At 51.0% G+C, this 141,688-nt stretch overlaps 1 protein-coding gene, 1 long non-coding RNA gene and 1 pseudogene across 9 annotated transcripts; 1 reads left to right on the top strand and 2 right to left on the bottom strand.

Moving 5' to 3' along the window:
• The first annotated feature begins 58,191 nt into the window (after positions 1-58,191).
• LOC141974096 (transcription elongation factor SPT5-like) lies at positions 58,192-110,272 on the top strand. 8 transcript variants are annotated; one of them, XM_074933371.1, is made up of 12 exons: positions 58,192-58,285; positions 58,987-59,443; positions 85,288-85,417; positions 95,651-95,694; positions 95,827-96,536; positions 99,245-99,344; positions 99,994-100,361; positions 100,590-100,738; positions 108,418-108,595; positions 109,206-109,409; positions 109,511-109,606; positions 109,786-110,272. In XM_074933371.1, the coding sequence occupies exons 7-12, from the start codon at positions 100,338-100,340 to the stop codon at positions 109,927-109,929; spliced, it is 795 nt and encodes a 264-aa protein (XP_074789472.1). In that variant the 5' UTR covers positions 58,192-58,285; positions 58,987-59,443; positions 85,288-85,417; positions 95,651-95,694; positions 95,827-96,536; positions 99,245-99,344; positions 99,994-100,337; the 3' UTR covers positions 109,930-110,272. The 8 variants fall into 8 exon arrangements, with proteins under 8 accessions (XP_074789472.1, XP_074789471.1, XP_074789475.1 ...); XM_074933370.1 differs by lacking the exons at positions 58,192-58,285; positions 58,987-59,443 and adding an exon at positions 82,920-83,031; XM_074933373.1 differs by lacking the exons at positions 58,192-58,285; positions 58,987-59,443 and adding an exon at positions 83,380-83,492 and having other exon boundaries at positions 100,616-100,738.
• Positions 110,273-113,410: 3,138 nt separating this feature from the next.
• On the bottom strand, positions 113,411-119,275 carry LOC141974091 (protein Smaug homolog 2-like; annotated as a pseudogene).
• Positions 119,276-121,430: 2,155 nt separating this feature from the next.
• LOC141974100 (uncharacterized) lies at positions 121,431-122,936 on the bottom strand. Its single transcript, XR_012635684.1, has 3 exons — positions 122,823-122,936; positions 122,289-122,414; positions 121,431-121,501 (listed from the first exon to the last, which is right to left on the bottom strand). It is a non-coding gene; the product is annotated as an uncharacterized LOC141974100 (long non-coding RNA).
• Between the last annotated feature and the right edge of the window lie 18,752 nt (positions 122,937-141,688).

Raw genomic sequence — 141,688 nt, 5'->3', positions numbered from 1 at the left:
ACACTTTTAAAAGGCTGAAATAGATGTATGAATCGGAGTTATCACCCAAAGGCCATGGGATCGTTTGTGCCAGCTTTTTTTGGTTTGGATCGTGGGGTTTTTTACAGGGAATTTTCCTTACACTCTTCCCCTCACCAAAAACCCCAAATGTTTAAAATGTCATTCTCTTCAGCTTCAATCTCCCTGCTCTCTAAGAACCTCTACATCAGTCAGAGGAGGAAGAGAAACCCATTAACGAGGTGAATGAAGCAGGACGAGGCCTTCCAGGAAAGGAGCTTCCCGCCTCCGCAGAGGCGCGGGTGCCGGGGCTCAGCCCCTCCTCGAGCGGTGCGGAGCCCCTGCCCTGCCTGCTGCAAAGCTGCGGAGCTCTGCGGGAGGCCACGGGGCTGGGCTGGGCCACCAGGGGCCTGTGGGAGGTTGCCAAACCTGGTAAAGCATTTAGAGGGAAAATGTTTGGCGAGACTCCGGTCATGCCAGTAAGTGCCCGCGGGCGATCCCGCCTGGAAGGCAGCAGCCGGCTCCGGAAGGCTTCTTGGGTCCCAGTCGTACACCACGGGCACCTGCTGGGAGGTTTTCAAGGGCGTACCCCAGATGCCATCACCAGCGGCCTCTGCTTACACAAGGGAGAATGGTTTCCACAGCCACACTGCCAGCCCCTTCATCCCACCGCCTGCAAATACCACCGCTGCCTTCAAATGCAAAGGATGAACGTTCCAGTCTAGAAAGGGCCGTGCTTATGCACCCACCAAAACATTCTGATTGTTCTTTTAATGCTTTAGAAACGGAACTTCTAATTCAACTTCAGAGTAAGAAATAGCTTTCCTTGAACTCTTTATACTTCTATAGCTATCTGTCTTTAGATTGGACTGTCAGATACAAGAATTGTCTTGTAAAACTGTAGTTTCCCTTTAATAAGCCGCTCTGACGGGCAGTTATTCATGCAGTCTGCTCCGTGCCGAGTGTGTTTTCATGCTGGGCAGCCCTGTCCCTTGATTGCAGGAACGCGCTCCTGGGAATCCTAAGTAAATATGAACTGGTATGTATGAAAGGATTTACTAGACCTTCCGCTGCTTCATGGATTGATTCTGTTCTTCTGCACTATAAAGACACAGGAGTTCTAACAAATAATATTTCATAATATTTCACTCCTTGGATTTTTAAGATTGCTGTTAGTATTTACTGTAAGTTATTCTGACAGAAATTGGAGACACCATGCATAAAGAATTTCTTCAGCAACAAATTGTTTGCTAATGTTTAAGTTTCAGGACAAAATTTTAAAGAGTTGTTAAAGTTCAGTCCTGGAAAAATGAGTATATGATACGGATGTTAACGAGGTGAATCCAATTCACCGTTCTAAGTATTGCATTTTCAGCAGATACTTTCAGACAAACAAAAGGCATCGTGGTACTGAATGTTGTCTTCAGGTCTGGCAGCTTTCAAGGAGCAATTCAGATTATTTTTATTTTTATTAGATAAGAAATTTCTCTCAAACTGCTCTACTTGTAAAGAGTTGGAGCCTGGTTGAAGCTAGTCATCTGGGACGCTTGTGGCCAGGGGAGAAAGAAGACAGCTGCAGAAAGCACTCATCCCACTTATCTCAGATGTATCAGGACGGGATAAATCATCTCCTAATGGTGCCCTTAACTGGACAGCCTATATAGACTGTACAGACTCTAGAGCAGACAACTCTTCAGGTACGGACACTTAGCAGTAACTGGAAATCCTACGGCATGAATGTCTACGTCTAATGGTAAAAGATTTTCTGCTGGGGGGAGATTTATGCAACCAGCATGTCATCTTTAGCCTAATAAAACAGACGTTGACTCATGATTAAAAGAAGTCTGATCTCGCTCTATATAGACCCGTGTATACTTAGGCCATACCGAGTTAAAATCTAAAACTATGTAAAAACTATGTAATAATGAAATGCCATTTTGCTCTTAGGCTTCAAAAATGAGCTGTGTGACAGAAATGCACCAGGAAAGCACAAAAATAGAAGGAACATTGGGGGTGGTTTAGGAGATAAAGTATATTTACTCTCGAGACAAATACTGTTGACTGAAATGTCATGCTTCCTCAGAGACAACATGGGAGCTTACGTAAGGTTCACAGTTGTATTTCATTTTACAAATAGTATCACTTACATGAGTATGTAAAAAACAAATCATGCCAAGCAGAAATGATTTTTTTTATATTAGGTTCTAAATTAATGGAAGAAGGGGAGGAAGTACATGAAAACATCTAGAATTTACTAAAGCATTTGACACTGAAGCGTGTCTCAAAATTGTGTTTGACAAATGAATCAAAATGGATTATGTAGAAATGCAATTATGAGTACAAGTAATTGGCCGAAGAATGTACTAAGGACTAATGTAAACATGAGAGTGAGACCCTGGTCCCATGCAGGACTTTATTAGGGTTTCACTACACTGTGCGGAAGGAGGCTTCTGGTCATGTGTTGCAGAAACAATTAACTTTACTGCTTTGTGTCCCTGGCAGAAATGAAGAGTCAAGAACAGATATATTAGACAAATACCCTTCCCTTAATTCCTGCAGCCATTGCTACCTGCTCTAGCTGAAGGCATTGGTGGGCAGCAGAGATCTAGAACTTGGCTGCGATCGCAGATAAACTATTTTACATCTGTTTAGCCTTACTGATTCCGCAGAATTATTTCTCTGATTTACAGTGTGCAGGCAGACTTCAGTGCCCAACATCACCTCCTCTGCAAGGTCGTCACCTCTGGAAGCTGTTTCACCACGGCTCACCCATGAATATACTAATTAAACCATCATATTTGCTCAGGACAGGGCAGCAGTAACTTACAGACCACGTAGTTTTCTGGCCAAGCATATCCCTGCTGAGTGGATGCTAGGAATCGCGATGGAGAAGAACATTTCCTTGCTGTAAGGCTAGATGAGAAATAAGTATAAGGCACTTTGTGTCAGTTTAGTGATTGCCTTCACAGTGAAGGGCAAACCTGAGTAAAACACGAGCTGGGATTTCGTGTCAAGGAAGGAACAGGCTGGGCTGAAGGTAATAATTGGCCTGTTTCGCCATTTCACCTTCTGTGTTTAGTTGTAGCCCTACAAAGGGAGTGAGAAGAATTGCAATGTGGGGTTGTGGTCTCAGTTTTCCCTTGATACTGTTTTGATCTAGTGTAAATGATTACAGAGGTGCAGAGGTGGTGAACTTGAGTCGGCAAACACGGTGCAGTTTTGATGAGCAAAATGGGATATAAAAAACCCAGGTCCGCTCTCTGGAAAATATAAAGAGATAAAAATGTAACAAGAGCTATATCTTAGTGCTCAGGCTACAGCATCGCAGTACAGAACGCTGTGAATATTTATTTTAGTGCTCCATCAGTCACAGGGGATTAAAAACTGAAATACTGCATCCAGTATGGGATAGGGTGTGGATTCTAGACCCTATGTTCTGCTACAAGGGCTAAATATTCTCCTTAATGGGAGTTTACTGGCATTTATGGCAGCAACTCTGACGTGAGAGGAAGGGCTAGGACCGATCTGACTATTTCTGTCAGAACGGTTTGGCTCGGGTAGATCTCATCTTCCTAAAATAGTTCAAATGGTGAGTATTTACTCTGTGTTTTCATCTAGTGTCCCTCCCCAATCAGTGAGGGGAGGATAATTCATCTCATTTTAACGGATGTGCAACATAGATCCCATGGGTAGTATAAGCCAACCCATCTTTTCCTATTACATAAAGTTAGCCTGAACAGCTGCACCCAACAGGGAGCTACTCTACCCGCCAACGGAGGTGCCTGTGGTTCTCAAAACTGCTCAGTTTTGTTACCCACCTCAGCTCTGGTTTACTTACTAAGAAGGTTAGAGACAGTGGTACATGCTATTCTGGTTCCCCCCCACCACCTGTTTTTTGTCCTACCTGCAAACTCCAGCTCTGTCATTCACCCCTTCTGTAGTTCAGGGATCTACATTTGAGGTCTTGAAGTAGACTTGGCTCCACCTCTACTGTGCAAACGACATTCATCAACACATACAGTTAAACTGGTCAAACTCTAGAAACCAGGGATAACTTTTCCAGGAAATAAAAATCATTTTTCTCCTGTAGGAAGATCTTTCCTGTGCTTTTGTCAAGAGAGCTTGGACCAGATGATCCTCGCGGTCCCTTCCAACCTGGGATTCTGTGATACCTTCCACCAGCATTAACCTGGGAGAAAGAGGCCTTTCTTTCAGCTGAGAATGTTTCATGTATAAAAGGAACGCATTTGTCCAGGAGTTTTCAATCAATTAAATTAACATATTTCACTCTAGTAATCCCAGGTTGATGGAACAGGGTTAGGTTTGGGGAGCTGCTGTAAGTTTTTAATGATTCCCACAAGTGAAACCATCTCCACCTGCCCCCAGCTGAGGCCGGCTGGGCTGGTAAACTGCAGAGATGAGGCCGGAGCTGGCTGAGGTAGATGGATATTGCCATCGATAGTACTTTTGAAAAATTAACTGCCTTAGTATTTGGTAATCAAATAGTATAAGGACCTCTAATGATCCAGTATTCTTCATTTTTATTTCTAGATCAAGTAGGCACCAGCGCTGAGTAATATATTGTTACAGTCGTGAGTAGTGCCCCTGAAAACAGTGGACACTTTCCTAATTTGCTAAAAATAAGATTTTAGATCTCTGTGGAAGCGGCCTCTCTTTCCTTTGGAGGATGAAATACTGCACTGAGATGTTATGTTCCATTAACGCGCAGCCTGGAGAAGGCTCTATTTAAACAGAGCAGAGAGAAAGGTGGCTGAAGAAACCAAACTCAGCGTGAGCCCGTCAGGAGGGGAATGCAGTAACCACCTCAGACAATTCTCCGGGTGCATTGGTGCCACAGAGGGACTGTACCCTCGTGCCCACAGAGCTGCAGGCGGCAACGTGTGTGGCCAGTGGTCCAGCTCTGGGCTCCTACATCACCTCTGCTGTGGCTGAAGAAGGTAAAACATGAAGCAGGTAGAAAGGTCAACGTGGGGAGATTGGACTAAAATTTCTAAGATCATGTCATAGTTGCCCTCGAGGCTTTCAAAAAGTGGTATTTGGAAAGTTCACTTTGACACAAGGTGATTCACTGATAAAGGCAGAAGTTCAAGAGTGTGTCTCACCGGTGTTGTGGCCAAGGAGTACAGTGCTTGCAAAGGGCATCAATTATTTCCTCAGAGAGATCACGTGGGATTGTTTCATCTCCATTCGTGACATCAGAAATCCTGCATGACTTCATCCTGACTGCAGCCTGGAATACCTGCTTCTAAGGGAGATACTGGGTGAGAGATTCAGCCCATCAGTCAGGATAGCCACTCTCATACTAGAGGCGTGAAGGAAAGTAATAAAAAGCAACAGATCTAGCTGCTAGTTGTATGGAAGCTATTGCAAGTGTTATGCTGCCCTGTTGGAAAATTATCTAGCGCAGATTGATTATAATGGGGTTACGGTTTAAGCTAAAATTTGTCCCACCCTCTGGTTTTTCATGTCTCATGGCTTTTGTGCAGGATATGTACCATGTAAAAAGATAAAATCACACTTAGCTCAACTTGGACCAAAACCCTACTTTTGTTTCTTTTATTTTCCCATCTTTTAAAAAAACCTCACTATCGTATTTGTTTTTTTCTGGAATGACTTCCTCTGAAAGCTTTCTGGGGGAAAATGGATCATAAAGTCAGTAGACTTCTGAAGATAAGGGAGATGTCTTTTCTGCGAACAAAGCTACAGTTAACTTCTTGGAAATTAAACTGAAATTTTCAATTTGGAAGTTAAAAACTGCTTTCTTCAGTTAATGGAAGGTATTAAGCATGACAGACCCTGGGAGAAACCTTTATGGGCTGCTGCACCATTGTCTGAGGATTTTGTTAGGCACGGTCAGAAAAAGAATGGTGGCTTTGCTTTCCTCTTCAGGCAGTGAGATGTCATGATTCGCAATTAGAGGGTAAGAAACCTCAGCTTTCTCTCCTGACTGTCCTAAAAGAAAATCAACAAACAGGAATGTCACATACTGTCTTCACAGTTAAACTTCAGTTCTCTCCTTTGCTTGAGAGTTCAGCAAGGGACCACTGTAACATTCTTTCCCTTCCTCCTGTTTCAGGATCTATTTTGACTAACCACTTATAGCAATTTGCAGTTGTCTTTGGACTCATGTTAAATGATTTAGTGCTGGGTTTCTTGGTAGCCTGTGCCTGTATCAATGTGCTATAGAATGATACAGCTCCTGGAGCACATTTGTAATTGAACCGTAGAGCGTTTTGTGAACACTGAGGTAACGTTTGGAAGCCTGTGAAACTCAACAGGGTTCTGATCAGAGAAAGTTTACAAGGAGAGTGTGTGCTTCAGATAAAACAGGAAAATTAAGGCAGCCAGTAGGAATCAGCTGGGCCGTCTAAACAGGGCACTGTTCTGTGGAGGCAAAAGCTGGCTTTTGGAGTGCACTGAACGTGCTGGAGGGGAACAGTTAGGATGGTGAAAGCAAGAGTCTGTTATGGTCGAGAGAGTTGGGGTTGTTAATTATAAGGACTGACAGAATCCCTCTCACGATGGCAAGAAAGGGACAGAAATCCCAGGGCGAGGGGAGAGAACCAGTGGGACAACCAGCAATGCTATCAGTGGGAGGCCTGGGGTAGGAAAGAGAGCTGCGAGCAGCTAAGAATGGAGCCCTGATGACCTCAGCATCCTGGCAAAGAGGGTGGCAGGTCATACACTGACAAGCTAATGACGGCTACTGATGGAATCTTAAGCAAAGGCTGGAGAGAGAGGGCTCGGGGAAAAAGCTCCAGGGGAACAATTCCCTTGCTTCCAGGTTTATGGTCAGTGATGTAACCCTCTGCTCTGGCAGTCCTGGCACTGTGAGCAGGATTGGCGCAGCCCTTCAGCTCCGTGCAGCATCTGCCTTAGCGTTCCTGCCGGACCGTCACGGACCCTTGGTGTGACCTACCCTCCTTCCCCATTTTCACATTAGTGGCATTACTTGTTTTCCTTCACTACTGAAGACATTTTTCTTGCCCAGTTTGGTGGTGTGCTCTTTACTGCTGAATCTTTCCGTGCTGCTGCCACTCATGGCAAGTGCTGAGATGACTTTTAATTCGTGCTGTTAAGTACATACTTGAATTTAAGTGTATGACTGAGGGTTGTGTGGAATGGAGATGCTGTAACTCTCCCGTTCCAGGGCGCTGTTGCTCCAGTGGGCATTACCACATGCAAAGAGACTCTGCAAGCAGGGCAAATATGACTCTAGAGTCCAGAGCAACCCTTTGCTTCTTACTGTGAACAGCAGACAGCGAGGATTAGGAAGTTACCAGGCTAATCATCTGGATGTGCATCGCCCTGGTAAGACCGTGTGTTTCTGTTCTCTCTGCATGTTCCACTGGGCTGGGAAAGCAGGGAAGGGGTGCCTCTGCCCCTCCTTGAAATGGGCTGCTCCTGGCTGATACTCAATTGCCATCTTCAGATTCTCTTTCCTCTCCCCTCTCCCCTTTTATATAGCTTTTTATATCAGGGTGTTCCCTCTGAAACCCTTCAGCTGCTACCTTTTTTTCCTCCATTGTTTTGTGGGGGGGTTTTGTCTCCCCACCTATCAATCATGGGTGAGCAGAATGACATTCACCCTGATGCCAGGAGCAGGGAGCGGCAGAGAAGAGGGTTGTATTACTCTACCCTGAGAGTGCGTTTACTCCCTGTAGGTCCCTCCTCTCCACACAGAACGCGTGCGTTTGGATATGGGTTCATCGTGCACAGCTGAGGGGCTCTCTGAAGGAGTGCTGTTACTCTCCGTACCTGTAAGGGCTATGCACGTTTTCATTCAGTGCTGCTGAGGTGCTTGGACTGTGCTGTTTCAGCCTCAAATCCTCTTAGGTTAGGTGTAAGAATTAGTTCTGTATTGTGAGGGAACCAAGCACAGTGTTCCTGGTGGAACTGGCTGGCATCCAGCCTCACCACCCTGACTGTGCCAGCTCTACCGCACAGAGCAGTCTGCTCTCCCGTGTCAGAGATGCTGCGGCATTTGCCACAATGGGGCCCAATAGCCAGGTAAAAGTCTCAGGGGAAGAAGATAAATTTGAGGAATCCAAATTCAAATGTTTGCGCTCTTTGTTCTAGTGCAAGTGGGTGCTGTCCAGAACGTCCCGAAGTTGGGAGCGGCCTCATGATCATTAACAACGGCCTCAGGAAAGTAGAGACAATGCCAAGGCAGGGAAGAAAAAACCTGGCACTCCACTTTCTTTAAAGGAAGAAATCAATTATTTAGCAGGGTGTGCGTTTTTGTGGCTTCCATGTGAGGGACCACAGGGACCTGCAATGGAAGTTATGAGACATTATTCTGAAGGGATGAATATTGTCTCCTCCAACACAGCTAAACAGGACACTACTAAAGCTATGCTCTATCAGCTACTGGTGCCTTATCATCTTAAAGGGGAAGGTTGGTAGCCAGCCCTGTTTATTGTGGTTCTGCACTTGTAATACACGCTGGGAGAGAAAGACAACCCATACAGTAATAGGGCCTTCCCCTGAAAGTGCCTCCATCCTTGACAAGGGTTGGCTGGCAGAAAGGCAGTTTGAAAGAGTCGCAATAAAGGGAAATGTGTCATCACCCTGGAACTTAATCACGGTAGGTGTCTGAGCTGGAGTTGGGGTGCCTGTAGCTGATCTTTCACTGATGGCACTCAGAGTCCTTTGCTATTCTGCCAAGCACTGGAAGGCCGCCTCGCCAGCCCTCTGTTTTCAGAAGCACCCAGAGATGGGAGCCCACTGCCAGCCTCAGCAGTGGTGTGAAAACGACATGATTCCCTTCACTGATGGCTCTCCAGACCTCACCGTGCTCCTGAGAGACTCAGAGAAGGTGTGTGTCCCTCTCCATCTCTGCAGGCTTTGTTACCGGCTTAGAAAGCTAACCTACAGCCTGTGCATCTTGCTGCAATAATGAAGCTTGGCGCTGCCTGTGGTCCTCCTCCTCCTCTTCCTCCTTCTCTCTGTGCCTGGGGCTGGCCACGGCCCGAGCTAGGAGCATGCTTCTGCTGCGGTGCCAAGCAGCCCCAGGCTGCTGCCAAGCAACGGCCTGTTTTGTCTTTGGCCACTGCAAAGTGTAGGGTGGCAGATCTAATGAGACAACGTGGAGCAGCTGGTTTTGGCTGTTCAGCTGGCCCAAGGGATCACTGCCCGACGTTGGGGTGTGAAGGATTTGTACCTTGTCCTGGCTCGGCTAGGCTAGGGTGGTTTCCCAGCAGTGGGGAGAGGGCACTAGCCGGGTTATTCAGACCCTGCTGAGGTCAGGTCCATGCGCCAAGACCCTGACCAGGGTGTGTTGGAGCAATCTGTTAGGTGCAATCTTTCTGGGTTTCTTTGTATTGTTTGCTAAGAAAATATTTGCAGTGCTGGCCCACTTCCTTGCATGGTGGGGCTGGATTAATCCTTGTATGCACTGTGTGTTCCCAGTGCTGGTGGTTGTTGGTGGTGGAAAATGTGTCAAGGGTGTTTTTTTGCTCTACTGGCTCCTGACAGCTTATAATGTGCTGGTATCGCTGGGGGGGCGGTACCTGTTTGCTGCCTGGGCTTTTGTGAGGGGTCTCACCCCCTCTGTGGGTGAGCCAGGGGAAGAGATCCTCTCGGCTGGGGAGAGCTTTAACTGTCCTGGGAGCATCCAGGCCAGTGTGGTTGCGGCACAATGCTCTCTGAGTGGCTGCCTGATTTGGGTTTTGGCCAGGTGGTATTTCTCCAACAATAGCAGTGCCCGGAAACCTGCCCCGAGGTCAGGTAACAGTGAGTGGCAAGGGCTGTGGGAAGAGATGGGCAAGCACCTGAGTCAGTGGGCACCCCCAAGGCTTTGGAATTGCACCCCCGAACAAATGCAGAGCCCCGATAAACTGGCGGAGTGCTTAGAAAAGGTGTGTCGGCAACCTGGCAAAACCCGGGAGACACAGCTCGCTGCGACGTGCTGGGGACTTGCCCATGCCTGCCGTGTCCTTTTGAAGGCCACTCACTGCCCTCAAGGGGGAGGAAGGGCTGCAGGGTCTGAGAGTGAACTTACTGGGACAGCAGCTGGGCCGGGGGCACAGGCAGAGCCAGGCTCGGTCGCCTCCACCAGCACAGCAGCTGAGCCAGAGAGACAGCCAGGGCCGGGATCAGTCGCCCTGATACAGAAACCAAATACACCAGAAAGTCAGCTCGCAAAGGGGCGGATGGGGACGGGCCCGGCACGGGAACAGGAGGGAGGGCCCGAGGTGATCACCCCATCTCTGTCCCCGACTGAGCTGCCAGATATGCAGAGAGAGTTCGGCCGCCTCCCAGGCGAGCAGATGTGCACCTGGCTCCACTGGCATGCCTTGCGGAAGATCCTTCTCATCCCTCATTCCAGCTTTCTGTAGCAGTTCCTTCAGATCCTTGCCCTGGTCCTCCTAACCCTTTATCCGAGTCATCTCAAGGACACCAATTCAATTCCGTCTGTGTGCTGACAGCAAACAAATCTGCCTGTCAGCTCCTAAATCGCACACTCTCTTTACACCTAGCCTACTCTCAGGTTCTCCCGATCTACTTGCACAGCCAAAACTCTTGTCTTTTGACAACATCCTTTCCTTCCTCACAAGAAAAGAAATCGGTCCCTTTTACCCACGTAGAGTGCTGCTGGTCCTCCAAGGCTGCTATCTGAGCTGTCTTTTCACATCGTTTGTTAGCTTACCTTTTCTTCATCACCTTGAATACAAGTTGCTTCTTTTCATTTTCAAGGATCTGTATTGCCCACCCCTTCCTCTTCCCCCATTCTCTCTCATTTACCCGTCAAGGTCAGACAGTGTCCATTAAGACCCTACTGACCGCTACTGCTTTCCTGTTTCTTTGTCTTCCCTATCTGACCATATTAACCCGGGGTCTCCTGCCTTACGTGCCGCTTTGGGAGCTGCTCTAGCTCAGGATTTTCTAAGTGCACAGCACAATGGGATCTCACTCTGCTCCTCAGGCACCGATAGAAAACCAAATTATAAACAAGCAACCGTACAAAAATGATCATAGTTTTTGCGGGGATACCTCTATCTAGGAAGTCTACCTACAGTAAGAACAACTTGAGGGCAAGCTCTGCCCCCTGCTCTGTGGAAACACAGCACTGAAGAGATATTGCAGGTTTCTGGGTACTTGATAGCTACCTTCAGGATTCACAGGGAAATCTTGTACCCTAAACCCAAACCAACACCCCGGAGACAAACTGCCATCGAGTGTATCGAACCATATGAAGTTAGGACTCTCAGTGCACCGTGCTTCTCCCCTCTGTCCTCTCAGCCTCCCAGGAAAGCACAAGAGGGCATGACTACCTCTAACTGAAGATGCTTCCCCCCAGTACTTCTCTTTGGACTGCATCCTGCTGCTCTGCTTTTCCCAAGGAACTCTGCAGTAAAAGCGTAGCAGAGCCCTTTCTGTCCTCCTCCTCGCTCAGAACTCTTTTCTGAATTTGGGGTACTGCAAATCTAGGGCCTCAACACAAAACACCTGTCTCCAGAAACATAAATCAGGGGGACAGCCACTAAAATCAAGGCGTTGCTGAGGAATACAGAACAGGGAATGAGAGGTCTGAGGTTTATTTTTCTGGAAGAAACAACGTTGATCTTGGAGTCCCCAATTCTTTCCAGGGGTGCTTCCTTCCTGCCGGTGTTTTTAGACTCTGAGCATGAAAGGGAAGAAAATACTGTGCAGAAAGGAAAGGGATCACTGCACAGGAAGAGGTTTGAAGGCAGATGTTGGGTTCTATTGCTCCCTGACTTCTCAGCATCTTAATTCCCTCAGCAATGAAATGGAGAGAACATTACTTAACAGATATGGGGAAATCTTAATTAATGGTTGTAGAGCACATTTAGATGGCAGGATGATACAAATCATGGGCATGGAAATCATTATTTCTACTCGATAAAGTCACAGGTGCTTACTTTTGTCCATTTTTTAAATTTTTTTTGTTTTTAAATGTAGCTACACACAGATTTTCTTCAAAGGCTATCTTTCAATCTACAAACCCACCACAAAAAAAGGTAGTAGTAGTAGAACAAGGTTGTTCTGCTAACCAGCCTTGAATACCTTTCAGGAGAACGTGAGAACATCACTGACTAAAGTATCGTGACAGTCTTTCCTCCATAACGCAAAGGAATCTTTTCCTGTCTTCTGTACTCTCATTAAATACACGGTGCTTTTAACAGCAGCGTGAACAAAGCAAAGTGAATGAGCCTCTTCTACCACTTTAACAGCATATCAAAGCAGCTGGTAAGGCAAGGAAGGGGAGGCATGTGCAACATGAGAATAAATGATTCCCGTTGGAGGTTGATCCCCCCTGTGCTGAGCCCCTGCCTGTTTTACAGGGGAAAGGCGTGGTTGTTGACATTTCAAACCATTCTAAAGCAGGACACACGTCCCCCACTCGAGTTGGTTCTGGCAAACTACATGCACCACCGGAACTTTTATATTAGTCCCTTGTCATCACATTGCTTTCTGAAAATTAAACACAGCAAATACTTGTCTCCTTGCACTGACCTGAAGCACTTTGTCATGACGAAACCCAACTGATATTTTTAAATTGTGAATCTGTTCTTGTATAAAAGGGATTCCACCTCCAAAGGCCATAATTAAAACCCTGGAGAAGTACGTCAAATCGAGAAGGAGCCATTTATCCAGTCAGTTTTTCATCTGCGAGCTGAAGGAATAAAGCGTAATCATAAACAGCAGCTAACGTAGCAGATGTAATCTGCTTATAGAGATGAGCATAAACTACTCAGACCTAAAAGGACCCCTTGATTTCAGCAATTCTGCTGAAGCTCAGCAAGTCATCCAGCTCTGTACCAGAAACTTCTGAGTGTCTGCCCCTACAGTCTCCTGGCAACTGTAAACGAATCTACATTGAAAATTCTAGAGGAGAATTTTTAAGTCCTGAACCTGACTTGAGTTGCAGCCTCTTTATCACTGAGTTTTAAACGGGAAAAAATAATGTTAAGTTTTTAAATGAGCCTTGCAGACTTCTTTCTCCAATAAGCCAGTCACAGCCGATAGTTTCTAATTCAGAGCCGAGAGGCCACACTGAAATGGTGACCTGCTACTTCAGTACCTTTCTAATAGTTTGTTCCTTCTGAGACAAACACTGCACTTACCATTATAAAACACACTCTTCCAGAGATTTTCACGTGGGGAATCACAGGACCTTCACTAAGGGAGACAGCAATGATTCACCTGTTGTATCTGGTTTCAGACGCCTGGGCACATCTTCCTCTTAGTCTACATGACACTGTGGTCTCCAAGGGAACCATTTAGTACCTGTGTGGCTTCTAAAATTCATTCTGCTTTCTTCCTTAAGAACTTCAGCATTCTTACCTTGCTGTGGGAACTAAGTGCACTGCGTACCCTCGCCTTTATGGGCACAATCAGTAAACAAAACAAAGCAAAGCAAACCAGCACAAGCCTGTGAGAAATAAGTGCTGAAACAGAGAACAAGTTTACAAACTAAGTTCTCTGTTGCAGGCTGTAGAAAAGAAATGAACTGCTCATACAAGCGCCATGTTTATTCCTGCTTCTAAGTGCTGTACAGGTACTAGGGTTGTACTCCAGGTTCTACATTCAAAGCAATGTTTAAGCACTGATTTTTCCAATTCTTTCAAACTTGCAAGGATTTTTCTAGAAGCAGTTCTTCTCTTCTATCTAACTAAAGGTGGCTAGGAGCTCTGTCAGCTGGCAGCTTGACAGCTCAGACCGGGACAACTCACCCAGGCCTTAAGGATCTCTCCTGTCCCCTCGCAGTGCCGTGGGAAACCATCAGAAGCAGCACATGCAGTTAAGAGAAGCTCTGCCTCGACAGTCTCTCCTGTCTCCCTGAAGACAATATGAGGAACCGTCAGCTAGTCGCACAGGAGGGTAAGTAACCTGGATTTGCGGTGTTACAGTATTACCTTGTTGGCTGTTTAGACAAAACAGGCTCCAGCATGGGGCAGCACTCAAATGTTTTTTCACTCCATCTGATCAAAGGTTCTGAACTAATATTCCAAAGTATATCAACAATCCTTTCCTTCACAAACTGCAGGAGCAAGAGAAATACAGCTCTCCTTACATTTTCCTCTGTGCCTGATGAACAGAATCTTGATTTTACTGGAATTCTTCTGTTGCCACCAGTCAGCTATTGATTTTAAGGATACAGGGTTATCCCTGATATTCACCCTTAGAAGACAGCTAGATTATATGCCCTGAATTTATGGATATTACCAGATTCATATACTTACTTATTGTGGGCTGGGAGGGAAGAAAGAGAGACAGAGACAGAGAACATAACAGTCCAAGGAACTAGACCCACTCTCCTACGTAAAATAAACTTCCCAGTATTTAAAGGCCTACAAAAATTAAATTATGTCAATATAGATTTGGTCGCATTTTAAACTAACTCCCGGAGAAATAGAGTCCACTTAACGTGGGTCAGGAGGAAGGACGATAGAAAAAAATGGGGCTTGTGGTTCATTTAAAGCACAGCCTCAAAAGTAAAACCTGCTGGTTGCAAGTGCTATGAGTCTGAGCTTACATGGTCGTAATCTTAACTTTACAAATCAGGAACTTTATGATGAAATGGATCTCTCTGTTAGAAAATCCTCAACTGCTCTGTGGTCTGTGCAGACGTTATCTGATCGTTCAGTGAGGTCCTTGTGGTCTGTAAAAGTGGGGACCCTGAAGATCATCAGAGCCAAGTCTCTTCCCTGGGGCCTTTTTGCTCTGCTGACACCTACTGCAAATCTACCAGCACTACGCTCTCCAGAGCAGCAGTCATTGACTCCGTCAAAGTCACAGGCCAAGGGTCTGGGGCGAGCATCTAGTAATTAGTGTCATTATTCCCAGGATGACAGTTACCAGCTGCAGGATCCACTCAGCATCTTCTCTCAAAACTTGTCTTTCTGCAATGCTGAGGGTTCAGTAGGCTCAGTTACCACCGTTTCCCGGTTACGTTCGCTAGGGTATATTGTTTCAGATGCACAGGACGGAAAGCCAATACCTAATTCTGACCTTTACAGTAGCCTGTGATTAGAGAGGCTGCTCCTACAGCCATTAGCCACAGCATTCTGCTGAAAAACATCTGTCCTGTTTGGGATAGATTTGGGATATTTCTCCTCTTTCAAAGATGCTTACAAAACTAATTTCCTGGAGAAATAACATGGTTTCTTTCAAGCTATTTTCTTCGACAACAGCCTTCTTCAAACTAATACACTGCATATATTAGTTGTACAATGTGATGTGTAAGCCTCTTTCAGCTAATGGTGATATGCACATGGTAAAAGTTCAAACGCGATTCTCCAGTTTTCATTAGAAAAAAATAACACTGAGAAGAGTTACAAGGCTACGGTCTGTGTTTGCTCGGCAGTGTCCAAATCCTGCATGGTGCTGAGCCGAGCTGAAGTCCTGTGCAGTTCAAAGAAACTAGAATGCTTGGCATGTATTTGAATCAGACGTACGTCTTTCCTAAAGGAACGGAGAAAAAGAAATAGCATAAACGTACTTTCACCTGCTCGGGAAATCTAACACACCTCTCCTGTGAGCAGGGGGATAAGGTGTCCACAACAAACAAGGCTTTGATAGGACCTACTGCAAATTCATTTAATAACAGAGGGAAGCAAGCCTTTGATGGGAAGATTCTTCTCTAGATTTTGAAAACTGGAGGTGTTTTAAATCCATGATGGGACGAGTTTCCCCAAAGGCTCTAATAGAGCCTACTGATTCCAAAGAATATTAATCTTCTGCCAAATCAGAGCCCTACATTTCAAAGGGCGTAAACGATGATAAATCAGAAGGTGTCGTACGGGGAGACTACAGAAGGAGGGTTATGTCAGAAGGTAGGACAAGAGCTCCTCTTTCCAAGAGCAGTAAAGTCTGGATTATTGAAACAGGCAAAAGATTGTCTAGTACAAAAGCAGGAGAAGAGTGCGGGGAGCGTGGCATCATGTCACTCTGACGTATTTCTCTCCCTTCATTCTCCCCGAAGCTGACAGCAAGAGCAATCGGGGATGTCCTGCACTGAACAGCAGAGTTCAAAGGGTCAGAGGAACAGATAGATGTGTTCTGGAGAAGCTTTGATTCTTCACTCCTACTGTGCTGATGAGTCACAAATCAGAAGAGAACGTATTTTTCAAACTCTGTCAATAAACTGTGTTTCCGAGTGGTAACCTGCCCTTTCAGCAGATATTGCAAAGGGTCCCCTGGACAGTGCCTCAGCTGTGCCGGGGTCAGTGGAAGCAGCAGTGTTGCTTTGAAATGTGCTGCTAGACTGTATCTGTGAGCACTGGATGTTCTTCTTGAATAACCTCAAGTAAAAGGCTGAATCAATTCAACGACAACAGCTGAAAAAAAGTGCAATGAGCCACATTATAGGAAAATGGGGAAAAGGATGCAGGATCTCCACTGAACACAAGCCTATATTGTCGGCAGTCTGTGGCAACACCCTTTTCATTTCAGTTCAGTCCCATAAAATTACCACTAACATTACAACTCACGCAGAACACAGATCAATGTAAAAATGTCACACAATTCCTCCAGATGGGACTTTTTAGTTCCACTAGATCCCCATCTACTTTTTTACTTGTCTAATATTTCATTACAACCTTCCATAAGTTAATTTTCTTTCCACTGACCATGTAAATCACAGATCAATTTTCATTTCAAACCCCTGACCACAGATTGCTCCTGAAAGCTCAAAGCACATGCTTCAGTAAGCTCTCCAACATTCTTAATGCACATTAGAAAAAGGTTGTGTTCTCTTTAAAAATCTTTTTTAAGGAGTTAATTTTACCTTAAAGTCTGGCACGAGACCCAAGTAGTTGGTACTCCTCCCTTCTCTCCTTCCCCCGCCTCTAAAAGCAGGTACACTTTTGAAATGTAACCGCATGTAGAACTAAAAATCTTTCATGGCATTTGTTCCGAAACCAAAAATTCCGGCAAAAATACAAACTGCTTTAGATGTGCAGAAAGTGGACAGGATTGCTTAATCCCCACCCCCTACTGCAACCATGTACTGCTCTAGGGAAAGAAGACAGAAAAGGAGGAAAAGCATTTACACTTCAGCCGTCGGCTGTGCTTTCTCTGAACCATTCTTTTTCTCCTATTCTAACAGAACCTTTGCTTGGGCTAAAGTACATGACTCAGTATTGCTGATTTTACTTACAGAAGCAGCCACCCTAAAGCCAGTGAGATATGCCTGCGAGACCAGCAGGATTCAGCCTTGAAATCAATCTGTAAGAAAAGTTTTGTGGGAATGCCCGGAAAATACCCTGCAACGTATTCTCTGACGCGTTCTCTTCTGACGTTAATTTAAACGCAGTGCTCTCGTGCTCTCCCCTACAAATCTGTAAACGGACCCTTGGCAGACGGGACCTGGGAAACATGATTTCTAAGGCTGGTGTTGCTATCGTCCTGCTGAGAAACACAGGGCAGTCACTTCGCCACTCTGTGCCTCAGCTTCCCCATTAGCTGACGGGATCATTACAATGGCCATTTTTTATATTTAACAGGACACCCCAGTGCTTGAGCCGACATATGCATAAGCATCTGCTGAATCAGTAAGAGGCAGGAGGGACCCCGTGGCCATTTACCTCCTTTTACAGGCAGGCTGCGCTTCCTCACACCAGGAATTTCTGCTGTTTAATCTCAGATTGTTTTCACGGGTTCTGGGCACTTGAGAACCGCAGCACCAAACCTTGAAGGACAAATACTCCAACAGAGCCAGCTGGTGTGGTCGGAAAAGGAAGGGTTGTGGTTTTCTCTTGGAACACAAAGGAATGGTAACCCTTCCTAAGGACATGACCCAGATCACTCAAGTCTTACTAATTGATTAAGTGCAAGGGAAGAGAGAAGGGTGCGTCCTCCAAGTGTCTATTCTTTGCACATTCCTTGTGCATATGAAATTTGCTTAATAGGAGCCAGGGAAAACACATTTTTGTGCAAATGTCACAGCAGGAATTTACACATTCACATTGACTTAGTGGGGCATCATGACCATACAGCAACTGAACACTTTAACACAAATATATTTGGGGGAAAAAAAAATCTTATTTCTAGGTAACTGACAACTGAAGAATCGGTAATTTCACTGAATAAGTTGTACTGGGTAACTTCCGTATCATTAGTCACTCCATTTTACCTGTGCCTTGAATTCCTAAAGAGACTCATTTTCTCATTTTAAATGCTTAACATATCTCCTCTATGATTCCTGTGATTCCTGTCACTGAAGGCTCTTTTCTCTTTCCACAAGCAAGAGGTGTAATTGTTTTATCCAATCACCCTGAGGTCTGAAAGCCCCTGAGAAGAAAATCAGTTAAACACATATATGGATCACGGAAGATTTAGTGGGATTATTCCCTCGATCAGCATTTAGTATGAATTCAAGTACTCTGTTAGATCAGAACTTTTCTGAATTCGTACGCTAATCAAAAAGTCTTCAGGGTGTTGTCTTCTGAGTGACCTAACTGAGGTAGTTTGTGATGAAAAGGTTTAGCAGTTTACTGATGAGAGAAGAAGTAAAAGACAGCAGGAGAAGCTCCAGCTCACAGACGCTGTGGACACCTGGCTTGGCTGCGCTGGCAACCCAGGGACAGCAGGCGTGACAACAGGAGGAGTGAGATAGGTCAGAGAACAGCATGGAAACACGTCCCCCACTCCTCTCGGCCGACCAGGCCCGGTGAGGTTTAAGAGAGATGAAAGTTGAGGAGTATCGCCTGGTTTCGCTACGTTATGGAAGGTGTGGTGGCATCCACAGGTAGGGAACTGCCCCGGATGCTCCAGCAAGGCCCTGTTTGATCCCATGCTTCTATCTGCCAGCAACGGTTATAGCGGGAAACTTCTCACCTGGTAAGGTCACTGCTTGCAGAAGTTGTTTGGCAGCAGAGCTGCACCTTTTAGCTCGCAATTAGACACCCCTGGGTAAATGAAGAGCAAAGGTTTCCCAGCTTAATCCCTACCCTCCAGCTCCGCACCGTGGGGTGAAGAAATGATGTAAGAACGGCACGAGTTGATGTTCCTGCAGAATACTACGTGCCCAGCCACTATAACCTGGAGCACTCCGCAGTGGAAGGATGCATTTTTGCAATGCCTGTTTCTTCATTAAGATTTCATCCTCCACCCACCCTAAAAAGCCACTTGCCCTTCACTTTGTTATATCTGCTTTTCCCCGCTCCTGTTCCTGCATTATTTTTTTAATCTCCAGTTCCCTGCTTTACATGCACTCTCAAATTTTGAAGCGGCAAAATTTGTGCGTCAGTGTGTCCTTTTCATGTGTGATTTAGGAAGGGCAGGATCTTCGGTGCAGCCTAATGCTCTGAGAGAGACGGTATTTTAAACACTAAAGCGAAACCCGTTTACAACTGTGAGAAGAGAGGTGTGTTGACACTAAACTTTAAAGCAGGCACAAGGTAAAGGCAAGTCGCTGCTCCAGCAGGTGAGAGTACTATGCACGCGGTTTGTAAGGGAGTTTGCTTGACACACGAGCTGCCTCCTCTTTTTTCTGCTTGACAACCTGTAGGATTTGGTGCTTCACACAATTCACCTGGTAACCAGTAGTCACCAGAGCTTAATAACTAAACAGTACTTCAGGCACAGTGCAGAGAATTTATTTTTTAAAATTAATATTCCACCTGAGGAAAACTTTTCCTACCATTTCCATCTGCAAGAAATAAAAAGAAACAAAGAAAGAAATGGAAAAAGCTGAAGCTTTGATACTTCCTGCTCACCCCTTTATCACTTTCATACCGGGCAGTCCCTCCGCATCCTTTTCCATTAAAGCTGTACAATTCAATTGTAACCTGCTGGCTAATATCTTGCTGTACTTGGCTGAGTTCTGTTCAGCAGCAGCGGCTTTCTGAGAAGCAATCAATGTAATTCTGAGGAGTAAAAAATACATCTGTATTTTATATCCTCTGTGTTTCGATTGAGTACTGTTTCTAACAGGGTGAGACCCAGAACGGCAGAGAATACTAGGGAAGAACAGGGGTAAGGTGTCTCGCAGAACTGCTTTGCAGTCTGATTTGAGACCCCAGGGAGGACGCAGCAGAGATCTCAGGGTAGAACTCCTAGATCGCACACTCTCTTTACACCTAGCCTACTCTAAGGTTCTCCCGATCTACTTGCACAGCCAAAACTCTTGTCTTTTGACAACATCCTTTCTTTCCTCACAAGAAAAGAAATCGGTCCCTTTTACCCATTTAGAGTGGACAGACTTATAAATAATGGAAACGTGAAAAAACCCCCAACTTCAGCACATTAAGGTACAAATAAAATCGACTGCTACATATTATTCAGTTGACTTCTATCTGTACAGCAAGGTGTCAATCATAACAGCATTTTCGAATAGGATTAAACAACAAACGTGCAGAGTTATTATGCAGGAATCTGAAAATCTGATTAATTTGTAATATTTGTGTGTGGTCTCAGAAATCCAGCCATGGGCGCTGCCTTGGACTCAGAGCAGTCCCTATGGAGCTGGGGAGCCACCAGCAGCACCTTCTCTGCTCTCCGCTGTGCTTTGGGGAGAGTGTAGTCTTGCTACACCTCTGATGGCTGGTGCGCAAGGGGCAGGGAGAAGGGACGGGGAACCTACTCTGGAAAGAGATGTAATTCCCCTTAACGCCGTTTGCCTAGGCAGGGAGCTAAGACTTCTCTTATCACTGGGCGCCGCATCACAGCCTAAGCCAGCGAGTTTGCTCAGCAGTGCTGTATGAACAGACAGGAGTGCTGCTGCCACGCTACAGCCATGACTGCAGACAAGGCTTTCATATTTAATAAGCAGCATTCATCATATATGATATATCGTAAATTAATTATAAATGACATAATACATACACCTACCTCTCATCCCACCAAGGGGCCGGAAGGGCACGACCCAATAGAAAACTGAAGTGCACTGTAAACACTGTAAAATAATCTTCTTAAAATATTATTTAAAATAAAGCCTTTATAAAAAAAAAAAAACCCCAAACAAATTCCCAAGCAGAAAACCTTGTTGAACAACACCTGGCTTAAAAACATCCCACACGCCAAGGCCTCCAAGCCTCCCACAAAATCACACTGTACAGGCACTAGTTGTAAACAGGCTTTCCACAGTTTGCTTCCTTTCTGTTTCTTACACATCTTCAGCAACACACCAGGTAACTCCGTTCTAAATGTCTTTATCTCCCGGTGCCCCACAGAAAGGAGGGAATCCCCTCATCCCCACTTTGCAAATGAGCCACTAAGGGACACGGGGACTCAGAGCCGGATTCTCCCGTCACGCCACTGAGGCACCCAGATCCCCTCCGCCGGAGTTACGCTGCTCAGGAGAGCCTGGGTCAAACACAGAACTGCTCTGTGACTCCTTGGCCTCTCCAGGGCTACCAGCAGCTCTGGCACACGCTCCCCAGCCCCCTGCGCTCGGACGCGCTGCCCGTCCCGGTGGCCTTGTCTCACCCGGTGTCCCATCTCGCAGGGAACCTGCAGCTGGCTGCCGAACGTGGCTTCACTGGAGAGCATTACAGGGCACAGGCTGGAGTGCGTTAAACACGCACGTCCAGCTCTGTCCCGGGCCTCCTGGCTCACCTGCAGATGTGGGCTTGTGCCTGCTCAAAGGCGCGGCGCACGCGGGTGTTTCCTCTCAAACTCTGCACCAGCGCTCGCGCAAAGCCCGGGCTCAAAGCCCAGCACAGGAGCAGCCTCAGCAGATGATCCGCACATCAATAACTTCCTCACAGGCTTCCAGAATGAGTTCGGGGTGTCTCACATCTATGCCAGGGAGATGCTGGGCCGCCTCTCTTAGTGCTCAACGCTCTGAAAAACAAGCAGGATCAAACTGAGAAATGCTAGAGTTGCAGTAATCAAAAGAACACAGAAATCCTTCTGAGATACCCGTGTAAGCAAATAGTTTAAATGAATTAATAAAAGAATGCAGCACTTCAAGCAACAGTTCATATTAAAATCCTTAGACACAGTTCCACAATGTGACATTAAATTACCTGTATTTATCTCTCAGTAACGGGAACAATAAGAACTCGAGAGTAGACTTTTTGCTTCCTCGCTGAGCCAACTCACATTAAAAATACAGCTTTAAGAATTCAATCATTAAAGGGAAAATACTGCCTGTGAGAAAAAAGGCTTACGTTTTTAAAACTGATAAAATCGCAGTCTGCGCACGTGATGTAGCTGCATTTAGATCATAAGCCATATCAGGAGAAAAACAGATAACTTCTTAAAAGAAATTAAATAGACTGATAAAATTCTAATTATCGGGTATGGTGTATGGAAGTTTGTCATCCCTGGCTAAAGTAACTTAGCTCTTCATTAGACGAACCCTTAATTGTCAGCAACTACACCAGCAGCAACCTTGCTGAACAAAATTTAATAGCTGAAAGGAAAAGATGCAGCTGATAATGAAAAACCATAACATTCCCCCCAACCAATCCTCATTCTGCCATGAAGCACCATTCTGCCACGAGCACATACTGTGGCTCTTAATTTCACCATTTCAATTTTCCTGCTGCCTCCCAAGTTAGACATGTAGGTAGGACGCCTTTCCAACCCACGTCGTAAAACCTGAGTCATCAGATTGCTCCACAGAATTTCACAAACACATCTAAATTTTACAATACTTTCAGGAGAGAGAAGTGAGATTTTATGCTGAATCCACCTCACACTGGGATTATGCTATGGCTGCCAGAGGAGATATTCCTGCTACCTCAGCAACGAAAATCAAGATGAGAAATTAAATGAGAATAATGAATCATGCACTGAAAGGTGTGAATTTAAGCTTGGGCTTCTCACATTTAAGTAGTCAGACAGCTGTCTTCTTCCAGTCCATGGCCAAGACAATTCGCATACAGCTGACCAAGACAATTCGCATAGAACTCACTCATCTAGATTGTATAAAACTTCTCTAAGCATCAGGTTGTCCCACAGATGGTGAAGCAATTCACCTTCTACTGCTGATCTCTACTTCAGATTCTAAGCTGTTATTTCTAGGCAGGGATTTCAGCCTCACAAAGAAAACCAAACAAGTAGAGGTCTGGGTGAGTGCAGAATTACCACCAGCACCTGTTAACTCTGAAACCTAACAACGTTGCAATGCCAGTATCATTATTTTACAGTTTGATCCTTTTAGCACAGCACACAAGTACTGTGCTGATCTGCCACAGCGTCAGGTTGTCTCAACTTACACAACTCTCACCCTTAACTTTTCCCTACCGGCGCACAAATCCTCGTAGTTTACCTTTGAAAATGTTTGTGGTGTGATAAGGAAACGCCATCTCGATCTACCATACTGACATGTATGTCAGTGCAATATCCTGCACAGAATGCTAAAAATCCTGCCTGCAGAATGGATTGAATCAGCCAGCAGAATGGAGAGAGCAGATCTGCTTTACTGGCTGCATCATTCGGTACTGAAGTAAGTAAAACCTCACAGTTTTCTACTGATCAGAACCTGCCACGCCGTTGTTACTGCAAAGCGTCCAAAACCACTGCAGAGCTCAAAATCATTCTGCCGGCAGAGCGCAAAATCTCGCCTTTGCCTGGTCCCTGGGCACATTTTCTCCTAAAGGTTCTTCTCCCACAAGACACATAAGGTAGCCGCAACCCCCGTGCTCATTACCCGTGTGCACAGAGCGTGGCTTGTGTTTACACACCTGCATCTTTCTGGATCGGGACTGACGACATTAAAACTCCCGGAGGTTTATAATGAAAATCAGGCGGCTATTAAAGTGATTCACGTTACCGAGACCTTCTCCTGGGCACCCCCCAGTTATATTTACCACCAAACAGAAAACCTACCTCACCAGGGCACAAAAATCACAGGTAGCACAAATCCCCAGCTCTCCCAACTGACTTAAATTTTCTCCTTTCCCATCTTTATTTCTGCTCCTCTTCCATTGTCTCATTTTTTTCTTCTTTCTCTTTTCCCCAAGTGATGCTTTTTTTCCTTATTGGTGCCTATATGAATATTCTTCCACTTCGGATACTTTGTGTGAGAAAAGACGCATTGCTACTGCAGAAAAGGTGAAGGGATATAATTGCAAAAGTATGTTCTTTACTCAAAATAGACTCATTCTACTTTTCTTCACCCGCTAAGTACAGTGCGTGAAACTCCCTTGCTAATGGTACGTGCATTTTTAATGAACTGGACCCTTCCTACGGAGAGTCCTGGTTTCTTTTATACTGGATGCATCAGCACAAATATAGTCACATTAAGGTCACAAAGACCCTACCGGCTCTCCCTGAACTCATACAACATTTCATACTCACTGTTTGCTGATAGTGCTGGGGAATGCAATGATGATAAAGGTTACTTACCAGGAGATGGACAGCCGAATGCATTATTATCTCACGCTGGGCAGCTGACCCCTCGCTAAGAAGGGCAGGAGGCTTTCCTAAATTAAACTTTCCTTGCTTTCCATCCCTGGAAGCTTAGTAAATGCCAGAGTGAGCACACTGAAGAACATCTACTTTGGAACAACGGCCAGTTTGCTGTGGTCAACTACCATTTCTTTATGATTTTTACAGCACTTATCTGTGCACGCATTTTTATTCCTAGCAGGGCAGAGGGCAAGCTTTCCCCCAAAAGCTCGACTTCCTGACGCTCACCCTGCCCATCTGACTCCTGTACCCTCCCCAAAGTAAGGCGGACTATGGCGGTACCTTGTAATGATATAGATTGCTGTTCACCTGGAGACCCTTGCACAGTTTCCGTATTATGGGCTTGGCTGCTGGCACTCCAGACTGACGACAGCCAGGCGATACATGTGGACGGCTTCCCGTGCGCAGTAATTCGGGCTCTGGGTGGAGGAAAAGGGTGGCCTGTCTGACATCTTTTGCTTTTTACAAGTTACACTGATAGACTTATTTACCAGGGATAGGGCATGGGTAGGTGGCTGATGACAGAAATCTAACTCACACCTGTTGACACCCTCCAGGGACTGGAAAGAAAAAACCGTAAGGTGCGGAAGACGTGAACCTTGAGCCCTACCAGACCTAGGAGAGCCTGTCTAGAAATTCCAGTCACCTGGTTTGGTGAGTAGGGAATATCCAGTTAAGGGAGGAAGCGTTCAGTTAAACCCAGTAAAAGCACCTGGCACTTAGATCTTCAGCAGAGCCAGTGTTCAGCAAAATGCCCCCCCCCATATATGTAAACTGCTGCGGGAGCGTCCTGGCCAGCGAGTATGCTCAAGCAACAGTGCTTTATCACTCTTGCTACTGAGTTCACTGTCTGGTTTCATCCCTGTGGTGTCTTTAACAATTTCACACTCTCTGCTGTGGTCTTTGCAGAGCCCTGTGGGGCAGCTCCATCAAGGGCCATTGCAGGTTGTTCAGCTGTTCAGACTTTATTATTGAGACTCTGGAAAGAGCCATCCCACAGAGCAGCGTACTGTAGGAGTGCAGTGGATCCAGGAGGAAACCTTAGCAGTGGCAGCACCTCCGTATGCAGGAGACCACGCTCCTAGCTCAGACTAAATCACAGAACTGCGAAGTCTACATTATAAACCTCTTGAGCTGCACATGTACCTTCAGAAATTCCTAGCTGCAAAAACCCAACAGCCCTCCCCCTTCAAAAGCAGCCTGTGCCATTTGGCATCTGCAGCAAGTTCTCCCGGTGTGGCTCAGCAGGGGGAGCCATCACTTCAAATTAAAGCCTTGGCTGGGAGCTGCCCACACTCAGGGTATGTATGCGTGTCTCCCGGGCTTGGAAATCCTGAACTGAATTAACTTCCGTCTCTTCATTATTGTCTGAAATCAACGGCAGTGACTATTTACAAGGAGCTTTTGACAGCGGTTCCCAAACCCTTTCTATTTTTTTAAAGAGCATTCAGTCTGCTGGCCAGGTCTTGAAAGCTGTGCCAAGCCTGACCATGCCTAAACTAAGTTTAAAACACACAGCAAGGGCTTTTGGTCCTGCCCGCCCCCCCTCCCCATAGACCAAAAGTTGAAAACATCACAAAGACCTGAAGAACTAGCAGTCAGCATTCCCACCCTGTCTGCCCCCTGAATTCGAGCAGGTACTTACCAGACAATGATAGTGAAACACTCCGCAGCAGCCACTGGGATGGTCTTTCGCACACTGGCAATACCCTAAAGCAATCTGCGGGGAAATGACCAAGTGCTTTACAAACATTTGGGCACTCTTTCTCTAATATGTTGATCTTGCCTTTATGTGAGGAGTCAGACTCCTACCGGATTTCACATGGTGGCTTAGTTCTCTAGGAAAGGTTTAAGAATACAGCAGAGGCTGGAAAAGCTTTCCCTGTAACAGGCCTCCATCCCAGGCCAGGCTCACTGCAGGAAAGATCTCCAGTCAGTAACGCTGTGGCATGGCAAGACCTCTTGGCAACACCATGCTGTGCAGGAAGGGACAAAGCAAAAAGGAGCCACACCACTTAGCTCTGCCACAATACCAAGTGGCGGGCAATTTGCTCAAAGAGGGAGAGAAGGCTCTGCAATACATCCTAACAGGGTTAAATTATACGGAATACACAGGCTGTTTCTAATCCAGGAGAATGCCTGCGTTCATCTCTAGATGTACGTGTCTCTATAGATACATATTTTTAAACAAAATAGTTTCCTACATCCCTTTTGGTTTTATATTATTGTTCTGTTTATTTTTTCAGCAAAACAGTAGTTGAAACATATCTACTGGTTAAAGATGTTATTAAGTGCATTCCCAGTGTGCTGTGTCGCTAAGAGACTTAGGTGACATTATTCTTGTACCCTTTTACAAAGCATTATTTTATCGTCCTCTCATTTCTCAAGTTTTACTTCCACTTAAAGTCAAGCAGAGTGAGGGCTTCGCAGAATTCTCTTACATTACTGTCCTGTCATTATTCTGACTCACTTACACAACAACACTAAACCAGCATCAGCTTCCATTTGTCGTATTATTTATTTTGAGGATTATGTCAGATCTCGGACTATGTGTACGTGCCTACTAAACATCATTTGGAGTTGGGCAAATGTGGAGCTGGACCACAGTCCATCAGAGTGGTTGCATCGGCACGTGTTGCCAGCATGCCGCTTCCTCCAGCCACAGACTCCTTCTCATCTGACCCTGCCCTATCTCTGGGACAAACGCGTAGGTCGGACAGGGTGCAATGTCTGCCCAGCTGGCCTCTAGAGTTGTCTTTCCTCCACAGTGAAGAAATCTGCACTCAGATCTCTGGGATAAGTTCTTGCTGTCTTTGGGACAAAGCCTCTGCAAGTCTTCCTTGCATCCTCACATCAGAGAAAAAGCCCCTACTCCCATCACCTTGTCTCTCCTTAAGTCCACATACTGGCTACTGAAGGACTGCTGGAGGAAATAATATTTGCTGACTGCCGACTATACAGTCTCGAGTATGGTTCTGGGCACAAGCAGCCATTCCATTAACCATCGCTCCGATTGCTCCCCTTGTTATTCTGCAGGCTCCGTTGATTATATGGGTGATAATACACTAAGATTTCACTCAGAAAGAGATGGCTGGGTTCAAAACACAATCTAGATTGAAAATACACTAAAAAACCCCAAAATATTTGTATTGATACTTACCATCTTCTCCGCTGAATGGTATTTAAGGAGCTTCCAGGGAAAATCCAGCCCTTTACCATAATATGTAGGATTGACATTCATAAGGCAGTTGTATACAGAAAACAGGATGCAATAGGTTTATTTCAGCCATGTGAAGCACACCTCTTGTACGTGTTACTCCACTTTGCACACGTAGTGCTACAATAGCATCGTTTTTACTTAAGGTTATTCTAATGACTTTCCTCCAAAGAGCATTTCTGGACACCACAACTCCCTAAATGGCAACAATGGATAAACATCAGCTTGAGAAAGGCAGCTCTATATTATTTATGAAGCTGCAATTCTCCTGTAAATAACCCCGTTGTTAAAATGATATGTGTCTATGTAATTGAGTCTTCTGTATACAAGGCTTTATTGCAATGCCAGAAGTTAACAGACCAGTCAATAAAATCAATAACTCGCTTTTTCTTGCTTATGTATCTCACTTTTCTCCACCTTTCCTATGTCCTCTGTTTGTTCCAGTGACATATTAACCCTACAAAGGATACACAGCTCTTATGATATTGTTTAGTAAATGGTCATCTGAAGAGACACCGTGTTGGGGCAGGCAGCGGGCCTGCCGAATGCCTGGCAGGGAGAGAACAGTTTGACCTTGACCAGCTTGTGGTGTACCCCTGAGCAGCTGGAAAAGTCCCGGAGGAGTGCTGGGTCAGCCTGAGAAAGGGACTGGAGATAAGGAGAAAGAAGAACAATACCGTGTTTGTCAGATACCCCAACAGTGGGGGATTTTAAGAAAAGTAGCCAATAAAGTAATAGACAAACAGCCATGTAACCAATGAGCATGGTGCCTGGATGAAAGGATAAAGTATGCAAGATATGGGGGGAGCAATAAAGATGGCTATTCTGCTGCAAAAACGTTGTCGTGTCCGTCTCTGCCGCGACAACACCGCCTCAGCAACTTAATACTCTGCCTATTTATTGTGCTCTTTAACATACACTTGTCTGGTATAAATCAGGGTGAAAGAAAGCGACTGTCTGGATCTATAGGTCAGAGCGCTAGAGATTTCTAACCTGAACGACTACATGAAGGTCTGAGAAGATTAGGTTCCTACTGATACGTTTAGCTAAAAGTGCTCCAGGCCTGGACTGCATTAGCGTACAACCACTGTCAAAGCAGCTCTGCCAGATTATAGCACTGTGCTGCTTATGCCTCTGATGCTAAGGTTGCATTTCCGTTATGTTCCCCATTTTTCAAATATTTATAACTTGGCCGTAAAATTTGCTTTGGCCTGAAACATGGTGAACCAGAAGCCAGATTCTACAAATCTTTACTCAAGAAAGTTGCCCATCTTGTTTCAGTGGGAGTGTTTCCATTAGTTGGGTCCTGCCAGACTACAATCCAAGGTCGAAGGCTACAAGCCTGGTTGTTTTATTTTCTTAATGAAAAGAGGCCTTGGTCCCTTGAAAATTATTCCTTAGGAAAAAAAAAGAAAATATGGAAGCACTGGAAAATAAGGCTTGTTTTTGTGATGTCGTTAGATTCCCTACCTTGGTAATCTCTTGTTTTCAGCACTTCGAAAAGAAAAATTAACAGCAAAGCTGCTGCAGTGTCGAAACCAGCTGTGGGGCACACGCACTAAATTTTATTCCACTAATTGCATTTTCTTGTGGGATTTCATCTGGGATCTAGCACACCTCCTAAACAGCGTAAAACTGGGGGGGCTCCCAACGAGCCGTTCTCGTCCATCAGGAATGCAAACGTGCTCACAAAAGGGATCTTACTATGTGTGCTCCATACAGGCTCTTCATTCAAAAATACTTTAACAGATGTCATGCTGGATAAACATAATGGCTCGCCTGAGGCTTAGAGCCACTTTACTCACAGTAGAAACAAATTTGGACAGCATTATTCAGATGAAGTCCTTAATATACACCCACAGGCTTACTCGGGCTTACCGACACAATATCTTTTTCTTTCATGCTCCTTAGCCAGCTGAACACGTGATCTGTTATCGACTCAAATTTTCCCTGTTGATGCTGCTCTCTTGGCTCCCTGCTGAAATAGGTCCTCCCTCTGCCTTTGGCTTTGGGGTAAGGTTGCTGTGGAGCGCTGGCTGGGGACCAAATGCGAGGCCCTTCTGCCTGCTCCAGCAGCCCACACGTTATCTGCGGGGAAGCGCAGGAGGCGCGTGTTGTACAGCAGCGTTCTCCGAATCCTTTCCTTCTGAATCCTGGAAAGGTCTCAGTGAGCAATTTCACTCTTGTGAGCAGACTCACAGAAATAACACGAGCATGAGGCACTGGCGATGCTTATTTATGTTCCTGGGGTAAGACCCCTCTGTGCACAGAGCAAGTGTGTGGTTGCAATGCTTCTTCACAAGAATTTATACCTTTTCTTCCCGTTTACTCAATCTTGTTTGGCACTGCAGAACCAGGCTCTGGCAGTGGCAAGTACACAATAATATCGAGTGGTATCTGTTCTGAGCAGCATGAAAATTCCTTGCATGGAAATTCCTTTCTTCCCCATAAGATTCATCTCATGCCATATAGTAGCACCAAGAAGAACTGTGGCAGTAAGCTACAGACGTGCTGGTTTATAATAAAGTAGAGGGTTTCTTTAAAGTACCTCTGACTTTTGCAAGGGCCGAGGTCTGAAACACTGGGCTATAGGACAGCGCACGCGCCTGACACACCACCTTGCAGGCTGTGATGGGGGTGGCGTTGTGTCGTGTGCTGGGACCGGAGGTTATCCCAGCGGGCTGCAAGCAGCGATGCTGTGCTGCCTCAGGGGAGCCCGCGCTGCGGTTGGGGTCTCTAAGGACACTCCTTGCCTGCAGCCCCTCTGCGCTGGGACCCCTCAGCAGCAGTCCTGGCAGCCCAGGTGCCCTGAAATACCAGCGAGCGAAGCCGGAGAGAGCTGCGGTGCTGCCAGGCGAGGGGCCGAACAGCACAAGTATCGCTTCTCCTAAGCCACCAGCAGCAGCCTTGGGGGCTGACAGGGAGAAATACAGCGGGCGGGAGTTCACTGAGCGGCATATCTGCCAGGGCTCGCTGGTTTGAGTAGGGGCTGCTATTTCTGTGGCAGCCTGTCTAGGGAGAGCTCCCCAAAATATTAGGCTGGCATCATCAAGTAAGGCAGAGCCCATGCTGAGACTTGGTCAGTTGTTTGAGCAGCCGGTACGCTGTGCCCCTCAGGAACAGGGCCTGCCCTTCCGAGAGCGAAGGCATGGCAGCACTGGCTGCTCTCTGCCTACAGCATCGGGCAGCATGCCGCGCAGCTCTGTGCTTGAGCTCCGGGCACCGAAATAATGTCATATCAGAACTTCAGGCTGACCTGCTGCAGGGGTCACAGCTCAGGAGACAGAGAAAGAGAGGGTGAGTCACTGCAGAGAATAGGGACAACATTTACGTCTCAGATCTGCAGAACATGGGTGCTGTCTTAATCTTCAGGCATTCCCTGCTGAAGCACATGGTTCTAACGGGGGGAGCAAGAATATGTTCCCTTTATTTATTTACAGTGAAGTGGTCGCGAGACTGTAAAAATAAGGTATGGGGTGCAAATCCATAATTCTGAGCTCGCTCTCTCCCACTCCGATCGTCTGTGAAAACATCACAGAGCAAAGCGCAGCATCTCTTCTCATACAGCAAGACCTTGATGGGCGATAGTTTTGAATCACCTAATCTCAAAGATACCCTGCAATCCTTAGAAAAATCCTGTGGATACTGGGGGACAAAAGCACTTGTACAGTGATCCCCACGTTCTTCTCCAGGGCTCTTCACTGGGGCTGCACTCTCACAACGTGCACAGACGTAAAGTCTGACCCTGATGTACCTCTTCTAAGAAAGAATCGGTCCCGGGCTACAGTTGCTCTCCTTGGCTCCCCTTTCCTGCTCAGCTTCCCCTTTTTCTGTGCTGTTTTCCTCCTCTTTTAGGAGGATTCTCAGGCAAAAAGCCCGAAACAGTGACTTCAAGAATATTAAAAATATGTGGAGTCAATTGCTTATGTTTTTAAAGGCAGGGTGGCTCTTGGAAAAAAAAATCTCAAATGAAGTACATAAGGCAACTTTTAAACCCACTATCTTCTGAGAATGATTTTGTACTTGGAATAAAAAAATATTTGCATTAAAATGGGAACGGTGGAGAAAGTCAGAGCAGATGGGTGACAGATCCTGCCACTAACACAAGGGTTTAAAACCTATCAGGGCATCCTTGAGGCTGGAGGCCACACACACTTCATCCTTTCACACTGGAGCAGAAAGCAGAATTCCCCCATTAGGAGCAGCTCATCTTCCAAGGATACTTTACACTGTATCACATCCAGCAACGCTAAAAGTCACACTGAGAAAACATCCAAATACCAAATTTTTTTCTACCGTCTGAGAAATAAGGAAATGGTCTGAGCTGCAACTCTCTCTACTTTTATTTTGGTACATCCAGCATTTTCCTCCCAGTCTCTTAAAATCTAGTGCTAAAATATATCTGTAGCTGGGATGGGAAGAGATCTTCAGGACTGCACCACAAATCAATGCCTTTTCAATATACGTGTTCTGGGTGGATGAGCTGCAGAGAAAGAGTATCTAGGATCAGGAGGATCACGTCTAGCACTGGCATAAAGAGGCGAAATGCACGTAGGTTAATCTTGCCACGGCACAGAGGGCCTGTAAAGAAAGGGAATTCCTATCAAAGAGCACTGCATGCTCCGCTGAACTTTTGTCACTGAGAAATTAACATTTGGTATTACACACAGCTTTTGGGAGAGCTTCTGCAATGGCTGTCTGCACGTAAGCAATACACCCTGCCAGCGAGCATGGGCTCGCCGAGCGGGGAGAAGGGCCAGCAAGGAGACAGCGAGCCCTGACCGAGGGGCAGGATGAACTGTGTCTTCAGCTGCAGACTGGAAGCGCACAGCCCTGAGCCTGAAAGGAAGGTCTTTGACCCGTTTGCTATGAAACCAACAGGCAGTGGGCCCGGACTGTGAGATGACCCCTGCTGAGGAGTGCCAGCTTGCCATGGAGGCAGCCACGGGGGTAAGTCACCCCCAGAGGAGCGTTGGATCGCCTGGTGGGAGCAAGTCAGATCAGTACCCGGAACAGAAAGGCTAAAGTGCTTCTCCTCTTTGGCTCCTCTTGTCCAGAAGCACACTGAGGCAGGCAGAAATACTTCCTGACTCACACAAGTTCAGTACGGAGGACTCCCAAGGGAAGCCTGAACTAGATTGCGTTTGGAGCTTGGCAGCAAAGCTGCTAAATAGAAACAACAGCTTTAACGAAAAGCAGTGGTGTGTTAAAACCCCTGCGCAAAGCCTGTTTGCCTCTCTGATTTCTTCATGGTTCTTGCTCTCTCCCTTCCCCCCCGGCCCACCAATAAAAAAAAGTGGATGTGAAGGGAGAAGGCAGCCTGAGACTCCAGACGCTCATGCAAGAGTTCAACAGCTACTTCTCTGGACTGCAATATGGTAACTGTCTAACAGGGCTTGGCCAAGCCACATGCCGGCACAGAAACGGGTCTTTAGTGACGGATTTGTACCCGAACATGGTAACTAGGGGGGAAAGCAGGTTGGTGTTAGAGTATTCATAAGGCCCTAAGCAGATTTTAAGTGAGAATACAAGAGCAAACAGGTCCTTCTCATTACTCCCATGCTTGAATTCGTCTCCAATAAGGCCAGTGAGAGATGCTCCAACAGATGACAGTGGAACCCTGTCAGACCCCATGTCTCATAAACTTGGAAGCATACTTCACTTCAGAAGCGCTTCTTTGACACAGGTGTCGTCAGGAGATGACAAGGAACATTATGCCTTTTTAAAGCTGTAAAGCAAAGTTGGTTAATAAAAATGTTTTCCTCAAGAAGACAGTAATCTAAATTTCTTTAAGTACAGTACGCTATATCTCCTCTGTACCAGCTCAGTTCTCCTTTCTATCCTTCTTAGCCAGCATGCCCAAACTGTCAGGGAGAGTGGCAGCACTGCGACAGGAAAGGCCCCTAAAGCTGCTTCCTATTATCCGTTGGCATGACGTGTCGCTACGTGACTTGTTTTTCCTACTTTCCCTCTCTCCTACAAAAGACATGTGGGAGGTAGGATGAACCTCGGACCAGGACTTGACACTTGGGAAAACTCCATTTTCCTAAGGAACTGTTTCCTTTTCTTATTTTTTCCACTACTGTCTTCAATGACATCCATGGCCAGAGGAGTCTCTCACATCCCTGAGATGCAGAGACACCCCCCAAGCTCTGGGGGGGCAGGCACGTTACATGGCAGGGAGAGGGGGGACGCGAGGCTGCCGATGCCAGGAGGAGGCAGAAGGCCCCTGGGGATGGCGGAGGGAGCCATCAGCAAAGAGTGGCACCCAGCCCCGACCTGCAGAGCGGACACTGGTTCCAGAAACACAGGCACCATCTCCCGCAACACGCTTACGCATTGTCTGACAAAACGCTTGGCTTGGGCCTCGGCCTGCCACAATCATCCCAATACTACAAAGCCAAAAAATGCAACAGTGTGAAAGGGACACTCATGGACCAGAAGAACAGGCAGCAGCTCTTCTGCACACACAACATTTTAAAATCGCTTAAATTCCCCAGTAGACACTTGGCACCAGACCCGTAAGACACGCAAGCATAAAGTATCTCTCCGGTCACAGTAACAGCCAGGGAAGGCAAGAAAAGAAAGCCAGGAGCATTCTGTCCAGCTTAGGATTGGGGATTTCTTGACTACCAGTCCCAGTGCTCCAATCACTAATCCTTGCATCCAATAGCTGAGGACGCTCCACGCACGTAACACTGATCTGATCTTGATGCCGGCAGGAGAACAGATCAGTACAGCACTCGTAACTGATGTATCACTAAAGTATCGATGCAATTTTCCTCGTGCCTTGCTATTTCTATTTTGTTTGCTTTTCTGTGTACGCAGAATACATGCTGTGTTCCTAGCTGCTCTATACTCTGCTCTTTCCATCCTGAGGGAACAAACAAACCGAGGCAAAGGCTTTAACAGAACTCCTGCTGCTCATCAGTCTCATGGCTGTTTCAGCGTTATAGAGTTCAGCCCTGCCAGACACCGAGCCATTCTGTGGTTTATGAAAATTTGGAACACTTCCGCACGTCGTGGAAATAATTAGTGCCTACTCGGAACATTGTCCCAAATTATTTACCTTCCATTTCCACTATCTAATATTCCCAGCATCATTATGTTTTCGGGTTTTGGGTTTTTGGTGGGTTTTTTTTTTTTTTTCAAAAATGCTGTAACTTCTGGGAACAGCTTCCCCTTTTTGCCCTGTATTTATACAGCACCTAGTGGCACGAAATCTCTTGTGCAGAGTGAGATGATGAAGAGCTAATCCAATAGGCAGCCTTCCTGAATTTGACCAAAAGGAGCGGGCGAAAAATTTCTCTATTTTAAAAAGTGCCATTCTCTTATGTCATTATATTCCCAATACTCTATAGATTAATTAAAAATACATTTCCAAATTTTTTTTTTTTAAGACACAAAAATATTTTAAAGACACAAAAATTCAGTTTTCCCTCATGGAGATAAGGACTGCTATGAAGCCTCCATCTCTGACACAGGATTAATTTGACCTGTAGACCCAGGTAGAAAATTTGTGATTCTTTGCTATTTTATTTTCATTGCAAAATGCCAAAAGAGTTAAAATCAGTTAACTGAATTTCACCAAAAATCCATTTTCCGGAGAGGAAGTGTACACTCAGTGTATGGCAGAACACTCATTTCGAGCAGCCAGCATGAAATTTCAGGCTGAAACCAGAACCAGAGAGGGAAAACGAACCAGCCTTCCTAGGAACAGCCAGCGCCCCAGTGGTTTCCACACCTGACAGAGCACTAAGATCTGATTCAGGACACAAACCCAAAACTCTCATTTCCCAGGCTGATACCTGACGCGGTCTCTAAGATGCACATTCCTCTTCACCTTCCTTTACTGAAAGAGCTCCGTTCCTTTTCCACACGGGGAAGACAGCTGGGACACAGCCCCCTGGTGCCTGGGTCAGCCCCAGCAGCCTTTGGCCCCCCTGGACCCCAGCGCTGGTGCATACAGAATCACCCTACATGTGCTTTGGCACCTGGAGCGCAGCGTCAGAGCACCACTCACGCAGCGCAGAGCTCAGAAATTCAGGCCCAGCCACGGCGGAAAGGAGCTGCTTGCGATAGCCCTGGTCTCAGGCAAGGCTGCACATGGTTCACATGCAGATGAAACGGGACCAGCAGGATCAGCCCCTCATATTGCTCCTATTCAAAAACCCCTACCCAACTCCACCAAAAACCAGCATTCCATTGTGAAAAGTAACTGGTGCTGACTTTACACAGAATTGCAGGAATTTGAGAAGTGTGCACGTTTTCAGCGCTGGTAATACCGCCAAGCAACGACATGTTAGTCCTTAGAAACTGCCAATCTCACGCCGCGCACAAAACCAAACCAATAGGAGGAGGCACACGTGTATTTTGAAGACATGTCGGTTTTACAGAAGGCAGTTCCTGTCATCATCAGTTACCTGCTCCTGTGCAATGTTCATTTCAATAAAGATTCCTTTCCACACCTTCAGCGGAAGGAACACAAACGTTTTCTCCGCCGCCTCCCAAGCTCTGCAGAGACAACTGTGCAGGGTCCCTGCAGGGATGACTGATCACGCGGGATGCTGGAGGCCCTTGTGGGTTGATCCAGGGCGTCATCCCTGTCCTTAGGACAGAACAGAAGTGCCTTGCTGGGTCACAGCCAGGGGACGGGACGTTGCCCTGTGCGGGCTGGGAACACCTTTCTGGAGGAACAGCGCGCTGTGGTTACCCATCTGGGTAAACCTTGCAACTTCAGCAACAGTTCCTCTGTGTGTCAGCAACGTTAATAACCTGATGCCGAAGCTACTGCCTGCCTCCCCCTCCAGAGGGGTTCCAATCAAAAGGGAAGAATAGCACTAAGACTAATCCCTGGGCAGACTGGCTCCTGGGCATAACCAAAATATCGTTACGCAGGACATGAATTCTCACTCCAATGCCGTGAGGGCAGACACCGCTGCTGCCCTTCCTATGTGAAGTGTCATACGTGTCCCACGGATACATCATACAATACACAACACAGCATCTGCCAACAGACGTTTCTCCAGGTTTGCTTCCATTGCTCTTTCCTCGGATTTATTCTAGTCACCGTAATACACATTTTCTTCTCTTTCCTGACCATCTTTCCCATGCTTATAAACACACTGTAAAATAACACGCAATCTCTCTCAGGTTTTTAGAAACACAAATAATACAGCACTCTAACACCTAGGCTGATGCTTTACCCGTATGATACTGCAAGGCATGAGACACATCTGCCAGTCAGATCTTGCCGTGTCACATGCAAACATTTCATTAACGGATCTCGCAGGGGGGTTGTTTAACCTTTAATCCCCTGATTAGCTGACTGACTCCATGGGTAACGATTTGATTCCAGTCCCTCTGCCACAGCAACATGTTCTCCTTTGTCACTCTCCAAAACCACGAAACTTCTATCACAAGTTAAATTAGCTCAGGATATAGCGATAGAGAGAGTATTCTTGCTCTAACGGTAGGTTTAAGATGGAAGCCTTCCACAACACTCTTAGAGAAAAAAATCAGGAAAGTTACCCTAAAAGGGAGGGTCTTGCCTTCCTGAAGCAACACATTTTCTGCACTAGAAAGTCTTTACTGAAAACACTTCAATGTCATTACAATTTTATGTAAAGATACTTTGTTTGGTTTTTTTTTTTTCCAGGAGAGTTTATGGCTCCCTCTGAGCCTTGTTCAGTTCAGCTCGATCCAAATACACCTGAGAATCAAAAAAACCAACTGCAGTGAAGCAAACGCTGAGCTCTGATTCTGCAGGCACGTTTGTCTGTGCTTTCTTTCACCCTGGAACCGATGCAGGGGACAGAGACACTGTGGGGTGGTAATGGGGTGGCAGCCCTGTCGCAGACGAAAGTATTGATTTAGTAAGAAATCTAGATTTATTAATAACTAACAGCAATTTATCAATACAAAATAATTCAGAAAGAAAAGCAACTTATTCACAGATTCTAAAATGACAAGATTCACTGTAACTTACCTAACGGTACCTTAATTTATTCATATATATATATATATACATGCACATACACAAACCAGACATGTACATACAGAAACACCCGCCTGTGCTGGTGTAAACAGTGCTCAAGCACTGAAATGCTGCAGCCTGAGCAACAGGCCCCGGGCTGAAGCCTCTACCTTAGCACGTGGTCATTAATAAAGCAGGGAAACTCGCCAGGGAAAGAGGCAGCTTAGACACCAGATATAATCTGTACGGAATGTATCGGGAGACAAAGTATCCAACTTTGCTTTCGCATCCTTGTTCAAGGCTGAGGACCCACGTATTCTGGCTTGGTAGAAATTCCTTTGGTCTCAGCTGCCGAGCCCTGGCCAGGCTTTGGGTGGAATCCAACAGGAGAAAACTGGGCAAAAAAAAGTTATTTTGGTTTGTCAATCTCTGGTATACAAGGGCGTGCCCGCTCCCAGCGCCTCTGGAGGCCTCAGCTCCGGGCGGAGGCACCGCGTAGGATTTCCCCCTGCCCGGGCCAGGCTCTGCAAACCCTCGCTGGAACCGGGGCTGCCCGCGGGGCTGGGGGATGTCATCCATCTGGAGAAGGATCTTTCGTAATCGCCGTTTTCTCTCTCAGGTAGTGATGATTTCATGCATTACACTGTGCTCTCCTGTTTGCTGCTTTAAGTGCACTCTTCTGCCTTTCCTTACTGCACATTTTCTGTATTACGCTCTTACATTACTTAGTTATCACTAGTAAAATACGCCTGCTCTTTTCACTCTGGTGTCTGAGTTTAATTGGTATCAGAAGTGGGTTTCGGCGAAAAATGCCATTATTTAAGTTCAAAGGTATTTGGTGAAGTCTACAAGATGTTCCTGGTTGGGAAAATCCTCCCTATAGTTCGCTGGCCCAGGAGTGGGCTCAGGTCGGAGGACCGTGTGAACAACGGGAGAGCTGGCTGGAAGAAGCCGAACCATTAGATGTTCTAAACTGTATGAAAATGAAACCTACTGGAAAAGAGGTTACAAATTGGAGTTATCGAGGACGGATTTTGTTAACTGCATATAGAAAACACCACCAGAGTAAAGAGAGGCTGTTGCTGGAGCTCTCCCAGCTGGAGTGACAGATGAGTGATTTGCAGAGTCAAATAGTGATGCTGCAATGCCAAAATAATTTGCTTGCTGATAAGCTGGATACTGATCAGACAGTGGCAGAGAAAGCTGCGGGGTGAGCAGCACGATATAAGAAAAGGAAGGGGCGAGTGAATCGTAACAAGGTGCACGCAGTGATTGCGGGTGCCGGTGCACAGTGGGACTGAGACGTGGGATGGTGATATTTGGGAGTCCACAGATTCTGACGAGGTTGGTTCCACAGATGAATTTGTAGATGCAAAACCTGTGTTGAGGTGAAAGACGAAAGCCGATTCTCACGGGCAAGTTGTAAGGAAGGATACAATAGAGGATTATGCACAGCATGAAGTAAATGGTATAATTGAAAGGTTTAAGCAGAGACCAGGGGAAGCCCTGCTTGCTTGGATGGTGCGTTTGCATGGTCAGGGAGCTGCAGGGATAATCCTAGATGCAGGGGGTTCTAAAAAGTTTGTGATTTTATGCTCAGATTCTTTTGTGCAAGATGCATTTCGAAACAATGTTCAGGATACTCATTTGTTAGCACTGGCTGCTCTGGGATGTATACCAAATATCCCACAGACAATAACTGGCCGGCATCTGACCGTCCCTGGTGTACTTTGCGAGACTGTATACAGCGGATGAAAGAGGAAGGGATGCAAGCAGCTATTTTTATAGGAGACGCTGACCTTATGCTGCAGCATCCTTTGTCAGTCACTATGAGAAACAGGGTGATTAAAACTGCTCCACCAGCATATAAGAATGTAATTATGACTCTTCTCCCTAACGAAACGGGGAATCGTCTCAGTGAAGTAATTGGCAAAGTGCAACAGTTACGTGACCTTGGAGAGTGGGGCTGCTGGAGAAGTGCAGGGAACCGAGAGAATTCTGTCAGATACGATAACAGGATTTCTCGAACAGAAATGTTTACTGCCTTATTAAGGGATGGTATGCCCCGTGATCAAATTGATGGCATTTTAACCCCAGAAATGTGGAAGATATATAAAAAGAGAGGGTTGCATAAACCCAACAAAAAGGTACAAAATTCCCAGGCCAATAAGGCAGGGACAACTCAGTCTACGGCGCCACCTCTCGAGCCTTGACGGGACCATCCATCTGCTCGCGGGGGGGCCACCGCGAGTGGATCACCGGTTCCGGGGGGTGAGGAGGATTGGGCACCTTTCTCTGACTTGTACCCTTTGCAGGAGGCAAGGGAGGTGAGTCAACATTAGGATCAGCACAAATGAATTAATGGCCAAGCTCCAGTGCAAGGGGTACGGAAGGACTGATGGCCTCACGTGGATCTCAAAATATTTTGGAATAACCCGTCTCCACAGACTGTAAATGCCCTAATTGACACTGGAGCGGAGGCCTCTCTAATATTTGGAAAGCCAAAGAAGTATAGGGAACAACCTGTAGTTATTACTGGGTTTGGAGGAAAACAAATTGGGGCAGTACAAACACAAATAGAAATGAAAATAGGGAACCTCCCAAAGAAATTGTCCTCGGTAATGATTGTTCCTATTCCTGAATATATAATCGGCATAGACATTTTGAAAGGATTGACTTTAAATCTCCCTGACGGTCAGTATCAGTTTGGCGTCAGACCCTATATTGGTGCCAGACCTGTTACCGTCGGCAAAGTAAAAATGCCTCCTGTGCAGATCCCGGCTGCAACTGAGTTAGTCACAAGGAAGCAGTATAGAATTCCGGGAGGACATGAAGAGATATCACAGGCAATTAGAGATTTATTAGATGTAGGAGCTTTAAAGCCGACCACAACAGCGTGGAACAACCCGATATGGCCTGTCAAGAAAAGTGATGGCTCCTGGAGAATGACGGTGGATTTCAGAGAAGTAAACAAACATCCTGCACCGCTTGCAGCGGCCGTGCCGGACACTGTCACTTTCATAGAGAAGGTTCAGAGACATCCCGGAACTGGGTACGCTGTCATAGATTTAGCTAGTGCATTTTTTACTGCCCCTGTTGCAGAAGAGCATCAGGACCAATTTGCCTTCACATGGCAGGGCCAGCAATACACCTTTACTAGATTACCTCAGGGGTGGCTCACAGCCCCACCATCTGTCATAGAATTGTAGCTGAACACTTAGAGGGAGTACAGCTGCCTCCTCACACACAATTAAGTCAATATATAGATGATATTTTGATCAAGGAAATAATCAGGGGGAGGTACAACAAGCTCTTGAATTAGTGATAGACCACATGAAACAGAAGGGTTGGGAAGTTAGCCCTGAAAAAATCCAAGGACCGTCTCAGACAGTAAAGTTTCTAGGAATTCAGTGGCACTGTGGGCATCGAGAAATACTGCCTAAACCCGAGAAAAAAATTTGCATTTTGCTGTACCACAAAATAAAAAAGAAGCTCAAAGATTCATTGGGCTATCCAGCTTCTGGAGGCGTCATATTCCCCATTTGGGACAGATTTTAACCCCTTTGCACAAGGTGACAAGGAAAGAATATGAATTTGAATGGGGAAGTGAACAACAAGTTGCTTTTGAGTTAGCTAAGGAAGCCATTCAAAAACTTCAGATTTATGGCCCCTACAGGAAGGGGAGGTAGAGTTAAATGTGTCAGTAAATAAATCATATGCTAACTGGAGCCTGTGGCAGAAACAAGGGAGGAAGAAGGTTCCGTTAGGATTTGGGGGCAGAAAGCTGCCAGAGGCAGGAAACAATTATACTCCTCCTGAGAAACGATTATTAGCATGTTATTGGGCATTAGTTGAAACTGAACAACTCATGACAGGACATGAAGTGGTTCTTTGCCCCGAGACTCCTGTCGTGCAATGGGTAAAAACTTCTCCAAAAACTCATCGCATTGGGCATGCTCAGGAATCAAGTATCATAAAATGGAAATGGTGTATACAAGATAGAGCTAAGGTAGGAGTGGGTGGGGTAGCCACTCTCCGTGAGCAAGTGGCAACTACCCCCACAAAGGATCGAGAAATAAACCCTGATGTTACACCTGAACTGGAATCCCCAGTACAATGGGAAAGGCTTTACATCAACTAGAACCCTCTGCAGAGGAACATGTCTGCTTCACTGAGGGATCAGCGAAGTACACAGGAGGGAAAAGGTTTTGGAAAGCAGTAGCTTATCACCCTCCTTCAGGAAAATTTTTAGAAAGCACAGGAGAAGGACAAAGCAGTCAGTATGCTCAATTGTATATGTTAGCATTTTAATCAGATTGCAAATTGGGAAAACAGATTCTTATCCCTTGCAGAAACAATAGCAAACATATTCGATCTCCGCAACTGCTGGGTCTGCGGGAGCCCAGGCGGATTGGAGGATTGGCCTTGGACAGCCCAGCCGGTGTCACCTAAATGGGGGATCAGCACACGAAGTGATGTAAATGAGACAACGGGATTTTGGACTGACGACAGCGACCCTTGGCGATTGCACTTTCCTGGAAAGGGTCTTTACTGTCTCAATCGGACAAGAGAACACGGGGTTCAGATGGGGAAAAGTGTTTGTGAATGGACCTTGTCTCCAGGTTTTGATTGTTGGACTCCTAATTGTCCTCCCTATGATTGTTTCAAATATCGGGGCAGATGGAATCAAACACATGTTAAACTTACTAATGGTAGTTGGGCAAGGTGTTCCTACCACAATTACAAGCAAGCTTTTGAAGGTTGTAAAGCAGTAGGATGGGATGGCTATTTTGACCATCTATTTTTAAGCTGTCCCAGAGATAACTCTACAAGTAAGACTCATGTTGTCCATGATTATCAGTGCAAGTGGCAACATCAAAATGGCACTCGAGCTCACTTCAGCGAGTTCTGGTCCAAAGCTAACAAAACATCTTGGGGATGCGATTGTAAAGGGAAGTCCCATGTGGGAGCTTGGAGCTGCACCTGTTGTGATCCTTACGGTGAAGCAACTGTGGTCGGAGGACCACTAGGCCCAGGAAACACATTATATTTTGACCCACCAACTGATGACGAAACCTGGGAAGGCCCCTTTGCCAATGGAGCTTGGGCTTTAAAGGGACATTATTGGATTTGTGGCCAACCTGCTTATCGGAGGTTACTCCCAAATTGGTCAGAATATGCTGTGTGGGATACATCAGACCCCTATTCTTTTTACTATCACAAGATCAGGGAAAGGGCCTTGGGGTCGAAGTATATGAAGATTTGGTTAGGGAAAAACGGTTCATTGACACTTCCCTAACTAAGGGGAGTGTGCAAAAATGGGGACAAGATGAATGGCCACCTGAAAGAATCATAGAATATTATGGACCAGCCTCTTGGGATCCCAACGAAATAGTGGAGGGTGCCAGAGAACCCATCTATAATTTGAATCAGATAATTCGGTTACAAGCTGTCTTAGAAATAATAACTAACCAAACAGCTACAGCTCTTGACCTTCTGGCTGACCAATCCACTCAAATGAGGAGTGCAGTCTCTCAGCATCGTATGGTCTTAGATTACCTGTTGGCAGAAGAAGGTGGAGTCTGTGGGAAATTAAATGAATCCAAATGTTGTTTGCAAATTAAGGATAATGGAAAGGTAGTAAAACAAATAACTCTAGAGATGAGAAAATTAGCTCACGTACCGATCCAAAGATGGAAGGGCTGGGACCTGGATCCATTTTCATGGCTGCCGGGGGGCCCTTCGATCAAACGTGTCCTTTTCTTTTTCCTATGTGCTGTTGCTAGCTTAGTGTTTATTGCTTGCTTCATTCCTTGCGGTATACAGTTGATTAGGCACGCAGTAATGGAAATGCAATTTGTAGTTACACCTGATGGGAGATCCTCAACTGATGAACGAAAACTAATGTCACTGACCACAGAAATGGTCTGGGAGCCATGATTCACCTATAGGTCCAAGGGCTGAATGAAGTGCTAAGGCTTGGACAACAAGCCCAAGCCAGAGTTGACCTATAGATGAATCCTGTCTATTTTATAACTGATAACCATTGTGCTAACAGGTATTATACTGAGTTATAGCCACCCGCCTGTGCTGACGTAAAAAGTGCTCAAGTATTGAAATGCTGCAGCCTGAACAACAGGCCCCGAGCTGAAGCTGCTACCTTAGCATGTGGTCATTAATAAAGTACGTAAACTCGCTGGTGAGAGATGCAGCTGCGACAAAATATAATCGGTAGCGAGGAGAGAACGCATCCAACTTTCCTTTCTCAGCCTTGTTCAAGAACCCAGGTATTTGGCCTTGTTAGAAACTCCCTTGGTTTCCCCCCTGAGCCCTGGCCAGGCTTTGGGTGGAATCCAACAGGAGGATGAAACCAGAAATTTTCCGCTCAAAACAAAGGTGCCAGCTGTTCTGGCCTGTCGATCTCTGGTCTATAAGGCTGGGCCCGTTGCAGTGACCCTGGAGGCCTCAGCTCCGGGCGGAGGCACCGCGTAGGATTTCCCCCTTGCCGGGACAGGCTGTGCAAACCCTCGCTGGAACCGGGGCTGCCCGCAGGGGGATGGGGGATGATAGTATATGCAAGTGGGGATGTATTTTTCCTAATCTCTATTCTCTCTCTCATGTAGTAATGATTCGATGCATTACCCTGTATTTTCCTGTTTGCTGCTTCAAGTGCACTCTTCTGCCTTTTCTTACTGCACGTTTTCTGTATTACACTCTTACTTTACTTGGTTATCACCAGTAAAATACGCCTGCTCTTTTCACTCTGGTGTCTGAGTTTAACTGGTATCCTTAATCAGCAAAATAGGGGGGATCTCCTCAAGCATCGCCCATCCCTGTCCTGCATCCCCAGGGGCCACGTCAGCATCCCCCTCAAACTCCCCTCGTAGCCCCCCTACAACCCCCAAACCCACCTTGTATCCCCCCTACACCCCCCAACACCACCTTGTCTCTCTCCCCAGGCCAGCCACAGCCCCAGCTCCATGACGCTTGGGGCCTCCTCCCCGGGGGATAACAGCCCCCACACCTCCGGCTCGGGGATCGAGCAGAGCTCCAGCGACTGGGTGACCACCGACATCGAGGTGAAGGTCCGTGACACCTACCCGGACAGTAAGGCGGTGGGACAGATCGGCGTCATCCGCAGCGTCACGGTGAGACCCCCCCGCCCCGGTTCGGGGGGTGCTGTTGGGGCAGGGAGGGGGTAACACACATGGTGAGGCTGATATCCCACCCCCCTTTTTCTGTTTTTGTAGGGCGGGATGTGCTCCGTCTGCCTGAAGGACAGCGAGAAGGTGGTGAGCATCTCCAGCGAGCACCTGGAGCCCGTCACCCCCACCACATACGACAAGGTAGGGCCCCCTCCCAGCCCCCCCCTTTACCCTGGGCCCCCACCACTCCCCCCCCGACCCCTGCTCCTTTGGGCACCTTCTAGGTCCCCTCAGGTACTACCCCCGACCCTCTGGCACCTCCCCACAACCGCTCTGGGACCCTCCCAGCACCCCTGGGGCCCCCCACCAGCCCCCTCAAGGCTCACTCTCCCCCCATCTGCCCCCCCTCTCAGGTCAAGGTGATCTTGGGGGAGGACCGTGAAGCCACCGGGATCCTGCTCCGCATTGACGGGGAGGACGGGATCGTCCTCATGGATTTAGACGACAATATCAAGATCTTCAGCCTCCGCCTCCTCGGCAAACTGATGGAAGATTGAGGGGGCCCACCTGTGCCCCCCGCCCCCTGCTGCCCCCGTTCTCTTTGTGTCCCCCCGTTCTCTTTCTCCACACCCCTTTCCCCTGCTCAGTGTCGGCGGTTGGAACGAGGTTTAGTTGTCAATAAAGGCCTGTGGGTGCAGCCGGGGGGATGAACCAGGGCCCCGCCCCCCAGGGCTGGGGAAAGGGCGGTTAAATGCCCCCCCGGGGCCGAGAGAGGGTTGCAGCGGGACCCCCGGGGGTGGGGGGTGCTGAGCCGGGACCCCACTGCGGGGCGGGGGGAGAGTGAAGCGGCTTCAGCGCCGGCCGCGCTCATGCTCTGCCCTTACACCCCGCCTCCGCTTCCGCCGCCTCCTCCCATTGGCTCTGCCGCCGTCGGCGCCGCCTCCGCTCCGCCACCATTGGCCAGCAGCCGCGTCGCCATTGGTGTCCGGCCGTCAGTGACCGCCCCTCCAGTCTTGGTCCCGCCCCGTTCCTCCCGCCCCGCCGCCGCTCATTGGCTGGAAGCGGAGGGAGGGGATTGGCTGCGGCGGCCGCGCGTGCGCCCTGTGGCGCGCGGTGCGGGAAGATGGCGGCGGCCTGTGAGTTCCGCGGCGTCCTGGGAGCCCGCCGGGCCGGGCCGGGCCGGGCCGCCAGCGGCACCGGCGGTACCGAGGCGGTGCTGCGGGAGCGGCTGCGGCGGCAGCAGGTGGGGCCGCGAGGGGGCTGAACCTGGGCCTGAGGGGACGGGCGGGCGGGAAGGGGGGGCACGGGGCTCCGCGGGTGTCCCCAGCGGTGCCCACCTGTCCCCGGGCTTCTCTGGGCGCCCCGCGCCTGGGCCTGTCTGTCCTCGGGGGTCCCCCGCCCTCCCCGGGAGGCGCCGGCGGTCTCTGACTGGCGCTGGGTGTTCCCAGAGCTCCCCGGCTGTCGCTGGCCATCCTCGGCCACCTCTAGGCCTCCGGGTCTGTTCCCGGGGCCCTCTGGCTGTCCCTGGCCCCCCTCGGCCCCGCCAGCACTCCCTGCCTGCCCCCGAGTGTCTCTGGGGCTCTCTGGGCGTCCCTGAGCATCCTCAGATATCCCTGGGGGTCCCTAAAGGTCCCTGGGGCTCTCGGGGTGTCCCTGACCATGCCCAGAGCTCCCTGGGAGTCCCCAGGTGTCCCCAGAAGTTCTGGACTGTCCCCGGGGCTCCGCGGATGCCCCTTGCTATCCTCGACCCTCCCCAACTGTACCTAAGCCCCCCTGGGTGTCCCCAAGCCCCTCCTCCCGGTGTGTGCCCCCCCCCCCCCCGTGTCACCTCGCTACACAGGTGACAGAGGGACCCCTGGGACACCCCGCGGGCCTGGAGGAGGATGAGTAGGAAGAGCACAGCCCCCTCCAACCGCGGCAGCCCGAGTTTTTGTGGAGTTTGCGGGGCTGTTCTCGAGGCAGGGGGCCCTCTGCGCCGCGGCGATGGAGAGCGCCGGGCCTTTGCTGAATGCCGTGCCGGCAGCGGGAGGGAAGCCGGGCGCCCCTCGAGTCCCGGCGGTGCCAAACCCACCCCGGCAAAGAGTCAGAGGAAACGCTTGGCTGTCGGCAAACCATTTACCGGGGGATCACTGCGAAAACCGGTGCCGAGAGCGTGTGGCACAGCACATCCTGGGGCATCCCTGGCTCCGCTCTTCTCTCCCGGCGTGGAGCCGGGTGTTGCTGGTCGGGGTGGCTGAAGGTGAGGAAGAGGAGGGTCTCTGGGCAGCTCTTCTCTGCCGGGGGGTTTGCCAGGGTTGCCGCGGTGGCTCAGCAGGGATGTGGGTGTTCCTGGCTCTGTGCCGGGAGGAGTGTGCCAGGCACAGTGGGGGAGTCCCCGTCTGTCCCCTGGGGCCCATCCTTGGGGACAGGGATGGCGCTTGGCCGCTTGGGGTCGCGCCGCGTCACCGGAGCGTCCTGCGGGGAGAAGGATGGGGGGGGGGGGGGGGGGGGGCGGTGAGCAGGACTGTTACAGAGGCTCTCAGATAAACAACCAACCACCAACAATAAAAAATTATTAACACCATTAACTACCTCTCGGTGAATCACAGGTGCGGATGTCTGTGAGAGGAGAGCAGATCGACTTTCTGGGGTCTAAGGGCAACCCCAAACGCTCTCTCGCTCACCTGACAAGTGAGGGCTCTCACCCTCGAGGACCTGCTCAGGGCAGCGTCCCGACCCAGGGCCCCTCGAGGAGTTTCCTTGGGCAGCGTCCCGACCCCAGGGGAGAGGCCTCGACCGCAGCTGCTGCTCCAGGGGATGAGCTCCAAAGGGCTCCCAGGGGACTCCATTTATAGCCAGGTGACTGACCTGTAGCCAACAGCGGCTCCCGTTAGCCAAAGGCCCCAGTTACCGCCAAGCCCCGAGAACAGGCAGCCAGGAGCTGCTATGCTTCAGCAGCCAAGAAGCTGCTTTCACTGGGGGGGGCACCAGCCACAGGTACCCATGGGTGGCATCCCCACCCCTTGGACCCTGAGCACCCCGGGATTCTGGGCACTCATGGTACGGGGGCACCAGGGACCCCCAGCACCCATGTAATGGTGGCACCAGGGACCCCGAGCATCCAGGGCCCCAAAGCACCGGGGGGACGCAAAGGCCCCGAGCACCCGGTGTCCCTGAGCACCCACGCCCAGGAGCCCCCCCACAGCTGTACCTCGGCGTGGGACGAGGTGTTCGCTCTGCCAGGCAGGTTCTGCTCCACGCCGCTCCCGGCGACCACGCTGCCATCGGGGCGGCCACACTGTTCCCGGCTGCCGGGGGCCCCCGGCACCGTGGAGTTACGGGCCGCGTGCGTTGCCCTGGGCTGGCGCTGATGCTGGGAGCGCCCGGTGCCGTGGCGGGTGGGGACGGGGGCTGGGCAGACGTCCTGCGGGCTCGTGCCGCTGCCGTACCCGCTCGGCTCAGCCAGGCTGAGCCTGTCCAGCGGGGTGGTGGCCTTCTGGGTGCTGCGCTGGCTGGCGGGGATGAAGGCGCCTTCCTCCGTGCCAGGGAAGAGCTGAGCCGCGCTGCATCCTTACGGGATGCCCTCCAGTCCTTGTGGCAGAGCTGGCGATACTGGGTGGCCTCAAAGCGGGACTTCACCTGCTGCAGGGAGATGAAGGGAGGCTGGAGGGCGGCGCTGGGCGCGATCCTCTCCCGCGAGTCCCGCGTGAGTGTCATCTTGAGCAGCGGCACCGTCCCACGCAGTCACAGTGCTCGCCCAGGGCTTCCTGGCTGGAGTCAGACGCCAGGCGGACGAGCCCCGGCACCAGCTGATCCAGCGAGGAGCAGACGTACCTTTTCCTGGTAGGACAGGCTTTTACCCGTCCTGTTAGCCGATCGGTTCTCACTAACATGTCAAAGTACCCCAATTTTGGTTTTGGCATTTCAGTGGAATTTCCTTTCAGGAAAGGTGTCTGGAGGTCTTTTTCCACTGGGAGCCTTAATTCGTACAGAAGCGTATTGTTTACAAAGTTTACATCCTTCACAGATTCTTTTGGCTGCTGCATAAATTCCCAGGGCAGCCCAGAGTCGTTGATTCCGGAGCGCTAAGCTCTCCGGCCCCCCATGAGTTTTTTCGTGATGCCATCGCGTAATCGGTAATAAATACCTTTTGGGGAGAAGCGGCTTGTTACTGAGCATCCATTGTTCTCCTTGGGGCTGGGCTCCAAGCCGGATCCACCGCTCCTTTTCTTCATCAGGGAGGTCTTCATAGAGCTTATCTATATCCAGAAGTTTGGATACATCAGCCCTGAGCCCCCGATCCAGCCGGGCCGGGGGGGTGACGCCAGAGCGAGCTTAATGCCCCTCCAGACCCAACGGCCCCAGCGCTAACGCCCTCCCCCAGAGAGGGCAGGGTGTGGGGGGAGCGGAACCTTGGGGCTGAGCACCCGCTTTCTGGGGGGGCCCTGAGGCGCGAGGGTGGGGTCCCCGAGGGGTGGCGGGCTCTGCGCCCCAGAATTGGGGTGTCCCGCCCTACTGCCGGGGGTACCGGCCCCAGTGGCGGAGGAGGGAGGAGCAGACCCTTCCCCTCCCTGCCCCAAACAGGCTGGGGCACGGGAACACCCCGATCCCGTCAGCCGGCCGGGAACGTCTCTGCCCCGGCCGGGTTTGGGCTCTGTTCCCTTCTCCGTAGCCCAAAAGTCCCAGCTGTGCTGCCCCCGGGGGGGATTCGCCTGTCCGGGAACGTCAGGAGAAATGGGTTTGTTCTGTGCCAGCGTCACGCCGGGATGAAGCCCAGCGGCACCTACAAGCAGGTAAGGTGCTGGCGACACCCCGAGACCCCAAAGCAGGGCTGTGGAGCTCCCTGCCCCATCCTGGCCCCTCACAACCCCAAACAGGGGCACCCCATAGCTCCCTGCCCTGTCCTGGCACCCTAAAATCCCAAACTGGGGTGCACCATAGGCCTCTGTTCTGCCCCAGGAACCTACAACCCCAGAGTGGGGCACCCCATAGCCCCCTGCCCAGGCCCCTACAACCCCAAACAGGGGTGCCCCATAGCCCCCTGCCTGGCCCCCCACAACCCCAAACTGGGGCACCCCATGCCCCCTGTTTCCACACAGAACCTGCACCCTGAGGGGACCTTTGGCAATTCCGGGGTGCGGTGGGGGGGTGGGGTACTTTTCCCAGGGGACCCTGGGCATTTTGGAGGGGGATTTTACCCACAGAGCAGCCCCCACCCTGGTTTGGGGTCTTCCCCCCCGCTTCCCATTTCCCTGCCCTCACCCCAGCTGGACCCACTGGAGGACCGGGGGGCACATCCCACCTGCTTCCCACCGAAGGAAACTCCCCTGCTCTGCGGGGGCTGGCTTCGGTGCCAGCTGGACCCGGTGCCATCCCTTGCTGGGTGCCACCAGTCTCGGGGGAGCCTTTAAACCCCGTCAGTGAATTTATTCCTTCGCTTCGGGACGCTGACGGCCCCTCTCCATCCCAGTGCTCCCGCAGCACGTTGCTTTCCACCGTCCTCCTCAGCCTCTTGGTCCTCATCTTCCTCCTCCTCTTCAATCTCTGGCGGAGCTCGGCCCTCCGGGGCGATGCCGGATCTTGGGGTGACACGTGCCGGTAAGACGAGCTCGTGGGGGGTGACGCTCCCCGAGACCTTCGGCATCCTGGCGCTACCATCTCCCTGTGCTGCATCCCCAGGGCCCCCCGAGCATCCCCCATTGTAAGAGTCGGTCAGGAGATCAGCGTTGTGTCAACATTGTCACCAGGGACATGGACAGTGAGGTACCCGACCACGGCCTGCTTGGCCTTGCGATCCCTGGGGTGGGATGTGGTGCAACGGCTCCAGAAGCAGAACGGTGTGGCACAGCGAGTGCTGGGCTGTTCCCCTGAGCGCTGACCGGGCGGTGCAGGCGGTGCTGGGCTGTTCCCCTGAGCGCTGACCGGGCGGTGCAGGCGGTGCTGGGCTGTTGTTCAGTGCCTGGGCCCAGCCGGAGCTGTTAGAGATAACCGCAGAGCCACTGTCAGAAAAGATGGATCGCAACTGTTGCCATAACATCGATGAAGAAATCATGAACCTTAGACGAACTTTGCTTCATTATAATCCCAAAACACCCCTCCTGGTGGAAGGCTGCCCGCCTCCGAGACTGACCACGCCCTGGACGCTCCCCCCTGCCATGTGCGCTGGCCTCGCTGGAGAAGGGGGAGATATGACAACTGAATTCTGAGCAGGGTGGAGACCCCCGAGGCAGAGGAGGAGCAAGGTGTGTTCCTGAGCATAAAAGGATGACTTCTGGACAACGAAAATGGGAAACTTCCCCACCAAGGACCATGATGATCGACGACGCAGCATCAGCTGGACCCGGGACCGTTAGGGCGTCGTGAGATCAGCAGTGGTAGCTATAACCTCACTCCCTCTTCTCTCTGAACTTTACTTTTCCCCTTTCTTTCACCCATCTCTAACTATCGCGTGCCGCTTCACGGGCAACACAATAAACTTTTATTGTTTGATTACTGCTACCCCCTTTGGTGCTGGTTGTGGCAACTGAGGCACGGACTCTCCTTTGAAGTGCAGAAGGAAAGACCCTTTATTATTACAATAGCACATACTTATGCTCTCGCCAAAGCTCTTACTTCATAATTAGAAAATCAGCAGTTAGACAGCCATCAACCTTTTCTCCTGCCAGCATGAGACCCCTCTAACACGCTCACCTGCTCATTCACGCGCTGGGTAACTTCTCACAGTTCAGGACTTTCCACCGCTCAGTGCTGCAGCTGTCCGTTGTTTTTCCCTGCCACCTCGGCACAACTCAGCAGTTTCTGATCTTTCTCCCAAGGCCTGTTCTTCAGCAAAGCCGAGCTGTTTCTCAGAGGCAGTGTAAGGGTGACAGGCCGATGCCTCCCACATCTCCCCTTTCTTTGTTTTGCAGTGGCATCTGCAAGTCTTGTTTAAGCGCTTTATCGATGGAGGTTTAGGCAAACTTCAAAAACACTGCGTACTTAAAATAGTTCCACAGAAGGGTAAAAACCATACAGCAGTTGCAATTACTCACTGAAGAGAGTAGGCTAACTTCACTACCAATAATCAAAGGATATGACCAAATTCTACAAAATAAACAGTATGAAGATACAGAATAGCACACTTACTTAATGGGGTACTAACATTCAGATCTGCAGTTATTGGGGAACCCTGGGTGCAGCGAGGATTCAGAGTGCCCTTCCTCACAAACAGGAGATCCTACGCGATGCGTCCATCCGTAGGTGAGGCATCCAACATCGCTGCAAGCAGGTCCGGCCTCTGAATCAGCGGGCCAAAATCACTGGCACTTTTCTTTGAGCGGGAACATCTGATTCCATCCTCCTGTTGGGTTCCACCCAGAGCCTGGCCAGCACTCCGGGGGGAAAACCAAGGGAGTTTCTAACAAAGTTAAACACTTGAGCCCTTAATTCTTAATATTGCTAAACAGAAGAAGTTCAATACACACATTCTTACAGCATTTCATCCTTATTAATAACTACATTTCATCTAAACTACATCTTTCAGTACTGACTAGTAAGCCTAGATATTTCATTAGGGAGTTGCAATTGCTGTTAGCATTTTCTCCTTTAAGAGCTGGCAACCATAGCGTGCTTAAGGACAGAGATAGTGTATTTTGTCCCGTTGCAGGAGCAAGCATTACCCAGACATTCTGCTGAAATGACCCGTCGAAGAGACCCCAAACTGTCGGCACAGGGGCACCCACAGCACCCACAGCCGGCTCCTGGGCGCCCACCAAAAGCCGCCTCTCACCCTCAGGTGCGGTCGCACACACCCTGCCGGTAACCCCCGGGGACCGTGACCTGTGCAGACACCAGCATCACCTCTTCCCCAGGTTATTCAGGGAAATGGTCCTTCCCAGTTACCCCTTTCCAGGTTTTTGTTAACACTTGAGCCTTGCCCTGGACTTCTTGTTGATCTGGTATCTGTGATGAGAAGTGACACAATATTGGTGGCACCCGTGAGACAGGGGATGTTTAAAAAGTCCATGACACACAATGCCTGATTTAGCCTCTCGTGAGGCGCAGACGGATACCCTCCCTCTCCCCTTTCTGTGGCTGTAACAGAGGCTTTAGGTGCCAGGCGTACGCTCCACAGTGGCCTGTCCGGCCGGTGAGTGGGGAATGCCGGGCAGAGGCTTGACCCCCACTGTATGGCCGGATGCAAACACTGCTCCAGAAGGGGCATCGACAGACACGGGTCCATATTTTACCGTTCCAAATGCAGCCAAGTGAGAGACATCACATTGCCGTAATTCCGAGGAGGCGAGTCCCCGAGGGCTGACACCACTGGCTGTTGAAGAGAGCGAGTCCTGCTGGCACTCAGGGCAAGGGGCAATGATGTCTTTAGCCTGACGCCTTGATAAAGATAATTGGTTTTGTATTGCTCTGGAGTTTTGGTGGAAAAAATGCATGTGAAAGCCGAGCTTGCTCAAAGACATCAGGTACCACCTGAGCTGCCGGAGTCAATGCATCTGCACGTCAGTTGCCTTCAACCAAACATCCAGGCAGTACAGTGTGCGCTCCAATATGTACAATAAAATGAGAAGTCTTGTGATTATTTAATAATTGTAAAAGGGTGTGCATTAGTGAATATAACAGTGGATTATTATCATCCTTCAAACACGAGTTCTCCATGCACTGTACAAGATTGGCAACATAAGCAGAATCAGTCACAGTGTTCATTGGGGTGTCCCAGCGCTGAAATACAGGGACTGCTACAGCTGGCTCAGCGATCTGTGGCGATCCCAGGGATCGGGCAATGTCTGATTGCCAGATATGAGTATGCGGGTCTTGCCGTACTATGACTGACTTTCCTGTTTTTCCAGATCCATCAGGAGACACAGTCAAGGCTTGCAACGGTACGTCGCTGCACTTTGGCATGGCATATAATAAAAAATTGTGCTGTAATAATTTGCGTGATGGGCTGTGTACTAAAAGCTGTCCGAGGGAGTCACAGATCGCTGTCTGGAATTCATTACAAAAAGGCATTTGTATGAGCCACTGTAGCACGTGCATAGTAACCGGAACAATGATACACACGGGTTCCTGACCAGCAAGTAACAGCAGGCGCTGCTGGCTCTGCGTGATCATTTGGCAAACATTTCTGGACGAGTAGTGACCGTCTCGTGCATTCGGTGTGACAAAAAAATCCATTCAGCAATAACAAGAGGGTCCCGAAGTGTTTCACCCCACTGAAAGAGCAGAGCACAGGGCTGCCCTGGAGGGTTCAATAACACCAGTTGATGCGGGTGGCCGGGCACACATCCCAGTGCTTGTCTGTCTGAGACGGCGTTGGCCACACGGTGGGGATCTTGTTTCGCTTTCTCTGGGAGTGCTCTGGGTGATGTCAGTGAGGGATCTCCTCACAAAACATCAAACAAGCTATGGGGATCATCATTAGTGAGGCCCACAACGGCCGTATCCAGCTGATGGCTCCCAACAGTTTCTGTAAATCTTTTAAAGTCTTAACATCAGTTTCGAGTTTAACCTGTTGCAGGACAATGGTCTGTTCACAAAGTCTCCAGCCCAGGTACTGCCCGGTGATGATCTCTGTACCTTTTCAGGTGCTGTTTGCCACCCCATTGGAGACAGTGAGCCTTTGGTTAAAGCGAGAGCCTGTTCCATGATCTCCCGTGTTTCTGGGCCGTAAGGATGTCAGCCATACAATGATACAGAGCAGCCTGGGGGACCTGCAGTGTAACAGGGCTCAAAGCCTTTGCAACAAACCCTGACACATCGTGGGACAGTTTTCATGCCTTGTGGTAAAACAGCCCAGTGGCACCGTCTTGCAGGCTCACTGACATTAACACTGGGAACAGAGAAGGCAAATCTAGGTGCATCATCCGGATGCAAGGGAATGGTAAAAACCCCAGTCCTTTAGGTCAGTTATTACAAGGTGCCAGTTTCGGGGAATCATTGCTGGGGAGGGCATTCCTGGCTGTAACGCACCCGTATCCTCCACGGCATCATTAATGTGTCAGAGATCATGTAAAAGTCACCATTTACCACTTTTCTTTAAAATAACAACTTAATTGTCTCTGAATTAAATCGTTCAGGTGGCACAACTTTTCCCTTGGCAGGGGCCACTGACCCACCCACACAGGGGATTCTGTTTCCCAGGTGAGTTTCAGGGGGGTTTCAGGGGGGGTTGTGCTGCAGTGGTGATTAAGACAAATTCGATGCAATTTGAGTTCCCCATCGAGCCATACAGTCACAAACCCAAAATGTCAGAGGGGTTTCCAATATAAATGGACAAATATTCGCTACCCGGTTTTCTGGGCCCCTCATGAGATCTTTGCTTTGAAACGCTACAGCGTGACACCAGCCCCGAAAAGCGCTTGAGCTACCCGAGCTAACGGCCAATGCTGCGGCCATCTGCTCGCAGATATTAGGGTCACATCCGCACCAGTATCTAAAATGCCTGTCAGCTCAACAGGTTCTTCTGCTCTGGTGAGGGCACATTTTACCACAGGTTGACCTTGTGCCACTGCCTGAGCCCAAAATATTTGAGGAGTACCTGCGGATCCAAATCCTGAGTCACCCGGGCTTCTCGGCATCCTGCTGGGGGGAGCTGCAGTAAGATAAACAAGCTGAGCAATTTTTGACCCTTTTGTTACTGAACACGGGGGTACCGGGGTCCAGGCCATAATTCTGATTTCCCCGTCAGAATCGGCATCTACGACCCCTGGTAAAACGAACAACCCCTGTCAGGTTTAGATGCTCTTCCCAGTAATAATGCACTTTTCCCATTTCCCAGCGGTCCATATACTCCTGTTGGCATAAGGATACCGTGGTCTCTAATAATGTTACTGACTCGGAGGCTGCCAGCTCCACGCCTGATCGATAGTGACTAAATTATGACAAACCGCCACTGATTGCAATATTTTATTAGTGTCTTTTGTTCACACTTGGGCCTGGAGGTCCCCCTATCTCCTTCCAGTGCTCTAAAATACTGACACACCGTGAAACGGCGAATACTACAAACAGCAAAACCCCTCTCAGAACATATAAAGCCATTGCTTGTTGATGATGTGGTGCTGACAGACAAGGGACGCTGCATGACAGCGTCAGCACCTTCTCTGTGCAAAAACTGCTGCTTTTGGGGGGAGGCTGGAGGGCGGGGAAGGCGGGCGCGGGCCGAGAGCGCGGTGCCGGGCTCGGCCGCAGGCGGTCACTCCGCGGCGGGGGGGGCTCGGGGAGGCCCCGGGCCGCCGCCGCCAGCTCCGCACTTTGAGAGTGTCCGAAACCAAGTTCCCAGTGGTCGCTGGCTCGCTGGCAGGCTGATCCCCGCGGGCAACTGCATCCCGCAGCCCTTCCCCTATTTCAGCCATGTTGCCGGTTCAGGGGCTGTGACGGCATCGGCGGGATGCCGTGGGTTCCGCACCGGTTGAGGACCCTTCGCACGGAGGTTTCGTTCTGAGTGATCCCTCTCTCAGAGGACTCTCCCGGGTGATTTTCCGTCCATCGACGGCTCTCACGCCTCCTTACTCGTTTCCAACCCAAGGCCTCCCATCCCCGCCGTGTGGGGTCACTGTCACTGGAAACACCGTTGGTCCAAGCTGGTTAAACTGCCCCTCAACCACTGCATCCCGCATAACTCCCCGCCATCGGTGTGCTGGGTCACCGTTCCCCCCGCGCCTCCCGGTGCCCCCCTCCCATCTGAGCCGGCGATGGCAGCGGCCCGAGGGCCACCGTTTCCCCCTGACACCCCCCGCACTGCCGTGAAAAAGGGGTGAGCAGCAGGAGGGGGGGGCGGCGGTGCCGTAGGAATAGGCCGAGCCGATTCCTTCCTTCGCACTCCAGGTCGCTCGATCAGTTTTCTCGGTCGCTCTCGCAGCTGTGGCTCTTGTGAGCGGCACCGACATTGTTCACGCACCGCTCGGGGGGACGGGGCCGAGGGCGGGGGGGGCGGGAGCGGGGCGGGGGGGGCGCTCCGGGGTTGTTCCCTTGGGCGTCGAAGGGGAGACTCGAGCGGCGGTAAATCTGCGGATTTTTGCTCTTGAGCCTCCTGCCGCGCGGGCGCTGCGCGTGAGGCGCCCCCACCCCTCCCTTTAGGAGCTGCCCCGGGGAACAGGGACCCCCCCAACGCCACAGCGGCAGCGGAATCCTTAGGCCGGCGCCTTGTGCCGCTGCTGCCAAGGCAGCGACAGCAGAGGCAATGCTCTGCCGTTCTGCCGCCGTCTCCCCCGGAGCCTCTCGGTCCGTCGCCACGCCGGGGAGTTTCCCGCTGCCGTTGGCACCTGAACTCAGGTCATCCCACCGTGCCGCGCCGATCCTTTCCCCAGGAACTAGTTCAGAGGCTGCGCTCGCTGTGGGGATTAGCCCGCGCTGCCCAGCCCATGGCAGCAACTGCCTCAGGTTCCCCTCATCGTAAGATAATCCTCTCCTAGAGAGTGTACGTTGGAGGAGCTTGACCGCTGCCATCCCCGGGACCGGCGCTGCCGTCCCCGGGACCGGCCCCGGAGCCGCGCTGCCCGCCCCGGGACCGAACACCGGTGCCGCGCTGCCCTTCCCAGGACCGGGCCCCGACGGCGCTGCCATCCCCGGGACCGGGCCCCGACGGCGCTGCCATCCTCGGGACCGGACCCCGGTGCTGCGCTGCCCGCCCCGGGACCGGACCACAGTATCCTTGCCGCTGCTTTGGACACTTGCTGTCATTCTTCCAGCTTCAAAGAGAAATGTGGGCCCGATCGTGCCGTCAGCGCTGACAAACTTTGTGAATCCATGCGAGCCCTTCACCCGAAGGAAATGGAGGACTGGGATGTCGTTCTGAAAGCATCTCGGTACTTTCTGGTGACTGACAGGCCCTTTTCCTTTCTCTTTTCCCTTTGCCAATCTGTGTTGCAGGCCTCAGCAGAGTCCAGCAGGGCTGGGCTCTGTTCTGTGCTTCGCGAGCCATTAGTGCACTGCATACAGTGCCACTGCTGGATACTGACCAGCTAAATAAATGCTGGAAAGCCTTGGTTTCACAGAATTTTGCTCACCCCCCATGCGATCTAGAAAACAAGCTGCCGTTTGGAAGCGTACCTGTTTCCATGTTCATAGTGCGTTCTGACTGTGCATAGCACAGCCTTTGCTGCTTCGGGAACCGCCACAGGAAAATACCTGATTAAGATACAAAGTAGATGCGACTTGGTTGTTTTTCAGATAATTTTTGCTTTCAGAAATGAGAAGGGCTGATGCTGACCTCAGCGTAGCAAAGGCAGGTCCCGCGCAGGCGGAGTGCTCCTGTGCTGTATGTACATGGGTGTATAATGCAGCCCACATGAGCTGGGCTGATGGCAGCTTCAGTTTCACTGCTGTCAGAGCTTTGCAGCTCCCTGAGTGAGCTGGCTGCTCTGAATGAATGTTAGCGTAATGTATGCAGCCGATAAGCGATGTGAGTGCTTGAGTGACTGGCGAAGCGCTTTAACGTACCATTTTCAGCTCGATGTTACGTGACATCAGCAGAAGGCCACGTGCCAGTCCTCAGGCTTGATATTAAAGTCAATCTGCTCTTTGGATTTCAGAGGCCAGAGGAAACACAGTGCTGCCTGACACAAGCCCACAGACCAGCCCCAACCCAGTCGGTCCCATCCTGCGTTCCCTGCTGGGCCTCAGGTCAGTGTCTTCCTTATCGACAAATCAAGATGTGCGATTCGATGAAAAGAAAAAACTGCGACTGATCGTCTTTGGCCTGCGTAATGCCGAAAATGTGATTCTGTTTGGCTGCAGAAAGGGAGCATGTATGTATCATGTGTATGGTTTTGAAGGTATTTGTTTGGAGAGATGAGCTTTTGGTCTGTTTTCCTAAAACAAAACCTACGCAGTTTTGCATATTTATTTGCAAAACTCTTTGAATTTCTTACAGAAGTTATTTTTTCAAGACATGTCATAATTTAATATTAAAAAGCTTGTGCATTTTTAATGCAGCCTTCTTGGCTCTGACAGCTCTGCCTGTCGCACACAGCTACTGCGTTAGTAAAGGCACTTCATTATCTTTTGTGCCAGGTATTTATTTTCTTTTGAACAAAATGGGGGCATAACAGTATGTCACTGTATAACATTTTAAAAGATTTCCCACATCACTGAACAGTTTTATCCAGGTTCAGCCACGCTCTAAGAAGATACTCAATGTTTTTCCGCTTTGCAGGTCCATACAGTTTCTGGTAATTGTCACTGCAGCATTTTCAGCTTTTACCAGTCCCTATACAACGGGAAAAATCGGGGATATGCGGGCATTTAGGTACTTGCAGGCTGATTTGAGTCGGGCCTTCCTGTGTTCAGAATTACTTACCTTCAGCACATGATGGATTTTCCAGTCTAGGTTCCAGTGGGATTGCTGCCGCGCTACATGACTGCGACGCTTACAGCTTCGGCCGGCCAAGCCTGTCAGAACTGTCTGCGTCGGTGAGAACCTACGCTTTCAGATCTGGGAAGCAGTGCGTGTCTAGGCTGGAACACAAGGGGATCCCGAGCCAGGAGACTTACCAAGGGTGTGGTACTGAGCCATGCACAGTAAAACAGGCTCGCTGTCTGAGTTTTGTTACAGCCGTCCCTGACAGCCCAACAGTTAGCCTCAGAGCAGCGGGCGTGATGCCAGGAGGCACTCCAGCCCTGAATCAGCCGCTCCTTAGTCCCTTCAACATGGCTGGGCAGCTGGGGGGCAACAAGGACTCGGCCGAACTCTCCCTACAGCGAATCTCACCAGCATCCCAGGGCTGGTACCACCAGCTGCAGCAGGAGGCATCATGACTTTGCCGCTGCCAAAGCTGCAAGGTAAGTCACGTTTAGAATTTTTCTCATAGGTTCTTTTGCCTGTTTGTTCCACCTCATCTCTCTTTTAAACCGCGTGATCTCTTTTCCAATGAAATGTTGCTCTTGCTGCATACTGGAAGTTAATACTTGGATCGTTTCTAAATACTTGGTACTGAAGGGATATTCGCATTTTTATAGAAACAGGTTGGAGCTTGCATCTTAGATTCTGTGGGTCAGTAATGTAAAGTACTTGAATGACTCAGTAGGCTTTTCTGTCATCAGTGATTAATCTTCCGTACTCGGTTCACTTCAGAATTTCAAATGGCAACATGAAGACAGGTATTAGGTTTCACCGCCGCTGATTAGGGTAGCTGAATGAACAGGGGCAACTAAACCCACAGTATTGCATCAAAATCACTTTCAAAAATCCCTTTTACTATAAAATCAGAGTTTTCTCAGCCGCCATCAGTGCCCCAGACGTGCATGCTTGTTCTTGCTGTGGAAGGTCTGCTTTATCAGTCAGGTTGTGCCATCCTCATCCGAGCTGTTGAGGGAGTTACATGACTCCAGAGTCACAGGCAAAAAGTTCATCTCTGTATGGATCCTCCCCGTTGTCTCAGCTGTACCATGCTTGCAAGAGTTCTACCCTGAGATCTCTGCTGCGTCCTCCCTGGGGTCTCAAATCAGACTGCAAAGCAGTTCTGCGAGACACCTTACCCCTGTTCTTCCCCAGTATTCTCTGCCGTTCTGGGTCTCACCCTGTTAGAAACAGTACTCAATCGAAACACAGAGGATATAAAATGCAGATGTATTTTTTACTCCTCAGAATTACATTGATTGCTTCTCAGAAAGCCGTTGCTGCTGAACAGAACTCAGCCAAGTACAGCAAGATATTAGCCAGCAGGTTACAATTGAATTGTACAGCTTTAATGGAAAAGGATGCGGAGGGACTGCCCGGTATGAAAGTGATAAAGGGGTGAGCAGGAAGTATCAAAGCTTCAGCTTTTTCCATTTCTTTCTTTGTTTCTTTTTATTTCTTGCAGATGGAAATGGTAGGAAAAGTTTTCCTCAGGTGGAATATTAATTTTAAAAAATAAATTCTCTGCACTGTGCCTGAAGTACTGTTTAGTTATTAAACTCTGGTGACAACTGGTTACCAGGTGAATTGTGTGAAGCACCAAATCCTACAGGTTGTCAAGCAGAAAAAAGAGGAGGCAGCTCGTGTGTCAAGCAAACTCCCTTACAAACCGCGTGCATAGTACTCTCACCTGCTGGAGCAGCGACTTGCCTTTACCTTGTGCCTGCTTTAAAGTTTAGTGTCAACACACCTCTCTTCTCACAGTTGTAAACGGGTTTCGCTTTAGTGTTTAAAATACCGTCTCTCTCAGAGCATTAGGCTGCACCGAAGATCCTGTCCTTCCTAAATCACAGATGAAAAGGACACACCGATGCACAAATTCTGCTGCGTTAAAATTTGAGAGTGGATGTAAATCAGGGAACTGGAGATTAAAAAAATAATGAGGGAACAGGAGCGGGGAAAAGCAGATATAACAAAGTGAAGGGCAAGTGGCTTTTTAGGGTGGGTGGGGGATGAAATCTTAATGAAGAAACAGGCATTGCAAAAATGCATCCTTCCACTGCGGAGTGCTCCAGGTTATAGTGGCTGGGCACGTAGTATTCTGCAGGAACATCAACTCGTGCCGTTCTTACATCATTTCTTCACCCCACGGTGCGGAGCTGGAGGGTAGGGATTAAGCTGGGAAACCTTTGCTCTTCATTTACCCAGGGGCGTCTAATTGCGAGCTAAAAGGTGCAGCTCTGCTGCCAAACAACTTTTGCAAGCAGTGACCTTACCAGGTGAGAAGTTTCCCGCTATAACCGTTGCTGGCAGATAGAAGCATGGGATCAAACAGGGCCTTGCTGGAGCATCCGGGGCAGTTCCCTACCTGTGGATGCCACCACACCTTCCATAACGTAGCGAAACCAGGCGATACTCCTCAACTTTCATCTCTCTTAAACCTCACCGGGCCTGGTCGGCCGAGAGGAGTGGGGGACGTGTTTCCATGCTGTTCTCTGACCTATCTCACTCCTCCTGTTGTCACGCCTGCTGTCCCTGGGTTGCCAGCGCAGCCAAGCCAGGTGTCCACAGCGTCTGTGAGCTGGAGCTTCTCCTGCTGTCTTTTACTTCTTCTCTCATCAGTAAACTGCTAAACCTTTTCATCACAAACTACCTCAGTTAGGTCACTCAGAAGACAACACCCTGAAGACTTTTTGATTAACGTACGAATTCAGAAAAGTCCTGATCTAACAGAGTACTTGAATTCATACTAAACGCTGATCAAGGGAATAATCCCACTAAATCTTCTGTGATCCATATATGCGTTTAACTGATTTTCTTCCCAGGGGCTTTCAGACCTCAGGGTGATTGGATAAAACAATTACACCTCTTGCTTGTGGAAAGAGAAAAGAGCCTTCAGTGACAGGAATCACAGGAATCATAGAGGAGATATGTTAAGCATTTAAAATGAGAAAATGAGTCTCTTTAGGAATTCAAGGCACAGGTAAAATGGAGTGACTAATGATACGGAAGTTACCCAGTACAACTTATTCGGTGAAATTACCGATTCTTCAGTTGTCAGTTACCTAGAAATAAAATTTTTTTTTCCCCAAAATATATTTGTGTTAAAGTGTTCAGTTGCTGTATGGTTGTGATCCCCACTAAGTCAATGTGAATGTGTAAATTCCTGCTGTGACATTTGCACAAAAATATGTTTTCACTGTCTCCTTTTAAGCAAATTTCATATGCACAAGGAATGTGCAAAGAATAGACACTTGGAGGACGCACCCTTCTCTCTTCCCTTGCACTTAATCAATTAGTAAGACTTGAGTGACCTGGGTCATGTCCTTAGGAAGGGTTACCATTCCTTTGTGTTCCAAGAGAAAACCACAACCCTTCCTTTTCCGACCACACCAGCTGGCTCTGTTGGAGTATTTGTCCTTCAAGGTTTGGTGCTGCGGTTCTCAAGTGCCCAGAACCCGTGAAAACAATCTGAGATTAAACAGCAGAAATTCCTGGTGTGAGGAAGCGCAGCCTGCCTGTAAAAGGAGGTAAATGGCCACAGGGTCCCTCCTGCCTCTTACTGATTCAGCAGATGCTTATGCATATGTCGGCTCAAGCACTGGAGTGTCCTGTTAAATATAAAAAATGGCCATTGTAATGATCCCGTCAGCTAATGGGGAAGCTGAGGCACAGAGTGGCGAAGTGACTGCCCTGTGTTTCTCAGCAGGACGATAGCAACACCAGCCTTAGAAATCATGTTTCCCAGGTCCCGTCTGCCAAGGGTCCGTTTACAGATTTGTAGGGGAGAGCACGAGAGCGCTGCGTTTAAATTAACGTCAGAAGAGAACGCGTCAGAGAATACGTTGCAGGGTATTTTCCGGGCATTCCCACAAAACTTTTCTTACAGATTGATTTCAAGGCTGAATCCTGCTGGTCTCGCAGGCATATCTCACTGGCTTTAGGGTGGCTGCTTCTGTAAGTAAAATCAGCAATACTGAGTCATGTACTTTAGCCCAAGCAAAGGTTCTGTTAGAATAGGAGAAAAAGAATGGTTCAGAGAAAGCACAGCCGACGGCTGAAGTGTAAATGCTTTTCCTCCTTTTCTGTCTTCTTTCCCTAGAGCAGTACATGGTTGCAGTAGGGGGTGGGGATTAAGCAATCCTGTCCACTTTCTGCACATCTAAAGCAGTTTGTATTTTTGCCGGAATTTTTGGTTTCGGAACAAATGCCATGAAAGATTTTTAGTTCTACATGCGGTTACATTTCAAAAGTGTACCTGCTTTTAGAGGCGGGGTAAGGAGAGAAGGGAGGAGTACCAACTACTTGGGTCTCGTGCCAGACTTTAAGGTAAAATTAACTCCTTAAAAAAGATTTTTAAAGAGAACACAACCTTTTTCTAATGTGCATTAAGAATGTTGGAGAGCTTACTGAAGCATGTGCTTTGAGCTTTCAGGAGCAATCTGTGGTCAGGGGTTTGAAATGAAAATTGATCTGTGATTTACATGGTCAGTGGAAAGAAAATTAACTTATGGAAGGTTGTAATGAAATATTAGACAAGTAAAAAAGTAGATGGGGATCTAGTGGAACTAAAAAGTCCCATCTGGAGGAATTGTGTGACATTTTTACATTGATCTGTGTTCTGCGTGAGTTGTAATGTTAGTGGTAATTTTATGGGACTGAACTGAAATGAAAAGGGTGTTGCCACAGACTGCCGACAATATCGGCTTGTGTTCAGTGGAGATCCTGCATCCTTTTCCCCATTTTCCTATAATGTGGCTCATTGCACTTTTTTTCAGCCGCTGTCGTTGAATTGATTCAGCCTTTTACTTGAGGTTATTCAAGAAGAACATCCAGTGCTCACAGATACAGTCTAGCAGCACATTTCAAAGCAACACTGCTGCTTCCACTGACCCCGGCACAGCTGAGGCACTGTCCAGGGGACCCTTTGCAATATCTGCTGAAAGGGCAGGTTACCACTCGGAAACACAGTTTATTGACAGAGTTTGAAAAATACGTTCTCTTCTGATTTGTGACTCATCAGCACAGTAGGAGTGAAGAATCAAAGCTTCTCCAGAACACATCTATCTGTTCCTCTGACCCTTTGAACTCTGCTGTTCAGTGCAGGACATCCCCGATTGCTCTTGCTGTCAGCTTCGGGGAGAATGAAGGGAGAGAAATACGTCAGAGTGACATGATGCCACGCTCCCCGCACTCTTCTCCTGCTTTTGTACTAGACAATCTTTCGCCTGTTTCAATAATCCAGACTTTACTGCTCTGGGAAAGAGGAGCTCTTGTCCTACCTTCTGACATAACCCTCCTTCTGTAGTCTCCCCGTACGACACCTCCTGATTTATCATCGTTTACGCCCCTTGAAATGTAGGGCTCTGATTTGGCAGAAGATTAATATTCTTTGGAATCAGTAGGCTCTATTAGAGCCTTTGGGGAAACTCGTCCCATCATGGATTTAAAACACCTCCAGTTTTCAAAATCTAGAGAAGAATCTTCCCATCAAAGGCTTGCTTCCCTCTGTTATTAAATGAATTTGCAGTAGGTCCTATCAAAGCCTTGTTTGTTGTGGACACCTTATCCCCCTGCTCACAGGAGAGGTGTGTTAGATTTCCCGAGCAGGTGAAAGTACGTTTATGCTATTTCTTTTTCTCCATTCCTTTAGGAAAGACGTACGTCTGATTCAAATACATGCCAAGCATTCTAGTTTCTTTGAACTGCACAGGGCTTCAATTCGGCTCAGCACCATGCAGGATTTGGACACTGCCGAGCAAACACAGACCGTAGCCTTGTAACTCTTCTCAGTGTTATTTTTTTCTAATGAAAACTGGAGAATCGCGTTTGAAATTTTACCATGTGCATATCACCATTAGCTGAAAGAGGCTTACACATCACATTGTACAACTAATATATGCAGTGCATTAGTTTGAAGAAGGCTGTTGTCGAAGAAAATAGCTTGAAAGAAACCATGTTATTTCTCCAGGAAATTAGTTTTGTAAGCATCTTTGAAAGAGGAGAAATATCCCAAATCTATCCCAAACAGGACAGATGTTTTTCAGCAGAATGCTGTGGCTAATGGCTGTAGGAGCAGCCTCTCTAATCACAGGCTACTGTAAAGGTCAGAATTAGGTATTGGCTTTCCGTCCTGTGCATCTGAAACAATATACCCTAGCGAACGTAACCGGGAAACGGTGGTAACTGAGCCTACTGAACCCTCAGCATTGCAGAAAGACAAGTTTTGAGAGAAGATGCTGAGTGGATCCTGCAGCTGGTAACTGTCATCCTGGGAATAATGACACTAATTACTAGATGCTCGCCCCAGACCCTTGGCCTGTGACTTTGACGGAGTCAATGACTGCTGCTCTGGAGAGCGTAGTGCTGGTAGATTTGCAGTAGGTGTCAGCAGAGCAAAAAGGCCCCAGGGAAGAGACTTGGCTCTGATGATCTTCAGGGTCCCCACTTTTACAGACCACAAGGACCTCACTGAACGATCAGATAACGTCTGCACAGACCACAGAGCAGTTGAGGATTTTCTAACAGAGAGATCCATTTCATCATAAAGTTCCTGATTTGTAAAGTTAAGATTACGACCATGTAAGCTCAGACTCATAGCACTTGCAACCAGCAGGTTTTACTTTTGAGGCTGTGCTTTAAATGAACCACAAGCCCCATTTTTTTCTATCGTCCTTCCTCCTGACCCACGTTAAGTGGACTCTATTTCTCCGGGAGTTAGTTTAAAATGCGACCAAATCTATATTGACATAATTTAATTTTTGTAGGCCTTTAAATACTGGGAAGTTTATTTTACGTAGGAGAGTGGGTCTAGTTCCTTGGACTGTTATGTTCTCTGTCTCTGTCTCTCTTTCTTCCCTCCCAGCCCACAATAAGTAAGTATATGAATCTGGTAATATCCATAAATTCAGGGCATATAATCTAGCTGTCTTCTAAGGGTGAATATCAGGGATAACCCTGTATCCTTAAAATCAATAGCTGACTGGTGGCAACAGAAGAATTCCAGTAAAATCAAGATTCTGTTCATCAGGCACAGAGGAAAATGTAAGGAGAGCTGTATTTCTCTTGCTCCTGCAGTTTGTGAAGGAAAGGATTGTTGATATACTTTGGAATATTAGTTCAGAACCTTTGATCAGATGGAGTGAAAAAACATTTGAGTGCTGCCCCATGCTGGAGCCTGTTTTGTCTAAACAGCCAACAAGGTAATACTGTAACACCGCAAATCCAGGTTACTTACCCTCCTGTGCGACTAGCTGACGGTTCCTCATATTGTCTTCAGGGAGACAGGAGAGACTGTCGAGGCAGAGCTTCTCTTAACTGCATGTGCTGCTTCTGATGGTTTCCCACGGCACTGCGAGGGGACAGGAGAGATCCTTAAGGCCTGGGTGAGTTGTCCCGGTCTGAGCTGTCAAGCTGCCAGCTGACAGAGGTCCTAGCCACCTTTAGTTAGATAGAAGAGAAGAACTGCTTCTAGAAAAATCCTTGCAAGTTTGAAAGAATTGGAAAAATCAGTGCTTAAACATTGCTTTGAATGTAGAACCTGGAGTACAACCCTAGTATCTGTACAGCACTTAGAAGCAGGAATAAACATGGCGCTTGTATGAGCAGTTCATTTCTTTTCTACAGCCTGCAACAGAGAACTTAGTTTGTAAACTTGCTCTCTGTTTCAGCACTTATTTCTCACAGGCTTGTGCTGGTTTGCTTTGCTTTGTTTTGTTTACTGATTGTGCCCATAAAGGCGAGGGTACGCAGTGCACTTAGTTCCCACAGCAAGGTAAGAATGCTGAAGTTCTTAAGGAAGAAAGCAGAATGAATTTTAGAAGCCACACAGGTACTAAATGGTTCCCTTGGAGACCACAGTGTCATGTAGACTAAGAGGAAGATGTGCCCAGGCGTCTGAAACCAGATACAACAGGTGAATCATTGCTGTCTCCCTTAGTGAAGGTCCTGTGATTCCCCACGTGAAAATCTCTGGAAGAGTGTGTTTTATAATGGTAAGTGCAGTGTTTGTCTCAGAAGGAACAAACTATTAGAAAGGTACTGAAGTAGCAGGTCACCATTTCAGTGTGGCCTCTCGGCTCTGAATTAGAAACTATCGGCTGTGACTGGCTTATTGGAGAAAGAAGTCTGCAAGGCTCATTTAAAAACTTAACATTATTTTTTCCCGTTTAAAACTCAGTGACAAAGAGGCTGAAACTCAAGTCAGGTTCAGGACTTAAAATTTCTCCTCTAGAATTTTCAATGTAGATTCGTTTACAGTTGCCAGGAGACTGTAGGGGCAGACACTCAGAAGTTTCTGGTACAGAGCTGGATGACTTGCTGAGCTTCAGCAGAATTGCTGAAATCAAGGGGTCCTTTTAGGTCTGAGTAGTTTATGCTCATCTCTATAAGCAGATTACATCTGCTACGTTAGCTGCTGTTTCTGATTACGCTTTATTCCTTCAGCTCGCAGATGAAAAACTGACTGGATAAATGGCTCCTTCTCGATTTGACGTACTTCTCCAGGGTTTTAATTATGGCCTTTGGAGGTGGAATCCCTTTTATACAAGAACAGATTCACAATCAAAAAATATCAATTGGGTTTCTTCATGACAAAGTACTTCAGGTCAGTGCAAGGAGACAAGTATTTGCTGTGTTTAATTTTCAGAAAGCAATGTGATGACAAGGGACAAATATAAAAGTTCCGGTGGTGCATGTAGTTTGCCAGAACCAACTCGAGTGGGGGACGTGTGTCCTGCTTCAGAATGGTTTGAAATGTCAACAACCACGCCTTTCCCCTGTAAAACAGACAGGGGCTCAGCACAGGGGGGGACAGAGGAGGACAGAAAGGGCTCTGCTACGCTTTTACTGCAGAGTTCCTTGGGAAAAGCAGAGCAGCAGGATGCAGTCCAAAGAGAAGTACTGGGGGGAAGCATCTTCAGTTAGAGGTAGTCATGCTCTCTTGTGCTTTCCTGGGAGGCTGAGAGGACAGAGGGGAGAAGCACGGTGCACTGAGGGTCCTAACTTCATAGGGTTCGATACACTCGATGGCAGTTTGTCTCCGGGGTGTTGGTTTGGGTTTAGGGTACAAGATTTCCCTGTGAATCCTGAAGGTAGCTATCAAGTACCCAGAGACCTGCAATATCTCTTCAGTGCTGTGTTTCCACAGAGCAGGGGGCAGAGCTTGCCCTCAAGTTGTTCTTACTGTAGGTAACTTCCTAGATAGAGGTATCCCTGCAGAAATTATGATCATTTTTGTACGGTTGCTTGTTTATAATTTTGTTTTCTATCGGTGCCTGAGGAGCAGAGTGAGATCCCATTGTGCTGTGCACTTAGAAAATCCTGAGCTAGAGCAGCTCCCAAAGCGGCACGTAAGGCAGGAGACCCCAGGTTAATATGGTCAGATAGGGAAGACAAAGAAACAGGAAAGCAGTAGCGGTCAGTAGGGTCTTAATGGACACTGTCTGTCCTTGACGGGTAAATGAGAGAGAATGGGGGAAGAGCAAAAGCATGCGTTCTGTGTGGAGAGGAGGGACCTACAGGGATAGTATGATATAAAAAGCTATATAAAAGGGAGAGGGGAGAGGAAAGAGAATCTGAAGATGGCAATTGAGTATCAGCCAGGAGCAGCCCATTTCAAGGAGGGGCAGAGGCACCCCTTCCCTGCTTTCCCAGCCCAGTGGAACATGCAGAGAGAACAGAAACACACGGTCTTACCAGGGCGATGCACATCCAGATGATTAGCCTGGTAACTTCCTAATCCTCGCTGTCTGCTGTTCACAGTAAGAAGCAAAGGGTTGCTCTGGACTCTAGAGTCATATTTGCCCTGCTTGCAGAGTCTCTTTGCATGTGGTAATGCCCACTGGAGCAACAGCGCCCTGGAACGGGAGAGTTACAGCATCTCCATTCCACACAACCCTCAGTCATACACTTAGATTCAAGTATATACTTAACAGCACGAATTAAAAGTCATCTCAGCACTTGCCATGAGTGGCAGCAGCACGGAGAGATTCAGCAGTAAAGAGCACACCACCAAACTGGGCAAGAAAAATGTCTTCAGTAGTGAAGGAAAACAAGTAATGCCACTAATGTGAAAATGGGGAAGGAGGGTAGGTCACACCAAGGGTCCGTGACGGTCCGGCAGGAACGCTAAGGCAGATGCTGCACGGAGCTGAAGGGCTGCGCCAATCCTGCTCACAGTGCCAGGACTGCCAGAGCAGAGGGTTACATCACTGACCGTAAACCTGGAAGCAAGGGAATTGTTCCCCTGGAGCTTTTTCCCCGAGCCCTCTCTCTCCAGCCTTTGCTTAAGATTCCATCAGTAGCCGTCATCAGCTTGTCAGTGTATGACCTGCCACCCTCTTTGCCAGGATGCTGAGGTCATCAGGGCTCCATTCTTAGCTGCTCGCAGCTCTCTTTCCTACCCCAGGCCTCCCACTGATAGCATTGCTGGTTGTCCCACTGGTTCTCTCCCCTCGCCCTGGGATTTCTGTCCCTTTCTTGCCATCGTGAGAGGGATTCTGTCAGTCCTTATAATTAACAACCCCAACGCTCTCGACCATAACAGACTCTTGCTTTCACCATCCTAACTGTTCCCCTCCAGCACGTTCAGTGCACTCCAAAAGCCAGCTTTTGCCTCCACAGAACAGTGCCCTGTTTAGACGGCCCAGCTGATTCCTACGGGCTGCCTTAATTTTCCTGTTTTATCTGAAGCACACACTCTCCTTGTAAACTTTCTCTGATCAGAACCCTGTTGAGTTTCACAGGCTTCCAAACGTTACCTCAGTGTTCACAAAACGCTCTACGGTTCAATTACAAATGTGCTCCAGGAGCTGTATCATTCTATAGCACATTGATACAGGCACAGGCTACCAAGAAACCCAGCACTAAATCATTTAACATGAGTCCAAAGACAACTGCAAATTGCTATAAGTGGTTAGTCAAAATAGATCCTGAAACAGGAGGAAGGGAAAGAATGTTACAGTGGTCCCTTGCTGAACTCTCAAGCAAAGGAGAGAACTGAAGTTTAACTGTGAAGACAGTATGTGACATTCCTGTTTGTTGATTTTCTTTTAGGACAGTGAGGAGAGAAAGCTGAGGTTTCTTACCCTTTAATTGCGAATCACGACATCTCACTGCCTGAAGAGGAAAGCAAAGCCATCATTCTTTTTCTGACCGTGCCTAACAAAATCCTCAGACAATGGTGCAGCAGCCCATAAAGGTTTCTCCCAGGGTCTGTCATGCTTAATACCTTCCATTAACTGAAGAAAGCAGTTTTTAACTTTCAAATTGATTCAAAGGAGTGGGGAGAAGAAATCATAAAATACCTAAACTCACAATACCAAAGAAAGATTTAAGTTAAAATAAGCCTTCCAAGAAGTTAACTGTAGCTTTGTTCAGATAAAAGACATAAAAGACGTAAAAGAAATCTCCATTTTCTTCTCTTCAGAAGACTTTATGATCCATTTTCCCCCAGAAAACTTTCAGGGGAAGTCATTCCAGAAAAAAACAAATATGATAGTGAGTTTACTTTAAAAGATAGGAAAATAAAAGAAACAAAAGTAGGGTTTTGGTCAAAGTTGAGCTAAGTGTGATTTTATCTTTTTACATGGTATACATCCTGCACAAAAGCCATGAGACATGAAAAACCAGAGGGTGGGACAAATTTTGACTTAAACCGTAACCCCATTATAATTAATCTGTGCTAGATAATTTACCAACAGGGCAGCATAACACTTGCAATAGCTTCCATACAACCAGCAGCTAGATTTCTTGCTTTTTATTACTTTCCTTCACGCCTCTAGTATGAGAGTGGCTATCCTGACTGATGGGCTGAATCTCTCACCCAGTATCTCCCTTAGAAGCAGGTATTCCAGGCTGCAGTCAGGATGAAGTCATGCAGGATTTCTGATGTCACGAATGGAGATGAAACAATCCCACGTGATCTCTCTGAGGAAATAATTGATGCTCTTTGCAAGCACTGTACTCCTTGGCCACAACACCGGTGAGACACACTCTTGAACTTCTGCCTTTATCAGTGAATCACCTTGTGTCAAAGTGAACTTTCCAAATACCACTTTTTGAAAGCCTCGAGGGCAACTATGACATGATCTTAGAACCTTTAGTCCCATCTCCCCACGTTGACCTTTCTACCTGCTTCATGTTTTACCTTCTTCAGCCACAGCAGAGGTGATGTAGGAGCCCAGAGCTGGACCACTGGCCACACACGTTGCCGCCTGCAGCTCTGTGGGCACGAGGGTACAGTCCCTCTGTGGCACCAATGCACCCGGAGAATTGTCTGAGGTGGTTACTGCATTCCCCTCCTGACGGGCTCACGCTGAGTTTGGTTTCTTCAGCCACCTTTCTCTCTGCTCTGTTTAAATAGAGCCTTCTCCAGGCTGCGCGTTAATGGAACATAACATCTCAGTGCAGTATTTCATCCTCCAAAGGAAAGAGAGGCCGCTTCCACAGAGATCTGAAATCTTATTTTTAGCAAATTAGGAAAGTGTCCACTGTTTTCAGGGGCATTACTCACGACTGTAACAATATATTACTCAGCGCTGGTGCCTACTTGATCTAGAAATAAAAATGAAGAATACTGGATCATTAGAGGTCCTTATACTATTTGATTACCAAATACTAAGGCAGTTAATTTTTCAAAAGTACTATCGATGGCAATATCCATCTACCTCAGCCAGCTCCGGCCTCATCTCTGCAGTTTACCAGCCCAGCCGGCCTCAGCTGGGGGCAGGTGGAGATGGTTTCACTTGTGGGAATCATTAAAAACTTACAGCAGCTCCCCAAACCTAACCCTGTTCCATCAACCTGGGATTACTAGAGTGAAATATATTAATTTAATTGATTGAAACCTCCTGGACAAATGCGTTCCTTTTATATATGACACGTTCTCAGCTGAAAGAAAGGCCTCTTTCTCCCAGGTTAATGCTGGTGGAAGGTATCACAGAATCCCAGGTTGGAAGGGACCGCGAGGATCATCTGGTCCAAGCTCTCTTGACAAAAGCACAGGAAAGATCTTCCTACAGGAGAAAAATATTCTTTTATTTCCTGGAAAAGTTATCCCTGGTTTCTAGAGTTTGACCAGTTTAACTGTATGTGTTGATGAATGTCGTTTGCACAGTAGAGGTGGAGCCAAGTCTACTTCAAGACCTCAAATGTAGATCCCTGAACTACAGAAGGGGTGAATGACAGAGCTGGAGTTTGCAGGTAGGACAAAAAACAGGTGGTGGTGGGGAACCAGAATAGCATGTACCACTGTCTCTAACCTTCTTAGTAAGTAAACCAGAGCTGAGGTGGGTAACAAAACTGAGCAGTTTTGAGAACCACAGGCACCTCCGTTGGCGGGTAGAGTAGCTCCCTGTTGGGTGCAGCTGTTCAGGCTAACTTTATGTAATAGGAAAAGATGGGTTGGCTTATACTACCCATGGGATCTATGTTGCACATCCGTTAAAATGAGATGAATTATCCTCCCCTCACTGATCGTAGAGGGACACTAGATGAAAACACAAAGTAAATACTCACCATTTGAACTATTTTAGGAAGATGAGATCTACCCGAGCCAAACCGTTCTGACAGAAATAGTCAGATCGGTCCTAGCCCTTCCTCTCACGTCAGAGTTGCTGCCATAAATGCCGGTAAATTCCCATTAAGGAGAGTATTTAGCCCTTGTAGCAGAACATAGGGTCTAGAATCCACACCCTATCCCATACTGGATGCAGTATTTCAGTTTTTAATCCCCTGTGACTGATGGAGCACTAAAATAAATATTCACAGCGTTCTGTACTGCGATGCTGTAGCCTGAGCACTAAGATATAGCTCTTGTTACATTTTTATCTCTTTATATTTTCCAGAGAGCGGACCTGGGTTTTTTATATCCCATTTTGCTCATCAAAACTGCACCGTGTTTGCCGACCCAAGTTCACCACCTCTGCACCTCTGTAATCATTTACACTAGATCAAAACAGTATCAAGGGAAAACTGAGACCACAACCCCACACTGCAATTCTTCTCACTCCCTTTGTAGGGCTACAACTAAACACAGAAGGTGAAATGGCGAAACAGGCCAATTATTACCTTCAGCCCAGCCTGTTCCTTCCTTGACACGAAATCCCAGCTCATGTTTTACTCAGGTTTACCCTTCACTGTGAAGGCAATCACTAAACTGACACAAAGTGCCTTATATTTATTTCTCACCTAGCCTTACAGCAAGGAAATGTTCTTCTCCATCGCGATTCCTAGCGTCCACTCAGCAGGGATATGCTTGGCCAGAAAACTACGTGGTCTGTAAGTTACTGCTGCCCTGTCCTGAGCAAATATGATGGTTTAATTAGTATATTCATGGGTGAGCCGTGGTGAAACAGCTTCCAGAGGTGACGACCTTGCAGGAGGAAGTGATGTTGGGCACTGAAGTCTGCCTGCACACTGTAAATCAGAGAAATAATTCTGCGGAATCAGTAAGGTTAAACAGATGTAAAATAGTTTATCTGCGATCGCAGCCAAGTTCTAGATCTCTGCTGCCCACCAATGCCTTCAGCTAGAGCAGGTAGCAATGGCTGCAGGAATTAAGGGAAGGGTATTTGTCTAATATATCTGTTCTTGACTCTTCATTTCTGCCAGGGACACAAAGCAGTAAAGTTAATTGTTTCTGCAACACATGACCAGAAGCCTCCTTCCGCACAGTGTAGTGAAACCCTAATAAAGTCCTGCATGGGACCAGGGTCTCACTCTCATGTTTACATTAGTCCTTAGTACATTCTTCGGCCAATTACTTGTACTCATAATTGCATTTCTACATAATCCATTTTGATTCATTTGTCAAACACGATTTTGAGACACGCTTCAGTGTCAAATGCTTTAGTAAATTCTAGATGTTTTCATGTACTTCCTCCCCTTCTTCCATTAATTTAGAACCTAATATAAAAAAAAATCATTTCTGCTTTGCATGATTTCTAACTGTGAACCTTACGTAAGCTCCCATGTTGTCTCTGAGGAAGCATGACATTTCAGTCAACAGTATTTGTCTCGAGAGTAAATATACTTTATCTCCTAAACCACTCCCAATGTTCTTTCTATTTTTGTGCTTTCCTGGTGCATTTCTGTCACACAGCTCATTTTTGAAGCCTAAGAGCAAAATGGCATTTCATTATTACATAGTTTTTACATAGTTTTAGATTTTAACTCGGTATGGCCTAAGTATACACGGGTCTATATAGAGCGAGATCAGACTTCTTTTAATCATGAGTCAATGTCTGTTTTATTAAGTTAAAGATGACATGCTGGTTGCATAAATCTCCCCCCAGCAGAAAATCTTTTACCATTAGACATAGACATTCATGCCGTAGGATTTCCAGTTACTGCTAAGTGTCCGTACCTGAAGAGTTGTCTGCTCTAGAGTCTGTACAGTCTATATAGGCTGTCCAGTTAAGGGCACCATTAGGAGATGATTTATCCCGTCCTGATACATCTGAGATAAGTGGGATGAGTGCTTTCTGCAGCTGTCTTCTTTCTCCCCTGGCCACAAGCGTCCCAGATGACTAGCTTCAACCAGGCTCCAACTCTTTACAAGTAGAGCAGTTTGAGAGAAATTTCTTATCTAATAAAAATAAAAATAATCTGAATTGCTCCTTGAAAGCTGCCAGACCTGAAGACAACATTCAGTACCACGATGCCTTTTGTTTGTCTGAAAGTATCTGCTGAAAATGCAATACTTAGAACGGTGAATTGGATTCACCTCGTTAACATCCGTATCATATACTCATTTTTCCAGGACTGAACTTTAACAACTCTTTAAAATTTTGTCCTGAAACTTAAACATTAGCAAACAATTTGTTGCTGAAGAAATTCTTTATGCATGGTGTCTCCAATTTCTGTCAGAATAACTTACAGTAAATACTAACAGCAATCTTAAAAATCCAAGGAGTGAAATATTATGAAATATTATTTGTTAGAACTCCTGTGTCTTTATAGTGCAGAAGAACAGAATCAATCCCATGAAGCAGCGGAAGGTCTAGTAAATCCTTTCATACATACCAGTTCATATTTACTTAGGATTCCCAGGAGTGCGTTCTTGCAATCAAGGGACAGGGCTGCCCAGCATGAAAACACACTCGGCACGGAGCAGACTGCATGAATAACTGCCCGTCAGAGCGGCTTATTAAAGGGAAACTACAGTTTTACAAGACAATTCTTGTATCTGACAGTCCAATCTAAAGACAGATAGCTATAGAAGTATAAAGAGTTCAAGGAAAGCTATTTCTTACTCTGAAGTTGAATTAGAAGTTCCGTTTCTAAAGCATTAAAAGAACAATCAGAATGTTTTGGTGGGTGCATAAGCACGGCCCTTTCTAGACTGGAACGTTCATCCTTTGCATTTGAAGGCAGCGGTGGTATTTGCAGGCGGTGGGATGAAGGGGCTGGCAGTGTGGCTGTGGAAACCATTCTCCCTTGTGTAAGCGGAGGCCGCTGGTGATGGCATCTGGGGTACGCCCTTGAAAACCTCCCAGCAGGTGCCCGTGGTGTACGACTGGGACCCAAGAAGCCTTCCGGAGCCGGCTGCTGCCTTCCAGGCGGGATCGCCCGCAGGCACTTACTGGCATGACCGGAGTCTCGCCAAACATTTTCCCTCTAAATGCTTTACCAGGTTTGGCAACCTCCCACAGGCCCCTGGTGGCCCAGCCCAGCCCCGTGGCCTCCCGCAGAGCTCCGCAGCTTTGCAGCAGGCAGGGCAGGGGCTCCGCACCGCTCGAGGAGGGGCTGAGCCCCGGCACCCGCGCCTCTGCGGAGGCGGGAAGCTCCTTTCCTGGAAGGCCTCGTCCTGCTTCATTCACCTCGTTAATGGGTTTCTCTTCCTCCTCTGACTGATGTAGAGGTTCTTAGAGAGCAGGGAGATTGAAGCTGAAGAGAATGACATTTTAAACACTTGGGGTTTTTGGTGAGGGGAAGAGTGTAAGGAAAATTCCCTGTAAAAAACCCCACGATCCAAACCAAAAAAAGCTGGCACAAACGATCCCATGGCCTTTGGGTGATAACTCCACTTCATACATCTATTTCAGCCTTTTAAAAGTGTCTTAGCATTCTTTCCATGCCTTTGAGGTGATTCAAAGGTAGGCACCTGAAAGTGGAAGGACAAAGTACTTCCTTATTGAAGTGCAGCATTCAAAGCCAGATGAAAACAACACCATAGGCCACAGGAACAGCCCCTGCCACCTTGTTCAAACCAGAAACATTTTGTCAGGGTTGGTTTAGTGCTTGAGATCGAGAGATCTAAAGTCTGAAAACTGTTCGCTCAAGAGCTGATCTAGACTCAAAGCCCACCAAAGCCAACGTGAGTCTTTCCACGGATTTCAGAGAGCCGGGGTTGAGAGAACAAAGGCGGCAGCTCTAAAAGTGCTGCCCAGAACTTCCGACCCTTTCTTTTGATGACCACTGCTGGCACTTTAAGCCATGTCATGGTCTCTGCCTGGATGCTGAGACTGTCCTAGCAGTGGTGGATTTGATAATGGTCATAATCTGGATTTTCCACTGTGAAATACACTGAGTTGTTTTATTGATCGTAACGCATCATAAAAATCATCAGGTGGAAACATCTCACAGTCACTGAAAGAAAGCTTTGCTCCTTTCCCAGTAATACACTTGATAATGTTTCCCTTGGAAAAAACCAAGCAGCCTAATAACTTTTTTTTATAACACTCTGAGAGAGTTTACAGCTAATAGTTCTCTCTGAGAACATTCAGATTCCAGGAATTTGCGGCTTGGTTTAGAAAAATTATTATCAGTTCTGAATGTTATAAAACGGACATAGTTTCCAGAAAAGGTTGTAAACAACTATTGGGACTTTCTGTTCCAGGAAATACATTAAAAACAATCAAAGAAAAAAACAATTAAGTTGGCCAGTGAGAAAAGTGCCTAGACAAAGCTTCCGTTATAGGATTTAACAATCCCCTGCAAATGCTGCTTAAAGATGAAATTGGATTCCTGCCCAGAATATTAATATTTTACTGCAGTTTATGGAAATACACGTATTTTATAGATACATGTACATAGCCATATACAAATAGAGGACGAACATTCCCAATGGTCTGGAAAATGGTTCATTTCATCAGTATTTCTCTCTCTATTACCGCTTTGTCAGGCAGAGGCTTCTGGTGAGGAGGAGGAATTCCTCATTTCCGGACAAGGACTTCTGTATTTCCCTTTCAACCACCATCAGTGCATGTGTGTGAGTAGTTACTGTGGGTGACACAAACAACTTCTGATTAGAGAGGGAGGAACAGCGCTCACAACTTTCTATTTCCGAACAGCTTCACACCAACAGTTTGCAAGTTGGACGTTTGGGCACATCCAGAGCAAGCTCAGGAACACAGAAACCAGCTTTACTGTATTTGACTCATCTCAGTGCAGAATCCTCATGAAAATAACAAAGTGACATTTTTCCAGCATGACAGGAGAGAATTTTGAGCTGCTTCTCAAAGTCAGACAGAAGGAAGGCACTGAGAATTCCATCAGCCCTTCTCTTTTTTCTAGGCGCAGCAAAGCCCTGTTGGAGGTTTGCTAGCCAGCTGCAGGGTAATTGCGAAATAGCTCCGTGCTCAAAGTGGAAAACGGAACCTGCCTCCCACCTGAGACCCACGCCAAACGCAGGCAGCACCTGTCTCCGCTTCTCCAGGAGCCTGGATCTTACATGGCTGGAAGAAAATGCAGCTCGTTTTAGAGGCCTATTTATGTCTAAGTAAATTTCAAAATTGTCCTGGTGGACCTGGTCACAAACTATTTCATATTTACCAGTTAATGTTCACTGTTAATAGCCAAAAGGAGACTGTATCAGAATTGCTAAAAAATTATGTGGTAAGTCAAAGTTAAAATAGTGTGAGCTAGTAACCATGGGGGGTTTATTTGGATAGACACGCTTCGTTTTTAAACTTTTTGACTGTGCCCATATAGAAAAAACTCTTGGAAAGAAAGGCTAACCTTTATAGAAGATCAAAACCAAGTGGCTGAGTTCTTGGCTTGCTCTGTGTTCCCAGGTGAATGAACAATACCTCATTCTGGAGAAGCTGTTTTGAGCTACTTTCAGGAATTGTGAGGTACAAGGGTCAATGGAAACGTTTGGTTTTTTCCCAGATGGAACCGGAGCTGTCACGCCAACAGGGCTGGAAAGTGTGCAGCCACCATCCCATCGTCTGCCCTGCCAGCGGGCGACCAGCAGGACTCTATCCAAAGCCAAAGTGTCCTGGCAGCCTCCTGTCCCTTTCTAACCCGTTCCTGGCCGGGCTCAAATGGCTATACAATTTAGATAAAAAGGGGATAGGACGTTGTTACTTCTTTAAAAATTAACACGTTTTTTATACGTGCAGGCCATTTCTGTGAATCCGGCCCGGTTCTTTGTTCCCACAAAACCATCTTCATTCTTGCTTCAGCGACTTCACGTGTCAGTAACTCGTTTCTCACACCGTACAGCAGGTGCCCGCACATCATGTCCTTTCATTGTCATTCTTGTTGCCATCTCATACCGCTCGTCAAAAGATGAGAGGTAACGCTGTCTGCAGGCTGAGGGATCCTAACATCTAACCCTGCCCCGGCTCGTGTGTCGCTCTCGGCCTTCGGAAAATCACATCATCAAGAGGTGACACAAGTGATACTCCGAGTTTCTCAGTTCTTGAATGCCCGGCACAATTTAAAAAGCTGGCCTTAGCTCAGCTGCCTCTCAGTTGTAAATGGAGGTAAGGACAGCTTTCTGTGCCCCTGGAGAGAGTTAATATTTGTCCAGTGCTTTCAAAACGTTAAGTGCTGTGTAAGTGCTACGCATTATTCACGGGAATAATGTATGTTTTCATCTCGAGCTTGTTCTCTTCTGTCTGATTGTTACAGCTTACATATCTACCTTACCATAAATAAGGATTTTACCAGAACATAGTCCCAGAAAATATCTTTCTCACTCTGCTTGGAAAACGGTCCTACTTTTTATTCTGAGACTTGAACATAAAATCACAGATCTGTTGTTTACAGAGTAAAACAACTGGTCTCCGGGAAGGGTTCTTCCCTAACTTGTTACCTACAGCATTTTGTGTTCTCAGTTACCGTTGAGTTTGCCAAAGAGTACGTAAATGCAGTTCATAATCTCATTGTGAGTGTAAATATCAAATGTATGAAAAATGTACCAGTAAACAGTAAACAGAAAAAAAAAAACCCCAAACACATGGAACCTTACAGTGTTGGTTATTTAAAGCTGTTGCAGAGGACCAGGTTGTCACTAAACAATAGTAAACTATAAGTTAGTTTATATTTTGGAGCCATTTGTACTACCCTTTCCCTCAACTGCTTTGGGCTTGACTATAAAATTTGTAGTGACACTCCTGAGCACGTGTGCATGGGTGTGAGTCCGTTGCCATTCAGTAAGGGTTAAAGTCCAGCTCCCGTGAGGAACTGACCACAAATGGAGTTTTTTGTGCTCCGGAGTTTACAACATATCACTCACGGGACTGAGCGTGCTTTGCTCATGCTGCCAAGTACTTCAGATGGAAATAAAAAAGTATGCCTAGACTGGGTGAAATTCTGGGCGGCAGTGAAGGTGGATAAAACTGAAGTCGCTAAAATGATTTCCTGGGTACTTCAGCTGCCTCAGTCCTGCAGGAATAACCCTCCTCCCTCAGGAGGGTGACAGTAGGGTAAATGCAGCGCTTCACTGCTTCACCACCCTCCAGAGAAAGTTCTCGTTAGCAAGGCAACCCTTGGTCCAAAGTTAACTAGTTATCCGCCCCTGTCCAAGATGCACACTGTCAATCAAACAAACACACTACTGAAGGTGATGCCTGCGATGCTTCTGACAGCACAAGACGTACCACTGATGTAAATTCTATTTGTGCAGAGCACACAGGGATAGAGACTGACTCCTCGTAAAATCTCGTTGCTCTTTTTCTCTGAAGAACGTAAAATCTCATGCTCTGGCACGAGCAGAAAACAGATTTCCCCCTTTTGCAGAAATGAAGCCACTTAAATTTATTGTAGTACTGTAAAACTCGGAATTATTTATTTTTTTTTTTATTCTAGAGCACCAGATGATATACCAAGGTAAAAGCTAGGCTGTGTCCATGATAATCATACCCTTCCTAAAACACATCACTTGGACAACCCTTGGGTATTTACACAGAGTAACTGGGAGATGTTCACACATTTGCATTTAAACATCAAGCTCAGGGAAGCTGTCTTGTTCTTGTATCACTTTCATTATAACACAGCAAGAACACTCTGAAGTATTTCCAAAGGAACATAACTTAGGAAACAACCACTTTCATTACATGCGACAAAGCCACATTTTTTAGACTAAAACATAAACAGTTTAATTAAAAAATATTATGTAATAAATTAATAGTTTTATCTCCTCTCTGAACTGAGAATCTTTATCTCCTTTCTGAACTCAAAAGTAATTAATCAGCCTTTATATTCCTAATAGTCCCATAATCTGTAAATATAAAAATTCAGATGCAAGAGGAAGTAAATGCCGATGAAGAGTCAGCAGAAGGGAAGGAGAGGCGCTCTCTTTAACCCCTCGGAAAGATACTACACCAGTGCAATGAATGCAGTAAACGTCACAGCAGCTCTATAAATTCAGATGTTGCCTTTGAATACCTCTGCTGGCAACTGGAGTCCTGCATCCAGCATGCTGTTATCCCAAATGTCATCCTACTGGAGGAAAGGCTTAAACACACCTGTAGGTGATCAAAATAAAAGTTAGAGGAAGATTAAAGATTGCTGAGCATACTTCAGAAACACCTGGGCAAAGCCTGGAAGGGAACAAAACTTCCCTCTAGCTCTTGCCAGACTTCAGTCCAGGTTTCTAAAAGCCATGCCTTGGCTGGCTGAAGCCAAGAGGAACGTCCAAGGAAATTCAGTTTTGGCTTCTTAATTCTCTCTGAAAATTGTCCACGCTGGTCTGTGACAGACCCCCAAGATGATGATGCGTGTATCGGGTACATGTAAGCCCAAGGCTGAAGTAATTTTTGCAACACAAATTCATAAACTTAATTTTATTTCCATTTTGATTAAGAGCAACACACTGTAAAAAAGTAGTAATTTTTTAAAGTGTCTTTCCTTCAGATAGAAAAATCTTTTCCTTCGTGTATACCCAAAGATGGAACATAGGTAGCCATTCCTCAAAGAAATGAGCTAGAGCATAGAGGTCACTCACCCCAAATGAAAATTGTACAGAAAAAAGAGATGATGAGTATCGGAAACGGAAGCAATAACATTTCTAACAGAATATCTTTAATAGAAAAGCAAACCAGTTATTTATTATATAATTTATAAGCCCTCCACATCACCTCCTGGGAGGAATATTTCCAAGAGGGATTTGCTTTGTGTCCGTAGAATAACTACGGATATGTTTTGACTGAAAATGCTGAATTTACCAACAGGGCCTGACAACGAAAAAAAAAATATTACAGAAAGCAGTGATATTTAAGTGAGATGGAACCCACATTCCTCTTTTGTGGTCATACGCAGTAAGTATGAAATATAACTGGATTGCATCTGTACATTTGATGGAGTATCTCTTATTTATTGCAAATGTATTTCATGCGAGGTAACAGTTCTGTCTCCATTCATCCTCTTCAGAAGATACTCCTAGTCTCTGTGACAAGAATTTCCAATTCATTCATGGCCAAATACTGCCTTTGGGTTTCTCGGAGTTCATGTTATGAAAAGGAATGTTTCTCTGCTCCAAGAGCAGTGCCTCCGATTCAGTGATGGGATGCACTGAAAAAATAAGGTGAGAATCCAAAGAGATGACAAGATGACAAAACTGTCTGAAAGGAAAGGAGCATTTTTCAGTTTCCTCTTTGTAAATGAAAAGCATACATGCACAGTGTGAAGAAACACACTGTGCCTGAGGTACGTGAAACGTGTCAGCCCGAACATTTTACAGTTTAATGAAGAATATTTTTCAGGAGGTGTGGATAACGTATATTCTGTTTGCTGGGGGAAAAGAAAAGTCTTTTCTTTTCTCGATGTAACAGTCCTATCCCACCCCCATTTCCCCTAGCTCTAGACAACCAGCACTGGGATATCTCTGCACTGTGAATTAGGAGGAGTATGAGGGTTGGGGTCGGGAAGCTCCTTTCCCCCACAACCGCCTGTCCCACACTCGGATCAGCCCGGTGATGATGTTAAGCTTGGGCTAGGGTTTGGGTTTAGACATCGGAAGCTTTCTAACCCTCACGGCCGAGGGAGGATTTCCTCGGAACGGTGCGCTCCTCGGCACGGCAGTTCCCACACGCGGAGAGCCGGCTGCCCTTAAACCTTAGCAGAGGCCTCGTTTGAGTGCCGCATCTCCGGGAAGGACGCGGACAGACATCCTTGAGGGCCAGGTGGCTGAAGGGCTCGGGGCCGGGGGTAAAACCAACCAAGCAAGCGGCGATTCCTTGGGCAGGAGCGTCCCGAGGGAGAGCGGGGTCCTCCTGCTGGGTCTGCCTGGCAAGGCGGCACTGAGGGGAGCTCCCGCCGGCTTTCCAGAGAGCCGGTTCTGCGCAGCCGAAGGAGCTCCGGGGCAGAGCCAGGCCAGGCGGAGCGGGGATCGGGGAGCAGCGTTCGGGAGGCTGCCAGGGAGCCCCCGCCCCGGCCCGCGCTCCTCGGTGCGGCAGCCAGGCGGGAGCCGGCCGGCGTTTCCCCTCCGGAGCGCCGGGGACGAGCGGCAGGACGAGGGGGTGGCTGGGGGCTCCGGCCCCTTCCCTCGCGGGGCGCCCCCCGGCCGCCTCCGCCCCCCGGGCCCGGGCGGCCGCTGCAGCGGGGGCGGCCCCCGCTGCTCCCGCCGGGGCCGGCCGCCCCTCAGCCCCCGCCTCCCCCGCGGCGGCCGGCCGGGGCTCCAGGCCGCTGGCTCCGCCCGCACCGCAGGGCTCCGCCGGCAGCTCCTCCCGCCCCGCGGCTGGAAAACGGCGGCGCGGCGGCGGGGCTCTCGCCCCCCCGCCCGGCCCGGCCGCCTCCCCCTTCCCCAGCGCCGTGACCCGCCGGGTTCCCGCCGGAAGGGAGGAGAAACGCGGCGGAGGTGAGGACCCTCCCGGCCCCGCTCCCGCCTGTGGCGCTGCCGCGGGCCTCCCCCGTTCCCCCGGGGGCCGGTGTCCCCGGGCTCGCCCCGCCGGCTGCAGCCCCCGCCCGGCGGGGCTTTGCCGAGGGCGAGGTGACAAGTCGTCTGGAGACGCCGGGCAGCCCGCGCTCGAGTCAGCCTCGCTCCAGAAGCTGCCTCTCCTCTTCCTCCTGCTTCTGGTTGTCTTCCCGACGGCCGCTCTGCCCGAAGAGAAGAGGCCTCGCAGTTATTTTGCCGGCGGTCTCTGCTCCCCCCCGGCGGCAGCTGAACAGGATCCGCTTCCAGCGCCGGATCCGCGGCGGGAGCTGCGCAGGGGCGGAGGGAGGCGATGCCCGCGGCTCCCTCATCCTCGGCAGAGGAAGGCTGTGAGGCTGCCGAGGGAAGAGGCTCTTCCTGTTGCAGGGAGTGCGATTTTCGGGCAGGTGAGGGCTTTCCCCCGCGCGCTGCTGTCCGCGGAGCCGTTTCGCGCTCTGCTTCTTCCGTCCCTCGCAGACAGGGGGGGTTGTTCCGCGGCGGCGGTGAGAACATCCCCGCGGGAGTGAAACGGCCCCGGCCTCGGGTGGCTGCGGGCGGGGCTGTGCCGAGGGGCCCGTCTGGCCTTGGAAGGGTTTCATCTTGATCGGAAGCTTTGTTTAGGGGGTACGGAGAAGAACACTCTGTTATTACTGATTTGTGTCCGCCGCGGTTCTTGGGCTCTGCTGGCTGTGAGGAGCAGCTTGCTTTTCCTATTGACCCCCAGCTAAGCCTTGTGGAAGCAGCGTGAGCAGGAAGCAGGGCGTCTCTGGGTGTGAGTAGAGCCCAGGTGGCTTTTAGGAAGGAACTGTAAATCCTGGGCGCGCATCCCTAGAACGTGAGAGCATGGCTTGTCAGTGACAGGCGGCTGGGTCCGGTGCGTGAGACCTGCGAGCAGTGTCAGCGCTGAGGATGCAGGATACACGACCGGCAAGCAGAAGCGCTACAGCTGGCAGTCGCTCCTTCGGTCTTCCCAACAGCCTGCTTGGTGGTGTGGGCTGGGAAGGGTATTTCTGAAGGACTGGGGTGACCCAGTTGCCACCTAGGATGTGCTGGCGTTACGGAGCAGTGGCACTCAAAAGCTAGTTCCTCTTTTGCAGGAACTCGTTTGTGCCGCTGTAGTGGGGGCGATTGCCTGGCCCCGGCTTTCCAGGAATCGATGTCTTGGGAGTGATTTTGGGAGGGTGAACGCGTAAGAAGTGTGCGGTAAGCTGAGGGTTTTAAGATCCACTTTTATTGGTATACCTGGTGCGGGGAACTGTCTGTGCAGTAAGAGAACTGGACTGAAATGTAATTTAAGGAAAGAAAGGGTTTCCCGGTTTCAGAAAGTTCAGGACTAGGTGCTCAACTGGTATTTTTTGTTTGTGTCCACTGCTCTGGAGAGAAGTTTGTCCTGCTTTATTAATAGCTTTGTTTTTCTATGGTGGTTTGTCTTTTTCCCAAAAGTTGGGCGAGAGGGATGCTCCTCAGCCAACTCAGGGTATTTCTCTGCTGAGCTGCAGGAGTGAGAGGAGAAAGTAGTTGTAGTGCTGCAAGGGGATAAAATCTGGTTTCGAGCTAGTTGAGCGTTGGGATTCACGGGCGGTGCTGTGCTGTTAGAGGCTGTTTTGGGAGGGATAGCTTCTTTTCGGTGTTGCTGGTTTCCTCCCGAGGAAGATGAATATTCAGCTTGGTTACACGTGTTTTACATGTCTTTGTATTGTTGAAAACGGGCGCTTCTGTGCACTGCGAGGCTTGTGCTGTTTTAGTTTTGGCTGCTTATGAAACTTTGAGGTTGTGGAGAATTGATGCAGCAGTTACACAGTCCCAAACAGAGATGGAGGAGGCACTGTTAAATTAAGCTGAACATCCTAACGTATGAATGTTTTCCCTTCCTGAGTATTTGCCAGGACCAGTCCTGGAGTCTGGTGTTGGGTCAGTATTGTCTGACAGTGAACAGGAACATGTGCCTGTTCCCAAAGAGGATCATGGCTTGAACTGCCGTCTCAGTGATACATAGATGGAGTATACTTGGTGTGAGTGCTTCACTGGAGCAGAAATAACAGGGAAGTACCTACTGTCGCTTCTGTTACTTGTGTCGCAGTGGCGGGAGCTCAGAACTGTGTGCATGTAGAGGTACTTGTGTGTGTATGTGTACAAAATGTGTGTATATAAAATATGCACAGGTGTATATGTAATATGTAAATAGACCCTTTTTTTCCCCAGCTCCTGACTAGTGTGTGCCTGTGCACAGCTCGACTTGCTTCACATCTCCAGTCCCAAGGATTTGCTGGCTGTGATGCAGCAGGACGAAATTACTGTGACGCAGCTCTACCGAAACTGTGGTAGGATGCAGGTGTGTTAAGAATCTCTCCTCCTGCTCGACCCGTTCCGCCCTGCACGGTGGGGTTTGTCGATGGTGGTGGGTGTCCAGCATGTGGGTAAACTGAACTTACTGCCTTAAAGCGAGGAGCGCTGCTGCGTAGTGCAGGGGCACTGTCTGAGCAAGCAGTGGTGAGCGTGACTCAGCTCCGCTTCCTGAGAGAATTGAGGCCTCGGCGCGCGGGGAGGTTGGATGAGGAACGGGGGTGGAGGTACTGGGATGCTGCCGTTACTGGAGTAACATCTGGGGAACTGTCCGCAACAGGAACCCCTCAGCTGAGCTGAAGTAGCCTTTTGCCGCTCCTGGTGCCGCGTATCCTTCTCCTTCGTCTCAGCGCCTGGCGCTCTATTCCGTCTCTCGCCCCGAGCCGGTGGGGAGGGCTGTGGTGGGGGGAGATGGCCACGTGGGTGTATGGCTTCCTCAGCAGGGACCTCGGGGGCTTTCGGAGAGCCCCAGGAGCTGCTTCTGTCCGCTCTGTACCCGCGGTGTCCCAAGCGGCTGCGGAGTGTGGCTGCTCAGCCTCCCATTTCCTGCTTTCTGCGTGACACGAAACTCGTAGTATTGGTGTTCTTCCTTGTGCCAGTGGAGAGGAGACGTAGTGAGTTGCTTTAGGAGGCCTGTGAACCTGAATAGCGCTTCGGGGACAGCTGAAGTTGCTCTAGTAACTTCTGATCCTCTTGGCTTTTGCTGTGGTTTGGCCCTTCTCCTTTGCACTTGAACCTCCAGTGAGAGGTGGGACCGGTGCTACTGCAGTTACTGCAAATGCCATGTTTAAAATGCCTTTGTGTTCAACGGTGTATGCAGACATGGAGTCATTAGACCACTAGTGTGATGGTTTAATCCGTTTTTTTTGGTAAATGGTGAAATAGAAAACTAGTGCCATCTGTGTCTGTGCATGGTGAGCTGCAGGAGAACTTCCCTGCCACGGGGCTCGTGCTCTGTGTGAGATCCTGTTAATTTTCAGGCTGCTGACTCGACTTTGCTCTGCTGCTCTTAATGAGTCACTGCAGAACGTGGATGGTCGTGCCCGTGCGTGATCAGTAAGCCCGTGCGGGCTCTGCCTGGCAGGCAGAGTGCTCCTGCCTTTGGACAGCTTCTAAATTCAAAGCCTTGATGGAGAAAGGGCTGGACATCTGTTGGTTGAGTGTTGCTGCTTCAGGACAGCATGGGATGCCTGGGCAGGTGCTTCCTAATGCCCTGTGTGGGGTCAGGGATAACGTGTATGTCCAGGCCACTAGCACTGTGAAACTAGTCGCTGCTTCTCCGACTGTATACGTACAGTTTCTGCACTTCGGTGGCGTATCAGGGTGCGCTCACGCTGCCCCCGAGTGGGCACGGTGCTGCAAAGTACTTGAGACGGTACCTGTGGGTCTCGGTGCTTAGCCAGTGTCCTGACAGCCGCTCAGATGCGCTCTGTGCTGTGTAGGGTGTGTGGCTGCACCTGCATTCATGAAAAAGACAAAAAGCAGTAAGAAGCCAAGCAAAAACCCCCGCCTACAAACTAAACCAGTTCTACTGTGAGCCACAGCAGTTGGGAGTTGCTGTGTTTTTGCTTGTTCCCGGTGCGTTTTTGTTGCGTGTTGAGACAGGGCAGATGATAACCAGCCCGATTTTCGGTGCTTTGGCCAAAGTCCATCCTGTTTCACATTTCGAGGTTTGGGTGTTTTAGTGCCTCTCTAAGACTGATCCCAGCCATCCGGCTTTTCAAAAGGCGTGTACAGAGGTGTCTTCAAACCGGGTACGCAGAGATATATGTATTTTTTTTATTACTAGGGAGGGGCTCTAACGGGTTGGTGGACCAAGCGGTGATACTTAGGTCATGATACATAAGTTTGGAGACTGAGTTCTGCCCTTGTAATGGCTCTTTGGGGACAGGAATTTGGGAGGAGCGGTGCTGTTGAAAGCACAGGAACTCCGACGGCCAAGCGGTGCTGCTTCGCTTCTGCTGCTCGAGGCAGGACCACGGTGGTTCAGGACAGATTTGAGGCTTTTGTGGAATGCCAGATTTATACTCCACAGCTGCGGGGGGTGGTGTGGCATGTGGAGACTCTTGTTTGCTAAGAGAGTTGGTGATCCTGTGCCTGCATGTTTGTGCCTTAAAGCAGGGAAGAAAATGTCTTGGGGAAAAAGGAATTTTTGAGGCATTTTAGTGACGCTGTCTTGTGAGAGAGGTTTGGGGCTGTCTGGCAGGGCAGGATGGCTACTGACAGCAGGACCGTGCGCTGACACATCCCTGACTGATGGAGTAAAAATGCCCATGCAATATTTGCCGATGCAGTTATCGGTGTGTTACCGTTTTGAGAAAGCACGAGCAGATTCAGTCTCCTAGAGACGACATACCCTACTGTATGCCCAGATTAGAGTTTTATTTTTATATGCTTTTATTTATAAAAAGTATATATTAATATATTTTATATACTTTTTAATATACTTTGAAAATTATATTTATATACTTTTGTTGGTATACTTTTAATTCCCTGCTTGGTGAGGGGATGCTTCCCCGTTCCTGGCATCCCCTGAAGCAGGGTTAAGGGAATGGTAGATGAAGCACACTTCTTGCGGAATGGACGACCTGAATTTGACTGCAGGCATGTGCTTGATTTCGCTCAGTTTACTCAGCAGCCGCTATTGCTCTCTGTCAATAAACGGTTGTGACAAGCAGCAGATTGGAGAGGGGTAAAGATACCGGATAAGCAGAAGCAAGCGTGTACTCCTGTTTGCTTTTTTTGTCCAGGTCAGTGACAACATTACAAACCAGGATTGTTCTGAGAAATTATTTCTGTAGGGATTTACCAGAAATACTTTTTTTTTCCCCTTCCTCCCAGAGCACACGCTTCCTGTAGGCAGGTGATTGCCTATGGTGTAATACAGAGTATTTCTTTATCTCTGCAGATAGTTTTCTCTGCAGATATTTATCTCTGCAGATAAGTTTTCAGTCAGTTTAGGGATTTTTCAGCTGTTAATTAACATTCTTGTTCCTAGAAAATAAAGGGGGAGGGGAAATTTTCACCAGACAAGGATTTACACTCTATCGTGCACACGTATGGTAGTGACAGTAGGCCAAGGTCCCGATTTAATGGTTTTGGTTTAGTCTTAGTTCCGGGGGAAAAACACTTCTGAATTTCCGCCTGAATTTCTAGTAGTACCTTAGTGGGTTTTGTAGTTTTCCTCTTTGTCTCTTATTGCCACAAAGGCTCGATTTAGGTGCGCTGATGCGTTGTTAAATTTAGACTTTGTATTAGAACTGCATTTTCCTTTCTACGTAGGCAGAGCTTTCAGGAAAGGGGAAAGTAAACTGGCTGCACCTTAGACTGGTGCTTCTCCAGGAAGCCTTTCTGTCAGCTTTCAACTACAGGCGTAAGCACTGCAACAATTTTTTCTTTGGAATATCTGCGTTCTGGAGTTTGTCCAGTATTGGCTGTGGAGAACACGCAGGGTACGCTTTGTCTGATCCTTTGGTGGTCCTTCAGGACTGAAGTCCAATGCATCTTGTTAAATAGGTGTAGATGTGTCCAACTTCAGATAAATAGCTGAAAGCTGACTTACATTAATGAGTTGAAGCTCAACTGAGGAACGAGTGCTCACACAGTTTTAAAGTATTTGCTCTATGAAAGCTGTCAGTCTTAGCTCTGCTCTTCTTGCTTCAGGTGTGAAACTGTCACGCAAAACTCCATGGCAGCTACTCACCATCTGTGTGAAAAACATGGGCTGCTCTTTATGGGCCTTCTTTGTCAGGGAGTTGGACCCCTGAGAAGTTAGCGTGTCTTTTTTGTAAACTTAAAAACATTTTAAATTCCATTTTCTGGCCTGTGGAAGATCCCAGGGCTCTTCTGACAATCGTCATTTTCTGAATAATGCTTTAATGAACTCCTTAATGACTTCCTGGAATGTTTCCCCCCTTTAGCTTGGGGTGGTGGTGGAGTTGAGATCATGCCCTATGTAAACCAAAAGAATGTTCAAAACCAGATAATTTTTGTAATTATGAACCTTTATCTATGTTTTCGGGCTGTAGTTGTGAAAGCATTTTTATATTTATAGCATATTTATCTTCCCGTGTTTATGTAATTTGTGCATTAAATCTGATTTCTGATGTAAGGAATTGTAACACAAGAAGCAGCAGTTGCTGAATTTCAGTTTCACCAGCAAAATATGAAATCTCTCTGGAAATACTTTTGTGCTCCATAGAGCTTTGCAACTAACCTGAAATAATTACATGGAGAACTGTTATGTGTAATCGTGTAACCATCTAAATAACAAAACCGAGGGATGAATAACTGAAGTAACTGTTGGCCATAGTTGATACTTGAATTTTGTGTTTTTTAAGTGATACTTCTTAGCCCTGCTGCTTTATTTAAGTGCTGTTTGTATTATTTTAGCACAGACCTTTCTATAAGATGTGTTTGGAGGTTTGTGGTGGCTGATTTTACCGAAGGGTGTTGGAGTACCAAAATGCCTTTCTGTTACCCAGTCGAAAACACCAGCAAGTGATCCAGGATTTGCTGTGTAATTTATGAAGGCGATTGGAAGGAAAAGTGTCCGTAATGGGTGTGTCTGTTTGTAGGCACTTGGTTTCTTAAGGCATTTTGTTCTGTACCTCTCTCCTGTTGCAGTAGCTGTGTCAGTTCCGTGTTTCTACTCCAGGAGTTAATCAATATTGAGGTTAAAAACCTGTGTGAGCAGCTCCCAAGCTGAGCTAGGTGCAGGGCTTTGGGAGCGTACTGTAGTAAAGCAGGAGTGCCTGAGGAGTCCCGTGTGTGGAGGGCATCGTTGGTGGCATCGTGGAGAGTTGTCTTCCTCGTGGAGGAACCTCGTGGCTGGACGTGGAGATTTCCTCACTGTTGTTGGCAGAGCTTGCTGGGGGCGCAGCTCCCGAGCAGCCCTGAAAATGCACGTCTGCCAGTGCCGGTGGGCGCTGGGATTGGTGCGAGCGTGTGGAGCGCGAAGTGCCCGAGAGCCTCTTCGAGCACCCACGTACCTTTTGGAAGTCCGGCCCTTGGTGTTTGTGTTTGCTCTGCCTTCTCCTTCTGCTCTGAACAAGGCAGGGAAGTACTGACATCACTCAATTTGGGGTGGAATGCAATAAAATCACATCAGTTTAGGGAACGTAGCTGAGTAGCCCGTGGGTCCCAGGAGGAGGTAACCGATCCCAGGCAAGGAGCTGATGATGCCGGGCCGTACCGAAACCTCACTCGAGGACTTTAAACTGTGCTGTGTTAATAGAGGAGGGCTCTCCTGGTTTCCATAGGTGGAATGAAAAAAAATAAAAGATTTCAGAAGACGTAAGATGGCAAACCGTGGCACTGGTGGTACCTGCGTAAGGCTGAAGGGAGTTGTTGGGAGGGGACGGGATCCAGGATCATGGAAAGCTCTGCTGTTACCTGTGTCTCCAGTGGCATGCCTGCCTGCCTCCAGCTGATGCTTTAGCCTTTAGCATCCTCTTAACAGTGCCAGCTGGTGTGCAGGAAAAAATGTTGGCCATAGGGAATGGTTCAGTGAAAGTAGTTGGGTGCTTTTATTGAGGAGGGGCTTCTGCTTCCGCCTAGCGTGTGTTTGGTATTGTCTGTAGCGAAGGCTGCGATGAAGTGAAGTGAAAGCAACTGGTAATGTAAAAGGTGTTCCTGTAGTGGGCCCCGGAACGGGAAACATCTCCGTGCTGAGCCAGAGGGAAGTAGAGCTGATGATAATTTGAGTTTCCAGGCCTTGGCGCAGATGGTGAACAATTAAAAAGGATGCTTGCTTTCAAACAAATCTGCTGTGCATATGGCTTCAGTGAACAAATCATGACACCGAAACGGCCGTGGCTTACTGAGGCGGTGACTTGGAATTGCCTGTAAATACTGTCCTCTAAAGGAGGGGATGCACTGCAGCTGTAATGGCTGAGTAGAGATGCGGTTAAGTGTGGCACTTGGGTCGGGAAAGTTATAGCTAAGGGTCTGGGGGAACCTTTACAGTTCCTGTTGACTGTATGTCATGTTATTCTCCAAAAATAGGAGCATGTGACTAAAAAGTAGCATCCAGGTGGCAGGGGGTGGAGTTTTCCTTTTAATTATTATTGTTTATTAGGCAAGGGAAAGAACTAAAAGAGGGTTTGTTCGCCAGCTCGGTTGCCTTGCCTGGGCCTCCTGTTGGTCCGTGACTCTGAAGGAGGGACCAGCTGCAGGCACGACTAAGCCCATGCTTCCTCCCCCCTGAAGTGCTGTGGAGACTGCCGTCGTACGGCGAGCTGGGAGTCGCTCCGTCCTTGCCTCTGCCTTGCAGTGCAGCCTGGCTTGGAAAAGATTGCCCTCTTGGTTTCTTTGTTGTTTTCCTGCTGCTTTGGGGCTGCGTGGGAGCACGTTAACACCTTTGCTGTTTTGTGTCGGCCAACCTATGGCTCGCTTGGAGCTTGAATATATAGAACATAATGCTTGTAGTGAGCCTGTGGTGTGCTCTGTCTAACGCGAGGCGATGGCGATGTTGCCTGGTGAACTTGGCTGCTGGATGGCCTGGTGGCTGCGGGCTCTGCCTGTAGCAACATCTGTTGCTCTGTATCTTTTTCAGCAAAACCTGGTTATGATCCATAAGTGTCTGCGGTTATACATGAAAGCTTTCTTGCTACCTGTTTATTTTTCTTTGTATGTTTTGTAATCTGCCATATGCTTCTTAATTTTTAATGTTTTCCAAGCTGTTTCCTTTATTTCTCCTATTTTGTCCTTAGACACAAATGCCCACCAGTTTTTTGCAGGCATCACCTTGTCTTGTTGTCCCTGCTGGAATTCCTTCTTGCCTACTCACCTGGCCACCCCTGTTTCACCCTTCACATTGATGGGAAATCGTGTTTATCTTTGGAGACTTACAGCTGGGGCAAATGGCAAATATACGAGCTCTGTTGTCCTCTCCTCCTCCAGTAAGGAACCGTAAACTCTCTTTGCTCATTTGCGGTATGTGGAGGCTGAATCCTTTCACTAAGAGAGGACACGTGCGGTAGATACGGACCCTCATCCACCTCGTGCTGTTGGACTGTCTGACTGTTGCCTGTTATTCTTTTTCTTACCGTGACTAGTAGGTGTGAAGTTGTGTCTCCATCAATCTGTAGCCTTTTTGACCAAGAATCTTAGGGGAAGTAGACTTGAGAGACTTCTTTTCTTCCCATCTGAGGTTGGTATGTCTTGTGTTGTGGTTTGTGTTTGATTTTGGTGTTTTTTTGTTGTTTTTTTTTTTTTCTGTGGATTGATCTCTGAAGTTTCCTGTGTAAAGGGAAGTGGTATAACAGTGGTTTTACTGATAGTTTTTTTAGTAAGTTGGTTTGAAAAAAAAGTGGTTTGTGGCTTTTCCAGTTTAATGTTGGAGGTATTTGGGCTTCCATTTCCAATCAGAGTTACTCGGTAGAAGGTATGTCTTTGGTATGGCAGTATCTAACAGGTTCCTTCCTCGGCAGCCTGTCGGAGCAGTTGTTGCCAATCTGTCTTCTGACCCCTCTGTCAGCTTGGTCAGTTCTGTTCTGCACATTTGTTGGTGTCTCTTCTGATGCTGCTCACTACTACAACTTTCCCAAGTTTTCAGTTCTTGAGCTCTTCTGATGAGAAAGCAGTTGTTGTTGCTCACAAGTGGAGCGGCTGGAGATGAGAACAGGTGTTTTTGTGGTGCAGAAGTATTTCTTGGGGAGTAGTTTCGGTAGTGTGTGAGTCAAACGGGACGCAACAGCAACCCCAAACTTGTGATGGAGAGCCAAATACTGTTTTGGTATTGATTATATTCTGCTTTGGTTTTTTGTTCGTGTTGTTCTTGAGTGTTTCACTGTAACTAAGAGTCTAAAAGGATTGAAGAAAGCATTAGACCTTGACCTGGGTAATGGGGACATCTGCGTTGGCTTTAAGGCTAAGCGTTACTGCCCTAAAGAGTCCCAGGACTGGTAAGGTGCTGACAGAGGAGGGAATTTCCTTAGTGCTGGCTCATAGAGAAGGTCTGGGCGTGTCTCTAAAAGGCTGACTATGGGAACTGGACTCTGGACTCGGTTTAGTCCGATCTGCTCTCTCCCGCTGAGTCACGCTGCTGGGATGCTGATGCAGGTAGCACAGTGCAGGGCTTCACGGGACTGGAACAAAGCCTTCCTTAAACCAGTGCTGCCTTGTAATCTTGCCTGCAGCGTCCATGGGGCGTCACTCATTTAGTCAGCGTGTGCTGCCCGCATAATGGGAAGAGTGTTCCGTTAGCAGGGTTTTATTTGGGGGAAAAAACCTTCTTTGAGAAGCAAGTGAGTCTTCAAGGAGTGCTGGAATGGCTCGCTTCAGGCTCTGTGGGGTGGGAATTCTTATTCCTAAAAAAGAAAGCATGGACTAGGTACAGCTGGATAAGCCCGTTTTCATGAGGAGAGAATTACTCAGTGATGGTCCTTTTTGCATTTTTAGAAGTTTTGTGTGGGTTCAGCTTGCGTTTGATTTTCTAGTTGAATGTATTCTTGAAATGATTTATGAACAGATTTTTATCAGTCGCGTCTGCTGCAGAAGAGGCCTCTGTTTATTTACTGAACTGTGATAACCGAGGGATTGAAGTTGTTCAGGTTTGTGCTGTAAATAGAGAAAGTACAGTTTGGGCTGAATGAAACAGTTGCGGGTTTCCGCGGCTGCAGCACGCGAAGGTGACCTGTTCTTGGCTGAACACTGGGAGAAGTTTTAACAGGATTAGGTCTTGAATATCTCAGATACTGGGGTAACTGTGTATGCTTGTACAGTCCGGGCGTGATACCATCTTTTAACGCAGCGTGCTGATCTGGGAGCTGTTCTTGCATTGAGGTATAAACTCTAAGGTGAGGAGTTCATGTGTTGTTTGTATAATGGTGTTGTGGTGCTTCCGTAACATTTGCATAAGGAGTATAGAAAATACAGAATCGTTTTGCGGAGGGGCAATAGGATAATTGAATACCAGCTCCAGTGTTGCTAAGATGGGTAGGGTGGTGATGGCCTTGAGAAATGGCTGAGTAAACTTAATAGAAAGTAAAATATTGGTGAACATTAGTGAAGCCTTGGGCTCTACCACTGTGTTTCCCTCCTTACTGCGTCTGCACACGGCAGGCATTTTTGTTGTTACTTTTCCATGCAGCAACGTGGTTTTGCTCTTGGGACACTAATGAAAGATTTTTAAAGATTAAGTTGTTTTTTCTTCAGAAGACCAAAGGCTCCTCATCGAGAGGAGTAAGTTGGGTGCCTACAGGAAAATGGCACAAATACTTGCCCCCTCCCCACGCTCTGTCCTCAGCTGGCAGGTTTTGGAATGGGATGAGCATGTATTAAAAACAAGCTGTTTCGTGGACATGGGGACGGGAAATGAGCGTACAATGCGCTAACTATCAGTTTGGGGTTTTATAGTAGTTTTGTTTGGAGGTGGAGGTCTTGAAAGCATTGAATGAGTAGAGTACTCCATTACTGTGGGAAAACAAATGTTTTAAGGTAAAAGTGCTTGTGGAGGACAGATACTCTGCCCAGTTTAGCAGAAACTTGTGGTAGCAGCTGGAACTTGCCAAGTACAAACATTTGAGAAATCATTAGAGGGGCGTGGTGGTTCTTAAGGTGTTGCTTCCAGTGGGGCAGTGCAGAGGGAGCACTGACCTGCTGGCTCTTGCCTCCTCCCTTGGCTCGGGCTATCCTGGGCTACCAGCACCACGTGCTTCACCTCTTCTCCAGCAATAGTTGGAATGATGCTGGGCAGATAACAGGCAAAAAAGAGAGTTCAAATACTTTTTTCTTGTAGCACCAGGTTAGCAGTAACTGGCTGACAGGGAACCCCCTTGGTTGGGGAAGGGGCCGATGGTGAGAGACGGGCTCTCGGCACCCGGAGCGAGCCGGGCAGTGACTCTTTGTTAAGGCTCGCTGCCGAGCCAGCTCTGTCACTCCTCTGAAAGCGGCACGACGCGTGTGATTTCTTACTGCTTTGGGGAAAAAGTTTTCCCCCTGGTTTTGCAAAATGCCGCTCTTCTAATGCATTCAGTGCTGCTTGACCCGCTTCCATGGTTAGGTTTTTCCATTCATTCTGGAATACGATACAGCTTGAGGAAAGATGTCACGTATTTCCAATTTCTGCAATCGCCTGGCTGTTGTGAAGCAGAGAAAGTGTTGGTGGATCAAACGTGGCTCTTAGCAGGTGATTCTTCTCTCTGGCTGCTATTTGTCAGAAAGCAGAACAAGTTCCTTGGGGATTATTTGACTCTGGATCTGTGCTCTTTCTCTGCAGTTCTTGCCGTTGGAGACAGCTTGAAGGACTGAAAGACCAATAAGGTGATGGCAAGTAAAAATAAATTGAGCACGGTTGGATGTGTAAAAAGCCTAAAACTCCTTCTTCTCTCTTCCCCACCCCATAAGCTTTCCTGAGAAGGCAATGGAGGATTTTGATTTTGTTTTCTCTTGTAGAAATGCTGAGGAGAAGAACCGTAGGAGATGAAAACTTCTTCCCCTCACCCCATTTTCCCCTCGCTTTAGGCTTTTTGCTCTGCAGCATCAGTTCTCTGTTGCAATGGGTAGTGTCTTTCAGGGGATGGTTTTTTACAGTTTCCACAGTAGTGTGATAGCCGTTTTATTGTGTTGAACTTGGTTTTTATAGCCATAGAAACGGCTATTAAAATGTAGCTGTGAGATTAAGCTCACTGCTGTCCAAGTGCCTAGTAGAAGACACCTTTACAAACTTAGGCTCGGTGCAACAGAGACCTGCTGCAGTGGCAGGGGAAAAGCCTGAAGCAGCAGGGGACTGATGCGTCAGGACTCTTCAGATGGAGCCGAGCGCAGTGTGGATTGTTTTTGTTAAAATCCCGATGCGGATATAACTGGGCTACGTTCTTGCTGGCTTTTGTGTAGCAGCAGCCGAAAGCTGAAAAAGGTGTTTTCATCAAGATTCTCCTGTGAAGGACGAAAGAACTGGCTGTGTCCATCATCCTTTTAAAAGGGGGGAGGAAGAAAAGCAAGAAACTGAACCTGGTTCCTGGAAATTTTGGATAAGTCCAGAACTTTTGTTTTCAAAGAGTGCAGAAAGGACAAGTGTGCATCTTGTAGTGTCCTACTGGAGCTCTGGCTACAGGATTCAGCAACAGGGTGGTTACACTTCTGGAAGGCAACATGACTTAAGTGTAAGGATTGCTCTGGGTTTGTAGAGTTTCCTCAGCTTACTCATTCATGTTGGGTAGCGGTAAGACACCAGCTGTGTTGCGGAGCGTACTGCTCCCCTGTGTTGCTGTCTGTTACAAAACCGGAGATGTCTAGTTATGTTTATAGAGGCTTGGGTGGCCCTTGGCTCCTTCTGAGCTGTTGTACTGGCTCTGGCTGAGCTGGAATCGGTTTTCCCCTACAGCAGCCCCACGGTGCTGTGGTTTGTGCTGGGAGCTGCAGGGTGTTGGCAGCACCCTGGTGTGGTGGCTGCTGCTGAGCAGTGCTTACACAGCACCAAGGCTCTTTCGGACATTTCACTTCCTTCAGATGTTACCTGGGACTCCTAAGATAGTGATGCGCTTGGCTTTGCACGCTGAGGAATTTTAAAGTATTATGCTAGGCGGGGAGAGGACGCTGTAATGTGTTACAGATGGAGTGTTGCAGAACAGGAGCCTGTGATGGTTTGACTCTGGCTAAACGCCAGGTATCCACCAAGTCGCTCTATCACTTCCCCCCCCCCCCCCCCCCCCTTCTTCCCCTTGTTTTCTCAACAGGGCAAAGAGGGGAAAGAAGATAAACTAACCCTTGTGGGTGAAACAAAAGCAGTTTTAATAGAAGCAAAGTGAAGCAAAGGTCCGCGTGCGGAAGCAAAATCAAACAGATTTATTCTCTCCTTGCCACGGAGAGGCGCTGTGGGGCCTTCTCAGGAAGCGGGGCTCCTATACGCGGAGTGGGTGCCTCGGAGGAACAAGGGTGACCCCCCCTTCCTCCTTTCTCCCAGCTTTATGCTGAGCAGACGTCACAGGGTCTGGAATATCCCTTGGGTCAGTCGGGGTCAGCTGTCCTGGCTGTGTCCCCTCCCGAGATCTCGCCCACCCCGTCCCACTGGGGGGGAAATGTCCGAAAGAGCCTTGGTGCTGTGTAAGCACTGCTCAGCAGCAGCCACCACACCAGGGTGCTGCCAACACCCTGCAGCTCCCAGCACAAACCACAGCACCGTGGGGCTGCTGTAGGGGAAAACAATTCCAGCTCGCCCAGACCCAATACAGTCTCCACCCCTTATTCCATACCATTTACGTTATGCCCAGGTCCCACATAATATTCATTTATCCATTCCATAAGCTTTCTTTACTCCTTCAGATGTTCAGTGACTTGGCTTCCATCTGTCAAGATGGATGTTCAGGACAGAAGTATGCTTGACCGTTGGACTCCAGCACCGGCTAGGTTTGGGTCGTCATTGCACGTATCTGGTTCACTCTTTGTCGTTCCTACTTCCTCCATCACTTCCTGCAACATACAACTCATCCCACAGATTACTTTCCCCCCAAGGTTAAATGTTCTTGAGGCACACACTGAGTAGTCCCATCCTCCCGCCTTACCCACCAAGTACATCCAGTTCCTGAGCAAAGACAATCCCGCGAGTGGGCTTGCCTTTTCCCAAGGGAGGAGCGATCCACACTGCCTTCCCCAGCCACCTCCCTGTGTGTACTACGGGGACCTTATCTCCTCCCACAGTATGAAGGTGGTTTGTTTGGGCAGGACCAGGACGGGTAACAGATCCTCTGGTGTTCATTAGCCAAGTGGCTTCTGCTAAATTTATATCCCAGTGCTTCCATCCCCCATTGTCCAATGCTCTCAGCATTAGTCTTCAACAGTCCATTAGATCTCTCAATCTTTCCAGATGCTTGTGGGTAATAAGGGATGTGATACACCCACTCAATGCCGTGTTTCTTTGCCCAGGAGTTTATAAGATTATTTCGAAAATGGGTCCCGTTGTCTGATTCGATTCTTTCAGGAGTACCATGCCGCCATGAAATTTGCCTTTCAAGACCTAAGATGGTATTTCGGGCGGTGGCATGATGTACAGGGTACATTTCAAGCCAACCCGTAGTTGCTTCTACCATGGTGTCACGGATGAAAGTATTGACACGGTAATGATTTAGAAAAATAATCTAGATTTATTAATAACTAACAACTATTTGTCAATACAAAATAACTCAGAAAGAAAAGTGACTTATTCAGGTTCTAAAATGACAATATTCACTCTAAGTTACTTAACGGTACCTTAATTTATACACATATGTACATGCGCATACACAAACCAGACATATACATACAGAAACAAAGGGGTTTGGATTCGGTAAAATGAAGACAAAAGGGACAAGCACACAGGAACAAGGGTAAGGGTACGTACCCACACACGCACACACCAATAAACAGGTGAAATAGAAGCTGGCTCAAGGAAAATTTCCCTCTCGAGTTTAGAGCAAATACTCCCAATGCCTTGGCATTCCTCAGCGGGCGATAATTGAGACTCGAGCGGGGGGACTTCGCCCCGGCCTTCCGTCTGGAGCAGACGACACCTTAAGGGTTTTGGTACCTGAGAGGCTCCCAGCTCAGGGGAGATGCTGGTCACAGCCCGCTGCGATCCAGGAGAGCTCAAAGGGTCTCTCTGGTGGTCGCAGTTTATAGGATCCAAGATAATTGACTTTTCAAATACTATCTGGTGCCTTCCAGCAGTTGCACAAGAATTTGAATAACATGCACCCCTGTTATTGTTCCATCTGACCCCATCCCAGGCACAGGTGTGCCAGGCCATCAGGAGATGATGGGCCATTATAACCTTTTCCAAGCAATTGGGAGGGGCAGGAGCCAGGCTCCTCAAGGTTATCAGTCCTTATCTCCACAGATTGGTGTATGGCTCGGGGGAATGTGGATGGAATCACGCCTGGCACCAAGCAGCCCAACAAGGAGGGCAGGGAGGGGTAAGAATGGCACCACCACACATGGTGAGTCTGTAGCGCTTGCCTTGGCGTGTTCGTGGCAGCGGTCCAATAGAGTCAATCCGCCAGGCCTCACCGTATTGAAAACTCAGCCATCGCCCTCTGTTCCAGGGAGACTTTACTCGTGTGGCTCGCTTGATTGCAGCACATGTTTCACATTCGTGAGTGACCTGTGAGATGGCCTCCATGGTCAGGTCCACCCCTCGATCACGAGCCCATCTGTACGTTGCATCTCTGCCAAGAGGCCCTGATGTTTCATGGGCCCATCGAGCTACAAACAGCTCACCCTTATGTTCCCTGTCCAGGTCCAGCCAAGCTGCTTCAATTTTGGCACCTTTATCTGCTTGCTCATTGTTTTGATGTTCTTCAGCAGCACGCCTTTTGGGCACATGAGCATCTACATGAGGTACCTTTAGAGCCACGTTTTCCACTCGGGCAGCGATGTCCTGCCACAATGCAACAGCCCAGATGGGTTTACCTCTGCGCTGCCAATTGGTCTTCTTCCACTCCTGTAGCCACCCCCACAGGGCGTTAGCCACCATCCAGGAGTCTGTGTAGAGATACAGTACTGGCCACTTCTCCCGTTCAGCAATCTTTAGGGCTAGTTGGATCGCTTTTACTTCTGCAAACTGACTTGACTCTCCTTCTCCTTCAGTGGCCTCAACGATTTGTCTTGTGGGACTCCACACAGCAGCTTTCCACTTCCGATGGCTTCCTACCACACGACAGGATCCATCAGTAAAGAGAGCATAACGCCTCTCATCTCTGGTAACTCGTTATATGGCGGTGCCTCTTGGGCACGAGCCACCTCCTCAGGCAACGCTCCAAAATCTCTACCTTCTGGCCAGTGCACGATCTCTTCCAGGATCCCTGGATGGTTGGGATTTTGCTGTTAAAATGCCCCATTTTTAGTCGTGCTCTACTCAATATAGAGGTCATTGAATGAAGTTCCTCTGTGAACCAAGGAAAGGATAGCTTTCCCTTGAACGCCTGTTCTGAATGCAGCTTGATCCTGGCTTTAAGGTAACATAAACACAAGCATGTATACTTACTTAGATACTTTAATGAAGAGTGTAAGATTCTTTGTATTCAGTGCTCTAGGCTCTAGAAAGTTAGGCTCCTGATTTAGAGCTACTTACAGACTCTTACCCTTTTGAATTCCTATTTTATACTTGCAATTTATTATATGTATTTACAAGATGCGCAGTAGACTTCAAAACTAACTTCTACCCATCTTTTTCCTCCAAACAGCAAGATAACAGAGAAATGTTTTGCAGTGTACGGCACATGATCTGTGACCTTACTGAGTGGAGATCTCCAGTACTCTCTGGGACCCTACCCCAAGCTGAGCTCAAAGAACTGAAAAAGAAAGTGACTGCCAAAATCGATTATGGCAACAGGTTTGTGAACGGTATTTTCTAAGTTTTTATGCTTAAAACCAAATCAGCTTGTGCAATACATGTTAGCTGTCAACGGCTTCTTGAAGGGTTCTTTTATTCCTGTATTGATGAGGACGGAACAGGAGTATGTTAACAGTCCTGTTACAGCCAGGCGGAGAACGAAGTCAATAGAGCATCTTTAAAATATAGTACAAATTATAATATGTAACGTGGAATCCATATGTAACTCGCTTGATGATATCATCAATTTAGTATTGGTATGAAGTTGTAATTTTTAAGGTCAATTGAAAAGTGCAAGTATTGCCTCCGTTCAAGATATGATTTAAACTCTGTTTGCTTCTGCAGCATAAACAGTTGTTGCCCTCTCAACACCACCAGCTGCGTGTGCCCTGAAGTCACTTGGCTGTACTGGGATGTTGAAGGATTTAGCTCAGAAGCATCCTTTAGCTCATTGTTCCTCTACTTCTGTAGTATCCAGCTTGTACCAGAAAACTCACAGATTTAATCAAGTACCTCTTTAACAGAAGAGGAGGGAAATTGTGAAGGAAATACTTACAAAAAAAAAAAAAAAAAAGCCAGCACAGTATCAGCTGCTTATGTTAGATGTGTGATTCAGACATAATAACTCTCCCAACAGTGGTCTGGGTTTAAGCAAAATTTTTAAAAACACAGTTTTAGGTTAAAAGTTGTCTGTACAGTTATGACTTGCCATTTTGATTGAAAATGAGAAGTGATAACTTACTCTTTAATCGGGAAATTACTTGAAGCAGTGTTTTGATTACTGAGAGACAGGGTTGTAGTGCTGTTAAAGGATTTTACCAGACTGTGGGTATCTCTAGGCTGCTTTATTAACAACTCAGAGCTGGGCCATCACCTCAGTGAGTGGCAACAGCTGACACAAAGCAGCTTACATTTATATGATTCCTCATAACATGGAATGCAATACCAATTCATCATCAATTTCAAAAGTCCGTTATATTCCAGAGTTCCGACTAGTTCTTCTCGTTCCGCTCCGATTCGTCTTCTGACGTTGCTGCTCGCTGATGCAGTCTTGGGTCATCACGATGACTTATCTTCAGGATTGTTCCCAGAGCACCTGTGCTGTATAAAACAATATCTATTTATTAGTATTCCTGCTATTAATAATATCCGAAGAGAAAAGAGATTTCTAAAGCTTATTCCTTTTACAAATTCCCTCCTTTTGTTTTTCCATCGTACTCCTGCGATCCTTCTTATTTATAATTCCACATCACTCTTTCTATCTTCTGCATTATAAAAGAACAACAACCAATGTAACAAACAAAACAATCACACAGACCATTGTGAAACACTAAGTTTAAAGCATCAGGCCACTTTAGGCCAGTCTGTTTACAGACCTTAAATAATTTTTCTTTTAAGGTTCTGTTTATTTGTTCTGCTTGGCTGGATGATTCAAGGTGATGGGGACTATGAAATAGACTAAAAATTCCTAAAAAATTATAAATTGGGATTAAAATATCAGCTGTGAAATGACCCCCATGATCAGAATCAGTGACTTCAGGAACTCCCCATTTAGGAATTACTTCCTTCAGTGAAATTTTTTACTACTGTTTTTGAATCATTTTTCCTGGTAGGGCAAGCTTTTACCTATCCTGTTAGCTGATCAGTTCTCACTAACATGTCCAAGTACCTTTTTTTTTTTTTTTTTTTTTTTTCTCTTTTTTCTCTGCATTTTAGTATAATCAGTTTGGACCTTGGGAAAAGGAAAGGTGTCTGGAGGTCTTTTTCCACTGGGAGCCTTAATTCGTACAGAAGCGTATTGTTTACAAAGTTTACATCCTTCACAGATTCTTTTGGCTGCTGCATAAATTCCCAGGGCAGCCCAGAGTCGTTGATTCCGGAGCGCTAAGCTCTCCGGCCCCCCATGAGTTTTTTCGTGATGCCATCGCGTAATCGGTAATAAATACCTTTTGGGGAGAAGCGGCTTGTTACTGAGCATCCATTGTTCTCCTTGGGGCTGGGCTCCAAGCCGGATCCACCGCTCCTTTTCTTCATCAGGGAGGCCTTCATAGAGCTTATCTATATCCAGAAGTTTGGATACCACCTCACGTTGTGATCACGACATGATGGACACAGCCTGTCGTGCTGCGGCTCTGGCTGCTTGGTCAGCTAAAGAATTCCCTTTAGAAATCGTATCTTGCCTCTGAGTATGTGCTTTTATATAGATGACAGAAATCTCCGAGGGTAATTGTATCGCCTCTGATAATGCCTTGAGCTGCTTTCTGTGAGGCACAGACTTCCCTGCAGATGTTAGGAAACCCCGTTCTTTCCATAAAGTCCCAGGGGCATGGCAGATACCAAAATCATATTTAAAGTCCATATTTTGCAGCTTCTGTAAGAGCAATTATTTCTGCCCCCCGTGCACCTAAAGGTGCAGGCAAAGGTCCCACCAACAGTCACCACGTTTCCGTAGTCACTGCAAGACCGGTACATCTCCGACCTTCTCCGTAACAGGAGGAGCCGTCCCTGAAGAGGTTCGGATCAGGGTTATCCAAAGGCTGATCCTTCAAATCGTCTCGCTGGTTTCACTTAATAGTTGAACACAGTCATGATTATCTTTTTCTCCGTCGGAGGGTAAAGGCATTAGGGCGGCAGGGTTCAATGCATTGCACCTTTCCAATTTCAAATTATCAGCCAATAATAGAATTATCTCTTCTCTCTGCACCCTTTGAGGAGATAAACCTTTCTCCCATATTGCTTTAATAATATCTCTACTTCATGGGGTACACAGACAGTTAGTGGTTGTCCTAGGACAATTGTCCTGGGGTTTTTTTTCCTACCATTACAGCTGCTGCTGCTATTGCTCTAATGCAAAAAGGAGTTCCTTTAGTCACTGCGTCTAATGTAGAAGAAAATTAGGGAACAGGTTGTTCATGTGGTCCTAAAGTTTGTACTACCACCCCTCTCGCAGTTCCTTTATTTTCATCCCAATACAATGTAAAAGGTTTTGAATAATCAGGAAGTCCTGGCTTTAGGATGAATCCCAGATATTTCACTTGCTGTTTGCAAAACTGCCATTTGGACAGAGATGCACCGTGCCCCTTGTTAACAAGTCGGATACACAGATATTCAGTGTCTCTAATACAGTCATCCGTAGTTTTACTTGCCCATAACAAGTCATCAACATACTGTATCAAAACAGACTTATTTGAAAAAAACAAATCTTGTAAATAATTTTTCAAAATTTGAGAAAATACTGTTGGAGAACTAGTAAATCCTTGTGGTAACCTAGTCCAAGTTAACTGCTTCCCTTGCCACGGGAAGGCAAAGAGTGACTGGCTTTCTTCCGTGACTGGGATGCTAAAGAAAGCTCCTGTAAGATCAAGCCCTGTGAAATACTGTGCCCAGGATCTGTGTTAAATCAGACTCGGATCTGGTACCACAGGGTGTGAAGCAATTACATGTTCATTTGCAGCTCGGAGATCTTGAGCAAATCTATATTCAGCATCTCCATCTTTATCTACTTTATGTTTACTAACTGGTAAAACTGGAGTATTATAAGGACTACGACATTCCTTTAAAATTCTTTTTTCTGAAAAAATGTACAGTTGGTTTTTCTCTACTGGGAATGGCCTCATTTATAATGGGATATTGCCAAATGGAAGGAGGATTCCCTCCTTCTGTTTTTATCACAACTGGCTCAGCCAGTGTTAACCATCCCACTTACTTCAGAGTTCTCTGGGAACTGCAGCCAATTCAAATCGTGTCTCATTCACATCATGTGGGTTTTGACCTCCCAGTTCAATTATTTCTGAGCCCATTAAAACCAGCTGAATCTCTGTTGGAGCCAAGGAGATAAACGGACCAAATTCCTGCAAAAGGTCTCGTCAAAGGGGTAGATAAATATTTTATCTGTTCCCCTGCTACTGCCCGTACTATCATTTGAAATGTGGGGAACTTCAAAATTCAGTACAGGCCCAAAGGGCCAGTAGGGGAACTGGAAGAGATCACAGATTTACCCCAAAGCAGTTTTTACCTCTGCAGAAATCTGACCGTGCTCATCTACCTTGATTCCACGGGGGCCCGTTGTTCCTGCAGTTCCCAGAGAAGATGAGTATCATTTTCTTCGCTGTGATGAGGTCGAGGAGGTCTGGCAGGTGCAGATGCTCTTGTGCAGACACGGGTCTCGGCGGGCACTCTCTCTGCATGTGTCCCCAGTTCCCACGGCAGAAGCATCTGAACCATTAGCATATGGAGAGAGAAGAGGAATTCTGCCTCGCGCGCCCCTTCCCCTGATTCTGCCTCGGGGAAACCCCCGACCTCTCCCCCTTGGGTTATAGGTTTGGGTAACTGCTGCAGCCAGCAACACAATTTCTCTTTCTTTCTCTTTTTGCTCTGCCTTTTTCTCAAGTTTTAACCTTTCTTCTTGCTGCTTTTGCTTTCATCTCTCCCATCAAAAACAAAAGCAGCAATGCTAAGGATTTTAGTTAACGTTTTCCCTGGCCAGCCTGGCATCAATTTCTACACAAACACTAATAGCTGGTGGCTCTTGGAAATGGTCACGGGTCATACCCCCATAATTAAAGTAGCCTTCAACTGGCCCAAATAATCACTTGGGTGCTCGTTGCATTCCAAAACCTTTGTCCAATTAGTTATTCTCTTGCCTTTTTGGAAAATCTTTTCTCTTTTCTCTGCTTGACATCGTTCTCATCATAAAGTTTGCATATCATTCCAGTTAGGGGTGTAATCAGTGACAACTCCCAATAACAGTGGAGCACGTTTTCCAGCATCAGCCCGTAAGCGAGGCATTTTTGCTTGCCAGGTGACTCAAGCACCTTGCTTCCAAGGTTCGTGTCCCATCGCTGCTGTTACTGGAGAGACGGCGGCGCCTGCCCCAGGGCCCACTCCAGGCTTTGGGCTGGAATCCAAACGCCTTGGGCACACGCCAGCACTTCTAAACGGGAATTCAGTTGCTTCAGCTTCAGGAGCTGAAGGAAGTCAACTCCCTTTAGTTTTTATCCAAGAGCTTTTCTTTCTTTGCTGACCTCTGTTATACCAACTATACCAATAATCAGTATCTTGACTCTCAGAATCCTCCAAAATTATTCTTAGAAATTTTTACTGGTGGGGTTTGACTGTTCCTTTCGGAGGCCATACATCCATTGGCCCTCCTCCATCAGTTTCCTTTTCTGTGAGGATTGTGCCAAAGGTATCTTTCCTCAGTTTTCTGAAACCTCAGCAAGGGGCGTCCCCCTTTCAACGCTGAGTACTGTCCCCATCTTCTGTACATCTCTTTTATCTCTCTCTTTGCAAATTTCAGCACGAGAGTTTCCCAGTATAATTCTCTCTGGAATTACCCGTGCCCAAGTCTCTTAGGTGAACTCACCTCTCATTCCTTGGCCGGCAATTTGAGTATGGGCAACGGCTTTGTCCAGAGGAATACCTGACTCTTGCTCTCTTGTGTCCCAGAGTCCCATCGGGGTGGCCAGTTCTGTTAAAGGGTTTCCCCAGACTGCGGGTACCTCTGGGCTGGCTTTATTAACAGCTCAGAGCTGGGCCATCGCCTCAGGGAGTGGCCACAGCTCACAAAAAGCGCCCTCTCTAGATACGATACAACATACAATACCAAGAGTCTCTGGGGATTTTCCAGGAACTTTCAGCTCTCAGTTCATCATCCATTTCAGAAGTCCACCGTATTTCACAGTTTCACCGAGTTCCCATCGTTCCGTTCCAGTTCCTCTTTGGACACCGCTGCTCACGGATGCAGTCTCCGCTCATCGTGGTTCCTCATCTTCTGAACAGTCTTCATCATCGTTCACTTTTAGACTTCCGAGAAAAGACTCAAAATGTTCTATTTGACATATTCTTAATCTATGTCTAGCTTTTCATTGCTCAGCTTTTCTAGTTGCTTAAACTGTCGGTATTGTTCCTAGAGCACCTGTGCTCTATTAATTAAACCTCTAAACCACTATCTCTTTATTAATTAATTATTCCTGCTATTAATAATATCCTGAGAGAAAACAGTTTTCTAAGGCTTGTTTCTTTTACAGTTTCCCACCTCTCTGATGCCCACTTCATTCATCATCTCCTTGTTCAGATCCACCAACATGTTCTTTTGGATCCTGCAGCGAGGAAAGACCTGGCTTAACGAGGTCTCCCCTCGTTATGAGCTCTGATTAATCAGGCCCAGAGTGAGGGGTACCACGATAGCCACAGCACAGGTTGGGACACCACCACCCTCCTAGAAACAACTCTGATAATGATGGGGAAGCTCAGCGCAGGCGAGCAACTCATGTCACTAATTAAGGAGCGGGATAACGAGTTAAGTCCTTCCTTCCCCCTCAGGAGGGGGATCTTTCGGTGCCGTTTTCCCCACTGTGACACGGTGTAAAAGTGCCCCCTCACCTGTTATCGACAAACGTGACGGCGGGGAAAATGGCAAATGGCCCCTTAATGGGACCTTGAGTGATAACACCCTGCTGCAATTGATGCTGTTTTGAGGAGGGAAGGAACTGGGATGAAGTCTCCTATGCAGACATGTTTCTCACCCTCCGAGACCATCCTGAATATCAAATAGACCGTGGCCTGGCACCCCCACGAGACCCACTGGTACTGGCACCGGACAGAGAAAATATGAAGGAAGGGAAAGAAAAAGGGGCCAAAATAAAGATTTCCCAGAGTACTATAAACCGCCGGTAGGAAGCCGGCAGGAGGAGGGTGAAAGTTTGGAGGAGCCAGAGCCAGGCTCCCCCCTCACAGCCCCGTGTCGCGGACAGAGACGGGAGAAGCGAGCGGCGGTGCCGGCTCCTCTGAGAGAGGCCCTAGGGCTGGATGGGCCCTGCCAGGGTAAAAGTCCCGTTCACTTCCTTCCATCTGGCACCTTGGAAAAGTGCAGCGAAGGGGTATCGAAGCGACTGTTGGGGTGACCAAGCATTTCCAGTTTCTAATAAAACACCCGTGCTGGAACCCCAACACAGGAGCCCATATGAGGTTGTGGATGCAGATGGAGATTGGAGTGTCAGGGGCATGGAGCGGGCTGTACCGAAAGCAATGAACTGCTCGGCCCTATATGCCCTTCGGCAGGGACCTAAAGATACTCCCTCAGAATTCCTGGGTAAGCTGCGGGTACCGTGAGGCGACACACCCCTTAGATCCAGGGTCAGGGGTGGGAATACAACAGTTAGTGTCATTATTTATAGGGCAGTCAGCACGGGGCATTCGAAAGAAGTTGTAAAAGCTGAAAGTGCCAGAGAGTTGGAACGTGGAGACCTTGTTAGACAGAGCACAGGGAGTATATAGCAAGAGGAGGGGAGGAGATCTGCATCCTGCTGTAGCAAACCCATATGCACTGTTAATTAGATGAGTACCGGAACTGCCTTGGTTTACCGTGCTGGCCCTAAAAGACCCCTTCTTCTGCTTGCCTTTGAGCTCCAAAGTCAGTGATTGTTTGCATTTGAATGAGAAAAGATGGAGTCCAGGAGGAAGATGCAATTAACATGGACTGTGCTGCCCCAGGGGTTTAAAATAGCCCCACTCTTCTTGGAAACCAAGTAGCTAAAGACCTGGAGCAATGGGAGCGGCCGCATGGAATCGGGGGTCCTGCAGTATGTAGATGATTCCTTAACAGCCACAGAGACTAAAGAAATGTGCATAACATGGACTATTAGTTTATTAAATTTGGGGTCTTAATGGCTATCGAGTCTCTCCACAGAAAGCTCCAGCAGCTCAGCAGCGAGTAACCTGCCCTGGAGCCGAGGTCACGGCTGGGCAAGGGACCCTGGGGACTGCAAGGCCAGAGGCCCCTGTCGGAGCCCTCGGGCACAGCCAGCTAAAGAGCTCTGCGCGATCCTAGGAACGACCCGGAGGTGTCGCCTGTGGGTATGTAACTACGGACTCCTGGTACAAAAAATCCCGCTGTGAGCTATTAAAATCAAATCGGAAACCCTCACTCGGCACGGAGAGGCGCTCAGAGCATTCCGTCAGCTGAAGAAGCAGCTGATGGATGCCCCTGCTCCGGGTTAACCAGACATCACTCAGCTGTCTGGTTATTCTCCCTCGAGAAACGGGGATCTGACACATTTCCCTATATTTTCCTCTCGTTGCTTTAGCTGCACTCTTCTGTCTTTTCTTACTGCACGTTTTCTGTATTGCACTGTTACATTATTTGGTTTTCCCCAGCAAAATACTCCTGCTCTTTTCACTCTGGTGACTGAGTTTAATTGGTATCCCTAATCAGCAAAATAGGGGGAATCTCCCCGAGCATCCCCAATCCCTGACCTGCATCCACAGGCCACGACCGAGCATCCCCCTCAAAATCCCCTCAGAGCCCCCCTAAAATCCCTACAACTCCACAAACCCCCCTTGTAGCCCCCTACTCCCCTCTAAACTGCCTACGACACCCAAACCCTCTCATAGCCCCGCTACGACCCCCAAAACACTGCTTGTAGTGCCCCTAAACACCCCAAAACTGCCTTCTCTCTCTCCCCAGGACAGCCCCAGCCCCAGCCCGGTGGTCAACAGATCCATGACCCCTACAGCCCCCCCCCTGCGGCGGTACAACCCCCACACCCCCGGCTCGGGGACCGAGCAGAGCTCCAGCGACTGGGTGACCACCGACATCGAGGTGAAGGTCCGTGACACCTACCCGGACAGTCAGGCGGTGGGACAGATCGGCGTCATCCGCAGCGTCACGGTGAGACCCCCCCGCCCCGGTTCGGGGGTGCTTTTGGTGCAGGGAGGGGGTAACACACACGGTGATGCTGATTTCCCCCCTCTCTTTTTCTGTTTCTGTAGGGTGGGATATGCGCTATCTACCTGAGGGACAGCGAGGAGGTGGTGAGCATCTCCAGCGAGCACCTGGAGCCCGTCACCCCCACCAAGAGCAACAAGGTAGGGCCCCCCCAGCTCCCCCATTTATCCTGGGCCTGCACCACTCCAACCCCCCCCCCCCCCCTGCTCCTTTGGGGACCTTCTAGATCCCCTCAGGTGCTACCCCAGCTCTACTGGGACCCCCCACCACCCTCCTCAGGGCTCACTCTCCCCCCATCTGCACCCCTCCTCTGCCTCAGGTCAAGGTGATCCTGGGGATGCACCGTGAAGCCACCGGGACCCTGCTCTGCAGGGACCGAGAGTACGGGATTGTCCGCATGGATTTCGAGGACAGGTACAGGACCTTCAGGCTCAACTTCCTCGGCAAACTGATGGAAGATTGAGGGGGCCCACCTGTGCCCCCCGCCCCCTGCTGCCCCCGTTCTCTTTGTGTCCCCCCGTTCTCTTTCTCCACACCCCTTTCCCCTGCTCAGTGTCGGCGGTTGGAACGAGGTTTAGTTGTCAATAAACGCCTGTGGGTGCAGCCGGGGGGATGAACCAGGGCCCCGCGCCCCCCAGGGCTGGGGAAAGGGCGGTTAAATGCCCCCCCGGGGCCGAGAGAGGGTTGCAGCGGGACCCCCGGGGGTGGGGGGTGCTGAGCCGGGACCCCACTGCGGGGCGGGGGGAGAGTGAAGCGGCTTCAGCGCCGGCCGCGCTCATGCTCTGCCCTTACACCCCGCCTCCGCTTCCGCCGCCTCCTCCCATTGGCTCTGCCGCGGCCGGGCCCGCCTCCGCTCCGCCGCCATTGGCCAGCAGCCGCGCCGCCATTGGTGTCCGGCCGTCAGTGACCGCCCCTCCAGTCTTGGTCCCGCCCCGTTCCTCCCGCCCCGCCGCCGCTCATTGGCTGGAAGCGGAGGGAGGGGATTGGCTGCGGCGGCCGCGCGTGCGCCCTGTGGCGCGCGGTGCGGGAAGATGGCGGCGGCCTGTGAGTTCCGCGGCGCCCTGGGAGCCCGCCGGGCCGGGCCGGGCCGCCAGCGGTACCGGCGGTACCGAGGCGGTGCTGCGGGAGCGGCTGCGGCGGCAGCAGGTGGGGCCGCGAGGGGGCTGAACCTGGGCCTGAGGGGACGGGCGGGCGGGAAGGGGGGGCACGGGGCTCCGCGGGTGTCCCCAGCGGTGCCCACCTGTCCCCGGGCTTCTCTGGGCGCCCCGCGCCTGGGCCTGTCTGTCCTCGGGGGTCCCCCGCCCTCCCCGGGAGGCGCCGGCGGTCTCTGACTGGCGCTGGGTGTTCCCAGAGCTCCCCGGCTGTCGCTGGCCATCCTCGGCCACCTCTAGGCCTCCGGGGCTGTTCCCGGGGCCCTCTGGCTGTCCCTGGCCACCCTCGGCCCCGCCAGCACTCCCTGCCTGCCCCCGAGTGTCTCTGGGGCTCTCTGGGCGTCCCTGAGCATCCTCAGACATCCCTGGGGGTCCCTAAAGGTCCCTGGGGCTCTCGGGGTGTCCCTGACCATGCCCAGAGCTCCCTGGGAGTCCCCAGGTGTCCCCAGAAGTTCTGGACTGTCCCCGGGGCTCCGCGGATGCCCCTTGCTATCCTCGACCCTCCCCAACTGTCCCCAAGCCCCCCTGGGTGTCCCCAAGCCCCTCCTCCCGGTGTGTGCCCCCCCCCCCTCTGTGTCCCCTCGCTACACAGGTGACAGAGGGACCCCTGGGACACCCCGCGGGCCTGGAGGAGGATGAGTAGGAAGAGCACAGCCCCCTCCAACCGCGGCAGCCCGAGTTTTTGTGGAGTTTGCGGGGCTGTTCTCGAGGCAGGGGGCCCTCTGCGCCGCGGCGATGGAGAGCGCCGGGCCTTTGCTGAATGCCGTGCCGGCAGCGGGAGGGAAGCCGGGCGCCCCTCGAGTCCCGGCGGTGCCAAACCCACCCCGGCAAAGAGTCAGAGGAAACGCTTGGCTGTCGGCAAACCATTTACTGGGGGATCACTGCGAAAACCGGTGCCGAGAGCGTGTGGCACAGCACATCCTGGGGCATCCCTGGCTCCGCTCTTCTCTCCCGGCGTGGAGCCGGGTGTTGCTGGTCGGGGTGGCTGAAGGTGAGGAAGAGGAGGGTCTCTGGGCAGCTCTTCTCTGCCGGGGGGTTTGCCAGGGTTGCCGCGGTGGCTCAGCAGGGATGTGGGTGTTCCTGGCTCTGTGCCGGGAGGAGTGTGCCAGGCACAGTGGGGGAGTCCCCGTCTGTCCCCTGGGGCCCATCCTTGGGGACAGGGATGGCGCTTGGCCGCTTGGGGTCGCGCCGCGTCACCGGAGCGTCCTGCGGGGAGAAGGATGGGGGGGGTGAGCGGCACCGTTACAGAGGCTCTCAGATAAACAACCAACCACCAACAATAAAAAATTATTAACACCATTAACTAGCTCTCGGTGAATCACAGGTGTGGATGTCTGTGAGAGGAGAGCAGATCGACTTTCTGGGGTTTATGGGCAACCCAGGGACCTGGAGCACCCCGGGATTCTGGGTACTCATGGTATGGGGGCACCAGGGACCCCGAGCATCCAGGGCCCCAAAGCACCCGGGGGACGCAAAGGCCCCGAGCACCCGGTGTCCCCGAGCACCCACGCCCAGGAGCCCCCCCACGGCTGTACCTCGGCGTGGGACGAGGTGTTCGCTCAGCCAGGCAGGTTCTGCTCCACGCCGCTCCCGGCGACCACGCTGCCGTCGGGGCGGCCACGCTGTTCCCGGCTGCCGGGGGCCCCCGGCACCGTGGAGTTACCGGCCGCGCGCGTTGCCCTGGGCTGGCGCTGATGCTGGGAGCGCCCGGTGCCGTGGCGGGTGGGGACGGGGGCTGGGCAGACGTCCCGCGGGCTCGTGCCGCTGCCGTACCCGTGAGACCCTGCGCGTGATCCAAGAGATGAGCAGGGAAACCCCTGAGCTTCTCCCCTGAGCCCTGGCCAGGCTCGGGGGCAATCTCCTGTGAGAGCCAAACCAGATATTCCCGCTCCAAACAAAGGCGCCGGCTCTCCTGCCGGGCTGATTTTGGGGCTAGAAGGCCGGGCCCGCTCCCAGCGCCTCTGGAGGCCTCAGCTCCGGGCGGAGGCACCGCGTAGGATTTCCCCCTGCCCGGGCCAGGCTCTGCAAACCCTCGCTGGAACCGGGGCTGCCCGCGGGGCTGGGGGCTGGCAGCGGGGGCAAGGGCTGAGGGATCTGCCTTAACCCCTGTGCTCTCTCTCGGGCAGGGATGCTCTGAGGCGTTGCCCTGTGCTCTCCTGGTTGCACTGCTCTCCCTTGTCTCACTCCGTGGGCTCTGTATTATTCCCCACACTCTGGAGTTATTTGCAGCAGAAGACGCCGGCTCTTTCCACTCTGCTGTCGGAGGTTAATCGATATCCCTAATCAGCCAAACAGGGGGACCCGGGGGGGCAGAATGTGTGGGGCCCCCCCAACGCCCTCCCCCATAATCTCTTCCCCTCCTCCTCTTCCTCCTCCTCCAGACGAAGAGCGTGAGGAAGGCAGCGAGAGCGAAGGGGGAGAGGGCAGCGAGGAGGAGGAGGAGGGGGCCGAAGGCTCCGGGAGCAGCAGCGAGCGGGGTGGGGGGGCTCGGCCCTCAGCGAGGATGAGGAGGAGGAGGAAGGTGGCTGGGGGGACCTCCGGGGGGGGCAGTGACACCGCCCGGGCCGCTCGTGACCAGGGGGAGATTTTGGGCAGCAACAGCGGCGAGGAGGAGGGAGAGGAAGAGGAGGAAGAGTCCGGGGGGGGCAGCGAGGGGGGGACCCCGCACAGCCCCCGCCTGACCCCAGCGAGGCCTCGGAGGACGACGAGAGCCCCAGCGACGCCTCCGACTCCTCCAGCGACAGAGCGGCGTGTCCCCCCTCCCCGTTTTGGGGAAAAACCAGGCACTTTGGGGGGTGTTTCTGGTTTTCTCTTTAATAACGTAGTCAGGGTTAGTAGCCACAGCCGGAACTAAAGTTATTCCTAACAACTTGTGTCTAAAATAACGTTTTCTATCGCAAAGGGCCGCGGCGCTGCGGGTACAAAGGGGGGGCGGGGGGCTGTACCGACGGGGGAGGGGTCCTGGGGCATCCCCACCCTGGGGGAGGGGAGGGAAGGGGGGGCATCGCCGTGTCCCTCAGTTTGGGCTGTAAATAATAATGATATTATTAATGCGTATTAATATACGTTAATATCATTTGGGGTACTGATACAGTAATGAAGAGAAAAGGAATAAAAACTGAAAAACCCATCAAAACCGCAAAGATTTGGGATTGTTAAAAATGGTGAAAACCGACAAAAATGGGGGAGAGGGGGTAAAGGGGGGGCAGGGGGTGTCTGTGTTAATCCCCACCCCCCCTCCCCGCCGCTTATTTTGGGGGTGGGGGGGGTGGAGGAACCGAGCGAGACTGGTCATGGAGGGGTGACACCCCCCCGTGGAGTGGGGGGAGGGGTCATGGGGGAGGGGGGGCGGTGCCATCAGATGGTGAGGTCTTGTCTGAGCCATCTGCGGGGGGATGGGGGGTGTCAGAGGGTACTTGGGGGGGGCCACATCCCCTTACACCCCTCCCCTCCCCCAAATCCCTTCCTGCCCCCCCCAGCGCCCCCCCCGTGCTCCCCATCCTCCCCCGTGTCCCCAAATTCACCCTGTCCCCATGTGTGTCCCCCCCATACTCCCTCCTGCCGTGTCTCTGTCTCCCCCCGTGTCCCCACCCTGTCCCTGGACACCCCCATGTCCCCGGACCCCTCTCACGTCCCTTTGCCCCCCCGAACCCCCCTCACCGCCCAGCACTTGCTCCACCATGCTGAACAGCGACTCAGGCGTGGGGCTGATCTCCAGGTCCGTGCCGGGGAGGGGACGCTCTGAGGGGGGGCGGAACAGAAACTGGGGTAAGGGGGGGCCCCAAGATTTGTACCCGACCCCCCCAACCCTCCTAGGGAGGGGACCAGGCACTCTGAACCCCCCAAACCTCCCACACCACGACCAGAACATCTTCCCCCGCCCTAGTGGGATGGGGGGTGCGGAGGGGAGGGGGGGAGCACAGGTTCCTCCCCCCACTCAGGGGGTGCCCCAAGGTTTTGTCTTCCCCCCCGCCAAGGTTTGGGGGGGCCCGTGTCCCCCCCCAAGACGTACCCTGGGGGAGGGCGAGCAGGGCCTGGGGCGAGCTGTTGATCGGCACCGAGTGGGAAGGTGCGGAGCAGCCACTGGACCTTTCCCCCGCAGCAGCGGAGCCTCTTCTTCTGTGTCTCTGTGAACGCCTGGGGGGGGAAGGGGGCACATGGGGGGGTCACACAGCCCTATAGCCCCCCCCCCCAAGCCCTACAGGCCCCCCAAAGTCCCCACAGCCCTTCCCATACCTCGTGGCTCAGGCACTGCTCCAGGAGCTGGAGGTAACTGGTGATGTACTTCTTGTCTGGCCGCGACTCCAGGAGCTGGGCGCAGACTGGGGGGGGTCGGGGGTCAGGGAGGGACCCAGACACCCTGATTCCCCCCTCCCCAGAGCCATGGGACCCCCCAAAAAAAGGAATTGTGGTGTGGGGGGTGTATCTCACCTTTGCCCATGACACGGGTGAACTGCCCCGGGATGTCCCCGTCAGGGACAGGGGCTGTGGGGTCTTTGGCGTTGGTGGCCCCCGGGGGGGCCCTGTCGGAGGTGTCGTCTGGGTGGGGAGCGGCTGGGGGGGGGCGAAAGGCTTTAATGGGGGTCACTATGATCTGTCGGAGCTCCTGAAGCACCGGCCACAGGCTGCCCCCCCATAGGATGCGCTGTGGACAGTGGGGGGAAGTGTCAAGGAGAGGGGGGGAACGTGGGGACTGAGGGGGAGATCAAGGACACACACCCCAACCCCCCCACCCCCAGTCTTGGGGACACAGGGAGGGGTGACCAGGGACATCTTGTGCCACTGCTGGGGACACGGGGAGGGGTGTCAGGGATGTGGGGGACACCCTGTCCCATCTCTGGGGACATGACGGACATGGGAGACACTCTATGCCACCCTCGGGGACACCCGTTGCCACCTGTGGGGCGTTGGGACACTGGGGACACCCTGTGCCACCTCTGGGGACATGAGGGAGAGCAGGGACACCCTGTGCCATCCCTTGGGCTGCAGAAGGGGACATGGGCCACCCTGGGGTCACCTCTGAGGACCTGAGGGCCTCCACGAGGCCACCCCAAGGGACATGAGGGCCATCCTGGGGCCACCCCAAGGGACCCGAGGGCCACCCTGTCACCGTCCTACTTTCTCCAGCGCCTTGAAGATGCTCGGCCGCTCCCGCAGCTTCTGGATGCTGAGGAGGATCCTCTGCCGCGCGCCCCTGGGGACATTCTGCGGGGACAAGGAGGGGACAAGCAGGGTCAGTGACCGGAGAGGGGGGGACCGTGTCTCCCCCTTCATTGGGGGACATGGAGGGGGGGGGACACACCCTGTGTCACCTGCGACTCGAGGTGATGCTCCGTCAGCGACATCATCTCCTCATACGTCATTTGGGAGAAAAGCGCCGTGTATTCCTGCAGCCCCAGGCTCTCCAGCCAGGAGGGGACATCTTGGGGGGGACAGGAGTGTGACACGGGGTGACAGGTCCCTATGAGCCCCCCCACCCCCAAACGACCCCCCAAACCCCACCTTTCATGCCGCTGCCCTCCTCCTTGCAGGTGTTGCGGCCGCCGGCCAGCTTCTTGGTCTGTTCACTGCCTGAAGAAGCCATGCTGCTTTGGGAGGACGGGGGGGTGTGGTCCCCAAAAGGTGGGGGGGGGGGGCACAGGGGTTTCGTCACCCCCCCACACCCATTCGGGTCCCCCTCCCTGGGCACTGCCGGGCACCAGCGAGAGGGAGGGCTCCAGCGGGCTGGGGTGCAGCTGGGAGGGCAGAGCTGGGGGGAGAGGAGGGGGGGGTCAGGTGGTGGGCAAGGGTCCCCTCTGCAGGACACCCCCCTGACAAGTCCTCCTGGCAACCTGGGTCCCCTTAATGTCTCCCCAAGTTCTGCCTGTCCCCTCCATTTCCCCCACAACCCGTCCTGCCCATCCTCAACCCCCATCCCCCCCAGGCACCTCCCTGTCCCCCCTCCCACCCCTCCTCACCATCAATGTCCCTTCTCAGCCCTTAATGTGCCCCCCCCCAGACCCCTTCCCGCCCCCTCTGTCCTCTCAATTCCCCCCCAGACCCCTTCCCGCCCCCTCTGTCCTCTCAATTCCCCCCCAGACCCCTTCCCGCCCCCTCTGTCCTCTCAATTCCCCCCCAGACCCCTTCCCGCCCCCTCTGTCCTCTCAATTTCCCCCCCCAGACCCCTTCCCGCCCCCTCTGTCCTCTCAATTCCCCCCCAGACCCCTTCCCGCCCCCTCTGTCCTCTCAATTCCCCCCCAGACCCCTTCCCGCCCCCTCTGTCCTCTCAATTTCCCCCCCCAGACCCCTTCCCGCCCCCTCTGTCCTCTCAATTCCCCCCCAGACCCCTTTCCGCCCCCTCTGTCCTCTCAATTCCCCCCCAGACCCCTTCCCGCCCCCTCTGTCCTCTCAATTTCCCCCCCCAGACCCCTTCCCGCCCCCTCTGTCCTCTCAATTCCCCCCCAGACCCCTTCCCGCTCCCTCTGTCCTCTCAATTCCCCCCCAGACCCCTTCCCGCCCCCCCGCCGGCCCCACTCACCTGCTCCCCCCGGCCCGCTGCTGCTGGTGGGGGGGTACAAGGGCGGGTGCCTGTTCTCCTCAGGAGCCGCCGCGGACCGGGACGGCCCCGACTCGGTGGCTGCATCTTCGGGCCCCTCGAGAGGAGGTGGTGGCCCTCGAGCAGCATCGGGGCACGAAGGCTCCATCGGGGGGTCGCCGCCGGCACCGGGCAAACGCTCCTTACTGGCGCAGCCGGAGAGCCAAGGCTCTGCGGCCGTCCCGGGGGGTGGCAGGGTGTGTCTGAGAGCCTCGCAGAGGGGCTGGCTCTCCTACAGGCAGAGCTTGTTCTTGATCCCGGACGCCAAGATAAAAGTGACTGTTTCATGTCGCTGGCCTTGACGTTGGTGCTGCCAGGGCGCAGGAGGGGGCGGGGGGCCAGAGAGAGCTACTCCTGCCTCGGCCGGCTCCTGCGGCCACGGGCTGATGCCACCTGCAGCAAAAGAAAGGGGACAGGGAGGAGACTGAGGCTGCGTCCCTGTGCAATCGTGTGGGGAGGTGGGGGGAACGCGGGGCTAAACCCCGATGGATTGATCGACTGATTCTCAACCCCCCCAGTCCCTCTCTGACCGGCAGCTCTCCAGCCACTCCTCCCCCAGGCTGTAGCCCTGCTGGGGCTGTTGTGGCCCAAGGGCAGCCCCCGGCATTTGCCCTCGGTGAAACTCCCCCAGCTGGGCTCAGCCCATGGCTCCAGCCTGGCCAGGTCTCTCTGCAGAGCCTCCCCACCCTCGAGAGACCAACACCCCCACCCGGCTGGGTGTCACCTGCAAACTGACCGCGGGGGCACTCGAGCCCCTCGTCCAGCTCATCAGTGAAGGTGTTAAACAGGAGCGGCCCCAACACCCAGCCCTGGGGGACGCCACTGGTGGTAAACTGGAGTTAACTCCCTTCCCCACAGCTCTTTGGGCCCGGCCAGCCAGCCAGGCTTTTACTCGGGATTTTATCTCCTCCTCTGCTCGGCTCCCTTCAAATATGACTTTTTGTGGTGACACACAAACTCTGTGCTCACCCTCCCTTCTCTCCTGCACCCACTGTACCAAGTCCATCTTGCTTCCCGTCCTCCCTCCTTTTCCCACAGAAGCCCGCCGTGCCCCTTGGCACCACGAAACTGGGTCAGTATTGACAGAATGTTGATTGGACTCCAGCCCCACCCGCTCACCCCGACCTACCACCACAAATAGCCCCCCAAGCCTGCACCCAACTTGGAGGGACGACCACCCGACACCAAAGCGGAGGGACAGACCCACGGGTTCGTGCTCTCGCCCCCCCAGAGGGGGCTACGCCCAGTGCATCCGCGGGAACTGTGTGTGTGGGACTGCAATCGTTCCGGGTTGGGTTTTCTCGGTTGCTGTAGTGCTCTAGAGCCAACCTGCAGCTTGTGCGTTTATCGTAGGCAGCCTCAGGGAACCTGTCAACGCTGCATGAAAACAAACCGTGCTATCCGTGAATCTGACTGTTTCTCCTGAGTGCCCGCTGGGGCTGGCTCGGATCAGGGTCCCAGTCCCGACTGGTATATTAATACCAATTTCATGTCACACCTATTAAGGGACAAGTCCAGCCGCCCCTCGCCCCTCTGATCTCTGAGGACCGGCCAGAACGCAAGGGGATTTCTCTCTTACCAAGTGAGCTCTTACCCTAAAGGCAACACCGGTAAACGGGGGGACCCCCGGACCTACCCGGAGGGGGTGTTGGGGCTGTTGGGGTCCCAGGCGCCGCTCTGGGCGGGCGTGCGGCTGCCGTCGGGCAGCGGCGTCTGCGAGCCGTAGTGCGGCGTGCGGCTGCCTGCCAGGGCCCCGGCGGCTCCGTCAGCCCCCCCGAGCCCCCTCTGGCTGGGGGGAACCCAAGAGTCCACCCCCCAAGTACCTGTTACCTGGGGCACCAGGGACCCCCCAGCACCCATGATCTGGGGCACCAGGGACCCCAAGTCCTTCTGACTCTCACCCAAAATTCGGGTTCGCTTTTATCCTTCGTGCTGGTGCCGTCACCACCCCGCGCTTCGACCGGCACTGCCACAACGCTGCCGCCGCCGATTTTAGACGACGCCGGTGACGGTTTTGTTGCCGTACGGCTACCGGCGGCGTTCCTGCGACCCGGTCGCTGGGTGGCTGCGGTGACGGGGACCGGTTTGGCTTCCTAACTGGTGGCTTTCGCCTTGACGGTCCCTCCCGGCTCAGAGCTTTCCTTAGGGGGAGGTTTGGCGAGTTTTTTTAGGACGCCAGCGTACTGGAGCACGGAGCAGTCGTCGTCGCTCTCGGTGGCTTTGTCCCCATCGGTCCCCAAGGCATCGCCCAGTCTGCTGAAGACCCCCGCGGGCTGGGAGACAAGGTGAGAGGAGCCCGTCAGCACCCGCACCCCCATTTACCCTCCCCTGCCCCTCTGCCCCCCGAATTCTGCCCCTGGGATGGAGACCAGATGGATACCAGCCCTCTTGGGATGTAACGATGCAAAATGCTGCCTGCGTCAATTAATGACTAGGCTATAAAGCAGGTCTCTGCATCACCCATAACATCATATTCCCTCCGATTTGTCTCGAGGGGCTGAGTCTGCAAATTGTTTTACACCCCCAAGACTTCCGTGCTGAGCTTTTTGCCTCCAGAGGAGAGAAAAAACCTCCTGTATCCCCCCCCCATTAAAGGGGTCAAAATAGCAGCGCAGATGAGGATCACCCAGGGATTGGGGATCCACTTGCCTTTGGTGGCTCCCTCCTGCTCTTCCCAGGGGTTCCCCACCATTGCCCCGTTATTTCAAGGCTCCTTCAGCCCTTCCGCGGCGAGCGGGAGGCTGCAAATCCCGATATAATCCCGGGGGAGAGGGCCCTGATGCCGGGATCCCGGTGGGGTTTGGCCCAGCTGCCGAGAGCGACGGCTACACGGAGCCGCAGCTGAAAACCCACGTCCTCTCACCTTCCCTCCTGTGGCCGTGTCCGCTTTCGCCTCGGCTCCCAGCCGGTCGAAGACAGATGTCCTCTGCAGACCTGCAGTTTTCAGGAGAACGTGGGTTTTTGGAGGCTTCCCTGGAAAATGAAGCTCTGCCGGGTCAGCGCCGAGGGCTCGCGGCTTTTCAGCCCCGTCCTACCATTGGGGCACCGGCAAAATAAAATTCACTTGTCAAAAGCGTGCAGATGGCCACCCGTCCCCTCCTTCCTAAGGCTTAAACGGGCGCGAGTGGAGCCTTTACAGCTTGTGGTCAGTTAATATCTCCTTGGCATAACACAACTGCTGCCCAGTCGCTCTCTGGATGCGAAAATCCTCACGGGATTCGTAACGACAGGCTAACTTGGGGCTCAGCTGGGCTTCTGGAAGGGAAAATGAACATCAACCCCCCCAAAGGCTGGTACCTTTAGCCGCTTGCTGTTGCGGGATTTTCTTCGTCCTCGGCGTGGTGCCCCGGGCACGTTGATGATGTATTTCCCTTCCATTTCCGCCGTCACCCGCCGGCGTTTTACCGGGACCGTTGGACGTTCTCCTGCCGTGTCGCATAATCCTGGGGGGACGAAGGAAAAGCGAATCGAGAGCTCTCGTCGCAAGGAGCCTCAGGGATGTGGGAGGGTTTTACGAGCGCTTGGGCACCATCCTGGGCTGGAGTGAGCTCTGAGCCTGGCACCAACAGAGCTCCCCCAGCACCGGGCTCTGTAAACACCCTCCCCCCGCCTCTAGCTGCCCCCAGCCGCAAAATCACAGAATCCTTTGGGTGGAAGGGACCTTAAAGACCACCCACCCCCTACCGTGGGCAGGGACGGCTCCCACTCGACCAGGCTGCTCCCTCTGCTGTCCAGCCTGGGCGAGGGCACCCACAGCTGCTCCGGGCAGCCCGTTCTGTGTCCCACCAACCTCCCCGGCAAGAGTTTCTGATGGAAAACTCCCCTCTTCCACTTTCACACCGCTCTCCCTCGGCCTGTCTCTGCACCCTCTGATAAAAAGCCCCCCCGCCCTGTCCTGCAGCCCCCTGCAAACACGCAAAGGCTGCTTTAAGCTCTGGCCGGAGCCGCCTCCTCTCCAGGCTGAACCACCCCGGCTCTCTCAGCCTGTGCTGGTACGGGAGGTGCTCCAGCCCCCCCAGTCCCCCTCACAGCCTCCCCTGGCCCCGCTCGCCTGGGATCCCTTCTCTCTGGAGCATCAACCTGCCCCGCTCAGCTTGAGGTCACCCCCAAACTGGCTGCGGGTGCACTTGATCCCACTCTCCGTGTCCCCACTGACAGGGCTCAAACAAATGAATTTCTGACAGTTATTAAGACTAAACTGGGATGTGATATACAAAAGCTTGGCTTGTGCTTTGCTTCGTTTGGTTCTCAAGTCAAGTTTCTCCTCAGCTGCTTCCCGAGGTCCCTTTAGGTAAGGTTTAGGTTTAGGTCTGTTGAGGTAAGGTTGAGACGCTCGTTAGGCTCCCTACAGAATTCCCTGAGAGCAGACTCAAGGCCTTCAGTGGACACCTGCGCAACTCCTAGAATGGGCAAACTAAGATAAGGGGGCTCGAACAAAGAGACACAGAGACCCTGTTCTAGGGAGGGTGATTCTGCTGATTGAGGAAGGACACACCTGGACTTGACTTCAAACACCGTGAAGAAGACTACTTACTTCTTCCCTCGACTACCAAAGACCCCCACCCTGTTTTCCCTACACATGCTCGGACTATGTGAATGAATTCTGGGCACTCATTATCATAAAACATCCCTTCCAGGAAAGGTAATGAATATGCATGATCTGTGTGCATATAAACAGATGCCCCTTACTAATTTCTGGGAGGCCTCATGGTGGACAATCCCCGGGGCGATCCCAGTGCCACTAACCAGGAATACCTGCTTAACAGTACAAAGATTTGCTGTTCCAGTCTATTTCTTTGTTTGGGCAGCAAAGCTGTTAAATCCTACCGGTCCCAGTAGGGACCACTGAGGGACTCTGCCCCCAGACACCTTGCTGGAGCGCAGCCAGGCAGCCGAGGCCTCGCCCGCTGAGGGGACCACCCCTCAAATCCCTGTCTCTCCATTTCAGAGACAAGGGTGCTGCGTGCTTGGCTCACAAACCCACCGCCGGACCCAAAGGGGCTGTTAAAATTTGACTGGGGGGCCCCTGAGCAGGAAACACAAAGCAAAAAGCAGCTTGTGCCGTTTCTCCCGCCGGGATCCGTCGCCCCTCCCTACCTGCCTTCGCGGCGGCCGGTGCGTTGGAGACGGGGACGGAGATCGAGGAGGCGTGGGGCCGCTGCGGGAGCGGGGCGGCGGGAGGCGAGTCTCTGCTCAGGCTGGCGGCGATCGTCCGGCTGGCGGCTGCAAGGGGGGCAGCGCAGTGAGGGCGAGCTCTGGGACCCCGGGGGCTTGGGCGAGCGGGACAAGCGTCCATCTCGTCAGCTGAATTCAGGAGGGGTCCTTCCCCCGGGAGCGCGCGGAGGGCAGCCATCCTCTGAGCCCTTCCTTTGGAAGGGAATTACGTTAATCGTGCAAGGGGATTTCACCTCCCAGAAACCTCCCCCCCGCACTCAGCGCTACCGGCGCTGCGGCGCAGCTCGGCTTGAACGTCGGGGGAGCTGGGGCAGAGCCGTTCGGTGGCCGCCTTGCGCATCTCCCGGAGGAAAAAACCACGGGGAAGGGTTCTCCCCCCTCAGGCTGTGGGGAGGCGAACAAGAAGGCTCGAGGCAAAACTCTGCTGCTGAACGAGCCGGCAAGACTTCCCCGTACCTGCCTGCACACGACTCGGGCATGTCTGAGGATGGCGACGATGTCTCCCACCTCTCTGATGCCCACTTCATTCATCATCTCCTTGTTCAGATCCACCAACATGTTCTTTTGGATCCTGCAGCGAGGAAAGACCTGGCTTAACGAGGTCTACCCTCATTATGAGCTCTGTTAATTAGGCCCAGAGTGAGGGGCACCACGATAGCCACAGCACAGGTTGGGACACCACCACCCTCCTAGAAACAACTCTGATAATGATGGGGAAGCTCAGCGCAGGCGAGCAACTCATGTCACTAATTAAGGAGCGGGATAACGAGTTAAGTCCTTCCTTCCCCCTCGGGAGGGGGATCTTTCGGTGCCGTTTTCCCCACCGTGACGCGGTGTAAAGGTGCCCCCTCGCCTGTTATCCACAAACGCGACGGCCGGCCTGGGGGCACCCCGGCTTCCGGGGAAAACTGCATCCGTTCGGATGTCGCTGAAAAAAAGCCCCAGAAAAGGGAAAACGAGGTGGCCACGGAAGAGGGGGTGGGCGGCCGCCTGGCTTTGGGCGGGCACCGGCCGAGAGGCTCATTCCGGGCCTCCGCAGCTGTCGCCGTGCCGTTAGCGGGATGGGGAGGAAAACGGCTCCCGGGCTGGCGGGGGCGGGGAGGGGACGGTCTCCCGGAGGAAAATACCCAAGCTGGGGGGCTGAGAGCAACTCGGGGCCATTTTGGGCGGCGGAGGGGGAGGAGGGCGGCAGGGCAGAGAGGGAAACGTCCCTTCCCCACCGTGCCGGAGCCCGTGGCGCAGGAGCCAGCGGCCGCGGGGCCGGGCGGCGGGGCCGGGAGCAGCCTGCGGGGAGAGAGCGGCGGGGCGGCCCCTCTGAGGGCCGGCAGGCAGGCCCGGGGCTGCTGCCGCCCCCCTGCCCGCAGCCCTGCCCGCTCCTCCCGCCCCACGGCCTCTCCTCTCCCTCCTGCCCCTCGGCCCACACCCCCTCCCTGCCCCTCACCTCTCCGCTCCCGCCGCCGGGCCCGGCCCCACCGGAATCCCCCCTCGGGGAGCGCCGCAAGGGACGGCCCCGCCAGGACTCACCCGGCGCCGCCAGCCGAGGGCGGGCAGGGGAACGGGCAGGGGCGCCCCCTCGAGCGCCGGAGGACCGGGGGGGCCCCCGCGGGCTGTTGGCAGCCGCCGCCGCGGACGCCGGGGCCCTCGGGACGGGGGGGGACGGGGCGCAGCGGGCACCCCCGGCAGCCGCAGCCTTGCGCGGGGCCCAGACCTGGCCCGAGACATGTCCCTGGCGCTGAACCCGGGCCTAAAGATGGCCCTGGCCCTGAACAAGCCCTGAAGATCCCGCTGCCCCTGCCCCTGGCGCTAAACATCAGCCCTGAGCCCCCGATCCGGCCGGGCCGGGGGGGTGACGCCAGAGCGAGCTTAATGCCCCTCCAGACCCAACGGCCCCAGCGCTAACGCCCTCCCCCAGAGAGGGCAGGGTGTGGGGGGAGCGGAACCTTGGGGCTGAGCACCCGCTTTCTGGGGGGGCCGTGAGGCGCGAGGGTGGGGTCCCCGAGGGGTGGCGGGCTCTGCGCCCCAGAATTGGGGTGTCCCGCCCTACTGCCGGGGGTACCGGCCCCGGTGGCGGAGGAGGGAGGAGCAGACCCTTCCCCTCCCTGCCCCAAACAGGCTGGGGCACGGGAACACCCCGATCCCGTCAGCCGGCCGGGAACGTCTCTGCCCCGGCCGGGTTTGGGCTCTGTTCCCTTCTCCGTAGCCCAAAAGTCCCAGCTGTGCTGCCCCCGGGGGGGATTCGCCTGTCCGGGAACGTCAGGAGAAATGGGTTTGTTCTGTGCCAGCGTCACGCCGGGATGAAGCCCAGCGGCACCTCCAAGCAGCTCCGGGGCTGGCGACACCCCGAGACCCCAAACCGAGGCCGGAGTTTTCCCGCTGGGTCTCTGGGGCCTCCCGGCCCCGCGCGGCTCCTGCCCTCGCCCCGATCGCTGCCCCCTTCCTCGCGGCTCCGCACGCCCTCGGCAGGGCCGGCCCAGCCCCCGGGGCCGGGGGTTTAGTCCCCAGGTCAGTTAAGCTCAGCTCCGCGCCCACAGAGAGCGGAACAGAAACAGCAAAAGGCTTTTGAACAGGATCCGCGGGGGCGAGGAGCCGGGAAGAGAAAACCCGCCGGGGGCTTGGACGCGGCGGCGTTTCGGCAGCAAAACGTTTGAAATAATCTCACCCCAAACCCCGCCGGGAATGCCAAACGCTCCCCCCCCGCAATGAAACTGAAATTACCCCTTTTCGCAGCCAGCCCGGGTCAGCCAACGACGCAGCGACGCCGCTCGGTTCCTCTCGGCATCGCTCCTCGGAGCTGCGTCCCGCGGGGCTGTTACTGGTAGGAAACAGATGAAAATCTCTCTTTTTTAATGATTTCTTATACATGACCGAGATCCTAGAAATAAGCAATCAATGGCCATCGTGATTCCGCAGAAGAGACTCGGAATCAGTAAACTGCCGTGAGGCTGCAGGTGCTCCGCTAGTCTGAAGTCACAGAGCCATGCTGTGCTGCTCGTTCGTCCCCTGCACAGCCCGAGCACGGCTGGCCAAAAACCCCGCCCAGGTAATCCTGGGTGAGGACGGACGGGTGGACACCTTTCCTTTAGGCATGCTTAAGCTGATTATAATATTTTAACTGAGACAGGCACAAGAAATGGGTGACAATCCAAGCGTCTGCCTTTAATGCTTTTAAAGGTTCTAAGATTAACTTCTCAGAAGTGGGAAATGTTAAACGGAACATCGAGGAACGGTTGCGGGAGACAGGCCAAGAAAAGAGGGTTGTTTGAAGCCGGGTGACTTGATGGCCCTGAAACGGCCCAACAGACCGTGTGATCAGGGGCAGAGCCACAGACAAGAAAGGACTCGCTGCCTGGTGGGGATTTCTGGGCATTTTTGATCACTGACAGAATAGAGCATTGAAACGTCAAGGGAACTGCGGTGGACTTTGTACGATGTGATGGTTTAGAGTCCCGATGTAAGGAGGAGCAGGGACTGATCAGCTCGTAGGTCAGCTCGTAGTGGGGCGGGTTGATGCTGCTCTGGTCGGTGCAAAAGACGTTTTCATCCGAAGCGTCTGGGAATGAAAAGGTTCAAAGGCGTCGGGGATTTCAAGGGTGCTGACGAGAGCCCGGAGGCCAAGGGCAGCTCAACGTGAGCGCCGGTCCCTGGTTTATCCGGGCTCTGAACGAAGTGTTGGGAAGCGAAGGCTTTGCCCTCGGGATATTCGGGGTGAGGCGGCAGCTGGAGTCCAGGTAAGTGCAGAACACGTGCGTGATGATCTGGAAGCAGAAAAACAAACCTCGCTTTAGCGTCCTTAGAAATACAGCAGCTTCCTTGCCATAATCGTGGCTGTCCGTGACAGTTTTGGCGAGTGCAACGCTGGCTCAGCCCCGGTGTGTTCAGGAGCCCGAGGCAGTTTGACGCTTAAAGCGGAGATTCCAGCGGGCCGGCACGCCACGGCCGTGCAGGCAGGTTTGTTTTGTCCAGCAGCGAAACAGCCCCAGTCACAAGGCGATAAACTGAGGCTGCGCGTCAGCAGCTCGGTTCCCCCAGCAGCAACTTTATCCCGGCACCCTGCAGAATTTGGCCAAGGCACGGCTTTAGCAGATTTAGGCCACGAACTCCAAGCAAACTGTTTTAGCGACGGGTCCTGCGCTGCCTGCGAGGCTTCGGCTCAGAAGGGCAGCTGGAATCCAGTGACAGCAAATCCCTCCTTGTCCCTCACGAAAGGCCAAACAAAAATCACTGGAAAAACCTGAGCTGGCCACAGGTCTTATTAAGAATGCCAAAATTTTGAGATAAAGTGGTAAAACGAGGAAACCACGCTGCAGCCTGCTGTTGGTGGCTTAACCCTTCCCGGGGAGGTCTCAACATTTTCTGTGGGCAACATCACCCAGTGATCTGTAATCTGGTACTTGCTGGGCTCGTTCTATACAACGGGGTCTGTTGCACAGAAAACACAAAAGAGTTCCTCTGGGCTAAATGGCCAAAGTCTCCAGAAATCTGGGAGATGCGCCTGGGAAAGCAGAGCGTTGTATTGCCTGCAGGGTGAGCGACAAAAGGGCGAAATTCCATTTTTTCTTATTCTTACAGTGATTGTCTCGAGTCACTGAATGTCAGAACTTCATGGCAAGTGTTTCTTTTCATCTGTTGGGTCAGAACTTCTGTCCCAGGATTGCTGGAAGTTTCACTCCGGGGTGCCCTCCTCTCTCTCTTCATCTCTGAACACTTGGAGCTGCTCACCCCGCTGTGGGGCAAGACACCGAGAGCTGCTCCGTGGCCAGTCACTGTCAAATATTCCATCATCTTCACAAACTGAAAATCAACCCCTGTGTCACGACTGGTTTTGTACAACTGCAGCTTCAGCAACTGACTCTCGTGATGCCTTTGTCAGCAAAGCTGTGAAGCTCTGACGGTCACACCTCCTGTTATATTCATATTAATTAAAAACACCAACCCGCCGCGTTTTATATTTCAAATCCAAAACTAAAGGCTGTGGGCGGCGGGGGGGAGGAAATACAACATCCCCAGCCCCTCCCCGCAGCCGCCACTGCCACGATTTGGCCAGAAAAGCGCTTGGAAAATGGCAAAAATCCCCAACGAAACGAACACACACACACAGAGGAAAAAAAAAATAAAAATTGAGTTAAACCTGCCTGTGGGACATCGACAGCGTCTGATCGTTCCGCGGCGGTGACGGGGTGAGGGGGTTTGGGGGTGGGGGCTGCGGGGAGCGTTCTGTACAGCGGGGCCTCCGGCTGCTTTACTAGTAGAATAAAAAATGGGAATTTTCCAATTATTTGGGGGGTTTTATGAAGGTTGGGAAATGGTGAGATCCCGGCGGGGGGCTCCCCCATGGGAACCGCCCTCACCCCCCGCACCGCCCCCCAATTAAAAACGCGGCGCTGCTAACGAAGTCGGCGCCGAACTGGGCCCGGGCGGCAGCCGCCTCTTTCCCTGGAGTTTTTTACCAAAACTGGAGGAGTTGTTGGGGTTTTACCAAAACTGGAGGGTTTAGTTGGGTTTTTACCAAAATTGAAGGATCTTGTTGGGGTTTTTTAACCAAAATGGGAAGGTTTGGTTGTGGGGATGTTTTACGAAAATTTGAGGGATTTGGTTGGGGGTTTTTTTCCAAAATTGGAGGGTTGTGGATGTTTTGGGAGGGTTTTTTTAGCAAAACTGGAGGGTTGTTGGGACAGGATTTTCTACCAAAATTTGAAGGGGTTTGGGGCGAGGGGTGTGTGTTACCAAAATTGGAGGGTTTGGCGGTTTTTTCACCAAAATTGGAGAGTTGTGTGTCTGTGTGTGTGTGTTTAACCAAAATTGGACGTTGTTAGAGGGTTTTATTTTTTTACCAGAATTGGAAGGTTGTGGGGGTCTTTTACCAAATATGGCGAGGTTTGCGAGTTTTTTCCTAACAAAACTGGAGGGGGTTTTGGGGGGATTTTACCAAAATTGGAGGTTTTTCTTTTTTTAACCAAAACTGGAGGGTTTTGCGTGATTGGCAGGACTGCCCTCCCACCTCGTTAGCAATTTTATTAATAATTTGTAACGCATTAGACGGGGAGGGGTGGGCATCGAGCCCTCCTCCGACTTAGGGGACCCCCCCCGGACTTGGGGGGTGCGGGCCCGATCCTGCCCCCCCCAGGAGCCGAGATGGGGAGAAACCCTCCAAAAACGGCTCTCGGGAGGGGTGGGGGTGCGGGCGTTAGGTGACATGGGGCTCTTCCCTCGCTTCTGGGGTGCTCCCCGCCCGCGCTAATTAGCGCTTCCTTGGTCTGTGGTAATTAGCGACGGACTGGGGGTAACTGGGTGCCCTGGGCTGAGGCTACTGGGGAAGCTGGGGCCACTGGGCTGGGGTTACTGGGGAAACTGGGGGCATTGAGCTGAGGCCATGCGGGGGTACAGGGGGATGCTGGGGGTTACTGGGGATACTGGGGGCACTGTGCTGGGTTTATGGGGGATGCTGGGGGGATTTAGAGGAATGCTGGTGAAACCGGGCAGAGCAGGCTGCAGGGTGTGTCTGTGGGGGTGTTACTGGGAGTACTGGGAGGCACGGGGTGGGGGACGGCGGGAGCTGTTGAAGCACACTGGGGGCACTGGGAGCGTCAGCGAAGCTGAACCGGGCCGTCAGACCGGGGGTACTGGGAGCACTGGGCCGTGTGGTGGCAGGGCTGGGACGGGGGCCACTGGAAGAACTTGGGGGGGCCACTGGGGGACACCAGCCTGAGCATAAGGGGGGCACTGGGAGCACCGGGGGCCACTGGGGAGTACTGGGAGCGCTGGGGGCACTGGAGCCGGCGCGGTCCCTCCGGGCTGACACGGGGCGAGGAGCCGGGGCTGCCCTCGGCCGGGCGGGCACGTTCATCGCCGCCAGCCGCTCGCCGCAGGAGGGGGCGGCCGCTGGAGCGCTGCGCCAAGCCCAAGGGGCTGTTCGCACCCTTCGGCCACCGCGGAGGAAAAAGCGGAAGGTGAGGCCGCACCGGGGCGGGGGCACCTCGGTCCCCCCCTGCCCCGGGGGAACGTCGGCAGCTCCCGGCGGGTTTTCGGAGCCGCAGGAAGCGTGGCACGGCGGCACAGAACGGAGCTGAGGAGCCGCTTGTGCCTCGCCTTGGGTTGGGGCTGCGCTCGCTTGGAGGACCCGGCTAAATGCGAGCGCTGCCTCAAAAAAAGCATTTTCCTCTCGCGGTGAGGGCGGGCGGCGAGGGGGGTGTGGGGCAAACCCGGCCGCGACGGCGGCTCCGTTTGCGGGCAGGGTCGGCTCCACGAGGATCGGTACCGCGGTACTTCAGCCCGGGGCGCATCCAGCCGCGGGAGGGCGAACACTCCGCGGCTCTGCGGGGCCTGGCCCGGGCGCGCGGCTGCGCCCGGCCTCGGAAAGGGAAGGGGCTGGAGAGCGAGTGCTGCGGCAGCACGGCCCGGGTGGGTGCTTACGGGGGCTCAGGAGCTTCGTCCCGGCCTCGGGTGAACCCGCTCTGATGGGTGTCCCCGCTGTCACCCAGGTCCTGCCGCGTTTGGGGCAGCTGGCGGCCGCCAAGCGCTCGCTGAAGCCAGCTCACTGCCCGAGGGGCTGCTCTCCCTGGGGAAAGCAAATGACACGGGATTACCGCCCTCACCGAGGCAGAGCTCATTCCTCTGAAGCACTGCAAAGCGCACAAAGAAACCAGCGACGGGGAAGAACGACGGGGAACGAGAGCAGAACCAAGACGGTGCATCACAGGAAAAAGGGGATGGCTTTTTCCCCGTTGCCGAGTTAAACTTCTTGTACACTCACGTTACACCGACTGTCACGGGATTGCTGGAGGTTTTTTCCTGGGACGTCATTCACGCGCAGTCAAGGGCCGGGGTGACTTCGGCAAGCACATGTCAGCCTGCGAGCTGACTCAAAGCACTCTTCAATGCTGAGCATCTCACCCCCCGCTTCTCCCTGTCCCCACCACACACACCCATCCTCACAGCTGTGCACGGACACAAACGGGTGTTTGTTCCCCCTTTGTGAACATCCTGTCTATGTACAAAGGCATTATACCACAGGCAAAGGACAGGCGTATGAAAAGAACCTTCTACTGGCACTTGTTAGCTGAACCAGCTGCCAGTACGAGCCAGTGAACTGCTAAGTCAGTGCGCAGTGAGTCAAGGATACCAACAGGCAGTTAAGTGTGACACGAAATAAACTCACCCAGTGAGAATAATAAGGTCCAGAAAAGTCAAAGCTTTGCCTTAAATAAAATAAGCAGTAATCGATGGTCACAGTTCTCTGCACACCTAACACAGAGGACGGAATTCCTAGGTTCCACAGAATAATTGCAACTTATTCCTTAACCCATCCCAACCACCCTCTCTCTAGAGCAGTCAGCCCTTGCAACCTTTACGATAAATTCATCGGTGTGCTTAGAACGACTTCACAGCTCACAGGGGGTTCATGCTGCAGAAACAAATGCAGCGATGGCCTGTATCAAAAGATCAGTGGGGGGGAAAAACCCCTTCAGACACGGCGAGAAGGCCAGAATAAGTAAGACCAAGTGCCACAGAGGTGTCATTTCTAACGGGGGTTCCTCTGAACATCAGTGAGGGCTCCACTGCAGTGCCCACACGCCCAGGGCTCGTTGCTGGTGGTTCATTTCCAGACAGGTTTCCTAAGACAGGAATGGGTAAGAAAAGGGATCTGCCGAGAGAAAAACCAGCACACTCCTCAGATCTAAAGGTTCAAGGAGTTTCTGTGACTAAAAATTTATTCTAGGACAGCAATTTAGAAAACACTGTCAGCAAAACAGTCACTTTATTCTGAGAGGAACTTTTTCTACAGTTTGTTGGAGGAGAAGTGCAAATAACTTGACTCAGCTAAGAATTTTCAGAAGTAATTTTCTTTAAAAAGTATCAGTAGCACAGAGCAGGATTGCATCCACATCCATGTATTAAAAATACCTTTAAAATCACCACGTAACAATGTTCTAATCTTCAAAGAAAAAGAGCTTTGCCTTCATGTATTTGTATATAAAAATTCACTGAAGGGCAAAAACCCCAAACACCCTAGTCTCCAGAAATGGGCCGTTTCCATGTGTTTTACCACTACTCAGGCGAAACGTTCTTTGCGGGCAGGGAGAAAGGCATCAGCATCCCGAAGGCTGAGATCTCTGCCTACAATTTAATCTGCACGTGCGTGCAGTGAGGCTGAGGCAGATGCGTGGGGAACAGAAAAGGTATGAATAACACAAAATACGGGATTCAGCAAAATTATGATACCAAATTTATTTTTAAAGAAATGAACTTGTTACTTAACCCCTTCAGCACCATCAACTTTCATCAGCTGCTTCAAATTCTGCTGCAACAGGTTTGTGTTCCATCGCCAGTTCAGAAGTCCCAAGAGGTCAGCTAGGAATAAGAAAAACAATTCTAACATGCAAACCATTTACTGTCACTCACACTCCCTATAACTATGTTCAGAACAAACAGGTTTACTCCCTTGGGTCAGGCATTTTCTCCAGACAACAATATACTTCTAGTCTGCCCCTGACACGGCAGAAAGTTAGCCCAGAGCTTCTCTCGTGGAAGAGCTCTGACAGGCTTTTGGACAAGCAGCCCGCTTTTGAAATGTCAGCGTTAAAATCTCGGCCAAGGAAGTCTGATCCTTCAGTTTTAATTTGTTGTACACAGCAGTTGAGTGCTTAGATAAAGATGCCAAAAGGAAATTAGTCAGCCACCGACACAGCCACATCCACAGGGCCGTGACTCCTCCAGCATTAATATTTCTAACTTCTCTCACTGAATAAACTGAGAAGAGAATGAGGCACAAAAGAAGGCAAACAGCTGCAAAATAAGCTAAGTCAGAGGAAAGCCGTCTGCTTCACTCCCAATGCCCCAATTGCTTGCTCGCTTCCAAAAGATGGAGAGTTGGGGCACAGACCAGATCACGAAACAAATCACCTGCCAACGGGCTCGTCCCCAAATCCTCCCTCCCACCGTTTAGACTGTGTCACTGCAGCATTCACTGACAAATACGGGAATGCTGAAGGCAAGCGCTCTCTGCTTTATTAGTCAGGAAGGGCCACAACACCATTTTCTGTTTCCTTTAAGGAAAGCTGCTCACGAGGAACTCACAATCGGTGCCCCCCTGCAAATAAGCACGCCAGGAAATGTTCACAGCCCCACTGGAGCACCGGGAAGTTAAACCCACCCCAGCATTTGTTGAGATGCGACCGGAACTGCCCACAAACCCAACACCCCAGCTCGTCCTGCCTTTGCCAAACCAGCACCAGGGAAAAATTCCACCCTGCCCCATTAAAAGTCACTTTTCAGCACAAGACAAACTCTCCGGGAGCCACCCTCAGTAGAAGTCCCCCGAGAGAGACACCCAGAAGATTTTAAAGACTACCTACCTGAAGTTTGGCCACCGGGTTACTACTGCACATTACACCCACCAATACGGTTAATATTACGTGAATTCTGCCCAGTGTAACTCCTACAGGACAGGCAGTTTCTCCCAACCAATATCCCCTCAGCTCTTTATTTCAGACTTTCAAAACAACCAACACAATGTTTACCAAGGCACACATCTGCAGAGTACATTCTGGAAATTGTAGGCAGAGACCCAGAGCAGCTGCTATACCTTCCCCAAAAGCTTTCATTCTAAGCAATAAATAAAATGACTGCTAGTGGAACGGACTGCAGTGCTCCCTGGGACAGATTCTCCTCCGAGCAGCACTCAAACCAAGCCTTCTCATCATCTCTTTGGGAGTAGACGTAAAGAGCTTTTTACTACATTATAGCTTGGAGCAATTCAAGCACTCCATTTAAAAAAATTTTTAATATAACCTGCTACAAGTCTATAAGATTTTTAAACCAAAATCTTAGAGACTCAACCTTAAGAGAAAAATTGCTTCTGGAAGAAAAGTAAAGATGCCTCCATGAGTTAACTGAAGTGTTTCATGAATATGTTGGTACGAGCTTTCCACCACTAGTTTGATTTCAGTCTGACTTCTAAAAAGGCACCAGCGTGACAAAAGAAATGATGCCAACAGAAGCTGGCCCACAGACTGTCTTGGAATGGCATCGGGTATTGCCCCAAGAAAACAAACCCACGTGTGCTTTCAGCAGGACGACACAGCAGATGCTCGATGAATACACATCTGCGGAGAGAAAATGTCAGTGCAGTCCAGCTACCAGAGAGAGAAAAATAAGTCACAGTGTGCAGCAGAAGTGCGTATTCACTCTCTCAGGGCAAGCACTCACCCCAGCAAAGTACCAGTTAATCCCGCTCTTTTAATAGGTCCAGGGATAGAATAGGTCCGGGAAGTAGAACAGGATAAGGATGTTGTCACGTCCCGCTCAGATGAGGGGTGAAGCGACTCAGATTCGCAAATCCCCAACTGGAGCGGACAACAAGTCTCCAAGTTCAAGCATTTATTAACTCCCTACGATGTACTAATTGAACACACGATAATTGGCTAAGTATACAGCAAGTTGTGGCGAGCAATGTAATATGCCTTGCATTTCTGAATGGAAAAAGGAAAAGAGGGAGCCAGAGGGACTGGGGGAATACAGGTCAGCGCTCTGGGTCCCTGCGCTGATCCCGCCGGCGAGGGTTCCAGGAGGCGGCCGTCTTTTCGCTGGCGTCCGGCTTCTTCCCTTCACTGCTCTCTCCAGACGGCCGGGGGGGCCGGGAGAGGGGCAGAGAGAGAGAGAGAGTCCTTTCTGCCCCCCCTTGATTTACACCCACTTTCCTTGGGTCCGTCCCCTAGGTCGACCCACAGAGCTACGTATGCCATGTCCGGGGAGGGGTCAGGTGTGCCATGGGATGAGGTAATTAGCACGATCAGTCAGCCCTCGTTAGCATACTGAGGGTGTTAACTTTAATATGCATTTGGTGGCTAATGACCCAAGGTCATTCACCGGACACCGGCCCTTGCGATGTGCCCAGGTGCCCCAGGGCAGAGCCGTCCTGTCCCCACAGGGCTCCCTCCCCCGGCTGCACGGGGCAGCGTTATCAGCTTCGGCCTCCACAGGATGCACCCGGGACTCCGAGATTCGCCTGGCGAGGGTTTGAGGCATTTCTCCCATCAGCCCCGGCTTTTGCGTTCCCAGGCTCTTTGTCTTAGCTTCTCGCAGGCCTGGTTTCTCGTCTCTCACAGAAGGGGCTGGGGGGGGGGGGCACATTAAGGGCTGAGAAGGGACATTGAGAGTGAGGAGGGGTGGGAGGGGGGACAGGGAGGGGCCTGGGGGGATGGGGGGGACGGGGGTTGAGGATGGGCTGGATGGGTTGTGGGGGAAATGTAAGGAACAGACAGAATGTGGGGAGACATTAAGGGGACTCAGGTGGCCACAGGGGACTTGGGGGGGTGTCCCGCCGAGGGGACCCCCGCCCACCCTTCTGACCCCCCCCTCCTCTCCCCCCAGCTCTGCCCTCCCAGCTGCACCCCAGCCCGCTGGAGCCCTCCCTCTCGCTGGTGCCCGGCAGTGCCCAGGGAGGGGGACCCGAATGGGTGTGGGGGGGTGGTGAAACCCCTGTACCTGTCCCCCCCTGCCCCCCTTTTGGGGCCCACGCCCCCCCTGCTCCCCCAGAGCAGCGTGGCCTCTTGGGGCAGCGAACAGACCGAGGAGCCGGCCGGCGGCTGCAACACCTTCGAGGAGGAGGGCAGTGGCATGAAAGGTGGGGTTTGGGGGGTCGTTTGGGGGTGGGGGGGCTCATAAGGACCTGCCACCCCGTGTCACACTCCTGTCCCCCCCCCCAAGATGTCCCCTCCTGGCTGGAGAGCCTGGGGCTGCGGGAATACACGGCGCTTTTCTCCCAAATGACGTACGAGGAGATGATGAGGCTGACGGAGCATCACCTCGAGTCGCAGGTGAGACGGGGTGTCCCCCTCCATGTCCCCAAATGAAGGGGGAGACACTGTTCCCCCCTCCCCGGTCACTCTGACCCTGCTTGTCCCCTCCTTGTCCCCGCAGAATGTCCCCAGGGGTGCGCGGCACAGGTTCCTCCCCGGCATTCAGAAGCTACGGAAGCGGCCGAGCGTCCTCAGGGCGCTGGCTAAGGTGGGACGGTGACAGGGTGGCCCTTGGACACCCTGAGGTGGCCCCGGAGTGGCCCTCGGGTCCTCAGAGGTGGCCCCGGGGTGGCCAATGTCCCCTTCTGCAGCCCAAGGGCTGGCACAGGGTGTCCCTCGTTCTCTTGTGTCCCCAGGGGTGGCACAGGGTGTCCCTGCTCCCCCGCCTTATTTTCCCAGGGGTGGCACAGGGTGTCCCTCACATCCCAGTGTCACCAATGGTAGCACAGGGTGTCCCCTGTGTCCCTCAACTCCCCAGGAGTGGCACAAGGTTTCCCTCATGTCCCTAGGGGTGGCACGGGGTTTTGCCCATGTCCTGGTGTCCCTGGGGATGGCATAGAGTGTCTCCCATGTCCCTCATGTCCCCAAGGGTGACCCAGAGTGTCCCTTGTCCTCTCATGTCCCCAGGGGTGGCACAGGGTGTCCCTTGTCCTCAGATCCCCGGGAGGACCCCCACATCCCTGACACCCCGTGTCCCCAGCAGTGGCACAAGGTGTCCCTGGTCACCCCCTGTGTTCCCAGGACTGGGGGGGTGGTGTCCCTGATCCCCCCTGCAGTCCCCACATGGCCCCCCTGCTCCTGACATGTCCCCCAACTCCCCACAGGACATCCAAAAGGGGGGCAGCGTGCGGATGGCACTTCAGGAGCCCCAACACATCACGGTGACCCCCATTAAAGCCTTTTGGCGCTCCCCGGCCGCTCGCCCAGCAAACAGCAGCTCCAAGGGGGCCCCCCAAGGGCCCCCCCACGCCAAAGCTGCCGAAGCCCCCGCCCTCAATGGGAACATCCCGGGGCTGTTCACCCGTGTCATGGGCAGAGGTGAGACACCCCCCCACCCCATTTCCTTTTTTGGGGGGTCCCAGGGTGCTGCGGAGGGAAGAGTCAGGGTGTCTGGGTCCATCCCTGAAGCCCCCCCAACCCCCCCCAGTCTGCACCCCTCTCCTGAATTTGTGGCCGGACAAGGAGAACATCACCAGTTACCTCCAGCTCCTGGAGAAGTGCCTGAGCCACGAGGTACAGGGGGGGCTGTAGGGCTTGGGGGGGCTGTAGGGCTGTGTGCCCCCCCCCATATGCCCCCTCGCTCCTCAAGCGGTCACAGAGAAGCAGAGGAAGAGGCTCCTCTCCTGGAAGTGGCGGGTCCAGAGGCTGCTCCGCACCTTCCCCCAGAAGGTGCCGCCCTACGGCCCCGGCTCTCAGCGCCCCCAGGGGTAGGTGGGGCCCCTCAACGCGGGGGGTGGGGTATGGGGGGGTGGGACCCCCCCGTGGGGTTGTGAGGGGACTGGGACAGCCCCCTGGTCACCCCAGGCACTGGTGGCCTTTGGGACCCCATCCCTGACCCCTAATTTGCCCCCTTTGGGGGGTTGCAACTCCCCTGGGGGGCTCTTGCCCCCATCCCCCCCCCCCAGGTGCTTTGGTGCTCCTGTGTGCCCCCAATTTGGGGGGCTCTGAGGGTGTCTCACCCCCGCTGTTTCCCCCAGGACTCCCCTGTGCCCTAATTTAACCCCTGGGTGCCCCATTTCCCACCCCACGTTTGGAGGTGCCACCCTGAGGGGGGTTTCTGGGTGCCACCCTGGGGGCTTGGGGCAGGCTGGTGCCACCCTGACACCCCCCGCCCGCAGCTGGGCTGTCGGCTCCAACTCGCTCCCCAGAGTTGGCTCTGGAGGGTGCGTTGGGGGGCAGCAGGGGCAGCACCCCTTTGTGTTGCCCCCCGCCATGCGGCTCCCCACCGACCTGGGGCCTGCTGGGTCGGCCCCCGACCCCTGGCCCCCCCCTCGGCGGCCCCCCATCGGCACCCAGGGACATCAGGTGGGTGCTGGGGATCGGGGGGGGCAGTTCTGGGGAGGTAGGGGGCTGTCCTAGGGGTTGGGGGGGGAGCAAATGTGGGGGTCCTTGGGGTTTGGGGGGGCAGGAGTTGAGGGGGTGGATTTGGGGCGATTGGGGGGCTCTTGGGGGGGATGTTGGGATCCTTCAGAGTGGGGGTCCCTAGGGGGTGGGGGGTGCAAATGTGGGGGTGCTTGGGGATTTGGGGGGAGTCTGGAGTTGAGGAGTGGATTTGGGTCTCTTGGGGGGGGGGGGCACAGGTGGGGGGTCCTTCAGGATTTGGGGGGATCCTGTGCTTTGGGGTAGGTAGGCGGGGGGGTTCTTGGAGAGATGGGGGTGGGGGACTGGATGAATTTGGGGTGTGGTTGGGGGGGGGGCAGACACTGGGATCCTTGAGGCTCCTTCACCCTGGGGGCTCTTTTCTTGGGGGGAGAGGGTGTGTGCTCCTGGCGGGTCCAGCCCCCCTAAATCAGCCTTCTGTGTGCCCCCCCCCAGAGCCCGTGGTTCGGCAGTGGGGGGGCCTGGGGGTCCCCGGGGAGCTGCAGCTCAGTGCAGCGCAGCCACTCGCCGCTCGCCCTCCCCCAGGGTACGTCTTGGGTGGGGGACACGGACCCCCCCCCAAACATTGGGGGAGGGGAAGTCCAAAACCTTGGGGCACCCCCTGAGTGGGGGGAGGAACCTGCGTTCTGCTCACCCCCCCGCCATCCCATGAGGGTGGGGGAAGATGTTCTGGTCGTGGTGTGGGAGGTTTGGGGGGTTCAGAGTGCCTGGTCCCCTCCCTAGGAGGGTTACGGGCTGTCGGGGGGTACAAGTCTGGGGTGCCCCCCCGTCAGCCCAGTCTCTGTACCTTTCCCTCCCGCAGAGTATCCCCCCCCCCCCACGGACCTGGAGACCCACGCCTGGCTGGAGTCGCTGTGCCTGAGCCTGCTGGAGCACGTGCTGGATGGTGAGGGGGGGCCCGGGGGGGAAAGGGACGTGGGGGGATCCAGGGGCAGGGGGAGGGCATGGGGGTGGGCACAGGGCCATGGCAGGAGGGACTATGGGGGGGTACACACAGGGACAGGGTGAATTTGGGGACACAGCAGGGGATGGCGGTGCCAGGGGAGGGGGACAGGAAGGGATTTTGATGGGGGGGGTAAGGGGATGTGGCCCCCCCAAGGTACCCCCTGACACCCCTCCCTGCCCCCCTGCAGATGACACAGACAAGACCTCCACCATCAGATGGCGCCGCCCCCCCCCCCAAATACGGGGGTCCCACCCATAGCCCCTCCCAGGGTGCTGGGGGTGGGGGTGTCACCCCCTCCATGACCAGTCAGCTCAGTTCCCCGTCCCCCCCCTAAAAAAAAATGAGCTGCGGGGAGGAGGGGGATTAACACACAACCCCCACCCCCCACTTTGACCCCCCCTGCCCCATGCCGGGGGGGAGGGCCGCAGGGCCCCCCCGTGTGAGGGAGGGAGGGAGGGGCTCCCCGGGCTGATGACCTCACTGGGGGGTAATCAAAGGGGAGGGGCTCTCCTGGCCCCTCTTTCTTTTTTTTTTTTTTTTTTTTTTTTTTGGGTGGGGAGCGGACGGGGCAGGGGGTCTTTTCTGGCGTTTTCACCACTTTTAACATTCCACAAATCTTTTGTTGTTTTTTTTGCGGGTTTTGTTCCTTTTCTGTTTATTATGATATTGTTATTGTTAGTATTAGTTGTTGTTGTTGGGGTGGTGGCAGGTGGGGGCACACCCCAAACTGAGGGACACGGCGATGCCCCCCCTTCCCTCCCCTCCCCCAGGGTGGGGATGCCCCAGGACCCCTCCCCCGTCGGTACAGCCCCCCGCCCCCCCTTTGTACCCGCAGCGCCGCGGCCCTTTGCGATAGAAAACGTTATTTTAGACACAAGTTGTTAGGAATAACTTTAGTTCCGGCTGTGGCTACTAACCCTGACTACGTTATTAAAGAGAAAACCAGAAACACCCCCCCAAAGTGCCTGGTTTTTCCCCAAAACGGGGAGGGGGGACACGCCGCTCTGTCGCTGGAGGAGTCGGAGGCGTCGCTGGGGCTCTCGTCGTCCTCCGAGGCCTCGCTGGGGTCAGGCGGGGGCTGTGCGGGGTCCCCCCCTCGCTGCCCCCCCGGACTCTTCCTCCTCTTCCTCTCCCTCCTCCTCGCCGCTGTTGCTGCCCAAAATCTCCCCCTGGTCACGAGCGGCCCGGGCGGTGTCACTGCCCCCCCCGGAGGTCCCCCCAGCCACCTTCCTCCTCATCTTCGGCCTCATCCTCTTCCTCGCTGAGGGCCGAGCCCCCCCACCCCGCTCGCTGCTGCTCCCGGAGCCTTCGGCCCCCTCCTCCTCCTCCTCGCTGCCCTCTCCCCCTTCGCTCTCGCTGCCTTCCTCACGCTCTTCGTCTGGAGGAGGAGGAAGAGGAGGAGGGGAAGAGATTATGGGGGAGGGCGTTGGGGGGGCCCCACACATTCTGCCCCCCCGGGTCCCCCTGTTTGGCTGATTAGGGATATCGATTAACCTCCGACAGCAGAGTGGAAAGAGCCGGCGTCTTCTGCTGCAAATAACTCCAGAGTGTGGGGAATAATACAGAGCCCACGGAGTGAGACAAGGGAGAGCAGTGCAACCAGGAGAGCACAGGGCAACGCCTCAGAGCATCCCTGCCCGAGAGAGAGCACAGGGGTTAAGGCAGATCCCTCAGCCCTTGCCCCCGCTGCCAGCCCCCAGCCCCGCGGGCAGCCCCGGTTCCAGCGAGGGTTTGCAGAGCCTGGCCCGGGCAGGGGGAAATCCTACGCGGTGCCTCCGCCCGGAGCTGAGGCCTCCAGAGGCGCTGGGAGCGGGCCCGGCCTTCTAGCCCCAAAATCAGCCCGGCAGGAGAGCCGGCGCCTTTGTTTGGAGCGGGAATATCTGGTTTGGCTCTCACAGGAGATTGCCCCCGAGCCTGGCCAGGGCTCAGGGGAGAAGCTCAGGGGTTTCCCTGCTCATCTCTTGGATCACGCGCAGGGTCTCCCACCAGGCCTCGGGGCCAGGCCACGGTCTCCACGGCCCTGTTATTTCATCCCCGCACACAGACAGATCGAGATACATTCAAGACAGCGACATCTTCCAGACACATTCCACCAAGGATTTCACACGGGGCGAGCAGCTTCGGCTCAGGGCCTGTTGCTCAGGCTTCAACACTTCCACCCTCTACACCAGCACAGGCGGGTGGTGATACCTTAGTGCAGCACCCACGAGCACGGTGGGTATCAGTTATCACATCTACAGGATTCACCTACGGGGCAGCTCTGCCCTGGGCCGCTTGCCAAGCCTGAGCACTTCACTGGGGTCAAGCTGAAGGTCCCCAAATTATCCCTGGTGCCTTTCGGAGTCAAGAGTGAGGCCGAGGGTGCTGGTGGTGAGGAGGGTCCCCAGGATGCCGGCCCAGTGATGAAGCTGCCACGGTTGGGATTCGGGGGGTTGGGGGAGGACGATGGGAGGTCAGAAGAACCGGAGTCCCCTGGGACCCCCCGGCTTTGAGTACCACAGGTGGGCCTCACACTGCCAGTGACAGGCAGCCAACGTGTGCCATCGCTGCCTAAACTCCCTGCCGGGCCGAAGCTGGGTGAGGGTGTGAAGTGGCCAGAATTTGGGGGATCCAGCTCCAATATACGCATCGGGGGGGGACCCCAAAATGATGAGACGTGGGGCAAGTGCCAAGAGCTTGAGCACTGGCACGGCAGGAAGGAAGATGCCAGAGTCTCCTGGCACGACCCCGTTGAAGCTGAAAACCAGGGGGACAGTGGGTGATGGGGGGGGCGCAACCGCTGACCCCCTGGTTCACCGTCCCCACTGTGGGTTTCACCGCACCAGTAAAACAACCAGTGGATCCCGTCAGCTGGAAGATACCAAAACCCAGCGGCGTGTCGGCGCCTAAGGTGCCGGCATTGGAGTTGGCGCCACCGGGGATGGATGGGATGGAGGAGACCACCGGGAAGGACACAGCACCAGGACACCAGCCTAGGGTCAAACTGCCAACATTCGGCACAGGTTTTGCTGGGAGCGGGTTGGAAGGCGAGGGGAGGATGAGGATGGGCGGCATGAAGAAGGCGCTGTTGGTGTTGGTGGCTGGTGGACGCCCTTCCCCGTGTCAATGGCGAAGCAGACGGCAAGACCCGGCGCCGGGTGCCCAGGGTGGGTTCCTCCCCGGGGGTCCGCACCAGAGCCCCCCATCTCCCAACCCAAGGAGGGGAAGATTCCGTTACCCGGCGTTGAGCTCTCCCCTGGGGACCCTGAATTCAACCAGCGGCCATCGGTGACGGAATTCACCCCACACTTCAGTCTGGGGGCGTTTGGGGGTGAGGGGACCCCTACATTTCAGCTGCCTAAGCTGACACTGAGCCCCCAACCCTGTGGTGAGCGGTAAACACCCCCCCCCCGAGCATGGGGGGGCTCTTCAGGGACCCCCTGAAACAGTAACATGCATTTCGTGGATAATGAAGCAAAGGGCATTCACCAGACACACGG

Source organism: Athene noctua, unplaced genomic scaffold, assembly GCF_965140245.1.
Source record: "Athene noctua unplaced genomic scaffold, bAthNoc1.hap1.1 HAP1_HAP1_scaffold_31, whole genome shotgun sequence".
Taxonomy (NCBI): Eukaryota; Metazoa; Chordata; class Aves; order Strigiformes; family Strigidae; genus Athene; species Athene noctua.
The sequence above is the reverse complement of the archived record's forward strand: the minus strand, read 5'-3'. Positions and strand labels throughout refer to the sequence as shown.

Excerpts from the sequence above, each read along its gene's own strand:
- LOC141974096 (XM_074933371.1), top strand. The coding sequence starts at position 100,338 with ATGCAGCTTGATCCTGGCTTTAAG. Across the intron at positions 108,596-109,205 it reads CCCGGAGGTGTCGCCTGTGG|GACAGCCCCAGCCCCAGCCC; the intron begins GTATGTAACTAC and ends CTCTCTCCCCAG. Across the intron at positions 109,607-109,785 it reads CCCCCACCAAGAGCAACAAG|GTCAAGGTGATCCTGGGGAT; the intron begins GTAGGGCCCCCC and ends CCTCTGCCTCAG.